This window comes from Tympanuchus pallidicinctus, unplaced genomic scaffold (genome assembly GCF_026119805.1).
Source record: "Tympanuchus pallidicinctus isolate F22 unplaced genomic scaffold, pur_lepc_1.0 scaffold1, whole genome shotgun sequence".
Classification (NCBI taxonomy): Eukaryota; Metazoa; Chordata; class Aves; order Galliformes; family Phasianidae; genus Tympanuchus; species Tympanuchus pallidicinctus.
Window position 1 is genome coordinate 90235332 of NW_026294618.1, and position 144179 is coordinate 90379510.

Consider the following 144179-nt stretch of genomic DNA (forward strand, 5'->3'; position numbering starts at 1 on the left):
ATAAAATAATGAGACATTGCACTCAATATTGAATTTCTCCTTTGTGGAACTGCTTATGTTGAGATTCTGAGAGGGAAGGAAGGGGATGTTACCCAAACTTTTTCTTACTGGATCTGTGAGATAGAGTCACTGCAGTGCTAAATTCCATGCCATAACCACAGTCCTTGCCATAAAGAGCACGTTGCTTTAGTTGGCTAGACAAACAGGTGGTAAGAGTAGCAGCAGAGGCACAAACAGGTCAGCAGATTTGCTGGAGATCTCAGAGCCATAGATGGTGTTTCAACTTGCCCAGCATGGACAAGAAAACACAAATCCAGCAGGCCACAAATGATAGCTCTGTCTAGGCTGTGTTGGATCACATATTAATGCTGGTACCAAAGATCAAAGAGAAGACCAAGAGTTCCCAGCCTTACTGAATGCTGTCCCATCAGCCTAACAATCAAGGTGTCCCAGCTTTCCCTACAAACTTTCCTAAGTAATAAAGCCAAAAGATTCCTAATCACAACAGTACTTTTCTAATCACGACTTTTTTTCTCTAGAAAGTCCTTTAGGATTTCATGAAGGGATGCAACTATACAAGCAACTGAGCAACAGTGTGGACTGATCTCGAGCCATTCAGAGATGGAGTCATAAGTCTCACAGCAGTCTTCACAGTGGAATAATGATAGGCACACTAATTTTACAGATGGGTATGCAGACAGGAGCTTTCTGAGGCCAGATCCTGAGGAAGCTAAGGCTGTTCTTTACTTTCAAGGATGTAGAATCGCAGGAACAGCAATTTATTGGTGTTGCAGCAGAACCCAGGCCAGACTGCAGGAGTTCCTGCCACCTGCTCTAGTTACTATTGCCCTAAAACAAATTTGCATAGAACAAAACCTGTTTGCAACTGAACATTGTACACAAGTTGAGATATTTGCATATAACTGAGTAATAAAATGTTAAGATACCGTACAGGCTTTATCTATAATGATTATACTTCGATTTTTATTTTTATTTCTTTTTGTCTCCCAAGCAGAATGCTGAGATGAAATACTCTTTCTTGAGACCCAAAAGTGACTCCCTTGTAGTTCAAAACATGTCTGGCATGGCAAGCACCTATACTGTGTTTTTCACTAGTCATTCATCCACTCATGACAGACAAGGTCTTGTCTGTTCATGGAGATTGAATGTAGTGCTAAAGGACTCTAGGTAGCATTGGGCAGACCGTGGAGATTTTAGCAGGACCTTATCCATAAATGCTTAATGTCCTCCCTTACTGCTCTCCTAGGAGATCAAGCTTTGGGAGAAGTCAGTACAACACAATACCCACATACGCTTGCACATTTGAGGTATGTTTAACATGTATACACAAGTCCCTAGGATTTTTTTTATACTAAAATATGCAAAAAAGGTGGAGAGCGAAAGCAGAAAAAACCTCTCTCTGCTCATTAGTGTAAACCTAGTTCTTGGCACATTGTGGAAAATTAGTAGCTTTTAAGAAAGGGCTTTTAATTGCTTAATTTAAGTAATGTGGACAATGGCATACGTGTTTTATTTTAGGATCTATCTAGCCCACTCAGAAAATGTAATGGACCTAATTTTCATTTAGTATAGGTCTGTGCAGTTCCTAAAACATCTAAATGGCTATTAATTTAATCAGGTAATTTAACTATAGCTCTAGAAAAGGCCACCAGCTAGTTGTCACGCAATGATTATGAGGATGACATTTCTATCCCATGATGCCAGAGGCAGACTTTGATACATCATTTTCTTTTTGAAGGTTAAACTCAGATAACCTGCCTTTGGCATTTAATTAGCTACATATTAAACACTCTTTTAATAATAAAATGATTAAAAATTTTATTGCTTCTCAAATGAGGCCCTTTTAGATAGATTTAATGACTTGGTTAGAGCACTGTAGTTTGTGAACCAAACCTTAGTTAGACCAGTATATAGTATAATGATATGCTTTACAGCTTGCAAAATCTGTATTTTATTCAAATGACTACCATAATCATTTTGGGTAAAACTTATAATGCATTCTTCTGTATTTTTAAGTCTAACTGTTAAATGTCATTGGAAAGTAACTGAGAACCACCTGATTTCAAAGATTCAGAGAAATGATCAAATTCAGACGTAGTAACACTAAGCTGCAGTACGATTAATGTACTGTATTTTATACAGAAATTGTTTATCCTTTAAAAGAAATTCGTTCTTCACAGTTTAATATTAAAAAAACAAAACAAAACAAAAAACAAAAAAAAAAAACCCGCATGTTCATTTAGAAATGATAATAAAGCATGGATAGGCTAAAAATCTCCACTCTTTATTTGGTATAAAAATGTTAGAGATTTAATGAAAACTGACACACACTAAAAAAAAAAAAGCATAATATTTTCCCCATTCTTGCATGGTAACAGCAGTCACGGCTACAAAATAGCTGTGAAGATAATTCCATGGCCTATGCCATGCCAGCAAGTGTAAATATAAGGCAAAGTAAATACATGTTATTTAAATATATACGTACATATATGTATGCATATATATAATGTCTGTATGCACATAGATTTCTCTATATGCTTAAAACAAATAAGTACATATGTATTATCTAAGAATTAAGGTAATTACTAAAAGCTCAATTTTGTGCAGCCATGAGTTTGGTGCACCAAAATCCCATCACCTTCAAAGCAAGAACTAGCTACCTTTTTTGCAGAGAGTTACTGACAGCAAAGCAAAATGTAGGAATCAACCCACATTCCAGTCCCCTTAAAGATGGTCCCTTAGGGAAGAAGTAAATTGTCAAGATAGCTGGATAAATAAGAAAGATCATCTCCAAGTCTGGAGACAAGTGCTTTACACAACCTTAGTAAAGACATATTAAAAATATGGAGCTTTCAAAAACTCTACTTTTACAGGCAGAAAGGACAGATTATTTTCTTTGCCAAGATATGTTTGATAAAGGAAAAAGACAGTCAGAACTATGGATATGACCTTTTAATTTTGAAACTACTTTAGTCCCTGTCCAGATATAAATTATGACCATCTAGAAGTAACTCTGCTTATTAGAGCACACTGTAGGGAGTAGAAGTCTAGTCCTCTCTGTTCTTCTCATGTCTCCTATGTCAGGGTAGAAACACAGCAGTAAAGTGTGCACCCATGTTTTTCTCACTATTGACATCCACACAATTTTACACCTTGTAGTTTAAGCCACATACTTAAAGAATTACAACAGGTGGTAGCATCAGGGCTGTGGGCTCAAAGTACCTCAAAGAGCCTCTTATGCAAAAGCTATCTGCTACTGCGGCTTGTTCTTGGACTTCTAACAACAAGCTTATCTGGCCTGTTGGCTTTTGAAGGGCTAATAGAACCTTACAAGAAGTCTAGGCAGCCTCGGTTATTCTATCTGTTGAGATTTTCTGCAGTATTATGGATGTATGGATGTTCCTAACATGTTATTTCTCAACTTTTTAGGCTGCACCTCTTTTCAATTAATTAAGACTTCTTTGTGCCTCTTTATATTTTATAGAGAAAGAGGAAAGTGGTGCTTTTACATCTCATTTGGTGCATGCAGCACCTAGCCTATGAAATGAGACAAAACTTTAGAAGTGCTGCCCAGATATAATACCAGACAGTGTATTTATATTTTGTAGCCTAAATAAAAGCCTTATCAGAAAGAACCATTACAGTATGGTTTCTAAAAGAAACTGTGGAAGAGGTACCAAGAGAAAAAGACAAGATTATCGATTCTTTGGAAAATTATGTCAGGTCAAATCAAGAGTATTTGAAATACTACTTTTGCAGTATGCCTCCATTTTATAAAATATCTGTTGATCAACATGGAAAACATATTATGTATGGTTTTGGCTTAAACCATACCATGTACCATGAACTGAAGGTTTTGGAGGCTACTTCTCATAGATAAGGGACAGCTTACTTGAGGAGATGGCTTATACCGGTGATGACACTCACCCTACTGCCTTCAAGATTACCTTCTGCAAGTGGTGTGGGGAAAAAAAAAGATCTCTCAAAGTTTGTTTTTAAGCATGTGCAGATTTTAACAGAGCTCTAAAAGAAAGACAGCTGGAAAGAATACAGGACAAGGATTTTCCTAAGAACCAGACAAGCATGTCAGAACAAAAAAAAAATCAGTCTTTTTAGACTTTTATTTAGGAGCAGCTGCTTCAAGAATGCCTTCCATCCTGGTTAGCCTTTCCATGCTTTTGTTATCTTTTTTCTTTTACTTGAAAGATGAATTTTCCCTTTCAAACCATCTGATTTTGCAGGCTATTCCTCCGCTTTAAAGTAACAATAAAACAAGCAGCAAATTTGTCTTGAAATGCAAATGCCCTCTTCCAGTCATGCATGTGCCTGTTCTGGGAGCATGCCCACCCTCTGCAAAAATTCCTAGGCATACCAGCTTTCATATTCTCATTTTTCTTCGTGAATAATGACTATCTCTTTTCTTATGTTACACTTCTGTGCCCAGCTATTCAGTTTCTGCTTTTCCACAGGGGAAAAAGCTATGATCTTAATATCACAGGATGATATTGCAGTATATTATTTTATTATGTATCTACGGTGCAGGTGAACTACTGAATGAAGAGAGTTCAGGCAATACCTTCTCTGCTTTTACTCCTGTTTTTTGAATATGCTGACAGCTTGTAGCTGATTTCACTTCTCAAATTGTATGAAGGTGATTCCTGGTGTGCTGGATTCTATGGCCAAGGACTAAATCTATACTAAAACACAAATTGCTAGTACTTTTGTTCCACTTGTAGTGTCCGTGTGAGCACAGGACTGAATGTACCTAGAAAGTCAACGCAAATTTGAACAAGTCCTTCACAAATGCCACCAAGCAGGTACTTGGGTAGAAGCCTGACTTTTGGAAAGACAGTTTGAAAACTTTGCAACCTTCAGTGATGCTTACGTTTCACCTAATTCATTCAAATACATCAGTTATAGTTAACTCCAGCTGGGCTAAATGTATTGTAAGGGTTCTGTGTTAATTCTTCAGCTAAAGTAGTTGCTCTTTGCAATGAAAGAGAGCCTTTCCCTTTGTCCCAGGCATGAGATCCTGCACTCCCTGATACATCACCAAGTCAGTCCACCACACATACAGAGAACTAATTTGGCAAGAATAAAGCTTTCTGGCTGCACAGTAAGCTGAGCTGACTCGCCAAGAAAAGGACTAGTAGAGGTGGCTTAAGGGAATAATGCTGTGTGGGAAAAGGACAGTTTCCTCTGACAATAGTAAGCATTTTGATATTCACAAATTATTCCCTAAATAGGAATGGGAAAAAAAAAGCTCTTCAGCAGTCTTTCAGTGTAAAATGAAATCCAGTTTTAACAAGTTTTACTTTGCTGAGAAAAGAAAGTGATCCAACTCTGTATATATCAAAGGCTAATCACTAGCCAAACACCTAGTTCTCTAAAACCATGGCATTCTAGAGGAAATCCTAGGTAACATGAATATTATGATTTGGACATGTATTTGATAATTGAGATCAAAGCTACTACAAAGAAGTATGAAGTGGAGCTGGAAACAAATCACTCTGCAAGCAGAAGCCATCGAAATTTCAGATATTCAAAAACACATTCTCAACTAATACTTAAAGAAAATAACAAAGATCTGTAATGTTATGAGCTCATCCCATGAAAATAACTATTAACAAAAGAAAGGACATTTATAGCACTGTGCTAGCAATGCTTACAGATATAACACTTTAAAATAAAAAAATGAAAAATGAGATGGTCCTATAGAAAAGTTTAATACACTTTTTGTTGGGGTGACTGGAATCTCTCTATTGACTTCAGTGGACTTTCAGTTGGGAGTCGAGTCATTGAATTCTACAGGTAGCTTTGTGCCTATGTGACTGGAAATAAAAAACAGTATGATTAGACTAGAATACTACATGTTGAACTTCAGGCTTTAAACAAGCATTTTGTACACAGTGTTTTTAATTAGCACAGTCAGTGTAATCCAAGAGTATACTGATATCTAAACAGAAGATTTTTGTATGACAAAGATGCATGTGGTTTGACTAACAAATGTATGAAATACTTTTTAACAGAAAATACTTCTTTGTTAAAAAATTGAAATTATATAAATTCAGCTTTACCTTTCGTTATTTGAAATATATGAAAGGAACTCAACAAAAAACAAATGTTGAAACAGACATGCAGATGTTCTATATTTCAGTATTCTTTAGGTCTGAATCTAATGAATTTTAGTGGCTTCTGATTTCTGGGCTTTTCTGCACATTTTGGCATTTTGTTATATAATTTTATTTTATTTATTTGTTTATTTATTTATTTTTAGAGAGTGCTGTCATGGCCTGAGCTACAACAAATCTCACTGCTAGTTCCAAGTACAGAAGACAAGCACTGGTGTGGTATATAGCATGTAACATTTTTGGTAGAACTACAATAAAAACAAATATGATACAAAAGTATCATATTATTTAAGATTTCTTTTAATGAACCTGGACTGAATGTCACAATAATACATATGCAACACTTGTTTTCCCAAAGTCACCTGAATAAAAGAGCACCCATTTTACATGAACCTGGTCTTCAGTACCTGGTGGCCACAGCACCTTCTATGAGTTAAAGGAAGTACTGGAAAGACAACTTGGTCTGCCATCTTGGATCTACTTTATTTTAACCTAAAATTCCCTTTTTTCTTCTAATCAGCTGGAGAGTTTATACTGAAAATATTAGAGAAGTTTTAGGCTTTCTTTTAGTCATGTTTCACTTCATGTCACTTTTCCTAGAGCAGGTTGTCCAGGTCTGTGTCCTGCATGATTCTGACAGGAAATTTCCATAGCCCCTCTAGACAGCCTGTGCCAGTGTTCAACCACACTAAGGAAGTGCTTGCTTGTTAGGTAGTATTTCAAAATATTAGACATACATTGATCTGACTATTGCCTCATACAGAGAGATAAAGAAGAAAGTTAGTTGCCTTTGTGAAACCAGTATCTTAGGAGTGGCAAAGAAGTGATTACTTTTCTGCTGATAAACCATTCCTTGTCTTCAGTACAGCTACTCTGACAATCTCCATATAGGTTACATATTCTCAGTTGTAGTCTATTGTAGCTGCTGTTCAGCCCCATACACAAAATGCAATGGTACATTTTCATCATTGAAAATGCTTTGGCTGTAGTCATCTGTTGCAGAAGAGAAGCTTGATATGCCTAGTGAAAGGGCGTGCTTGCTTCACTGAGAAATAAGTAATGGAAAATATTGCTGTACTCCAAATGTTTATTTACCAGCAATTTTACTTCATTTTTTTAATAACTTCCCTCAGAAATGTACATATCTTTTGTGTGGGATTACTGCAAAAATTCTTAGTTTTACAAAACTAAGTAAAATCCTATTTGATCTAACACTTGCTATCTGCAAAGCACAAGAATTTTTCCTTTCCATATAAGAACTGTGGAATATTATTCCAAAAACACACAAATAAAGAAAAGTTATTGTTTCTCTGCACTCTTGCTGCCTTGTTCTCTTCCTCTCAAGGACAGAATCTTGGGGGTTTCATGTAATTTGTATGAAAATGTAATGCTTTCCAGTTCTTTCATTTATGTTATGCAAAGTCAGTATTCTCCTCTCCAGAATTTAAAGCATACCCAGTGAAACTTGACAGGTAAGGGAGGGAAGGTGGAGGAAGGTCTTAGAGGTCTGAGAAAGCGAATATAATTTACAATGCCTAAAACCATAAAATTTCATTAAATATGTAAAGCCAGCACAGCTACCAGGAGAGGAAACTAGGTAGGGCTGGCCCCGAGCACTGAGGATACACTTCTCAGAGACTCCCTGGTGTCCTTCAGTGGGAACAGGACTGCACAGTGGAAAGCTTTCCTAAGCTGTCTTAGTGGACATCCTGCATCTGGAATGCCACTCCATTTCCTCTCCCAATCTGTTGATAGCAAACAAATATATATGCAAATGTCACACTTCATTTGTCCCATCTGGACGTTGGTGTGAATGAGAAACCCTTATCCTCTTGCATGAGATGTAAAAACCATTCCTTTTCTCCATTGGAAAGTAGAAACAATCTTTTGCAGTTTCTCCCAGGAAATAATTAATCAACATGTGTTTTCAGCATATGCTCAAGGTACAATAAATGCAAGAGGAAACATTGCTCTCTGTCATGATCAGAAAAGCCTATAATCAGGCAAAATTTACTCTTGTCTGTCATTCTGAAATCCTTTCCTGAGTCCCCTCAGATCAATTTTGAAGAAACCATTAAAGTATGTTTAGGGAAGCATCAGATTTTTCCCCAAAAATGCCAGTTCCAAGCTTTCCCAGGCATATCATGCTCAGGCTGATGGGACCCATTTCTATAATCTCAGTAAGAGCAGAATATACTTAAAGACCCCAGGCACTCATACAGACACACAGGCAGCCAGACTATATACTTCATATCGTATGTGTAGTGATCAGCTAACATGAACTGATTCCAAAGATTTCAAAATGTTTGTTGATCTTTAAAAGGAGTGCTGAATGCATATGATTTACTGAGATACCTGAGATTATTGACAAGTGAGATATTTGAAATTCATCTTTATACTTTTAATTTCTTACTTAAGGAATTAAATTTCTTAGTTTTGGAGGTTAAATAAAAGTTTCATAGGCATGGTGTTCAGACTCTCACCTTTGCTATGGATCTAGAAAAACAAATGCTTAATAGAAGCACACCTGGTTCCCTGCAATTCTCTGAAATACAGGATGCGATTAAAGGGCTGTCACAAGTCTTACTGCAAGTGTAAAAAACTCTGGGGTTTTCCTTTGCATGCTTCATATTTAATCAATTTAAAACATGACAGTATTCCTAGAAAACCTTATTTCTCAGCATATGAAGGCCTGGTATTCAAACATTTTTGAGTGATAATTCAATAGGATTAAATTACACTCATGTGACAGCTGAACCTCTCTAATGAGGTACATTTCAGTAAACTGTTGACAGAACTGTCTGGAAGGCTTCTTTAATTTACCAACATGTAACAACATGGGAAAAGCATTAGTCAACTAGATGAAGATGAATAAGCACTGAGGTCTGGGAGCATTTTGCATTAACACATGACAACCTAAAAGTGTTTTTGTCACTTGCTCTATTTAGCCCAAGGCAGTCACTGAATAACTGGTACCTGTTAGTGTGATTGACTTACAAAAGCAACAGAAGGGATTAGATTTAAGAATTTCTGTATGGAAAACAAGCCAGAGAAATGTCTTCCTTTTTTCTTAAGAGATAACAGTTGTTTTGTGGAAAGATGTCTTACAGCTACAGTAAGGCTGAAAGAATTTTAAAATTGCTTCAAGTAGACTGCCAGACTGCCACATCTTTTGTTTTTTTTTTTTTCATTTCAGAAGGCTTTTTTAAAGCTTTTTTAGAACATCATTCCATATAAGTGTTGACTAGCAATAGTATATACAACAGTTCACTAGCCAGACAATCTAAGAGGAAGAGAGAAGGATGCAGAGACAGACTCCATAGCTTCCAGTAACACAAAACAACTCCTTACGTATATCAGATTTGGCATGTATAGTCATTAGCATTTTTAAATAGAAGCTGAGGGATGGTTAAGGAACTGATGGCATCATTAAATGGTAAAACTAAAATGCATACCAAAGTGCATGAAGACAAAGCAATGCCAGTAATTTTAAATGTGTGGTTTACTGTAGGTGTAAATTATCACAGGCAATTTTAAAGACATATTGAAAAGTGTCTTGCCTGTTGCATTCAACTGACCCGTTTGCTTCATTTTTTAAATTAGGAAACTTAAGTACTTGCAAATATCTTAAGCAAAAGACTACCCCAGCACTTACAGGAAGTGGTCTACTGAACGAAAAGTGTGTCTCTTGTAATCAGGTTGCATATTTAGTGAAGTGAAAGACAGTGTTTATTCTATTCCTCCTCAATATCACCCAATGCAATGCACATGGTCCTATATGAGATTTCTTCCCTAATAGGGACTGTATGCCCTGAAGTACTAAAACATTCCCTGGTGAAGGGGAGAAAAAAGACAATTGGACCAGAACACAAGTTTTCCAATGTAGTGGAAACAGAACAGTACATTAAATAAAACTACAGTTGAGAATTAATGGGAAACAGGATTTTTTGTTGGCTAACCAATGGAGAAAAATCAAAAGACTGTATTCACTTGGATGGGGATCAGACCTTGAAAAGGAACCGTAGCAGTCTTATTACATTGATTTACATGAAACATTGGGAAGGGAAGCAAAACAGAAATGTAAATTAATCTTGCCATGAGTAAACCTGATGAGATGAGGAAATACATATGCACAGAGTCTTTTAAAAATATCAGTCTTTGCCAGTTTGGATTTGTGCTACTTCATTGCTATGTGTGGTCTACCTATTACCCTAGGATTTTTCTATGGCACTACCTGAATACGCTGTTTCTTTTGCTGGTTCCTAATTCAAACAGGAATTAATCAGTCTAGTGTAATCCCAGTTTCTGTGATCACAGGATCAGGCATCATAGTTTCATTCAGAGTGAACAGGCTGGTGTTCTGAACAGGCCATACCTGTAATGAAAAGCCAAGAATTTAGAGTGTTCATAAAACTTTTGAAAATATAGAGAGAAATGCCTTGAATGAAAAATATCTGGAAGGAGGAACAAAGGAGGGAAAAGGTGGCTGTCATATACTTCTAAAATTGTTTCTGAAGACTCTTGCACCTTATAATCCCAGTGATAGCTTATTGAAAGCAGTCATGCCACAAAAACAGAGTAGAAAAATAGATGCATGCTGTGCTGATAATGCATCTTTCTTAACAGTTTGAGTCTCTGGGGCTAAGAAGGGCCGATGCATGACTTTGTCTCTCTTCCTTTTTTTTTTCTCTCTCTTAACTCAGATACAAGTGTATTTATCACATATCAAGCAGAAATCCCTTTTGTCACAGAAGGCTAACTCTTTCATAGTTTTACTATTTTCTGGAAAGAGGATTTACTTGTACAGCTTTCATTACTATAGTGCCAGCATAGCTCACAGTCATGATGCATTTATGCTCACAGAACTTTTTGAAGGAGGGATAGTGCTCTTACTGACCACGGAGGTTAGAGCACTCAAACTCACTAACTTGCTTAATACCACACAAATATATGCTCCAAAACAAGAGCTTTAATTCAGATCACCCACATTTTTCAATATGGAAAAATCAGCAACTCTTTTCAGACTAGCTTCTAAAAACACATACACCCCTTCTTAATTGTTTTTTACAGCTACCAAATGTCCACCAGATGACACCTTGAGCAATTCTCAGGACGATGTGATCAGGCATATTAATAAGTCTATTGATGGTTTTAACTAAGTTTCTTTCTGTTAATCTATTTTATTATCAATAGTTTCTAACTGTGGTGTAATCAGTGAGATTTAAGAGATTGGCATGCGTCAGTGTAGGGTAACTGTTGAGTCATGGCCTGAAACAGTGATTGAGCACCTGGGGAAAGGACCCTGTCAGCCCTGGGAGCACCAGGCAAAGGCAATTCACCAATGCAACCTCTTAGAATTCATGTAAGGGCTGACTGCCACTGGAGAAGGATCTTTTTCTGGAGATCCTTTCTCTGTAGACTTTTTCTCTGTAAGTCTAGATCTTTGGAGACAGGTGAGCAGTCTATTTTCCTTTCCTTTTAACACCTTTCTATTGCATTACTCCTTCCATTGTTATTATCAAGGGTAGGAGTATATCTTTAGCAATGATTTCTGCTGAATTTCAGGGTGAACTGTCAGAAATGCTGAGAAATTGTTTCTGAAGACACTGGCTGCATGCTGATTCATTAGTGGAAATTAGGTCAAATATCCCTCCTCTCTTCCATTTGGCTCCAGCTCCTCGAATCCAAGTTCCTGTTCTTATTTTCACTGATCTAGACCTATCTCCTGTGTTGAGCAATTTCCTCTTTGGGAAATGGCTCAGGTCCAAAGTTGCTCTTCAGAATATGTCTGTTTCTGTGTCTGTGCAGCACCAGAACAAGACCAGCAAGTACCACTCCTGAATAAATTATGGTCATCCTAACAAGTAGAGCATCCTACCCCCAAAGAGTCTGTGTTACTTATTTGTAGTAAATGGCCTTGATTTGTCCCGAGAGGAATAACCAGGGTAAGCAGAGCAAGGATATTATTCTACATTTTTTAGTTGCAAGAATAAAGCATACCCCAAGCTCTCACTTTGTTCTTCAGGGTCAGAAAGCTGACAATTCCAGGTCTACTGCTCCTATTGGCTACAAGATCTGCCTGCCAAAAGTTGACTTACATCTTGTCATGACAAATTGCTTAATTACTAGTTTGGCAATGTGTAACACTTTGTATTTGCTATTATCATCAAAGCAGAAGAAAACGAAAAATACATCCATTACCCTGAGAAAAAAGTCTACTGTTACCATAAATTTCTGATAAAGAAATGAAGTAGGTTCAAGTTTAATCACACCAGCAGTAAATCAAATATCAAATTTAAAACAACGAATTACAAAAAGCCTCCTCACAGTCACTTAGCATTGATAAATTAGTAATGTAATATTAAATTATTCATATCTTTTTTTTTTTTTTCCTTAGGACTATAATGATATACTGTACACAGCACTGATAATTTACTTAGGCTGAGTCCATTCATTTAATTATGCTGCTAAACTTGGTAGGCCAATTGGTCATCATGAGAGTTTCCAGGCAAGCTAATCACAAATATATAGAACATGTCCCTTATTGTCCCCAGCGGCTAAGTGCTAAAATGCTATTTAGTGCTCAGAAGGTTAATGTCCTGCTTATGTAAATTGTCCAATTTAACATTCAGCAGCAGTATCATAAATTCTGGCTCCAGGATTTCATTAAACGTATGTTCAAACTAGTTGACCTTAAAGGTTAACAAGCACAAGTTAAACAGGACAATTATTTAACTCGCTTCTTATCAAGAGACTGAAGCGTTCTAGCCATTTAATAGTTATGCATACTTCACAATTAGAATTCTTAAAAGGTCTCTGATAAAGCGGCAGGTCATGAATTTTCATAAGGATGTCAGATAATAACTATTTATCTGCACTTGTTTTTCTTTCTTATAAACTTAAACTTTGATCTTAACATTCAATTACAAATGATTCCACCGAGAAAGACTAGGTGACTCAAGGAGCTTGTCTTCACATTAATTTGAATGTAAATCAAGCTTTAAAAACATTGCATCCATACTGTCTCCTACAGAAATTAATTTAGAAGTTAGAGACCTACTCTTTATGAAAACAAAAAAAAACAAAAAAAAAACCAAAACACTTTGGCCTTTCAGCATTGGTCAGCTGAAAAGCATCAAATACCAAATGATTACACAAGGCTAATCATTGCATTCTTTATGCAAATTATAGGAAAAATGTCTCCTTATTCATTATAAAAAAATTTGTACTATCACCTTGTCTTTTGATATGTTAACCAAAGATGAAGACAGATTATCCAAGACTATTTTCTTATTTCTCAGAAGGATTTTACAGAGGTTTCTGTGAAGTATGAAAAATGGCAGCTCTGAGGGGTGGCCACTAATGCCACTGCTACCTATGGCAGAAGTGATGCATTGAGAGCACTCCCTGTGCAGACGTTTTGCATCCCAAACTCACACTTCTGAGTGCAAGAGGACAGTCATATCTTCAGGAATACATTAGAACACTAAACATATACCAAAAGTCTCAGAGCTTACAGCTTACCATCCTCCAAGGAAGTTGTAAAAATATTTTCAAATCTCAGCTGTATGTGGTGATTATATTACTCAGATAAAATAGTAACAAGTCATTTAATATACTTAATTGTTGCAATTTCCATAGTATTTTAAAGAAAGAAAGAAAGAAAAAAAACAAACACAGGAGAGAAATCATGTTACTATACAAGAGAAAAATTCTTTTCCTTTTAGAGCATGATTACACATACACCCACCTCATAGTGTCATTTTTGTTCAAGGCAAAACTTTTCGCCTGAGAATGCTTTTTGCAAAATAGGACCTTTGGATGCTTTGGAGCTAAGATCTAATTTTATTTATTTATTTATTTGTAATAATAACTAGAACAAAGACATGTCCGATGGTGTAGGCCCATGAAGATAGGAAGCTGGCAGCAAATATTTCAATATTTTATTTCAAAAAATGTCCTATTCTACCAGGGACCAGAGTACTAAAGATCTTGGCAGTCAGGACATACTAGGAATGCAGTTACGTCATGTTAGCCTTGAGGGGAAGAGACTAATTGCTGCTACTTGCAGTACATTTAGACAGCTGTAGAAGTATAGTATGATAGTTATGTGTAAGAGGAAGATTACTTTGGTTCATCAGAGTTTTGTTTCCTAAAAGCATTGTAATTAAATGATGAAAAAGGAGATGATGAATATTCATTCAACATCTTAAAGGTTATTGAAGGTCTTGAAGAAAGAAAATAGTTTCTTAACATACTGAATGTGACAGCACTTGATGACCTCATGTGTTGCTCCTTTTCTAAACTTCATTTTTAGAATTCTGGCTTCAAATTCTTCCTGAAAGAGGATATAAATAAAGCTGAATAGCTAATGGACTAAAAATACTTATGGTCAGGTTTTCATAATGAAGATTATTAATGTCTTCCTCTGCACATGCACTGGCATATAGTGTAATATTCATTTCTAAAGTAAAATTTAGAGCCCTATTTGCAATTAAAAAAGAAAAAGGAAAGAAAGAAAGATTCCATTATATAGATACATGCAATGGATTTCTAATAAAGATAAACAAACTTTTTCTTCTTAAGGCAGAAAGAGTTACTATAGAGCTTCATTGGGAACTCACACCTGTATGTGAGTTTTACATTCATGTTCTTAGACAGACATGGTTATGTATCCTTTATTGTTGGCAGTGGTGCGCAAACCATGGATCTGGTTTTAAGCCCTAATTCACACACATCTTTCTTTGGCTTTTCCTGAAACTGTAAACCTTCATACCTGAGAAGTCAGATAGAGATATTAAATGCTATTTGCACACAATGCACCCATAAATAAATAAAAATAAAAATGTACACCCTTCTGCCAAGGTTCTAACTTTCTCCCAGTTTTTCCTCCTTTTTATCCTTAAGGGGTAGTAATAACAGGTTTAAATTTAGAAATGAAGACATGACCTGAAAAAAAAAAATCTCTACACAAAATGCAGCTGCCTGTTTATTAATACAGATCACCACAAACACTCCAAACTGACTCTTCACAAATCCCAGACTAGCTACAAATTTTTGTCCTGATACTGAAAGCTAAGCTTCTTTTCTTTCTGCCATCCTGGCACCTCCTAGCAGCTGCTCTCCTGCTGAACAAATAAAGAGCCTGTTGGCAGGAAAACTAGCACTCAAAACCAAAACAAAAGTAACTACAAGAAGCAGTTTCTGTGATTTTTGCTCCTTTCAATAATTTCTCTCAAGCCCAATCCAAATGTCCACTCACTGAAACAGTGAACAGTACTAAATAATAATAATAATAATAATAATAAATCAGCTTCTCTACAGATTGAAATGAAGACCTGTAAGGTTAACCTTTTCTCAAAAGCTTTGTAAATAACAAAGCAATAAATCTGGAGCAAAACCATAGGCAAATGACCTGAAGTCCTTGCTAACATGTACTTGCAACCCAGAGACGCCTGTGTTTTCGGGTGGGTGGCTCCAAAGAGGGTGACTTAAGAGGGTTCTTAAAAAAGTTTTGGACATAAGATTCTTGATAGACCTCACCTTGTATAAGTAAGTTTTTACTATGGTTAGGACTAAGTTCTCATTCAGCTGAAGGAGAATTAGCTGGATTCATTGATTTACGGAGTTTTATGTTGTGAGGAGAAAGAAGCCCAGGAGGAGGAATTGATTTTTATAAGTGCATTACTTTGTAGCAATATATCTGAATACAAGGTTTCATTTTATATGCTCTTTTGATCTTGCTACTAGCAAAGTTCAGGTTGCTAAAAACTACTATTGCTTGAGTATGACACAGACCAGCTGTAAACAAATTCCTGTTGTGCTTCAACTGCAACTAGAAAACAGGACCATTTAAAAGATGTTCTGATACAACAGTTGTGCCTTTTTATCAGCATCCAGGTGCAACAAGCAAATCTCAATTACAGCTCACATGCTTGCAATCTCATGAATTTAGGCTGCATCTAAGTAGTTAAGCACATGCTTAGAACATTTCTATCTCACAAGCACTAACAGAGAGATTTCATGTGCTAAGATTTCCTAAGAGTCTTAGAGTCACACTGAAGCTTTTTGAAGTGAGATTTTTTATGAATATTCTCTGAAGTATGATAACTCACACAATTGGATGTTAGTGAACATAGAAGTACCAAAGCTTGATATTAAATGAGGTGTAAAAGCAGATGCAGTTCCTGATCTTGTGCAAACAAGCTTGAAAGTAAATGTTAAGTCTAGTTAAAAAATAGAACTTCCTTGTCTTATTGTTGAATATATTAAAAATCCAAGCTAGTTTATTGTGAAGTCTTTCTTTAGCTTTTACATCATCATACAAGGATGTTATCTCATCATCCTATAACATAGTTTTTGCTTTGTAGCTACTATACTGTTTTTGGCTAACCCTTCTACATCTGTATTTAATAATGACTTTTATAGTCAGTGTGAAATCACCTGGCTTTAGGGAGACTGTCATAATTGTTAACAGGGCAGATTCAGGATGATTTTATTGTTTGAGATAATTAGGCATAGCTTAAGAAGATTGAAGAAACAAATAACCTTCTTTAGTACAAACGTATATAAACCTCCATTAGACAATTCTGTAATAATAAATGCCTCAACTTGCAGATAATCACCCTAGAGCATTATTATTATTATTATTTTCTGCAGTCTATTACTTTATAACTGGCGAGACATTCGTATTGACAGAATTTATAGGAGCTGTCACTGCGGAATCTGCAATGAATACAAACTGTCTATTTTGGCACTTTTTTTTTTACTACTGAACACTTCTATTTTGATTTGGATATCTTGCTACTATGTACAGGTTCAAGCCATAGTCTTCTCTGTGATTTCCAAAGAGCAGGGGACAACTTTCTAGGCTTACTGAAGTTTGTTTTTTTTCTTCTCTACTCACTCATGAAAATTCTTTAAAATGATCAGATGATGAATATGGTTAAGTATAATTGTAATTAAAAAAAAAAAAAAAAAAAGCGCCTCATTAAAGATTTGGAAAAAAATATTGACTGCTTTCGTTTGGTCTCCAATCTGCCCTGCTTTATGAGTGCTTAAACATTTAAAATCTACTGAGGACATGAAAGCACATTTTGAGAGATGAGTTCTTTTACTTACATGTTTCTTGGAACTCCAGCTAACTCCTGTGATTCAAATGGAGAAAATCTGGCATGAATTTCTAAAAGTCCAGTTACCAGTCCATGTCTCTAAAAAGTCGCTAGCATAATTCATTCCTATAAAATACAGAAACAAGAATGGTTGTGCAGCCTGAAGAAGTTAATGGAACTAACAAAGATAAAACAAAGAAGAATTTAAGACTTAGCTGCCAGGTACATTGAATTCTTTTATCTCTCTCCCGTTTCCTCATACAAATGTAGAAGAAAATAATTGCTCATCAACATGATGAACACACACATCTTTTAAACTAGAGAGTTGTATTTCAAATGGCATCGTGGTTTTGGTTGAAACCTAATATAAAAAAATCTCTACATATAAAATGTTGAATATCAAAAATAGCTGCAAATTTAAGCACCTAAAAGTTGGGAAAACACAAATTTTAGATTACCAAGCATTTTTCCTGGCATTCCGTGCACTGTGATAACCTGCCACATTCAACAGGCAAGTATTCACTCTTTCTGTGTGGCATCATTTTTCAGGCCATGTTTCTCAGTCCCAAAACCCTTTTCTGTGTACTGTATGGTCTTCATCACTTATGAGGATAACAGTTGTTCAAATAGTTGTAAAATACATATTTATGTTTCCAAATGTAGGTATAAATGTTTTTAAATGCTGTGTTTATCTTTGTGTCTTTTTCTCCTTTCTAACACATTAAAATTTACTTTGCTGTGTGGCTATAAGGCTTGGGGTCCAAATAAATACCCAGTGGCTTGAATTTGCTGGATTATAGTTTCATGAGACAAAATATTTGCAAAGATCATGTAGTATTTAATTACGACTTATTAAATATCAATTTGTGGCTTTACTGAAAATGAGATTAGAACAGTGATTATCATGTGACAGAACAGTTTCTGTGATTTACTCATGGACTGCTCTTCTTTCTTCATCTATAAATACCCTGAAGAACTGGGGGGAACACATGGCACCAGCTAACCAAAGAAATGGAAATGAGAATAAACATGTTTTAATCCTGGTGCACTGGAGTGCTTTATTATGCTCATCTTCTACTTGGAGTTATTGATCTCTTTTAGAGCAGCAACCAGGCTGTGAATATGACCTATGAAAGTGGCAAAGATTTTAAACTTTATTACATTGACTTGGAGTTCAGCCTTCATTGGAACTGAAAGGACAATTGTTCTGGGGATATGTGTGATTCAAGGCAATTTATTCATAAAGCAAAGAGGAAGAGAGTAGTAGCAGTCACTGGGGAAAGTCACAAAGGAAAACAAATCAGAAACACTGAAACATTCCATCTAGATAAGGCCACAATTCATGGGAAGTTCAGGATAATGCCACAAACCTACGAAAAATGTGAAAACGCTCAGTTCTCCTAGATGCCAGTAACAATTCCTAGCACAGAAAGAAGGGGTAATAGGATTATTTAAAAATGATCATAATGCTATTTTTGTTTTTGGTCTATTCTTTTAAAAATTAAGCATGAAGATTTTGATCCAAAGGCCAATGGAAGCAGCAAGTCTCTGCATTTAGTTCCGCAACTTTGGATTGATATAAAGTGAAAAGCACTGCTCTTGTTGAAAGCTCCCAACACTACTGTGAGGTCATGGATACTACATACATTGTGTGTTTAGAGAGGAAGTCCATGTATCCACACATCTTTCTTCATTTATTCATTCTCTTTGGAATATAGTTTTCTGAGGAGTCTGAGAAAATCAGTTAATTCATTACTGAATTGTGCACTGAATTTTGATTTGCATACATTTACATCTTAATTTCATCCCTTCTCTAAAGTTCTGACTCTTATTAGAGCCCCAAATTAGAGTTTGGAAGCAGTATAAGTGCATGGAAAGAAGTGTTGGTTTGCCTGCAGAGCTGTGTTATTATTTGTTAATTACCGAAAAATAAAATACTGAGTTCTTAGATATGAGTCATGCACTGAAAAGAATGGGATTTATGGCCACAAGGGTCTTTTTCTGTAACTGTTGGTGCTGGTTCATCACTTTCCAAGAGCTTCAACAAACTGTTCAACAAATCTCTCCAGCTAGCTCAGCAGCTCCAAAGGAAACAATATCGAAGGAAAGCATTAGACTGGCACTAAAACAGAGAAACAGCAAGCTCTAAAAGTCCCCCATATTTTAACATGACTCTCACAACTCCTCTGAGGTAAATAAGAATTTACAAAGCTCACATCTGTGGCCCACAAACCACTTCTCTATGAAAAAAAAAATTCTTTCCAAATTTCTTAGCTTTCTCAGGACTTCATGAATATCAGTGAAGCCAGGGATTTTTTTCTGGACTGGAAAGATTTCTTAGGCTGGTTGTATCCCCAACAACCCTCAGATCACAATTTCAATCCAGAAAAACATTCAGTCCAGTATGATAGGAGACAATGACAGCCACTTGAAATTAGATTTGGCAACGAACTTGCTGACAAATGCTTTTGGATAATGCCTGTGGAGAGAAGTATGCTATCAAAGATGTGACATGTTAACTTAGTCTGAGCAAAGAAGGTGCAGACCCATCATTTATAGAAATTCATTGCAAATCTGAAGATTTTGACATTCTTCCAAGACAAAGATACTACCAAGAGTAAGATATGTTCAATAAAATATATGTGCTACAGAATGAGAACGATAATTGACATTCTTTAAGAGCTTTTTGTCTGTCTAGTTTAATAACCTCCTCCTATCAGTGTCCCTTCTGATGCCCTGCCCAAGACGGCTGAATTACAGTCTCGGCTTTCTTTATTTTTATTTCTGTAGCATGTTGAGTGAAAACAAACAAGCAAACAAAAAGAACCAACGACAACACGTCCAGCTGTGCTGGAAGCCTTGCACAGGACGCCCCAACCCGGCCCGGAACCTCCGTCGGACGGAACGGAGGTTGGCGGCGAGGGAGTCGGACCGGAAGGTGCTCAACGGACGCGGTGGAGGGAAGATGGCGGCCGCCGTGGAGAGCTCACGAGGGCAGGAGGCAACGGGCGAGGAGGCGGCCAGCGGTAACCGGGGGGTAGCGGTAACGGGGGGGCGTTCCTCTCCCTTGGTCCCTTCCCTGGGTTGTCACCGTCCCCTCCCTCTTCCTCTTGCAGTCTGCCGGCGGGATACCACAAGCCTGAGCACCCCTCAGAGGTGTTCGTATGGCCGACGGTGCCTGCTGCCTCCTTAGCTGCTGTTGGGTTCCCCCGGCTTCTCCCGCTGAACAAGCCGGCAAGCCGCTTCTGACAGGGGCCCAGGCAACTAATTTTGGCTGCTGCTGCTGTGTGTGTGTGTGTGTGTGTGTGTGTGTGTGTGTGTGTGTGTTTTTAGTGCGTCTGGCTGTGTGGGGGAGGGGGAGGGGGGGCATTCAGCGCTGAATCTAAGGGGAGGTGGGGGATGGTTTGGTGATCGAGCTTCCAGAACTTCTGTCAGAGAGATGATGGATGTTCCTAAATGTACGTGCCTACACCTAGTTCGCTGAGCAGACACAGATGAAGGAAACATGGAGATGTTCAGAGCTGGGGCTGGAGAAGGGAGGGCTCTGTGGAGATCTGAGTGGCCTTTCAGTATCTAAAGGGGGACTGTCAGAAAGGAGGGGACAGGCTGGTTAGCAGGGTCTGTTGCGATAAGACATGGGGAAATGGTTTCAGGCTAAAAGAGGGGAGATACTCAGATTGAGTATAACGAAGAAAGTGTTTACAATCGGGGTGGTGAGGCACTGACACTGGTTGCTCAGACAGGAGGTGGATGCCCTGTCCCTGGAGGTTCTGAAGTCAGGCTGGGCAGGGCTCTGAGCAGCCTATCTCTTGTAGGTGTTGCTGATCATTGCAGGGGAAATAGACTAAATAGCTTTTAAGGGTTTCTTCTGACTCAAATATGTTTATTCCCACCCTTTAAAGAGGTCTTTTTATATGGAAATTTTATTAGACTTGAATCACTCTAATTTAGTACAGAGCTCCAAGTACTAGTTCTGATGGAATTAATACAATTCACATTACTTTGAGATACCTCTGCTTTAACTGATGCCATTGACACATTCTCATATGTTCAAAACTAGCAGTGCTGGCTAACTGCTGAAGCCTCAGTCATTCACCTTTCTGTAATTGTTGAAAGTGCTGATTGCCTTGCATAATGATTTTTGGTATTATCTAACTTTATTCTCTTAGTTTATTCGGAGAGGTTTTGTATAGGAGAAAATGAATGTGTGGTGTTGCAGGTTTTTCTGTTTATTTTTGGCTATTTTTTAAGCCTATTTTTTTAATAGCAGAGTAATGAATTAGTCTTGCTATGGAGTGTATCATTATTGAATAGATAGGATGGATTAAAAACAGATGTCATTAATAGCTGTTCCCGTTATTCTATGGAAATCATCTTGTTAAGCAGCTCCTGACTTCATTCTCATAACAACTTGGTTGCTAAAGAAATGAAGGAATGTAGTAATGCTTACAAAGTTGAAACACTTGATCTGATGGAACAAAACTTCTGCAAATTTTGAAATACTTTTCCTGATATAGCATGAGAGGGGTTGATGGATGAAAGGCAGTGAGCTGCATGTTAAGTGGATGAGCAGCAGTCAGTCATTCAGAACCATTGGGGACTGTCTCTTTGCAGATGGGACTGCAGGGGAGTCAGAAACCAGCTTTGTTTTACCAATCACTTGGTGGACTTCAAAGCCTTGTAAGCGATATGTTATATGTGTAATCTGAAGCTTCTGAGTGGCACAAGTATCAATGGAACAGGAATGAATTGTCACAGGACACTACTTGCCCGTGCTGCACAGTTACCTGAAAAAATAGAGTGAAATAATGAGACATTTTAGTACACCCTAAGCTTGCAGCTAGTTTCATTCTGGTTAATCATTCTCTCTGTTAAAGTCTTTATTTGACTGACTGATCAAGCTAATGAAAGTAGCAGAATACACTTTATGTGTGTTTGGTTTGCTGTTAAATTGACTTTTTTTCCCTCTCTCGCAATTACTTGATTCCAGACTTGAGTATTTTAACTCCAGTTCCTGCTTTTGTTTTGAATAGGGGATGGGGTAAGAAGAGAAAAGCTCATTTACTTTTGAGGTACCTGACAAGTCTTTTGTTTCTGTTTCACAGAGCGGAAACCATGCTTTGCTAATTCTTTTTCTGGACTAGTGTTTTTTTCCTGAAGCATACGTTTTCTTCATGTATGATATGCTCCCCTATGCTCCCAATTTAATCTGTGTACATGCATTTAAACACTAGATGTCACTGTTGCAGTTTGTATAGAAGTATATGTAGCCATATAAACATAAATATGGCATAAATATAAATATAAACATAAAAATGGCGAGGCCAGACTGTTTTCAGTGGTGAGTGGAGACAGGACAAGGGGAAACGGCTGGAAACTGCAGCATAGGAAGTTCTGCACAAACATGCGCAAGAACTTCTTTACAGTGAGGGGACGGAGCACTGGAACAGGCTGCCCAGGGAGGTGGTGGAGTCTCCTTCTCTGGAGATGTTCCAGACCTGCCTGGATGCCTACCTGTGCGACCTGCTGTAGGGAACCTGCTTTGGCAGGGGGGTTGGACTCGATGATCTCTGGAGGTCCCTTCCAACCCCTACAATTCTGTGATTCTGTGAAATATATGTGCGTGTGTGTGTATATACATACAATCAATAATTTCTTTTAACTGGAACATACCTTTTTTTCCCTCAAATTTAACAGTCCTAGTCATAACAATTTTCATTAATATAGTAATAATTTCCAGGGCTATCTTCTCCCTTCTACCCAACCTCTTAAAATACTGTAAAACATTGCTGAGAGTAGAAAGCCCTTGCACTGTATACTTTCTAACAAAGTGTAACTTTCTAATAAATTCATAATGGTGGTTTCATGTCTGCTTGAGCAATATCTTGAAGAATTAATTGTAAAAGCAAGGAGTGTATGGTCCTGAGCTCTAATAATGTTTGCATTTAGAACAAATTCAACTTGAGATGAGTCCTTACTGGAGGCAGAAATCTTGATACTTTTTTTTTTTTTTTTTCTTTTTCCCCCTAGATTCTGAGATAAGCTCAGGACTTCCAGATGACAGCTTCTCTTCTGGGGATGAAGCCTTGGATGGAGATGATGAGGATGAAGCGACAGTTGGTGGGCATGTGGCTGAAGAGACAGCAAATTCCAAAGCTGGTCCAGGTTCAGGCTGGGCAGATGCCATGGCAAAAGTACTCAACAAAAAGATACCACAGAATAAGTCCATCATCTTGGCCAAGAATAAAAAACTGGAGAAGGAGAGAGAAAAGGAGAAACAGGAAAGACTGGAGAAGAGGAGGAAGGTGAGAAAAAGGCTCAGCGTTTCATTGTACTGTCACAGTCAGATAGGGATGTGGGCAAGGTCACCCAAACAGGGATTTTGAAGAGCAAGGGCCTCGAGGTTGAGACTGGTGTAATCCATAATGTGCTTTTGATTTTGTTTGCTCCTTTTGGTTTTCCATGGTAGATGGTATGATGGTATCTATGCTCTAAATTATTTCTAATTCTGAAAATGATACAAAGAAAACAAAGCTGCAGTGGTTTTTTGTGACTTTTTTTTTTTTTTTTTGTGAAATTTTAATTCCACGCTGTAATTGATTCACCTTCAGGCTAAAAATTTATTAATACTTCTAATATTTCATCTTGCTAGTTCTGTTTAAGTAGGTTAATCAAATTTCTGCTGATAGTCTGGGACATACAGTGGTTAGGCTGCAGCCTGCCCCTTTAATAGAGCTCTGGAAAGATAGCTCCTCAATTCTAGCTGTCCTAAATACTTGTTCTCACCCAATAAATCTGGAAGTACTGTGAAGCAGAGGTGAGCTGCAGGTCTCTAAGCTGACTAGTTCACCTTAGAAAAACTTCAGGTCAGTCTGGCTTTTCTTAATTTCTTGCTGATGTAAGCTAGAACATGGCAGGTCTTTTGATCAAAGGTCAAAACATGGTCATAAACTTGTGAGTTCGTAGTAGTCTGCCTGAAATTATAAAGATAAGGGCTCTGAAATTCCGTGAAAAGCTTGTGTAAAACACACTTAGTGAAATACCATCAGATCTAAGAACACTGTTAGATTGTTACAAGTTGGGGAAAATGTATTCTTAAATCATTCCTGATGGAGGTGTTGGGGAAGTATAGTATTCTACTATTGGACTTATGGTCCTTGATCACTTGATCAATTTTGGATTCGAAACAGGGAACTTCAGAAAAGACAAAAATTGGTGTTGTACATGACAGTTGGAGAGTCATGGAAGGGTTGTGGAATGGCTTGGGTTTGAAGGGACCTCAAAGATCATCTAGTTACAGTCCCCTGCTGTGAACAGGGTTGCCAGCAGTTAGATCAGACTGTTTAGGAACCCTTCAACCCTGACCTTGAGTGCCTCCAGGGATGGGACATCAACAGCTTCTCTAGGCACCTGTGCCAGAGCCTCATTGCCCTCTGGGTGAAAGAATTCTTATTAATATCTAATTTAAAGCTTCCCTCTTTCAGTATAAATCCACTCCCCTTTGTCCCATTTCAGTTATCCTCTGAGCATTTGGTACTCTCTTATGCTTGAGTTCTGCTTATTGCAGTCTTTGCTGTGAATCACTGTCAATCATAAACCTGCTTTGTGATTAATTCAGTAGGGGAAGTCAAATTCCTGAGACTCAAAATATATTATGCTTGTCTTGATGTGCCGACAAACTTATTATTTATAGATTTATCTGTGATGGGCTTGAGGAGTTGGAAACTGTTCTTGAATAGTTTCTTTGCCTGTAACTGTCAGTGTGAAAGCACTTGTGTTTTGCTAGATCCCTTTTGCTTGTCTCAACCAGAAACTTTCTGTTGTAGAAGGGAAATGGCTGTGATTTTATTGGGGCCCCATTGTTTTCAGCCTGAGGGACTTGCCTTAGATCTGTTGTCCCGTGCTGGAGCTGCTCTTACCATCAACCAAACAGAGCTTTTGTTGATTTATCTTTTTTTGGACATCTTAGTGCATGTTGTTAGAGTATGCTGCATTCTCAAATGGCCCGTGCCACTTACTTCATGTAATAATATTTATAACAGCTTGATAAAAAGCGGGAGTGGGAAATGATGTGCCGAGTGAAGCCAGATGTTGTCAAAGACAGAGACAGAGAGAGAAATCTTCAGAGAATTGCAACAAGGTAAGAGGTTTTTTTTGAAACCTTTATTTAAATATATGTATATCTTAAAGGAAGGAAAAGGGGAAGAAAAGGCCTGTGCAGGTAATCTGTTTCCAATCAGATTGAGCTCCTATGAAGTGACTAGCAGGAGCCAAGTGATTTATATGCAGATCTGTGTTTTACAGTGTCAAGTTCAACAAAAGATTTTAGAGGGTTTCTGAAAGCATAAAAATTTAGACAATAATGTAATGTTTGCCTAACAGAAGTGCTTTGTTAGACTCCCTTATTTTGTTAATTTAATGCTTTGAAAATATGGAACAGTTGTTTCTGCTGTTCTCTTTTTTCCTTCTCCGCAGAGAATTCACCAGATCCATGGCTGCTAAATACAGTTGCCTGATTTGCATTATTGTAGTGGTGCTCTTTGTCTAGTTCTTTGTGGAGCACCATGTTGATATTCTGTCAGTATCTGCTTGTTTCCTTACAGGACTCACTCCTGTCCCTTATACTTCTGCTTCAGCTGCTCTTAAATTCTTGTATGAGAAATTTAATAGCTGGTTGTAGAATTACCTGCATCCTTCTGGAGTTGAAATGTGTTTTTGTATTGATGGTAGTGCAATGTATCATGTTTGCTTTGAGATCTGAAAAGTTGTGTTTGGATTTTTGTGGTTTCTAGTAATAAGTGGGAAGGAAGATTGAAAATTGAAAGTCTCCTGTATTATAGTGAGTGTTACTTAACAGAATTGAGGTTCTGAGTAACCATTTTTGGGAACTAGAAGCCAGCTAACATCTGAACTGGTTAGTTTCTTTGATAGAAGGTCCATATCTATAAACACAACTTGAGTTAAAGGCTTTTTTTGTTTTTTCTTCACCTCCTCTCTGCTGCCTACCACCCTAGAGGTGTTGTGCAGTTATTTAATGCTGTCAGGACACACCAAAAGAATGTTGATGAGAAGGTGAAGAAAGGTGCGAAATCTGAAAGGCAACGTGCTAAACTGCTGTCATCAGTTTCAAAGAAAGATTTCATCAATGTTTTAAGAAGCATGGACGGTGCTAAAGGAAACCATAACTCTGATAGAAAGGCTGCAAAAAGTAAACAGGTAGGCTTGCATGCAAAATACCTTCTCAGTGTACTTACATATAGTCTGCTGAAGTGCCTGCTATGCAGAACAGATGTATCCAAGTGCCTTGCTTTTTTTTTTTTTATTACTTGCCTTTTTTTCTTTTATATAGCTTTCCTGAGAGAACATCAAGCCTTGTGTGCAAATAACTTATTTTACCTGTGCTCTTATTGAAATACATGTATTAAATTCTATTTTAATTATTATTTTTATATTGAGTTTTGTCATTGTGGAACAAACTGCTAAGTCATAATGAATTATGGCATGAGGAGTTTGGGCAATAGTTGCAAGTTCTCTAGAATTGTGGTATCCGTTCATCCAACGTGGTGTATGTGACTGTACTGCTTCTGTTTACCCACAGAATCAGGTATTTCAAACTCATTTGCTCTGGTTGATTAGGGAACTTTCGGGCTTTGGCATAACAAGTGAATACTGCAACTGAGAAACTCAGGTGTGTTAAACATTTGTAGGCGTTTTTCTCTGAATTTTTTTGTGTGTTAGACTGGTGGTTTATTATTGCTGATAAACTGTTTTGGAAATAAGTATTTTAACATACCTTTTTCTGAATGTAGGCAAGATAGGCAGTTTATTTGGGCTTGTTTAAGTTTTTAGCAGTCCATTCAATTCAGTAAGTAGCTCAGGGTTCAAAAGAAGTTGCTCAGACATACCGTTTCTCGTATTTCAGAAGCTGTGTGTTTTTGATGCACCATTTGTGTTCAGGTTTGAACTTTGTCCTTAATAGTGGGTGGAATACTTCTGTTGGCCCAGACTCGCAGCAGTTAACTAAGTGGGCTCTTGGTGCCAGAAAGAAATACTTCGATCAGCTGGGAGACAACAGTTTGTCATATGTTTTTTGTTTGTGTGTGTGCCTGGGGAGCTTGCTGAAATGCTGCCTGACATGAAGAGCTCATAGAATTTTCATGCAAATGTAACATTAAAGTATTTTTTTGAATTCCTTGGATAATGAGAACAATTTAGCTTCATGCTGACACTTTATTTCTCCTTAAATAATTCCAGCTTGCTTGTTTGGGTGGGGGGCATGTGTGTGGTTTCGTGTTTGTTTTTGTTTGTTTTGTGTTGTTTTTTATTCCCCAGAAAGCAGAACATCACTAATAACATTGCCTACTAGTATTGCTGATGTTAAAGACTAGTCAAGATTGTTATCAACTCAGCAGTCATGGGAATCATCTATCAGCTGCAAAAACATAGTAGACTGACAGTGAATCAACAGCTGAGTAAAAACTGGGATTCTTTTTTGCTTTGTCAGATTGTGGAAGGGCAATTTTCTAATTATCAGGTCAGGAAACAGATTGCGAATGTTTCTTTACCATAGGAGAAATGTCTTATTTTGTCAGTATTAGTAACAGCATATTTTCATTAAAATACTATGGAGAAATAAAGTTTCAGATACTGACTGGTAAAGAGTCATTTTCAAGCATTGGTAGGTGCTGCTTTCTTTTGTTCAGATTTAGGAGTTTTATTTAAGGCTATATTGTGGGTTTGCTTGGTTTTTGTTGTTGTAACTGTGTTTTTTTGTTTGTTTGTTTGTTTGTTTTTAGTGTTTGCTTTGATAGACTCACTCTTCCTTTCCTGTCCTGTTGTATTTCAGTGCCTCTCCATTCAGCACTGAACTAAACTCTGTGATGACAACTTGAAGAGGAGTTTTATTAATCTGCCATTATATCTCTTGGGAATATATTTTACCAATTTAGTACACTCTCGTCTTCTTAGTAGTTAATGCCTGAAATTGAAGTCAAATTTTGATTTTCAGTCTTACCATCAGATTTACACAGACATTCTGCCACTATACAGTACTGCTGGATTCCACAGTTGTATCTTTGCTTCTTGGTCTTTTGAGGGTATTTAAGAGAATGGTAAGTAGAGATGAAGCTTTGAGATGGTGAATTCTCTAGAATGCTGGTAGATTTTTGAGACATTTGAAAGCTTTTCTTAGCTTTGTTAGGGCTGGTTTTCAAACCATTTATTTGCTTGTTTTTTGTCCTTTTTGTAGCAGCCCGCTTTCTTTTTAGCAATTGAGACTATAGTGTGTATTTCATTCTTTAAAAAAAAAAAAGGAATATTTTTATTTATTTCAACATAAATGATGGAAGAGATGCCAATCCCAAACTCCAGGCTTTGTGCCATCAATTAAAATATAGTCCAGAACAATAAAAACACTACCACACCCACATAAAACAAGCAGTCAGCAAGAAAAATAACAGAATAAAGTTTTCCTAGTGAAAGCAATGCTTTCTTTGCCCACTCCTTGTGCTGTGAAAGGAGTCTTGACTATATTTGTGAGAATGGGCAAATACTTAGTTTTCTTACCCTGCAGTGGTTTTGGCATGAAAGATATGCTGCCATGTTTTTGAGGGTTTGGCTTCTTTCAAATGTTCGGAATTATTGAAGATACCCCTTACAAAGCTCTGCTGTAGCTGACTATTCAATCAAGTATAGGTATGCATGAGAAAAATAAATTGAATGCTCTATAAAGATTATCTGTAGTGGTATTTTGTTCTGTATTTTGTAGGGATTTTGTTCTGGCACAAACCAAATGTAAAAGTACATTCTTTTTCCACCAGTTTCATGCCTTCATGGGAAGAGCAGGTAACCCATACTCCTGCCGGAGCTCTCTGTTGTTTATAGTCTCATACTTCTAGCCATTGGCCTAAACACCCCTTGGTGTACCCACCTAATGCAGCTGTGAAAGACGGACTGTCAGGCTGTGAGTTTTTTTCTGTGCCATTTGAAACTAATCCCTTTTCAGGTTTTCTGTGCCCAGATGGGAGTAATTACTCTTCTGAGCTGGAGCCAAAAGGTTTGCCTTTCATATCGCTAACTGTTTATCAAGGTATTTCTTAATCCTTGCTGAGCCAGCTGACTTGTGTCATGTTTTTCTCTGTTTTTTTTTTTTTTTTTTTTTTTTTTTTTTTTCCCAAGGTACTGTACAAGATGCTTGCCTCTGGGTAAGATCATGTAATTTCCTTCTTCCACCATCATCTTATCTGAAAGCTTTGTAATGAGGAATAAGAATGTAATAATGGGGAAGAAAAATCTCAGATCTTTAGCTTTTTTGAGTGTGTTTTTAAACTTTTGAGTGGTGGTATTCTTGTTTTGTGAGGGTTTGGTTTTTGTTTTTTTGTAAGCATTTCTCAGGAGATACAAGGGCTGTCAAGTCTTGTTCAACACGATCCTTACAGAGCGATTATTGGTTAGATCTTGGCTACTTCCCACCTTTAAGATACTTTAAGAAATGTTATTAATCGACATACAGAGTTTTGTGGGAGGTGTTTTGTCTGCTTTCCTAATAGTGGTATATAGTAGTGAAACTCTACAGGCTGAAGTCATCTCTCTGGCTTTACAGCAAATTCAGGAGTAGCAGTGATAATTAAAGGATTCCTTTTGCTGTCTGTAGAGTTAAGTTCCTTTCAGATGTGTACCTCTGAAAGATATGTCATAGGGCCTAATGTGGAGGGTATTTTTGTCATGGATACTCTGTTCTTTTAAAGCCTCCCAGTGTATTCATTTCTTTTCTGTAGACTGTCAGCTGCTTTATCTGAAATAGTCTGGGACTTGGGGCACAAGGTGATCTGCAGGTGAATGATCATAGGTTGCAGCCCGAACTTGACCTGTACTACTTTTACTTATCCTTTCCTACTCTTACTTATGCTTTCCTTAAAAAGATTGCATAAATTTATTTTTTTCCAGTATTAATTTTTAATTATGATACATTTCAATGATATATTTCAGTATGCAATTGCTGAAATGTTCATTCCTATTAGTTGCAGATTATACATATATAACATTCTTCAGTTCTCTTGCAACCCAGTCCTCCAACTGAAGTATGACTTCACTGAATTAGTATAGACTTTTAGAGTTCCTTTAGGTGTCCTTAAAAAATTTTGCATGCTGCTAAGATTACTGTCACAGGGAAATACTTTTGCTTTCAGAGTTGAATGAAGTTTCTTATCTCTTAAACCTGTAAAACTACATTTGCTGATGCAATAAATTAGAGATCTGAAATCTTAATTGTAAGAAGGCAAAGAAATTCAGATTTAATGTTCCTGGAACAGCTTAGATCTCTTCTCTCACTGCATGGCAGTTGAAAGGGTTATTCATGCTGTGATTTCAGCAGAAGCACCAGAAACCTTCCTCTGGCTTTCTGCTTATCATTTGTGCTGCTCCCTGTGAAGTATTATTGGGTGATAACATTTTTTCTAGTGGCATGTGAATAAATGACGTGAAAGTTGCAAATACTCTCTGTGACAAGCATAGCTTGTGCTCATCAACCTTTAATTTTGAATTATGTCTTTGCTGAATGGTGTCCTGAATGGTTATGTTTGCTAGAACAAGCTTTCTCATAGCAGCTCTGCCGCAGAGTATTTAAAGGGTGGAACTGAGAGTAGAACTTTCTGCTGTACCTCAGTCACTATAATTCAGTGATAATTTTTCTATAAAATCTGATGCTGCCTGTATGACTTGGAGTACAACTTGTTTCCTGTACTGTGATGCTCTCTGGAAAAAAAAAAAAAAAAATTACTGGTCTCAAAATAGTATCAATTAATAGAACTTATTGTTGGGAAGGAAGATGAATGAAGACGAACACAGTTGTTCTTTTATATCAACCTATTGATCATATGAGAATTGGAATAAAGTGATTTTTCTATGAAGACCTGTATTCTATAAAAGCTGCGTTTGCTAAGTGACTTGTACGTGTAGCCAACCTGACTCCAGTCATTACAGACTTTTTCTTCCTTGTGAGATTTTAAAAATTGATAAATATTCTAAACAGTAGTTGAAGAACTGTTCAAGGGTGGGAGGATTACTGTGTTTCTGACTTTGACTCCAGGACACAAGAAGTGACATGGAGCTTTCATCTGTCAAGTTAGTTGAAGGTACAAATGTGCTTTCCAGCTTAAGAGTTAATCTGCTTAAAACGTGCTAGTGACTTCCTTCTTTTTCTTGCAGCTGAATAAGTAGTGGCTATTGGCATCTCATTCTGCATTTTCCACAGTTTCCATACAACATAATTGGGGAGGGGATAAATGTTTCCATTATTTTCATCTATATGTCTCTTCTGGGGGGGGAGGAGTCTGAACAATTTCTTTAACCAACTGTAGGAAGTCATTTGTTCCTGAAATATGGGGGTGAAGGCAAGACTTCTAGGAATTTGCTAAGGTGCATCTGCACCTCTTTTAAGTTTAAAAGGAAACATTTTTCTTAAGTGATAATGACATTTCAAAGTAGCACAGGTTTATTGCTACAACTCTTGAGTGCTGGCTTTACAGAACTAATTGAAGGAGTAACTAATGCACATGTATGTGCCAGCAGATTTGAAGGAACAGCCAAGTATTAATTTAGTTCAGCTGTGGCCAGAGTAGAAGTTGTTCTTGTTCTCCCAGTTTTAACAAATGTCTTCCTGTCCCATGCACAGAAATTTTAATTTGAATTCAGCGTTAAATCATGCATTTCTCTCACATGTATGTACTTTCTTGAAGGTCACTTCCTGTGTATTTGGAGTTTGGTTTTAGCACAGATAGTTACCTGACTGCGTGCTGTTTTCTAGCTTATATCCTTTGAATAACTATAATGCAGTGCAGCCTGCCATCAGTGTGCCATACTTTAATCTCCTTGTCTTTCTAAGATGAAAGGTGATTGTACTTTAAATAGAAGCTGTTTGATGACACTTTTCATTTAAATCTGCAATCTGAAGTTTGCAGGATGGATGGACTTTTGGGTCATCAGTAGAGTTGAGTGTTGAAGATGTACAAGCTCTATTTTCTATCTAATGACATACACCCATAACTGTCAGTGTGGGAATATAGGTCTTTGCCAGAATTATGTCTACTTGATTGATAAATGTCAAGAACTTGATGCTGTGAGTTTACTTCCAGGTAAGAGGGATAGAAACTGTGATGCTGTATCGCAAGTTCACCCTTTGTCTCACTGTTCTTGACTTCAGACTTCTCATGTTATTCTCTATTGTAGGATGTTTTCTCTTATATTCAGCTAGTAGGCAGAAAGGGGAAAAGGCTGTGATTTTTGCACTCTGTTTTCACCAACCTGTTTGTTTTGTTTTTCTTAATCCTCTTCATATTTTGTGTTCCAAACAGGTGCTTTCCCTCTACGCTTTAGGTCCAAGCATGCAGTCATACGCTCTGGCCTGTAATGCTACAGCAGTCCTAACAAGTGTTTGCATAGAAGGACTTGTTTCCTCTTTGTTGTCATCATTCATGCACGGTCCAGTTTGATGCAGACTTCAAAGATGCAGCTAGTATGTGATCAATGAGGACAGATATTTTAAGAGAATTTGGCTACTGACTTATCAACTGAGATGATGACCTCAGATCTGGGGATGCTGCTCTCCCAGATGTTTATAACTTGGCCAGACCTGGGAATATGGTAATGAAGATAGCAAAAGACGTATTCCGCACTCCAAAATAATCATTTAATGATTTTTCAAGTTCAGAAAGAATGCATGACGAGACTTTAACGAATGCCTATAGGAAATACTTCTTTCCTCTTTAGGGCTGTAGACAAAATGTTCTAAGTTCATCTTGCCTTGAAACTGGTTGAAGTAATTTTTGTTGAAACATTGTGAAAACTTCTGCCTGAGGCAGGTGACTGCAATGGAAAATTTCAGCCTAATGCAGCTGAAACTTGGCAAGTCTAAGTGAATATAAACAGAGACTAACAATTGAAATGTCAGGCAATATTGAAACATCTCCGTCTGTAATATTTGAGTAACTTGCCTATTTCACTATTAATGCACTGGGGGGCTGTGGTGTTCTGTTTTCTCAGACAATGTTGCCAAGCTGGTTTTCAGTAAAACTATGTCTAAAATAACCACAAACTTGTGGTATACATCATCTTTTGATCTTTCTGTAAGTATACAAAGCACAGACATCCAAAATGTCAAACCCTATTAGAATTCCTTTACTAAAGTGTAAAACAATGATCTGAAGAATTATTTTAAAAGGAAATTTGTCTTCAGCTTAATCTGTGACTTTTTTTTTTTGACTAAAGTTGTAGAAGCATATTGTGTGAAAATGAGAGCTGGGGAAAGTCTTTCCGTTATGTCTTTTAATTATGCTCTTTTTTTTTTTTTTTCTTGCAACAATGGCAGAAAGGTCTTTTTTCTGAATGTTTCTGGTCTTTATTCTGTAGGGACCTTTCACTTTTTTCCAAATTTCAGTTCATGTAGGCTTTTCTGTATAATATGCCTCAACTGTCAAGCAGCATCTCTGATTACTTCTGAACACTGACTGCATCCCGCCAAACTGATAGTTAATGACTTCTCCTTACTGCTTGTAAATGAATCAGCTTAAAATTTTCAACCAACACCATCCCTGAGAAAATCTCACAAGTTTAGGACTGTGGATACAGCCTTATCTTAATGAAAAGTCAACATTTGGAAAATAAAAAGCAATTCCACTTTTACCTGGTAAATTGAGCTGGAAGCCTTAGTAAAAGCTGCTGTCCGCTTTTGGTGTTTTTCATAACTCTTTCATAAGCAGAGTGATGTAATTTGAGAAAATATAGCTACATGTTTCACAGACTTTTATAGAACAGGGTCTCTGGAAGTAAAAAAGGTTGGGTGAACTTGTCTATCTGAATGAGCTCCCTCGGTCTAAGCAATTTCTATTGCAAATTATCTTGAAAAGCGGTTCCTTTACTCTGAAGTTTTATTAAGGTATAAAATGTTCTCATTTCCAGAGTGTTGAGTTAACAAATATGTATTGTAAATGACCTCTGCACACCTGCTCTTCTGTTTATCTTGCTAAAATTCAAGAGTGTTGGGTCAAACTGCTTGCAGTTTCCAATGGTTAGAAGATTGCTGGATTTGGTATTTACTTTTTTTCCTGTAGCATAATCTGACCAGTTTTTAATTACTGTTTCTGAAATTGAGTGGAAGCTTATAAAATATGTATTATTATATAAAATATATACAAATAAAATGGCAGTACAGAGCTAAATAAAAAGAGCAAATAAATATGGTTGTATTGTAAAGAGATTCACAGGCAGTTGATGTATTCACTCTCATATTTAAAGTTCTAAAAAGCAGCCTGGGAATATCCAAGTGTGTAGGCTGTTTCTTAATGAGTTTGCACGCAAAGGTGTGTGGGAAATTACAGCAGTAAAAATTCAGAGAAACTTGGATTTGTGGGTATATAGGATATGTTGCTGTATAGGAATTCCTAAGTCATGGCCTGAACCAATGATTGAGTTCCTGGTGAAGGGACACAGCCAGCCCTGGGAGCACAAGTGAAAGCAGTTCACCTGTATGATCAAAAGGGGAGGAATCTGGTTCTTTCTAACCCTTGTTTAAGGGCTGGCTGCTACAAGGGAAATATCTGTACATGAAAACTCCCCCTTTTGGAGTATTTGGTGAGCCCTGATCCTTGGGATGGGTAAGCAAATCTTCCTTTCTTTTACTGTATTGTGACAGTGGCCCTTTTTTGGGTAGTTTATACCTGATACTGCTTTTGTCTACAGTTGGGAAATCTCGGATTCATAGAATGGTTTGAGTTAGAAGGGACCTCTTAAGATCACCAATTTTCAACCCTTCTGCTATAGGTGGGGAAACCTCCCACTAACTAGGTTGCTCCCAGCCCCATCCAGCCTGGACTTTAATGCCTCCAGGGAGGGCTGCATCCACAGCCTCTCTGGGCAAGCTGTCAAAAGCCATTTAAGTTACGGAAGGGACTATGAGAGCAGGAGCATTTATCCAGGCAAGGTGCTTAGTAGTCATAAAAACTTGAGTATTTCATGTTTAGTAATGAAAATATGGAAGAGGCAATTCATTGTGTTTCTTTTTCTCCTTTTATGTTTTGCATAGCTATATTTGTTTCAGGACTCAAATGTAAGTGGAAATCCTAAGTCAGAAAAAGGAGGCTATTAGACCACTTCCTAATCAGCTGTACTCTGATATGATTTCTTAAGTGCTGGAAGTAAGAGACCAGGTTATTTCTACAGTCTTCTTCATTTGAAACATTTTGGGACTTGTTTTGCTATGCCTCTTGTTGAGTCTTAATGGAAAACAGTGGATTCAAGTAATTCAGAAACCTGCAAGCTGATTATTTATTTTTTAAAAAAGGATCAAAATACTCCGGCCAATGGCCTGCATGCTTCCATCCATACTCTCTTGACAGACGAAATTCTATTAATTAACTTCTAAAAAGTCTTAGATTTCAAGCTGAGACATTGCCTAAGTGTCTTTCATAAACGGGTGACATCTGAAAAAATCTGCTTTGAATTGAAATTATTTTCTCTGAAGTAAGCTATTAAAAGGCATTAGTACTAGACTTCTGAAAGATGGTGTGTAGAAGGACTTCATCTTAAACAGATGCTCCTAGGCACCTCTGCTCTAAATTGTTTGTTTTCTAAGTCCATTGTAAGGGTTCAGAAACTGCACCTCGTAAGAATATTGTGGATCTGGGTAATGTTTGGGATGACAGCTGATCCTTAAACTCCCCTGTGTCTTCATTACTGCACTAAGTATGTATTAAGAAATGTAGGACCAGTTTCTTTTTATCTCTGAATCACTTTTTTCTGGGCTGAAATGCTAGCTATCTGGAAAATTTATTTCTTTTATTTTGAATCGCATCCAAACAGAAAAATACTTAGTTCATTATTTTCCTTTTAGGAAAATCACTGGAAGCTGGTAAGGTGTAGTCCGTTTAAGTTTATTCTTGGTAATTAACCAATAACTGCTGATGGTCTTTTGTAACATGATGGACAGTATTTTGTGGATCTGAGGCTCAGTGTTAGCTAGGACAAAGAGCTGTTCTTTCTAATGGACAACATGGTCTTATCCAAGTCAGAATTAAGATTCTCAGTGAAGCAGTGCAACTATCTTATCCTTAGTTGTCTTCTGAACAAAGAGATTGCAATTAAAGTAATTTGAATACCATAGATAGTGATACAAATTCTTGTCTGATAAGCAATGAAAGTAAAGTACCATATTATGTTATTAATGACAGCCTTGATTATGCGCTGTTTTCAACCATACTACTCATTTACCGTTCTAAGTTCTGTGTGATCTTTGCTTTAAGGATCCTATTGTTCAGGTAGATGAAACATGAAAGCTGTATAGTGATTGATAGATGAAGAAGGAATAGAAGTAATAGGTGAATGGTGCAATAGTATTGGCTAGTATGGTAGGCATTCATTTCACTGTTGTTGGTACGAAGACTGATAAATAGGCATTGCAGAGGTGAGTGTAAAAGCAAATAAGGGAGGATGATGAAGTAGTTTGCTTTTTAACGGGGAAAAGAAAACACATGAAAATTAGCAGTGATGACATACTGGAAAGGTATACTGTCTGGAATTGTGCTTCCAGATATTTTCTGTGATAGCCTAATAAAGGGACACTTTTTCCAACTGTCTTCTCTGTAACAATTTGCAGTATGCTTTGAGCTAATGTTATTTGTCTTAGTTTCAGCTGGGATAAAGTTGTTTACTTCAGAGTGTCTGGTATGATGCTGTATTTTGGTTCTAGGAGGAAAAACAATGCTTAAACACACTGATGTTCATAGTTGCTGCTAAACAGGGTTGTGCAGAGCTGAGGCCATTCTCAGCAAAGAACCCAAGGAGCTGGGAGGGAACAAAATTAGGACAGGTGACTTAAACTGGCCAAAGGGATGTTCCATGCCATATAACATCATGTGGAAGGAGTCTTGAAGGGGGTGGTAGCTGTCTTTGTCTCTTCTGGTGCTTGGAGGCTAGGAGCTGGCATTGATTGGGATGTGGTGAGCAATTGCTTGTGCATCACTTGTTATATACGTTCATATATCTGTATATAAAGTCATAACTATTAGCCTCTTTCTTTTCTCTATCTTAGTAAATAATACTGTTTCAACCTGTGAGTTCTGTTTTTGTTTTGTTTTGTTTCCCCCCCCCCAATTTTCTCTCCAAACCCACTTCTCCCCGCAGGGGAGAAGTGAGCCAATGACTGTGTGGTGCTCAGCCATCTGCCAGATTACACCACAGCAGTTGAACAAATGTGAGGCTCCAACAGTTAAGATAACAACTGATCTGACTGGAGCGTGTTGTAGTAGTTTGAGAATCGCTGGTCTCAACGTTGATTTTTATTTGTCATCTCTGGAGGTTAGGTTAAGGCTTTTATTTTGCTATGCTGTATGGCCTTGGCTTGTATCATGATACAATTGGCAGCTGAGTAACAAATCTTTTTTGTGTCTTTGGCATTGCAGTCATCTTTGGGTTTTGGAAGCCTTATGGTTGATACCATTAGTAGTTACACTCTTTGCTTTGTATCCTGGGGGAGACCAGCTGTGGAGAAGATGGAGGAGGACACTTTCCAACAGTTCTCAACCTCCCTTTTCTTTTTTCCCTGGAGCTCAAGAAGAGCTAGTCACTATGGCTCTTCAGAATTTTGAATATCCATGGGATGTTCAAACCAGTGTGCTCCTATTGCTATGCATCTTGAATGTACTTCAGCTTATGTTTGAGATTAAACCATTGTTTAAGAATAATATCACCCAGACGTTTGCCCTGAAACAGGATAGTTCTGAATGGAAGGCAGTGTGGGATGGTATGGGCAGGTGTCTAGAGCAGTAGGCACCTCCAGTAGTTTGGATCTTCACGTCTGAACAACTGCAGAATCCTGAAAAACTAGCAGAATATTTTGAGAAGGCTTGCTCTCACCCTGGCAATTCTGAAGAGGTACAGATCACTGTGACATGCTGGGGCCTGGCCTTTCAAGCTCTGTTGAACACTGTTCAGCATCTTCAAGGGGAAGAGAATAATACTTCTGAATCTGTTGACAATGCAGCAGACCCTCCAGCTCCTGAGATAATCCATGCAGCAACTCCAATTCCTGCAAGTTACTCTGAACATTGTTATTGGAGTGACTGCTGTCACTGCAGCTCTCGAGGTGAGCCTGCAGTTGCTCCTGCTGTGGGTCTTGTGGCTGTTCTACATATTGCAATGAGGAAAAAGAAAAAAAAAATCCCTCTTGTTGGAGGTGCATCACGCCCAGAGGTACAGCCTTGTGGTCCTACTTTAAAAAGTCCACAAAAAAAAAAACATTTTTATTTTTAGGTGAGATATTTTCATCTGACAGTTTAGAATAGATGTTTGAACTTTGGGACAATGTCATTTTGCTTTGTGTTTTACAAAACATGAGTTAAATGTAATAGAATGCATTCCTCAAGGGGATTTATTATTATAGCTAACTGTAATATTTCGTATCCGTGTTGCAAATCAGCTCTGCGATCTATCTTTCTGTAGGCAAAGATTATTTTCAGGTGTGGTGGGTTTCTTTTAGTATGTCAAGGAGTGATCTAAAAGTGATTAGCATGCTGGTTGCCTAACAACCTTCACAATTACTTAGCTTTTCTGTTGTAATTTAAATTGCTTCCTGTGCAAGAGGAGGTGTTTCTAGATTATTAGAACTAGAACATGATGTACTTTAGCATGCCTACTTGTGTTTTTTTTTTTTTAAAACAACCCAACAACTTAAAGATTAGAAAAAGCTATTCTTTTCTAAATGCTGATTAAAATTCAAATTAATGCTAAGAACGAGTGAAGAATGTGCCGTTTGTTTTGTTTGTTTTTTTTCTTTGACTCTTCCTGTGTATGTAGGTGGCTGAATTTTTTCTTTTTAAACACAGTAGCAGTGAGCAGTGTGCATATTAACTGAAGTCATCAGCTGGAATGAGTTGGACCACGTATGTTTCATGAAACAACTTTGAACTCTCAGTCTGTTCTGACTGAGAACAGAAGATGATTAAACTAATCCCACAAGTTATATGCAGAGTTGCGTCCCCTGGAAGGTGCGTGATACCTTCTGGAGAAGCTCTCAGGTTGTAGTATTTCTGTACTGTTTATTGCTGCTTGAAAAAATGTGAGGAGAATGTCTGTACGGTTGGGCATGCTCTTGCAGCAGCAAGTGGTAAAAATTCCTTGTGCAGCAGCAGGATTTCTGAGACTGCTGCTATCAGAACAGGAGCCTTGCAAGTGCTGAAGAGCTCCAGACCTTCCTGTATGCAGAAGGGCCCTGTGTTACACTTGAATTCTTTAAATGTTTTTACTTTTTCTGACAAATACTGATTTATGAGGTTTCTAATGAGCTGAGGCTGAAGAAATCTGTTTTCTCAAGTGCCTGTGATTCTTCTTTGCAACTGAGCATTTCATAATAATGCTAATGGTTTTTTTTTTTTTTTCCCTTAAAGCTAGATAAACACTTGCATTTAGAGTTTTTGTGATGTGATTCTGACCTTTCCAAGGTTGGAGCATATTTAAGCCTCTGCATGCCAGCTCATAGCGTTCTTTCTCATTCACACATCCTTGGTTGTAGTAAACCCCAGAGGAGAAAATGAGGATGGGGAGATTCCTCATGCAGGTCGTTAAGTTGTGGGTGGTCTTCTGGCTGTGCTCAAAATTAAAATCAGTATTTGTGTTTCTCTTGCCTTTTAGTAACAATTCCAGTGCTTCAGTTGCAGAGAAGTTTGACTGGGAACAACCGGATTTAAAACACTGCAAAAATTGATTATTGTATATGCTTAATAGCAATGTAATTGTGGGCTTCAGTGTGTGCAGGAGGCTTTGTAGTATGAATAAATCTCCCATACCGTGCTGGTGTTCAAGGCATTTGAGTTCAGTCTCATTAAGAGAGAGTGTAAATGGTTGTTGAATGATTAACAAATAAACAATTGTGTAGCATTACTCTGCTGCAGAGTAGACTTCTGTTGTGTATGGCATGGTCTGTAAGCTCAAAAAAGCTTTCCAAAATCAAGTAAGTTTCTATGAGACTTGAGCTCAGAAGTTCAGCACGTAGTCTCACATAGTCTCAGTCTCCAGATCTTTGGGGATCTTTTGTCTTTGGGGGATAAGATGTATGTAGGAAACTATCTTATATTGAAGATCTCACTGTATTTCAAATAAGTGAAAATTGCAAGTAGTACTGCTTATTAAGCCCAACAGGCTTTTTTTTAGTTTCTTTTTTCCTGTTAAAGGTGATTACATCTTCAGCTCTACTTATGTTGCTGTTTAAGATACTTAAGCTATAGCTCTGTCTGCTTCTAGCTGAGACAAAACTGAGAAAATTTATTTTCCTAGAGTACGAACTTTGATATTCCTGAAAATAGAGGTAAAGATTTTGCTGGTGTTCCTTGTCTTGCATCTCTTCCTCCTACTTTCAAGTGCTTTTGTTTTTTATGTTTGTTTTCTTTTTTATATGTTTTCTTATGTTTTAGTGGAGATCTAACACACGTCAGTGTATGTGTGTGGGTTTTTTTGAGCTAGGCTTAAGGCAGCTTTCTTGGGGATAAGGAAGAGAATAGCAGCAGTCATTTGGAGAAGGATGGAGGCTGGCAGGGAGGGTGATTGTCGGATGTATGAGAGAATGCATTTTGGCAGATAGACTTTTTAACTTCTTTGCTGTGACAAAAGCCTCCCTGTATTTCAAGTTCTTAGATGTCTGTATTGAGCAGAACAGACGAACCTGGGGAGGCAGTTCAAATTAATTAGACATGTTAGAGTTGTTTTCTCAGGGCATAAAGTCATTGCTTTAGAGATATTTATGTTAGAAATTCCTTCCCTGACAGGTACAAATAAACGTTTATTGTATATGATGGTAAAGAGAGATGCCCCTGCAAGCTCTGGTATTTCATCTTCACAGAGCAAAGGCATAGGAGCCCAGCGTGCTGATTCTGATTCTTACATTTGAAAAATGTTTTAATACCCTGCAGTTTTTTTTCTTCTGAACACTAGAGGAATTTAGACTTTAGGGGAATCTCTACAGTGATAAAAGCAGAAATACCTTTATTTTTGCTGTTGTGCAGATGTTCGAGTGGCAGAAATGCTGTCTTTAATCTGTTTGCTCTATTTTCAGAACATAACTTTTTTTATACAATCACCAGTAAGTGTTACTTACTGGTGACTTTCTTCAGCCTGTGTATAGTTCTCTGTGTTACTCGATGAGCATCCAGGAAACAATTCCAGCCTGGGTCCTTCAAGTGATGGCTGCTTGTTCTGGGTGACAGATTTAAGCTTTGTTGATTGTTGGCTGATTTGTTTTTATTAGGACTTCAGTAATTTCAGTTCTTCTGGTTTAGATTTCAGAGATTACGTCTTCAGAACAGTAATATTTTGGGAGATATGTCACCAATACAAAAGCCTTGTATCAGAGCTAATGCATGTGGTAACTTCAGTGACTCACCAAGCATGGGAGATGGCGGTTGTGGTATTACCATTTCTCTTCAGGTGGGCTATCTGGCCTTTCCAGCAAATGGGCATCTGCAGTGGAGTAACCACAGCTTCGGGTTTTGGTCTCTCATTGCAGCAAATGATAAGAAATGCATCCCCCTGCGCTAGTGACTCTGGAAACTGTTGGTAACTGCTCTCTCTCTGACCCTCTGAAATAGGTTCCAGGCTTTCAGGCAAAGAACAGACCCATTCAAATCTGTGTGTAAAAGAAGGGAAAACAAAAAAAGCAATTGTTCACTCCCTACCTTACTGTTTCCCATAGTGTTAAGCGCTTATGTTTATATAGCCTGTTTTGTTTGCATTTGGGGATGTTCAAAGGGGACTTCAGTGTTGCGGTGGTATGTGGGAGAGGTGGATGAACAGCTGACTGGGAGTTCAAAGGCAGTTGAATAGAATGAAAGCCGGTTTCGTTTTCAAGTGCCAAGAATCACTTCTGTTCTACTTAGATGGAACTAGATTATAGCATTGAAAACCCAAGGGCATTAACATTCTTATATAAAACAAGTTGGGAAGCGATATTAGAGTTGAACTAATTGTTAATTGTACAGATATTCTTGCTGCATATTTTCTTAAGTCTCCAGGAATTTTTTTTGTGATAGAATGGATTTGGATGATTTCTACTGTGAGGGAAAAATAGAGAGGTAAACGACTTAGGAATGAAGATACTAAACGTGGGGTTTTCTTCACTTGGGAGCATGCTTAAAAGTGATTAAATGTTTGCTTTCAAGTATTTAATCTTCATCTTTCAGGCATGGATATGCTGCCTCTGTCTTTCTTCTTAGTGCTTGTATAAACTTCTATTCAAACCTTTGTGGCTCCTTGTAATACCACGGAGGATCAGCATCCCCCTTTGTTGAGGTCCTGCTTTTGTTCTCTTGTTCACTTGCTGAATAGTGGATTGTGATAATTTGAGCGCTGGGCTTGTCAAAGCCTGAGCAGCCTTTCGCTGGTGCTGCTGACAATGTCTGTTCTGTGTGTGTGGGAAAAATAAATGACATCTCTGGTTTCTTTATTATTGCAAAAAAATAAGTAAGTAAATTTGTAAGGAAAATGAGGATTTTTCCATGTCAGATTTTACTCTATTATATGTTCAAACAGTGATTATTTCTAAAATATCTGGGACTAAAAAAAAAAAAAAAAGCAAGTGTTTTTTTGTAATCATTCTGGCCTTATTCTAATCTGGAAAGGTAAATGTGTAGGATAACAGGATACCAAAGTGTTCACTTAATGTATTATTCCACTGAGAATATCTTCCTACAGACCTACACTGTCTGTCATTCTTTTAATTCCAGTTAACTGATTACCCTGCCTGAGATGATTTCAGGCTTTATGGGGAATAGCATTTGTAGTGAATTGCTGCAACAGTGAGAGTAGATAGGAGTCACTCCCCTGGGGAAAAAGGGAGTTGTTGTTTTTCCGCTGCTGCTGGAGATGGGAGAGTTACACCTCCAAATAACCATCAATGAGAGCAGCTGTGGAGACAAAAGGAAAGAAAAAAAAAAACATACCTCTTGAACAGCTTTAGTTGGTTGTTGTTGGTGGTTGTTGGGTCTGGAGAGATTGCTTTTGGAAGAGAAGGTGTTGAGATGTGTAATCTTATTTTTGAGGGAGTCACCTTTCACAGAGAGCTGCAGGACAAGTCACATTTTTGAAATCATTTCTGTTTTGAGTAACTGTTAAAAGTAATTTGTCTGGCAGACTTCTTGTAGCAAACAGATAGCTTGTGTTGGTGTGATGTGTTAGGTTTGCAGTGAGAGATCTGCATTTTCTTCTAATTATTTTGTTTAAATTTTATGCTCCCAGAAAGTACATGATCTGCACCTGCAGAGGATGCTGTAACAAATAACCCCTGTCTGAAGATACAACGTCAGAAGGTGGTGGTTAAACAAGTGAATTGGCTCCTGATTTGAACAGGGCAGTGGGAAGGAGATAGTGGTATGAAATGCCTGTATACCTTTGTTTCAAGGACATTACAGAAGTAAATTTTTTTCAATTCCTTCGATTCCTCCTTGCTAAAATAATTTTTTGCTTGGGTGTTGGACACTGATTGTTCCTCAGAAGTATTTTGCTGCTGTGGCTTAAATGACTGGAGTCCTTCTTTGGTACATGGAATGTTTTTCAGTGTTTTCCTCCAGTAACGATTGGAATGTCAGAATTACTTCATCCTGTTCTTTAAAGCTGTTGCCACAGGATGGGGCTGTTGCACCGCTCAGTGTGCTCCGTCACTTAGAAGAGCAATGTTTTCAGTGCTAACCTGAAACTAAGGCTCCTGTCACTTTTCTTCATTATTCACCGGTCCGTTTAGCATGGCTTCAGTTTATCCACTTTGAAGAAGCGCAAAATTTGGAATAAGGTGTTGTTGGCATGCTGAGTGTAGATCAACTTTCAGTTTCTTTTAGAGGCAGCTTTGCACCATATGACAAGTCCAGGTAGTGAGGTAATAATCCACATAAAGGGGATTTGGTTCACGTATCGCCGAATATGTTAAATATTAAATTTAGGTTTTTTTAAGCCTTTATTAAATCCATATTTGTGTTTTATAAATGTGCCAAGAAGTGTTCTAATGAAGCAGCACCTGGGGGTTAATAAATGATATCATGAATCCATTCTGATTGCCAAGAAGGATTTTAATAAAGGAAGCCGTGCCCAGGGTTGACTGTTTCATCCACAAGGAATAACTGTTTTCTTTTCTGTGTTCCTTTTATTGGTTGGTTAAAACAAATTCACTTATTTGCATCAGATAGTTATGATTCCCCTGTTTATTCACGTAACGTTTGTGTGAGGTGCTGACTTTTGGTATATCTGTCTGTGCAAATTTGTGTGAGGCATTATTGTGGTTATATGAAGGCTTTCCATCTTCTACTGCCCCTTTCACATTCATCTCATCATCCTCTTCCTTCTCCTCCCTTCAAACATATAGGGTGAAGTAAAGTCTGAAGACGGACCAGAATGGAGTATACTGCGTGATGACTTCATGATGGGAGCATCTATGAAAGACTGGGATAAGGAAAGTGATGGAGAGGGCAGTATTGAACAAGGAGGTGGTTTAAAACAAGAAGATGACAGTGACTGAATGAAACTGAAAGCATTTCAAGATATTTTTCTTTATTTGGATTAAAAATCAACATTCTGTGAATGTACAATACTTGGAGGCTGTCTCTTCTTAAAGAGTCTTGTACAACTCGAGTTTTTTTTTTTCCACAGTGTCCAACTTTTTAAATATAGCTTAATTTGCTGTACTGAAATCCTGAAATATTTTTCAAAACATGTATAATTTTCAACGTATTTCCAAAACATTTTGTGTAGTCAAAATAGTGGCACTTGCCCAACAAAAGATGAATTTTGCCAAGGTCATTAAAAGTTTATACATTCGTCATGGCAATTGATGTATTAGTGTGCCTGCATTTCCAAATCAGTGTTACACTTTGAAAAGTTGTTAGCAATTCACGGTAGAAATGGCTTACAATAAACACAGAAATGCTGTCACCTTATAAAGTTATCAGGCTCCTGTAGAGCCTTCATTACTTTGGTTAGGAAAGGCTTCATAGATAATAAAGAGAAGTAACCATTAATGTGATAGTTCTGGTCTTGAAGCGTTAATCAGATTGAAGATAACTGTGGAAACATATTTGCAAAATGAATCTTGACCCTACTGATTGGCTTGTGTATATGTATGTACATATAAAAAAGTAGGTATAAAAGTGTACACATGTATGTATGTTTTTCCACTGTAAGCTTGAAGTTACATGTGTTAAGAGACCAGTAAGAGGAAGAGACAGTCATTGCTATTGTGTTTGTTAGAGCAGAAAAATCTTTTCTTGCAACACTGTATAAAATTGTATTTAGTGTTGCTTCATTTGCAGTTCTGGTGCTCTGGTCTTTTTCTGTAGGGAACCGGACCTCTGAGCCACACTCTGGGTTTAGTCAACTGTAATGCTAATTCCTCAGGTCTGCAGAGTGTCAAACAAAAGCCCTTTCTCTTAAGTGCATACTGTAAGGATACCAAATGTTGGCTTTGATTGTGCCACACCAGTTTCTTCTGATAGATTGTTGGGTTGCAAAGGTGCAGAGGCTAACTGCAGTAATACAAGTACTTCATATGTAAGCAGATGTATACAGAAAGAATAGGATGGTGCGCAAGGAGTTTTAGATGAGAGGCTGGGTCTGAATTCTGCCTCCTTTGTTTTGGATTCTCTTTCTAACGCATTTCTTCTCTGTTTGCTATGTGAAGAGAATGCTTTGGGGCCTATTAATTGATGCTTTATATAAACAGTACTATTCTGTCTGTGTCTACATTTTCTTTCATGCAGACCTTTCTTTGTAACTGCTTATGTCCAATATATGATTAGGAGAGCCTTAAATTTTCACTCTTCCACACTGAAATGTGTGGTAAGATGGTGGATTTAGGTTTTTTAATGTAAGCATTGAGAAGGGCGGGGGGGTGAACTATGTGTAAATTATAGCTTAAAAATATACATTCAAAATGATACAGGGAAACTCATCCTAACAACTGGCAGTGGTTGTATTATCTCTAGCCTATTCATCTGGTATACATTGTAGCATAATTCTTTGAGGAGAACTCAAAGCTAACAGCAGAAATGTTTAGATTTTCAAGCTGCTTTGAGTGTTAAACATATTAGATATCTGCGTAGACATTAGTTTGTGGCCTGATATTTATTATCACAAATGAAGGCATACACCCAAAATATCAAGTGGCAAAACCACAGAAGTTTGACATATGGTTATCCTAGCTTCTGAAGGTTAGACATCTGTACAGCTGTTTAGCTAGAGCTGGCATCTCATAGAGCAATACAAAAATGTACTACACTGAATTTTGAGTTGATAAAGCAGCATAATAGTCTAATCTGACATTGTTTTCTTTCTGTACGGTTTAGTTACTTTGTGCAGAAAAACTATATCAGCACCTTTAAATCTGCAGTCACTAGGTTAATATCAGCGGTCCCTGTTTGAGACCAAGCTGTTAAAAATTATGCTAGTTTTTCTTAGAAACTGTAATGTCCTGAGGTGACTTTCAGAATACTTATGGAATACTCAGATGTTTGTAGATTTTATAATTAATTTGCTTATCTTGAGCTTCCATTTCTTCTTAAAGTGCACAGCAGTGTTTAAGTATTTTGCCTGTAGGTTGAGTGTTTCTTGCTTTTTAAGAGGCATAACAGACTTTTATATTGGATAATTTTATAATTCTGATACTGTGCCTTGCCCTTTGGTTGTGCCCTATGCAGAGAAGCTTCTATAGTGACTTCAACAGGTAAGTAATTCCAAAGGATAAGCTTAGGAGTTTTGTGGCAGATGAAAGCAGTATAATTTAATTTTAGGCTGATTTATTTCACAAGTTTGACTAACAAGTCTAAAGTACTAAACCCTGTTTGGCCTGGAGATCTTCCAGTCTCCCTTTTTGATAGCAGGATCAGCTGTCCCACCTGCTTTCCTATAACCTTTACAGTAATATTCTTTTAAAGCTATCAAAAAGGAAGAACAGCTTTTAGCAGCTTTTCCCAGACATCGCAGCTCTCAGTCTATTTTGCCTGCTCCCATGAATATCTCTGCTTAGGCAGAGCTGTGCTGCTGCCCTTCATTCCAGAGAGCATGAATCATCTTGACTTTGTATATTTCTGTACCTATCTATATAAAGTCAATAAAGATGGGGTGGTTCCAGTTTTGTTAGGCTTCAAGCCAACTCTAGAGTATGTAGAGTTTAATATTCTATGAGTTGCATGCAAGTAACAAGGTTTTGTTTAATCAGAGAAGGCATTGGGTCAGTTCTTCCCATGTCTGCTCTCCTTTCTAGTTTCACAGCAAGGAAAGCATGATTTGGCCTATGGAAAAAAAGACCTTTTCTTCCAGTCTGCTGCTAAGGAAAGACTAGTGGTGGAAGATTATTGTGCCTGATGCTGCTGCATCACCTAGTCTGCCCTGTGGAAACAGGGGGTGAGGTCCCACTTCTGCTTTGAGGCAGCTCCTCCTGGGGTTCGCAAACTGGGAAGAGCAAAAGAACTGGAAACTACTTCCTAGCGGGGGTAGGGAGGTAAGATGGTTCTTTTTATTTCAGTTGTTTGGAGGCCATAAAAGTGTTTTGTCTATCTGAAGTTTCCAGAAGAAGGTGGTTTGTAAAGCTGCACCTGTTCAGAGCTGGCTTGGTAGCTGTCTTAAAGGAGGAAAGAAGAAGTCATCTAGCACACAATACTGCACAACTTAAAATGACAAACTCCTCATTCTATTAAGCTTGGATTAAATAGATGGAATCCCACTTCTAAATAAGACATTAAACTCAGACTCTGGGTCTGAGATAGATGTGGGAGACGGGACAAATTCTTGGTTAACAGATGGTGGAAGGCCATCTGTCTCCTTTGCTATTATCCTAAAGTAATAGCTATTAACCTCTGGCAGTATGTAAACCTCAAAGGTTTCACCTCTATAGATGACCAAGCAGATAAGGGCTTTTCCTTGGTCATTCTTAATCAGATACAGAGTAGCGGATACTTCTTAGACAAAGCATTTTTGGTTTTGAATGTATCTTCGTAATTGCTTTTCTCTCTTAAGGAACATGTTGAAATAAAAATCTGGCCAGATTAGCTTCAGCACCAGAGATGCTTGTCCTGGCGTAATGCTTCAACCTTGGAAATGATTTCTGTTTAAACCCTTGTGTTTGTCAGATAATGAATTATGCTTTCTTCAAGCTTTCCTGTGTGACCACATGAGTACAGATTACTTCTGAGAAACACTTTGGAAGGTGATTTTAGGAGAAAGTATTATTTCCTCATAATGTCTCAATCATTCAAATAGCCCATCTTCCTGTGTCAGTGAGCAAACTCTTTAAGTCTTATTTTCAACATTTTCACTGTTTCTTAGTTCTGTTTTTTGTATGTGTGATGTTAACTTGTGAGCCACTAGCCCAGATCAGATTTATGTTGAGATTTGATACAATTTCTTGCAGATAAATGTTCTCAGAAGTAGCTAGTTAAAAGCAGCCTTTTATTTTGTGCATTGTGTCCAGGAATAAATTCTGGACTTCATCCATTTTAGAAAGGATGCCTGAAGTTGGGCACATGAAAGCATGAAAACTCTCTCTATAGGGCTGGGTACCAGAGCTTACTGCTCTGGTATAGACTGCAGTATATCTGCACAAACTGTACGTACTCTGACCACCTCACTGTGCTGCTTAGAGAGGAGGGTTAATCTTGGAGGTTGTGTTAGGGACTAGGATTTACAAGACAGAACACCTTTCTCATGATATTCCAGTGCAACCAGGTGAGGCCAAGGCTTCCAGTACTATCATTGTTCTCTCCATCTGCTGTGTTCATTACATTTATTGTACATTTTATTTTATTTTTATTACAGTTTTTGGTGTCACTGTCTAGAAATAAAGTAGAAGCAAAATGTATTCTATATAAAGATCATTCAAGTAAGAAGGGAATTGAATTACCTGTGTTTTCCTGTAGCATCAATATTTTTTCTTAGCAGAGGCAGAATGTTTCTCATTCACTTTAGCTAATGAGAATTCAACAATTATGTTGAAGCATAATACTGAACCACCTGCATAATGACTTTTTTAATTATTGTTACTGTATTGCAGGATTAAGTTTTGGTTTCTTGTTCCAGTGGTGATGTGTGTGCTGTCTCTGCATGTTGCCATTTTAGAATAGCTAACATCATAAGAAGGCTGCTATTATTTGAGGTTAATATAATCAAAATGACCTACCAAACTGGGGATAAATCTGCAGCAAATACTGTGCAATTCCTTCCCTCCTTTTGCATTCTGCTGTCAGTGTGCAGATAGCTTGCCACTGGCCTGCTGGATTTGACCTCTGAAGGCCAGCGCCATTTGATGAAATTTTGTAGAAGGCAATGACTTCTAGGTGGCCTAGTGTAGATCTGGCTCAGAAATCATCTGGATTTGAGTCTAAATTGCCACTATCACAGAATTAATCAATGCTTACTTATAAACTAATGTAAAACTGAGGCTCATGATATCCCTAGCCGTGTGTGGAGCAGTGTTGTGGCTCTAGGGGGACAAGCTCAGGATGCCAATTCTTCTGGTGCTGGTACCCTACAGAGCAGCCCTCAGCATAACAGAATTGTATCAGCCTCATATAGACCTCTTCTGTAGAGAGAGAGGAATCCCAGCTAAGCTGAAATGAAGCTTTCTGAAGGGCCACTCAAGAATATTAATTTCAGTAGCCAAGAATAGATAGGTTTAAAAACGTACAATGTTGGAACAAGAGGCAAGAGAGGCAATACAAAGACTTCTCTGGAACTTGTGTGAGTGCAGCAGAAAACCTTAATAAAAAAACCTTTCTTTCTGGCATAATTGAAAACAAAGAACTGCTTTCTGAAAACTCATTAGGATTATCTTAAACGTGTGTGCTTAAAATACATTAGACAAGGAAATTCTGAAGCGGCATTGACTTATTAAAGCTTTTCTTCTGTGTGGACTTCACCAGCAGCTTGTGAAGAAGCCAGAACTCCAGTCCCAAGGCTGTCTGGCTCTCACTAGGCTAAATATTGCATTACTGCCTGGCCCATTTTTTGAATTTGCTGCCAATTAATCTTGTTCTATATGTAATCTCCTTAAACTCTCTGAAGTGCAGTGTAGATGCGTATTCTAACTCAAGTTGCATCATTTTAATTTCCTGAATAGACTCCTGTAGATTCTCTGCTAGGAATATAGTATTTATAGGTATCATTTGTATGTTATTTAGTGGGGCATAACCCAAATCATCATCAAGTGGTTCAAAAATAGCATACAACAGCTGTAATGCTGAGGATGAGGTGCAGGTCAGGGGTTCAAACACAGGGATTAAAGAGATGGCTTCTGCTCTATTGTCTTTATTTTGTTGTACTTGCTGTAAGTGGATGTCAAGACCCTGTGGTACACAAACCACTGTGCTTCTCCAGTTTTGTTTTGTTTTATTTTTTTTTAATTTGTATTTTTAGTTAGCGAACCTAGTGATCGTTTTCTCTGCTGATATTTACAGGGGAAATCTTACTGACTTGAGTGGAAACAGGATTTCCTGTGGTGATTAAAACCACAGGTGCTAGGATTAAGGAAGGCCTTTTTTTTTTTCAGTGGTACACACACTGAAACTGGAATGATACAGAGAAGATTAGTGTGGTAACCCTGGGGCTGACAAGCAGATTTGGAAGAGTACATGGAGGATCAAACTGGGAGGTGTAAGCATGGGGAAGGAACTTCTCTGGCATTCACAAAATCTTTACCAAGACTCGAGTCTTAACTAATTTAAAGATGGGGACTCTCTGTGAGAAGAAGGAACTCCTCTGAATGCAGCACTGATATGTGCAGCCTTCGTAGAAAAAAATGTCTATTTTCAGGACAAAAAATGTAGCTCATTGATAATTGTGTTGATTCCCAGGGAACCATGATATCTCAACACCTCCTTTTCCTTCAAATTTTGGTCATTCTGGCTCAAAGTGTTGGGATCAGAATTCTGTCTGAAGTCATTGTTATTTTTGTGATTGCATTCTAGATGCCTTTTATCAGGGTATGGTTTTAAATGCAGATTGCACACTGTGTTGTGGGCATCAGGGCTTGCTGTAATCCCGTGTTCTCACTCGATGGGGGCCTGTTGACGACTCTCTTGTGATTGTTTCCACAGAACTTTCTCTATCCTCAAGAATGAGAACTTTCATCTGTGTATGTATTCTATTTATTTATAGTTATACATTTATATCAGAAACATACCTTTGATTTGCAAGTTGGCAAGTAGTTACATATGTGCATGTATATATGGATAGCAGTCGTGCGTGTTAAGCAGTATGTTATATAAAGTAGCCATTATCTTCTGGAACGTGAGCGTTGCAGGAGCAGGCTGTGGTTGTGTGAAATGCAATCCCACTGGCAGTGGGGCTGCTTGTATTAGTAAGGTCAGCAGGATCTGCTCTCAGAATTCATACAGGCATTACTGCACACACTAATGAAGTGTACGGCACAGAGGTATGGGCTTCTACTTCAGTAAAGATAATAAACCCTGAGGTTTTACTATTTATTGTGGTGTATATATTAAATTTTTCCATTATTTGTCATCTCCTTTTTGCCGTACCTTTATTAGGTGCCACCTTAGCTCTTCAAGCTGAACACTCTTACGTGCCCTTTTATAAAGAGGAGAATTTGAATGTTTCTGCCTCGCACCCTGCATCAGAATAACTGAGATTCTGCGTGACCACAGCAACTGCTGCAGATTTCTGTGTGTGCCACAAAGAATTAATTGTGCAAGCATCCTGCAGTCGTCATCGGCGTGCGAGTTTACAAAAGTCACCTCTTAACTTATAAAAGTTATTCCTCTTCCAACAGTGTTCTTTAGTTTATGAAATGTGGCCAGCCACCTTACTTAATGACCTGGTCGTCAGCAGTTTTAGAAAGATTATTGCCTTTGTGTTTCACACAGCACATTTGCGTATAACCAAAACAATCTCAAAAGAAACCGCAAATTGTAAAATCCTGACCACATAATTTTTAAGTTAATAGGAAACATGAAACTTTTAAGTTTAGTGAAGTAACTTTCCAGGTGTCCCTGTTTTTCTAATAAACAGTTACTGTTTATTAAAATATATATATATATCAACATTTTAAAAGACAGTATTGTATTAAATTCAATGCTTCAGAACAGATAAGTTCTGTTCTTTCCCTGTGTGAATGGTGAAGGCCAGTTCCTGCTTTCTGGTTTACAAAGCTCCCACTGACAGCAGGCACTCAGGGTAAGTCCATCCGCTTTGAAGAGGCAGAGGGAAAGGTAAGTGCTTGCTCAGTTCAGCTTTAGTGCCTGATAATCCCTGCAGCTTTTGAAGCTGATGGGTACTCCTTAAACACAAACTGTTTAGAAATGGATAAGAATAGAGGGCTTTTTGAGATAAAACACAAAGCCATAATTAGGATAGGTTTTGACAGATGTACCTGAATATTAAAGGTAGAATGTGAAAGCTGAGTTACCTGTGCAGATAATGCCTTGAGTATATTCTGGCACTACTGCTCTTTGTCTGGCTTTGAGGAGTGTATGGAGTTTGGCTAGGTAATTTTGGACATTTTATGATAGTCTCTTCTGGACATTGCTTTAGCAAGGTAAAAATATCACCCAGTTGGAGTCCAGTTTGCAATACTTTTTGAGATAAAAATATCAAATGCAAGTGGTGGTTGGCAGTAGGCAGTCAGTGAGGTCCCTTCCAACCCAAGCCATTCTGTGATTCAGAAAATAAGATCAGATAAATTGTGATGTGTATATCACAGTGTGTGCATTCTAGTTGGTGGCTGTCTGTATATTGCAGTGGCCCAGCAAGTAGGAAGATGTCCTTTCCTGGGGCAAGTGGAGCAGCTCAGGCTTGTGCCATAGCCTGCTGCAGCTGCTGGCAGTTTAGCTCAAGCAGCCTTTGGGAGCAAAAAGGCCAAAGCCTGGCTTGCTGCTGCTTCTGGGAAGTTCTGCCTGGCAAACATCACCATGGGGATAATGGGAGGTTGTAGGGAACTGAGCATCGTTGCACGGGAGAGGCAAAGCTAAGATGAACCTGGGTAGACCTGACACTCTGCGTTGCACAGAGGCTTAGAAACGGAAGCAAAAGCGCCCTTTCAAATGAGAACAAAATGAAATGTCTTCCTAGCCAGGCTGCCAAATCAGGAGCAATCTCAGCGGAATCTGGTCAGATGGGTTTGCTGTCAGCCTGGTTGCATCTCTGGTGGCTTCTGTAAGGCACTCTGGAGCTTGGACCCCAGCATCTATGGCTGCAGGGACAGCCCAGCCTATACTCATACCTGAACAGGGCATTGCCGAGGCTCCAGGGCTGTTCTAGTGAAAGAGATGGCAAAGTTTGGAGTCTTTTTTCTTCAAATTGTTATGAACTGCAGGGATGTGGCAGGAAGGTTCTTGCAGAGCTCTCTAGAGGTAACAGTTCCCTACAGGAGGAGAGAGTAGAGTGCCTTTATAGAATCATTAAGGTTGGAAAAGATCACTATCATCATCTAGTAGTCCAACCCTTGAGGGCTGTGAAGCCCCCAAGGCGAGTAATGGGCAGTGCCCTCAGCAACAGCAACTAACCAGCATGGGGCCATAGGTTCAGCGTGAGGCACTTCTCCTGGTTTCAGCTGCAGCTTTAGGAGGAAATCACTTAATAGCCTTTTTCTTCGGAAGAGTTTGCTTTATGGCATAAGGCTGAGGGAGTGTGGGAGGTCATTTCTGGAGGGCAGAGTGGGGCCCGAGGTCAGAGCCTGGCCCTTGCCTTCACAGAGCTCCAGGCTCAGGCTGCTATGTGCGCTGCGGCCGAAAGAGGCAGTGGAAAAACTGAATTGCAGACGCAGCCTGAGAATGCGGGGCTTGAGATCTTCTGTCAAGTGCAGGGAGGAGAGCCGGAGCTGAGCCTGCTTCCCGCTGGAATTGCCCCAAACGTGCGTGGAAGTGAAAAGAGTGGGGAGTGCAAAGCCCTGTCTGCTGCTACCGGGGGTCCTCGTCCTGCCCCCCGCGTACTTGCATGGAACCACATCCAGGCGCTTAATTGTAGCGAGGTTGCCGTTTGACCCAGTTACCCTAATAAGAGGGTAAGGGGCGCCCTAAGGGGCGAGGGGCGCTGCAGCCGTTCTTTTGAAGGAGGAAAAAGAGATGCGCCTGGGCTGCCCCTCTCATCCCCGGGCTACGGCTGTTCCCTGCCGGCTTCGGAGGGGAATAAATAGGCGGGCGGCGGCGGAGCCCTCCGCTCTCTGCCCGCAGCCCCACCACGTCACTTCGCGGCGAGGCGAGCACGTGGGGCGGGGAGCCCTTATAAATCTCCCTCTCCCTGCGCGGCCGTGATGTTATCTGCTGGCACCCGTCCCCTCCTCGCAGGGAGCGCCGCGGGGCCGGGGGAGGCGGGGGGCGCCGGGCGGAGCGCTAGGGCCAGCCCCGCGGGGGAGGCCGGCCGGCAGAGCGGAGCTGCGGCCAGCCCCGGGCGGCCGCTCCGCGCCTGCGATCCGCGGGAGGCCGTCGGGGCGGCGGCGGCGGCCTCGCTGAGTCGCGGCGGAAGGAGGAGGAAGAGGAGGGAGCTGGAAAAAGCCCCGCAGCAGCGCGCAGCGGCCCGGCCGGGGGTGGGTCGGTGCATGCGGCGCGGGGCGCACGCAGCAGCCTGCGGGACGCGGCGGGCGGACGAGCAGCAGCAGCCGCCGCCGCAGCTCCGCCGCTCAGCGCCGGGGCCGGGCGCCGCCGCGGGGCCGGGGCTGCGCGCCGCCGGGCGCACACGTGCGCGCCTCTCCCGCCGCCGCCGCGGGGGCTGAGCGCCGGCACCGCGGGGCTCGGCTCGGCGCCGGCTGCGGCAGCGCCCTTCTGCCCATCACTTCTTCCCCCTCCTTTTTTTTCCCGTTTTTTTTTTTTTTTCTTTTGGGTTTTCCACCCTGCGCCGCCAGCTCGCTGCGAGCAGGCTCTTTTCTATTTACTTGATTTGCGAGTTTATCTATTTGGTTGGTTTTTCTTCCTCCCCCCTATCTTTTTTTTTTTTTTTTTTCTTTTTCTTTTTCTTTTTCTTCTTTTTTTTTTTCTTTTTTTCTTTTTTTTTTTTTTTTCTTTTTCTGCCGCTCTCTCCACCCCCGACTCTTACTAGGCTGCTTTTTTTTTTTTTTTTTTTTTTTTTTTTTTTTGTATCACTATTGGTATTTTTTCCACTGGCGATTCCCGTGCGTTTGTGGATTGCAAGCCGTCCTTGCAGTCCGGTTGTTCACTGCATTTTGTCTGCAGATCCTCCCTTTGTTTGCACATATCCCCCTGTTATTTTTTAGTATTAAACCCCCCATCCCCCCACCCCCATCGTTGTCGTTCGTGGTTAAAGTCACTCTTTTTTCGGGGGGCGCTGTATTTAAGCACTTAAGATGCACTGCTATCTCCTGAGCGTGTTCCTCACCCTGGATCTGGCCGCCGTGGCTCTCAGCCTGTCTACCTGCAGCACCCTCGACATGGATCAGTTCATGCGCAAGAGGATCGAGGCGATCCGGGGGCAGATCCTGAGCAAGCTGAAGCTCACCAGCCCCCCGGACGAGTACCCCGAGCCCGAGGAGGTGCCCCCGGAGGTCATCTCCATCTACAACAGCACCAGGGACCTGCTGCAGGAGAAAGCCAACCACAGAGCCGCCACTTGCGAGAGGGAGCGGAGCGACGAGGAGTACTACGCCAAAGAAGTTTACAAAATAGACATGCAGCCTTTTTACCCCGAAAGTAAGTGCTCTGCGGACGTGATTTCGCTTGGCGGTGCCCACCAGCCCCGTACATCACAACCCCTCCCTCTTTGCTCCTTTTGCTCTCAGTATCCCATCTGGTTGGTTATAGGACTTCCTTTAGATGGGGGGAATGAGTATGTTGAATGGGGGGGACTCGGTTGCCCCCCAGCTTCGGATCCCTGCTGGGATGTGGTCCCCAGGGGTGCTCCGCTGCCCCGGGTGCAGCCTCTGAGAGGAGCCAACATCTTTCCGCTGCCGTTGTTTCCCTTGGAGTGTCTGAGTCGGGCAAGTTTCCATCTCTCCAGAACTGAAAAGAAAAGGAGGTCTTGGAAAGAAAGAAAAAAAATAATACAACAAACCCACAACAAAACCCGCAGCATTCCCTCCTGGGTTCCCTTCACCCCTCCAGCACTGTCCCATGGGTTGGTGCTCAGCGAGCTCAGGCTTCCCCCTCTGTCCCTCCCCGTCTGCCCGCTCGGTGCATGGGCGCTTTCATTTCAGGTAGAGGAAAAGTTTTCCCTTCTGGGTAGCCTGGCTGCTTGGAACCTGTCTCAGCCCGTCTGCCTTCTCGCTGCTATTAACCACTCTGGCGATCCGTGCCACGTTTTGTGCAGTGAAAGGGTACAAACGCACTGTGCTGACCGGATCCACCGAGGGCGACTAAGAATCGCAACGACGTGCCTTTTTGTTTGGGTTGTGAGCTTTAAGCGAAAAGGGAGAAAAAAAGAAGAAAAAAAAAAAAAAAAAGGGAAAAACACCGCACTCCCTTAAAAGAATCTCGATCATCATCGTGCCGAGGAAAGTGAAATACCAGAAGCAGAAAGTAACTCCTCCGCTCGCGTACCCAGAGCCGCATCCCCACTATTTCGCCTCTCTCCCTTCCCTCTGTCTCCCCTCCCACCACTGGACGCCCCATCTCCTCACCGGCTGGGTCGGCAAAGCACATCCCTCCGGCTCACACAGATAATGCAGCCATCTTGGTAACTTTATCCTAGAGTTTCTAATTGCGTTTTCTCTTATTTATTTTTAGTTGAGCGAGTTGTAGCTTTGAGGCTTGCTCTGTCTTGCATGTGATCGTCCCAGGATGGCAGCCAAGGCATCCGAGCCCCACGCTGGGCGCAGCTGCCTCCCTTTGTTGTTAAATGACAGCATCAGGTACGGGACACCCTGGCAGTCAGGGATGTTTTAGTATTGTAATTACGGCACCATCCCTAATAGCCATGATAAATACACTCCACCCCTGTTACCCAGAGGAAAGAAATAGTTTTTTTCTTTTTTTCTTTTTTTTCTTTTTTTTTAAAAAGAAAGAAATATACATTTGGAGCCAAGAGGCTACGAGCAAAGAGGTTCGGTGTAATTTGCAGTAATAGCAACTAAGTCAGTGTTCAGATCAGTGGGGCTTTGGTGAGTTTTGTTGAAAGCCAGCACTTCTGTTTTGGGACCACCTGGGTCGTATCCTGAGTGGAGCAATGGGCACCTATGGGCAGGGCTAGAATGGCTGAGAGCCAAATGAGGGACAGCGTCTGGAGGTGAAATGCCTCTGTCCTTACCATGTTCCATATGTCTCCTGCTGTGAGGAGATTCCCAAAGACCAATGGCCTAGAAAGTGCAGTTACCTGCGCTGTGCCTCTTGGGTGGTGTGGCAAAAGAGGATCTAATTATAAAGCCTTGTCAGAGGCCAGGTTTGCACTGAAGGATCAATCCAGGCTTTGGACAAATAGAGGAGATTGCAGGTACCTACCAACAGAGTGCATCACAAGTTTGGGATCAGAGGGCCCCACAGCAGCAGATCCCGTCCTGCTGTGCGCGCTGCCGCGAACATCCCAGTAAGTAGGTTAACTGCTTTTCCACTGCTCTCTAGTTATACCAAATGGAGCAAACCTTTCCAAAAAAGACAGCAGGGATGAAATCGCCCCACCATATTTTAAAGGAAGAACTTGAAAGTGCAGATTCAAGGTGTCTCAGAGCACATTTCTTTAACTCTGTGTTTTCTCCACGCCTGGGAGAGGCAGGAGGGAAAAGGAGGGTCGCACGCTGCCAGGAGGGAGGCATGGGAAAGATCAGCGGTTCAGTCCCTGCCTCGAGCCGTGAGCACTCGGCAACCGCCTGCGACCCAAGTATTACAAATATGCTCTAATTATACTCGTAGTCGGCCGTATATCACTGCAGATCGCTGATAGGTCTTTGTGGGGCATTTTATAAAGTTCAGACTAAATATTTTTAGCAATGAGGAGATTTAAAAGGAAAACTATAAGAGATATTGTATATACCCTAAGGCATATTTTGTCTTAAATATTATCCTTGGCCAACTGTACTGTATAAATACAGTAAATATGAATAGAACTGGCGAGGTGCCAATCTCCTGGGATGAATTTTAGTCAAGAAGGTATTTATGGGATATAAATAATACTGTGTCAACATTTAAAGAAGGGATCTGATTAGTTTTGAATTTATTCATATTAATCTTTTCACATGCTGTTAGTTTAAGGCTCAAAGTAAAGTTATGCTAAGGTTTACCGATAGTTTGCACTGAGGAAGTAAGGGGGCATCTGGCATCTCACTTGACAGTCCACTTGAGGTTAAAGACACATCCAGTGTGGAAATACATGTGGAAATTCAGCGAGCGGGGGACTGCCGGACCCAAAACCAACAGATGTGAAAAGCAGCGGCGGAAAAAATACTACAAAGAGGTTTTGAAAAACCCGAAGGCTTTTGTTTGTGAAGCATGCCTGCGTGTGTTGTGCTTGCGGCAGCGTGGGTTAGCTGCTGGGAGCTTAACTCCCTCCCAAGTGCAGTTGGCAGCCAGAGATCGAGTCGTGTTAGAGGTTTGTTGTTTATCAGTTCCTCGTGAATGATCCAGGCCATTGACTCAACCTAGTTATTATTGATCTGAGGCTGAGTGATAATCATCACTGCACTGATAATAAACAGAAATCAAACGCCAGCACAGCAAGCTATAATGCTAATGCACAGCTGGGGTACTCAAACAAAATAGGCATCATGTGCATGCAAGGGATGGGCCTGATTCTGTTATCTCTATTCATAGCAGTTCTTATTGCAGACAGTGAGTTGATCAGTACTGATAGCTGAAGGCTTTACAAGGCAGATTATGGGTTCTTCTGCATCCTGGGAGATGGCTCAAGTAGCCCCAAGAAATCACAGTCCTTCTTGGCCTGATTCTGATGTCGTGCGGATTTTGGGGTGCCTCTCCATGTTCTTGCCTGAGCTTGGTGGTGGGCTTGGGAGTTGGACTCAGCAGGGACCCACAAGGATCATCAACTTGGGATAGTCTATGATTCTGTGATTTTTGGGAGCTCTGTGCCACAAATATCACTTTATGCAGTCTGTCATTCTGATGAGCCATTCGCTTAATGAAAGCCAACATTATGTACTGCCTGTGCACAATGCCATGCTTCTGCTTTGTCAACAAGGACTCGATTTACCAGCAATTACACCTATGTGGGCTCCTTTTCTTCAGGGCACCGGGGCTGCTGTGCTCTGGCCTCCTGGCACTGCCAGCATCAGCTCCACGATGTGACCGGCCCCAGTAGTGCATCTCACATGCGTGCACACAACAGAGATGTTGTTTTGGGATTTCCAATGTTGTTAACGATATGAAAGCAGCCCTGACAAGAACACCTGAGATTAAAACCTTCTAGCTGTGCTGATGTTACTACAGAGCTCTGCAGCAGCACTTTGGGGTACTGCCTCCTGTTCACCACAGAGAGGACTTGAAGCAATGGGAAGGCTTTCCCCAGGAGGGACGTGGGAGGAACAGCTCCTTGCTTATGAGCGACACTTATTACAGGCCTCCTATGTGGGGATGTTAAAAACAGGAAATTGCAGATGGCTTTAAAAAGAGGCTGGGTTTTTTTCTGGACAGTAGTCATCTACATGTTACAAGGGATAATAAAATAATGTGCTCTGGAGCGCTGACTGGGTGAAATCAGAGAAGCTCTCTTTAACTCCTGCTCATGTTGAGCAGCTGTGGGGTGCAGTGCATGTGGTCTGCTGCCTCCTGAACCATCCATTACTGCTGGGAGGTTGTAGTCTGGTGTAGTGAATCCTCCTTCACCATGATTCTCCCAGAGAAGCCTACAGAAAAGCAAAAACCCATGTCCCAACTTGGGTTCCTACCACTGCAAGACAGAAACATAGGGCTGTCTTCTGAAGCCAGTGTCACGGCCCTCTTTGGATCTGTTTTAAAGAGGTGCTTCCATTCTGCCCTTTGTTGAGTGAAAGGTTAGCTGAGCATTACAGCCCCTGCTACATCCAGCCCTTCAGGGGTATGAGAGTTTTGCCATTTCAGAGACCATGTCCTAGTCCTCTGCTAGTCCTAGTCTTCTAGTACTGAAGGAGGACCATGTCTGAAGATCTGCTGGGCCTTCCTGAGGCTAGAGCTGATCCTGCTGCCTGGTTGCAGGGCTGGGAGGGAGCAGGTGGTTGTGCAGAGATAAGAGACCATCCTAATCTTCATCAGCTGTTGCTTTTGGCTTAATTTGACCTCAGCACACTGCTTCAGTTAAGTGGTAGTCTTTAATGTGATTGCATTATTTTGAAGTTGCTACTTTCAGAGTACTTCTGAGATTTTGAGGTTCCTGCTTGTGTAATTACTGAGCAAGAAGATGAATGAGAGCTCCAGGCTGTTGACTTTAGTGAGCTTCTTCAGCAAGGTACTGAAACACGTGTAAATGGACTCATTAGCACTAAGATTATATGTGTGCCCGAATAGCTTTCTCAATTGGGACCTGGTTCATGGGATGTTTGCAGGGATGAGGAAAGCCAGACAGCTCAAATCCCTCTTGCTTCTTTTAAATCTGTCATTTGGGTATCAGAACCTGGCCAGAAGGAAATGTGGTGCAAGGTTGTGCTTATTGTGAAACCACTTGCTGCATGTTTTTGATCAGGATCAGGCAGTTTTTAGCCTGAGAATGATATGTCCCCCAGGTATTGCTTATTGTAGTGCTATGCTGGGGATGTTTCATTTTGTTTGTTTAGATTAACATTTTTATTTGGATTCTTTGTTCAGTGGACTTTCCCATCCCGCCTTCCACACCAGACTGTTGTTTGTTTTCAGTCCATTCTCTCTGTGCTTAGCTGCAGCATTGCTATTGGTGGACTGCCTGCAGGGTCCATCCAGAGCAATTTGGTTCTTAATGCACCTCTCCTATGCATCTCCTCGCTGTCCTTGCTGAAATTTGCAGATTTGTCTGGGACAACAGGATGAGGAGTTGAAGAAACTTCACATGAAGTTGCGTTTTACCTCATTCCAGTGTGACCAGTTGTTTATTATTCTCTATCAACAAAATAGCCCCCCCCCCCCGAGGTAGCTCTTACCCTGCTGTGTATGTTCCCCAGCACCTACCTTTGGTTTAGAGGAGGTGTGAGAGTTTGCAGCCATCCTGGCAGCAGATTTGTGGCAAAGAGCATGGGGAATATTCAGAGTTTCATTTGGAAGATGAGAGAGATTTGCTGTGTTGTTTTTATTTTTCCATATGTGATGCTCATTGATGTATTTACTATCTTCCCAATACAATTGAGCTATTTCCACTGAAATCTTAGGGCAGAAGCCTCTTTTAGTTTTTAGACAAGACCTTGCATGATGAGATGCTGGTAAGTGGGTGAGATTCTGACATACTACTGCAATGGAAACAGCTTATGAATAATAGCCTGACTTCAGGTTATTATAAATAACCATACAGGTTACTTGAAATGATAAATTGACCTTAGAGCTGACCCTGTTTTGGGCTGGAGATTGGACTAGATGTCCTTTACAACTTAAATTAACCTATAATCCTCATAATAATAATTTTAAATGCAAGAAAAACAGTGTAGGATGTTTCAAATTCCATAGGGTGGTCTAGAATCAACTATCACCAAGTTTCTAAAGATGTGCTTTGTTATGTGGATCTTGCGTTTGTTCCTCTGCCTCACAGCTTCCTTGCACCAAAAAGTTCCTGTTCTTCTACCTTCTTCCCCCATTTTTCTTTTGTTCCTCTTGTGTGAATGTTTCTTTCCAAATAACCGTAAGTTGCATGTAAATAGAGTACTGTATTACATTTCAGCCAGAGCTGTAGCATCCTTTAGGCAAACAGAGGGGCAGAAAGGGAAATGTTGTGATGCTGACCCTTTGCTTTGTTTGTTTGGCTCCTTCCCACCATATCTAACCCACACTGCACTGACAAATACCGCATCTGTCTTGACAGGCGCGTTCACAAATAGCCATTCATTCATAACTTGGAGCTGCTGCAAGGCTCCGTAGCGGTTGCTTAATCTGACAGTTGTGTGTTTAAACGGAGACTTTAAAGAAAAGGCTTTGCAAAATGACTGTCCATTCAGTCTGAGTTTGGGAAAACCAGGAGGGAGGTCTTGCGTGAAAGAGGATACTGTGCTTAAGTGTGTGTGTGTGTGTGTGCATGCGTGCACACACGCGCATGCATATATTTCAGAGTTTTGAAACATCTGGTGTTGCCAAAGCCCGAATTGGAATGTTCTGGGAAGGATAATTTAATTTTTAGCTTCTGGATTCATTTCAGTGATGGTAATTTCAACACTTCCTGGGGAGAGTCTATCAGTGGTTATGTGCATCAAATGCAGCAGTAAATCTGTCATTCTTTCCATTTCAGTTTTTCGGTCTTACAACTTCGTTATTTTTCCCTGTTTGGCTGGTGTTAGTATCCAGTGTTTTCCCTGGCTTCATTTCTTTTAAACCCCTGCCTTGAATTTTAAAAGGCGAGCTAAGCCTGCTGAAGTTCCTTCTCTTGTTTTTGTTTATGTATAGCATTTGCGATTCAGCAGTGAGCTCAGCGGATGGTAACTTGTTTTTATCATAGTGATGATTGAAAGATAATAATCAGAACATGTTGGTTTTCATTCCTTGGGGGGGAAAAAATAAATGAATATTCAGCAACCCCGTGAGTGGACACTGTACTAAGGAGAGTGAAGAACTAGCAGCCCAGACTCTTTGGAAGTGTCAGAGTACCTAACAATCCTGTACTTCAAGAGAGCTTCTGGGCAGTAATAATTACTAAAGTTGAGCCTGCCTTTGTGCATACAGATGATCTCTAGTAGCTCAGCCTGATCGAAGAGCAGCCCTTGCTCACAAAGGTGAGCCATGTCTGATAGAATGTATAAATTGACTTTCCAGGATGAGAGATGAAGCACTTTGAACTGCCCAGTGAGTTTTAGGAAAGGACAACCCAAGCAGAACTTTTCATGTCCCGAGTCACATATAAACACGGTGCTGCAAATCGTTGGATGCATGTTGGGTTAAAATAATGTCAGAAGAAGCTGTCAGGGAAGATGTGATCAGAGTCCAATGCTCACCATAGCCTCTGGTAGGCTGCTTTTTCTTCGTCCACCGTTACTTGCTTCCAGGGCAGGGACGTGCTGGGAAAGCTGGGAGGTGTCACTGCTGCCCTGGGAATATAACAACAGAGAAGCAGCTTTTCCCTCTGCTTTGAACTTGTAGCAGTCACACTTCTAGGGTTTGATGCAGAAATCAGTCCAGTTGACTGGGTAGTATCACTCCATGAATACCTTGGAAGTAAAATTTATGGATACTGGGGTCAGATCCACTGACGTGTGACACCAGTGGTTTATTTATTTATCTGTGCACCTATGGGCAGTGCTTCCATCGGGGATATTTGCCCTTTGGGAAGGATAGACAATATATTATGTTCTGTAACATGATAGAACATTTTAGTCTGCCTGGAGATGTGCTGGATCTATACAAATCCTTGATGTTCTCATTCTCGCCCAATCTATGAGAGATCCAGCCCAGTTTTCTTGGCTGTTATAGCTGGCTCTGGGCTCCCCTGGCAGAGCAAGGGCTATGTGTATCTTGTGCCAATCACTGCTCTGTATCAGTTTTTTTCTCTGATGCACACTTTGGAAGTGAAGTAGCCACATTTCAACATTGAGGTATGCTGAAAGATGCCTGTACAATTTATTTGTGCTGCTTGTTGCATGTTTACCTAATGTATAATGGCAGGCTATTGCAGCAGACAGTACATACATCTTTGGGTTTGCAAGAGAGGAACAAGTTCCAGCTTTCTTGAAAATAAATTTGCTGCTCTGATCTGGTGGAGTGATAGGAACTGAGAGGCTCCCTGCCAGGGTATACAGTTTGGAAAGGAAGGGAGCTAAGTAAGCATCTTTGTCCCACTTAGGATGGACTTGAGCAGATTGTTGGGGGTCTCTCCCTCTCTTAATCTGGATTCTTTATCCTGGTTTATCTTTGTCCTCGATGCTAGGAGCCATGTATTTGGAAACTTCACATCCCTCTTGCTAATCAGGGAAGAAAAGAACCCCAAAAGCATCTAGAAAAAGAGATCTTTATAAAGGTGGCCAGAGGCTGAGTTACAACACTATCATGTGTCTGAAGGATCTTGCATCCTTCCAAGTTGGAGTCCCATTATTTACCCACTTTACTGGGAGACTTAATTTTCTCTGGCTGAAAGTGTATTTGTTGAGGTAGAGTTTGGAAAGAAATCTGCCTAATGCACGCCTGCCACAAGGCCAGCTATACATGTGATACAGCCAAACCTTTCCATTCTTCTGCCTTTTGAGAGTATGTTCCCCAGATTAAGGGCTGTGGTCCAAAGCCTGCTGAAAACACTGGAAGTCTTTCCATTGACAGCAAAAGCCTTTGGATCAAACATTAAGTACTGTTCCTTTGTTTCAGAGAACAGCCACATCTTCAAAATATATTGGGACGTGTTACTCGAATGTGGTACTTTCCTTTTTATTGAGTTGCCGCCAGAGATGTTCTTCTATGTAAAGCTTTTTTGAAAAGAAAAAAAAAAAAAGTCACTTTAAAAGCAAACACCGTAGTAGCTTATTGATAGAAGCATTTGATGGCAGATGTCGTCTGGGAACAGCATATGGCAGCAACATGGCAAGAGCTGCAGAAAAGGAGGCATGAGTTCACGTTGTGTACTTTTTAGGTATTCCACACTTCCCCCTATCTAAAATAAATGGCCATGTGACTGCATAGGTCTTGGCAAATAAACACACCATAATCTATCTCTATCATCTTCCCCACAGTGAGTTTTTGTCTTAAAGTTCATCACTCTGCATCCACAAGCTTCTTAGAAACAAGGATAAAATCAGATGTTGGCACACAGACTCTCAAGGCTGTGAATAAAAATGTGGCAAATCCCTGAGCAGTGGACTGTGAAGAAAGGTCAGGCCTAAGCCAATGAGGTGTTTTAATGTTATCAATAAAATCCTGAAAGTCAATTCTGGATGGAGCCAGAGCCATGAAAACAACTTCTAAAAGTCAATTTACTGCATGATAAATGCTAAGTTTACAGGCTGGAAAGCCAGGTAGTGCAGGAATGAGAACTGTGCTGATAGCATGAAAGTGCATATGGTTTTCTGTAAAGCTCCTCTGAGTAGATATGTCACAAAGTGTCTTCCGAAATAATGAGTTAACTTCTGAGGTACATTTTTTTTTTTCTTTCTTTTTCTTCTTCTTTTTTTTTTTTTTTTTTTTTTTTTCCGTGGATGAAAGGTTGGAACAATTTAATTTTGAGTTGGTAAAGCCACTCCAGATTTTTTCCTTGTGTTGTTGAAGTTGGAATCTGTGCAGTGATTGTTTAGGCAAGCAGAACCGTCATTGTGGCTGGGGATTTAAGAAGCACCTAAAGGAGCTAGGAATTTCACTCCTGCTTGTTACTTTCAGGATCCCAGCCTTTTACTCACATAAAGCCTGAGTCAGGTAAATCTGCTTTGCTGATTAGAAATGTCCAGGGTTCTATTTTATATCATGTTTTTGTTAACAACGTACTTTTCAAAGCTGGGGAGACTTATCAGCCTCTACAGGTCTCAAAAAGTAAAAAAGAGGCAAGAGAGAAAAATTTTATTTTATCACAGAAAATCATCTCTGTTGTAGCACTTACTTTGTCATATTGAACAGAACTGAATCCTGAGCAATTTGAAGTGCAATATTAAACCAAAGGTCTTGATTCTTATTTAATCTAAGGGAATATTACAGTGTCACAGGGTGTCAAGTGCCTTAATGTAATGACAACCAGAGCTGCAAGCAGGCTTCTGAGTGAACCTTGATGTTACTTCTCAGCTGAAGTAGATATTCATTTCAGCAGGTAGGCTGTCAATTGTTGCCAATGACCAATACTGCACTGTGTTTTTGGAAGGCTCAAGCTCGTGATGCTCTATGTCTTGAGTCACTGTAGAATGGGCACTGACTGGAAGCCATCATTATGATCTTCTGACCTCCCTATGTGCATTTTCCAGGCCATAGAATTTCCCTGAATTCATTTGATAAATTGTTCCAGCAACTAATTATATACATTTGAAACAAGCATCTTGGTGAATTAAATTTGTTGAGCATCAAGTTCTAAACTTTGACCCAGTGTAAACCTTCACTCGCTGTTTGGAAGACTGTTGTCAAATTTGTGTCCAGTTCTGCAAGAGAAAGAAGTTTGGCAGATGGATGATGATCCCGTTTCAGGGACCATGAAATGGGGCTGCCAGGAGCTCAGTGCAAGCTGCTTTACCCAGCTTTGTGTGAGTTTCAGATCCATAGACTTTGACTGGACCAGTTTTTAAGATTAACGTACTGTGCTCCCTGAGGCAAGTCGTAGTCCTTTTGTAGCTGTTTTTGCAACTCTCATCTGAAACCCTTCTGCTTTATTTACACACTGGTGGGACTGTGGAAAACAGCAGTTTAAAGCAGTTCTGCACACTGTGATGTTATCAAACACGTGCATATTACAGTCTCTCTGCTCTTATTCATAATTCTACAGTTTATACAGCTAACTTCAGCAGAAACTTTTCTAGGAGCTCTACTAAGAGAGCTAAAATTCATATTTGACTAACTACCAACCAGGGTGTTCCCCTCCCCAGGTCTTTTTCAGAGGTGTTGAATCTCAGGATGGAATCCCATACTCTGTAAATAATCTCAGTCCTCTCTTCCTAGGGTTATGTTTTTATATCAGTCCTGCTGACATATGTATTTTGCTGTCTGTGCATACCAAGCAATCTAAGTCACTCATATTTGTGATGTGACATCCTCAGTATTTGTCACATCTCTATAATTATTTCATCTACAATTGGTTAATAGTGGCTTTGTTTCCTTCCAGGTCACTGATAAAAATATTACATAACAGAGTACTGTAAAATGAGCCTTATGGGACCTTGTTAGAAGCCTGTCTTTCAATAGTGGTTTCCTGTCTACCATTATATTTTGAGTCTCATAAAAAAGCAAAGCTTTGGTTCCTTTACTGTGTGGCCATGTTGATGTCCTGCTGTTCCTGATTCTTAATGAAATCATTATGTAACACCAGCTTAAATGTCTTACAGCTACACAAGTATATTATATTCAAACAGTTGTTTTATCAACAGGACTACTGGCCCTGCTCACTAAGATCCTGGATCAATGGGCTCTGTTTTCATGTTTATACTCCCTTAACTCCTATGAGTTGATTCTCATTCCTGCATTTTGCATCTTTAGTCTGTGATCGATATAAGGCTGACTGTATATGTGAGGTAGCATGAGTTACTCTGTCTGGACAACACATATTAGCTAGCAAATGTGTTCCTGAATTATAATCTTGAAGATACTGTCCAGTGTTTGGGATCTGCTGAAAGCCGAACACTTGGCACTGAATTAGATAGCTCCTGGGACAGCTCTTTACAGTCTTGGTACAAGTTACCTTGTCTAGCTTGTTTCACAATGTCTGATTGCATTAGCTGTTGTTTTGGGACTTTCTGAATTGCTGCTGGAACAGAAAAATCAGGGCTGCCTGGATTTTTTATTTACAGAAATGTATTTCTTATTTCTGTTCTGTTAACTTTAAGAGGTTTTTGTCTTGTATTGGATGAGTACCACATCATTAAATATTATCTTTAAGTTTCTTGGCCATGAAACTCTTATGCCTGCTTGATTTTCTCATTTGCTATCTGCAGTTCTTATTTTCTGATGCTGTTATTTTCTGTTCTCATCAGCTATGACTTTTACTTGTAATATATTGTTCTTTTTAAATTTTATCTTCTTATAGTTGCAATCAGGGTCTGTTATAGACAGTTTTCTGTCTCAAGAGATCTTATTTGTTAATGATGGGCCTGCACAGGATACTAAATATTTGTTCATAATCCTTTCCACTTTTCTCTGTAAATACTTCTGTCCAATTGTTGCATCTCATAATTGTGTTGTATCAATCTTTGTATGACTGTGTCCTTCACAATACTAAACCTGAATGCTTGCAAAGCAGTGACTTCGTGATTTTGCACTGAAGATAAGATACCATGACTAGTTTTACCCAAGCTGTGAGTCTTTCGAGTCATATCTGGGTAAGCAAATGATCTCAAAGTAAACTGGCATTTAATCAGTATCCTTGAAGGTGCTTAGTTTGCTGAAGCATGGTAATGTTGCGATGTTAGGCCTTTTGGGGGCCAGGCTTCCTGAGCAGTGCTCAAGGAAGGCCAGATACCTAAAATAAGAGGTACTTAGAAAGCAGCTGATCAGAGAATAGGATCTCATCAAGAAAGAGATAAAAAGGCTCAACCTAGCTAAGTTGATTCCTTCTTGCTACTGGGAGAGGTGTAGCTCCTAACTCTGGAAAGGGGAGTAGGTGGAGATAATCTATGCAGTGTTCAGTCAGCAGCTCTCAAAGGATGGTTGTGAGGTTGCAAGAAGCAGTGTGGAAAATAAACGATGTTTTGGTCTTTCTTTTCCACATTCAGTAACGCAAATTAGTAACTCTGTGTTGCAGAGAATTGGAGAGCTATATAGTTATCCGAGTCCTTAGTCTACAAAGAATGTGTTAAACATGCTGTAGGCAGGATGGATCATAATTCTTCCTAGTTTTTAGGAATTAATAAAAAAAGTCATCAAAACTAGGAATGCTTGTTCTTAAACAGTAGAGTTGTTGCTCTCTTTAAGTCTTTCCTCTTAAAGCTAAACTGGATTCAATTTTATCTTCAGGGAGTTGTCTGATTTGGACAAGTTACTCTGTAAAACAGAATAATCAGCTTTTCAAAATTAATCTTCTGTTTGACAGCCAGGATTCTATACCTTGATTTGGAGCCAGTTATTCATGACGCTCTTCAGATATGCTCCTTCAAGCTGTGTGGTACTGTTTGTTCTATAATACTCAAGCTCTCTTTATTGAGCTCCATAGTAGTCTCAGGCCTCAGCAAGCATCTGCACAATCCATGAAGCATTTAAGGGATCTGCCTAGACCAGGCTGGTGGGAAGCAGAGGAAGGAGATGAAAGCTAAGCAGGCAGGTGTGCGCTTCCTGTGCCCTGGCAGCTTGGGGCAGTAAGTTCTCCAAGAGGGAGAGCTCTCCCGAGCAGAGGATCACCTTCTCCATGCTTTTCCATTCCTGATTTACACTGGAGCAGAGTGTAAATAATTTTAATTGCAATTACTATTCTAAAACAGGAGATTTTGCATGATTCTAGTGTGGTTAAAAACGTTCACTTCCCTCTGTCTCTAACATTCATCTGTAACCCACTGTATTTGTCTTAATCATTTAAAGATGCTTTGAGTCTGTGAATCTCGACTTCTCCACAATGCACAAAAAAAGTCACTTTCTTTTTCTTTTCCTTTCCATTACACTTCTTGTATAATTTTTTTTTCTTTTTCTTTTTTTTTTTTTTTTCTCCCCGGAGTGCAAGAGTTGGACAATCCAACCTGCTTTTCTTGAAAATGACTTGCTTTCATTTCCTCCTCCAGCCAGGGAATAGTTTGGAAACTCAGTTCTCTGGACCCTTGGCTGAACAGGAGGCAGCCAGCTGCATGGGCTGCCAAGGGAACAGGAGCGCTTCCTGGCAGAGGTGGGGCCAGAGGAGCCCTGCCTGTGCCGTGGGACTCGCTTTCATCTCCTGCACTCAGCAAGGCAGCACTGAAATCTCCTGACCGCAGTTTTATCTTCCAGTTAGAATAGCTGAGCACTGAGGCCCACTCTTTTTTATTAATATTTTTAATTAAAAAAAAAAAAAAGACCTACTTTCTCTTAGAAATAATAATAGATGTCAAAAATACTAGTCCATCCTGGACAATCCAGAGTGAATTTCTATGGGTGTGATTTTTGAACAAGGGAGGATGGGCACTCCCATCTGCCTGGCAACCATCACTATCACCTTCAATGAATCCTCTCATTGTGTAACCATGCACATTCAATTCTTGTGTTACAAATGGGATCCAGGTCTGTGCTTTACCCATTTTTAAAGTTCTGGGGACATTTGGATTTGTGGGTTTGGTTTTGGAGCGCTGAGCTTTGCAGAATATCTGAGCCCTTTTGCTGAGGTGAAGTGCTGGGCAGAGGAGTGCTTCAGCACTGTAGTTGTATTTAGTGACTTGCAGACAGGTTGCTGTCAGCAACACAGCAAATCCTTTATTTAATGGGATGTTCTTTGAAATGAAATTTTGCAGGTTTCCTGGTAAAACTCAATTAAACTCAATTCCTTGTTCTGCACTTTTGAAATCTTTAACAGAAGTGCGCAAGTGAGAAGAGTTCTCTTCTAAGCCTTCAAGATGCCTGAAAGCATCTGTCCTCTTTCATGATTTCATCACAAATATGATATAGAAGAGGTCCTGGTGTGAAAATAATTTCTGTGCATAATGTTTTCTGTTATTTGCCTCCAGGTCTGACTGACATAACTACATCTTTCAGCGTTCTCTGAGTAAAGTCAGCAAATGATGAGGGGCTCCTCTGAAGAACTGATTGTTTCACTAGCATCAATAGCACGGGAATTCTTCCCAGAGCATAAAACCTTGTTATCATAAGAAAGCAGGGAGGGAGATAGAATTTCTTTGATACATGGAAGTGTCTTTTTTTGCCTGTTATTATGAAATTCTAGATAGGGTGAGCTGGGCTTTACACACTTCCAAACTGGGTTGATTTAATTCATGCTATTCAGGTTGGGCTCTGAAATTGCCTATGGCTGACTTCCCCAAAAACAGGCCAAATCACCCAGAGCAAATACATGAGATTTGTGCTGTGCAAAAAACATTTTCTCCATCAGAGTCGTTCTGTTAAGAATTCTTGTTTCTGACTGGAAGTTGGAATGTCTGGGATCCTCCTGTTGTAGAGACTTGGCTAGCCTAAAGTAAACATAAGAATGCCTATCTTACCTTCAGTATTACAAAGCAGTGATATTGTTTTTGGGTATTGACAGCTGAGCAGGTAGGCACAAGCATTCTTAGTTCAATGGAATTGGCAGCTGCTAGGTCATTAGTAATCTTCTCATCACATTTGACAAGGAATTTAGACTTTTATTGATGTCACCAAAGAAAAAAAATGATGTGAAAGGAGTCTTGTTTTTCTGTGCTGGAAAAGTGGAAAAAAGAAAGAACTTCACTCTGGATATTCTTTTTATTTTTTCCCTTATTGAGAGGTGCTAAGTAAAACATCCATGGGTAGGAGCAATCCAGCTGGGGCAGCTGTAGCTACCCACGTTTGATGAGTCAGGGCTCTCCAGAGCTCCTGTGACAGAGATCCTTTTCTTTGCTCCCATTCTGGTCCTATGAGTGCCTCAGCCAACTTTCACCCCATACTGCAGCTACTGACAGAAAGGTTTTCTGATGTGTGGAGCCAAGGGCCAGCCACAATTTGTCCATGTATTTACAGGGATCATTTCACTCCTGTGGAAGCACAGCCAAATATTTCTTGATAGAAACATTCTGCATCCATCTAACAACACTGTCCAATTGAGGCAAAGTGAAGAATGCTGCAATATTCATGTTACAGTTGCTCAAGCTCCAGTGAGAGATCAGAAGCCTGTTGTGAGAGGTGCTATTGGTCTCACTGAACTTCTATCAGCCCTATAAACCTTTCTGCCTGAACTGAAAGTCGGATAAGAGTGTCCCTTGGTTTAATCAGTTACAACACAAAGAGAATGTGTCCTTAGAAACCAAGACTTTAATTTGAGTTTAAATATGTCTTTGTGGGATAGTGTTTATCCTCTCATGGCTTCACTAGTCCAGCATCCTTATCTAGGAAGTGATTGTATGTGAGAAGTGGAGAAATTTCTTTGTGTCATTCAGTACTACTGGTGTTTTTTTGTTTGTTTGATTGGTTTGTTCTTTTGCTTTTTTTGAGGGCAGTCATTAATCATGACCTCCAGTAACTTATTTCTCATCAGCAGCATGGTGAGTCTGAAAAGAGAAATTAGAGTCAAGAGGATATTTTCCCAGAAGATTACAACAGTTGTACTGGAGGTCAAACTTTTGGCTTCAGCTATTGGCCTGTTTCACTTTAAACTTGAAATGTACATCAGCAAGTTCGAAGTTTAGGATGAAATAAAGCCAAAGACTAAGAAAAAAGCATATCATAGTAATTTTACTGAAACTTCACCATCACTCTTTGCACTTAATATAATTCTTCTTTAACAAGCTAACCCAAGATAATGAATCACCAGTGGAGGAAAGCAGTGAGCAATGTAGCATCTTAGATTGGGAAACTGAAAACCAGGGGATGGAGTATTAGTCATCATTATATATGGTGTTGTTTTAAGCATGAACTTAACATTAATACCACAGAGATTTTACTCTTTATATTTTCATTATTACACATTTCATATATCCTGGTATAAATTATTTTAACACATGGCTTATCTCCTTATCTTAAGGAGCTGTTACAGTTTATTAGTTAGCCAGTTGCAGGATAGTCGCAGCAGACTTCTGAGTAGATTACGCAGGAATGTTAAATGTTTAAATTTGTCTTTATTTTTTTATTTAGTAGCATGTACAAGTCATTTCCACAGAACGAGTTTGGTAAGCCTCTCTCCACATGGGATGTCATGGGAGTTTTCTGTGCCTGACGGCTTCACCTCCATGTTTTTTCCTTGCTGCACATGGGGCCAGTTTCTATTGATTTTAGTAGAGTTGATGTACTGATGTTTATTCTCTGGGACCTGACCTAATGACATACATTCCTGAATTATTTTGCATAAATATATCTGATGTGTGTAGGTATCAATGGATGCATTCATAAAGTTTGTTCAGAGATGCAAGCTCTTTGCTAGCAGCCTGTTGTCACACAAGACACACAGAGCTGGAGTGGCTTCAAGAGGCCACTCAGCTGGTCCAGCATTGGAAGAGAGTGTAGACTTTAGTCAGGATATTACAGGTAGATATTTAGGAGAATTTTTCTTAGAGACTTGCTGTTGCCGCCACTGCCTTCATGTACAGTTCTAGAGCTTTGTTATCCCTGACTTCCAAAGCTTTTCATGTCACCTAGCAGAAACATTCCTTGCTGCAACTCAGAACTGCTTCTTGTTAATCCATTGTAGATGAGGAGATTGGGTCATTCCTAGCTTCTCCAGCAGCTTTTGACATAGCTGAAGATTGTTTTATTGCAACAACTTCAATCTTCTCTTGTTTTGGCCGAGCAACCCAAATTTACCTGTTAGTCTGTGTTTATTGCTAGACAGCACCTAGTTGGATGGAGGATGCTTTGACCATTAGCTGCTGATAATTACCTTCTTGGTCCAGTTTTTTTGAATTTTTGTGTGTGTGGGTTGTTTTTTTTTTTTCTTTCTAGACCATATTTCCCCTATCTGCCAATGGGCATGTTAGTTTCCAATCTTATTGAAGTCAACATAAATGTCATCTGTGGTTTCTCCACTATTTGCAAAGCTTGTTATCCAGTCCTGAAGGCATTTCAGGTTGTTTGAATGCTAATTGCTTTTGACAAGTCCATGTGAGCTGTTACTCAACTCCTTATTTTCTTCCAGGTGCTAACAAATAGTTCATTTAAATTTCTTCCACTCTAGTTCTGTCTTTAATTCCTCACTGTTTATTTTCCCTTTTCTGTGTATATATAGCATGTGCTCTAATCCAGTCTTTTGATACTGCATATGTGAGACTATATTCTCTTACATGTAATTGCTAGTAGAATCAATATGGGACTTTTACTAAAATAAAGACTGATGTATTAATTTGTAGCAGAACTTTTCAAAAAAAATTTAATAAGTGGAAAAAAAATAGTGCAGGTGCCCCCAGTTCTTCGTACCCACAGGAGTTCATTGGCCCTGCACTGTTTGTATAAGAATGGTAAGAGAATGGATGGTGGGTCTGAAAGCATACTACCTTATTGTGTGTCACGCGTCTGTACTCTAAGCACAAACTGAGCAGTTTTTAGTCAGTTTTTAGTGTGCTGCAGTCTTTGTTCACTGAATGTTTCCTTCACTGGTTAACTGCTTGCTCTGCACTTGGTGAATCCCTTCTATGAAAATAGATTGCAGCAAACTGAGTTACTGACTGTGTGTGAAAGTCACTTGTCAATTTTGAATAGTGTCACCAGTGCACTGTTTAAAATCAGTACAAGGCACATTAAGTTCTTTGCTGTCTGTTACTTGTGGAATTTTAAAGCTGCCTGCTACAGGAGCCTGTAAGAACAGACATCATATCTAACGTCATTTTACATTTTCATTACTGTTCCTCTTTTCAGATTGAATTAGGATTGGATGCCCTTTCAAAAATGGAACCTGTGAAAAGGATGGAGGAAAAACTTGTGAGCGTTTTTCTTCTTGGCCCCTATTTTTAAATAACCAAATGAACAGGGAGTAACTTTTTCATGTTTTCTTTAAGAAATCAAAACAAACTAGTATCAGCTATCTGACTGAGTGTCCAACACTGGATAGATTTGCTATTCCAGATCATACAACTGATATTTACAAGAAACAGAATAGACCGAGTTGTGCATGGGAGTGGCAGGAGAACTACCCTGCTTTATTTCTGCTTCCAATGCACTTGCACAACATTTCTCTTCATAGGATCATTTAATCTTTAAGATTGGAAAAAACCTCTAAGATCCCTTAGTTCAAATGTCAACCATCCCCATCATGCCCACTAACCATGTCCCTCAGTACTAAATTCACATGTTTCTTGAACACCTTCAGTGATGGTGACTTTACCACATCCCCGGGCAGCAGGTGCCAGTGCCTCACCACTCTTTTTGAGAAGTTTTTCCTAATATTCATCCTGAACCTCCACTTGTGCAACTTGAGGCCATTCCCACTTGTCCTATTGCTGACAAACAGAAGATGCCAACTCCCCACCTTGACACAACCTCTTTTCTGGCAGTTTTAGAGAGCGATTAGGTCTCCTCTGAGTTGCCTCCTCTTCTTCAGACTGAACAATCCCAGCTCCCTCAGCTACTACCCATAAAACTTGTGCTGCAGACCCTTTACAGCTCCTTTGGGCATGCCCCAGGGCCACAATGTCTTTCTTGGGCCATAACTGAAGACAGTAATTGAAGTGTGACCTCACTAGTTTGAAGGAAGTTGCAATGTTTTAATTTTTATAAGTGGCAAACCTTGAGGATAGGTTTGCCATAGTTAATTATGAATGTTTGCAACATGGTTTTAAGCCCTGTGGAACAGGGATTTGTGATGAAGTTGTTAACACATAACCACAGGCTAATTACTACCTTTAATAACTGTTCTGAAAGTAACTTCCATTTTAACCTGTGAGAGTTACATGTGCACAGGAGTTCTGCTGTAAGAGGCCATTGAATACACCTTCCTTCAGGACAGTGTAGTTGAGAGTTCAGCTATATCCACTGGAGTATATCCAGCAAAAAGCTGAGGTTACAAAGGATCTGCTTGGCTATTTGCTATCTTTCCATCACTGCTGGTGTGTCCTTTTTTGTTTAGTGTACTTGTGAATACCAAGTACACAAGTTTTTAGCAGTTACCTTTCCCCAGTGCTTTTAGAGGCCAGAGTTATTATTTAGGTTATTATTTTAGCACAGATTCTTAACTGCCAGCCACAGCTAATTAAAACACAGAACTTGTCAAGCCAAGATGCTATATTTACCTTATGCACATCATAAGCTTTTTATTTCTGTGGGGTGGTTCTTTTACTTAATTTACTGCTTCTGGTCCACTTGGTTGCCTTCTAGGTATTTATCGTTGTTAGGCCAAGAGTGCCAAAGAAAAAGCAATGTAGCAGTTTTGCAGCTATTCTTAAAAACACGGTGGATTCCAAAGATATGATGTTACTGCCCTAAAAATGCTGTTGTTTTTGATGCTAACTTACTTCAAATGTCTGCATAGTTGAATTTTGACCCTTTCCTCTGCTTTTCATATAGCTATTCAGTCCATGTTGTCTTTTATTAGATTCTGGAGCCTCTGGATCTCCTTGCTTACCTCAGACTTCTGTCTGTTTTACTACGTTCCTAATGGAAAGAGTTGTTCGGCAGGAAAAGAGAGATTCATGATACAATGCCAATTAATTTCTATAGTAAAGTCTTATTTTCACTTGTAGTCTGAGAGCACTTTATTTCTGCTGCAGCGATGCAGTCAGAACTCAGTTATCTGCCATACCCTGTTTCCTTCCATTGTCCTTGAAATTTAGCCAGGATTTTGGATTATTTTCTCAGTCATTTTATAGTTACATTTCATTCTTATTACAGTTTTGCTCTTTTTATGTTCCAGCAAAGCTTTTGTGGATGTATTGTCAATTTTGTGTAAGTTCAAAAAATGGTAAATATTTTCTCTCTATTACCTGACATGACTACAGGGTGGTTAGCTGGTGTCCCTTAGTTCTTATTTGAAGGTGTAACCCCGTAGTGTTACAATATGCATGTGCACAACATAAGAAGCCAGGAAAAGGCATCACCTCCTCATGATTATAGATGTAATTTTCCTTTGCATTATGCGGACATTTTCATCATATATTCTAAATTTCCACCTGAGCAATGTGGAGCTTTTCCTTTTGATAGTAAGTCAGTGTCTTGGGTTGGGTGAAGGGAGAATACTCCAGACACATACTGTGTTACGTGTAAATACGTGTGATACGTCACTGTCACATGTTCTTCTGCAACAACATTTACTCTACCTCCGGGATATACCACCAGTACTTTAAACAAAGTAAAACACCCAAACCCAACAACAAACTCTCTGTACTATTCCCTGTTTCACAGGATACTTTCCAGTATGGTGTTCCCTCTGAATATGGGTCTTTAGAAGCTTAAACATCCTGTGTAGTTTGAGCCAGTGCCATGCAACTAAAGCAACAAAGAGTATTTCTGAAGCCCTGCTTCCATAGGTCAGCTGAATACCTGCAGAACCCTACCAGTAGGAAATGTGACTAATAATGCATATAGTGCAGAAAATTTACAACCTCCTGTGAAGTGCTACCATAGTTTTCATGCTTCTTTGAACAAATGTATTTGAAAATTATTCTTTAGGCTATTCTGAGAAGCCACTGATGCATTCTGAGTCTGTTTTGATCTTTAAGAAGTGCAGACCTTGAGTCTGTAATTGCTATCCATGTTCATTATCACAGTCATGGTGTTGCTTGATGCAATTTATGGAGCTCTTTCACTGAATGTGATCTCTGTCTGGAGTCTGCGTTAGTTTTGGATCTTTCTGAATCACAAATGGTCATAACATCTTTTTCTAATATTTAGAAATAATCTGGTTAGTCTGAAATATATACTTCTTCTATATTTTTGGTTTCTTTGTGTGCTATATATGTGTGTGAGAGCGTTAGCATATATGCCTCTTTCTCTAGCAAATTTTGTCTCCAACACTTCTTCATACTCCAGAAAACAGAAAGTAGGCTGCTTGTAAATACAAAACCAATTTCTTTACAGTTACTGTTCAGTAGAGAACGGACTGGGCAAGTAAAACAAAATAGGTGAAATTTCAGGGAGAGGTAAAGTGTTGAAATCAATCAAGCAAGAATTGCAATTAGGAATAGCAGGCAAAAAGTCATCAGTTGTTAGGTATGGGTGTAATTCAATTGACTTGGCAATTCTATGAGCCTGCCTGTGGGGCCTGTGGTTCCTGCTTGTCCCCCCATCACTCAGTTACAATTGGTGCAGAGGTTTATTGCTGTGATGTAAGGAACATTTGTTTGGTATGTAGTAGTAGCTACCAATGTGATAGTCATAAGGGATAAGAAACTCAGTCTTGGTGATGCGTGTTTAAAAAACAGTCCTCTATAGATGATCTGAAGGAGGTAGCCACAATTCTAATGACTAATATTCTTAGTGTGTTGGTGAGAGACATTTGTCCTATGCTTTGGAAAACCCAGCTGGATCCATATAGATTTCCACTTAGCTGCAAAAAAGTGAGACTAGTCTTCTGAATGTGAACACTCAACTGTGAATAACTAGCACAGACAAGAATGGAATGCCTACTAAGATATTGTCATTTATTTCCTAAGTGTTAACCTGTCACAAGAAAGGACTATACTATAAAGTGATGGTTGAGAGTCTGTCATGAGCTGTGTTATCTTGTATGTTCCTGCAGTAACTTGTAACCTTCTGCATTCTCCTCCTTTTCTCCCAGCTCTCATCTTCTGCTCCAGACACTAGAATGTTGAAGTATAAAATCTGTTACATTGAAAAAAGAATTAAAAAATGATCTTTTTTCAGTCTGTATGTGATTTTACGCTAGACAAGGCAACTTTCCAGATTTATGTTAACCGGTATTTGAAATAGGGTGGTTTTAAGACTTAGCATGCTGTCTAGCTCATCTTGCTCTGCTAGCTTAAAACATTACAGAAAAAAAAGACATGTATGTTTATATATATACATATACAAAAATAGCAAGTTTTGTATTAGCATTAACAGATACTAGAATTTGAAAAGTTCAATCTCTATACTGTATTTTTTCAAAAACTTGAAAAAGAAAATAAACCTTCTCACCATTCTGAAGCATTGTGAGGAGGATCTCAGTTGCTCACAACAGTTATTTACTCACTTTTTATGTGTTTAGTCCATTAAACTATTACATCATAGTTTAGACAAGATAGGAAGAGGGTAGTTTTGTGTAAAATGTAGTCTGTTAGAGTAAATCACTTGTAGTCATTAGTCTTTAGAAAATTTTTAGCCAACGTGGTCTGAGAAATAATGATAAGATCATGCCTTCAATCAGATGCTCTTGCGTAACCATCTGTGCTGAGTATTAATGTCTTTTTGGATTCAAAAAGATTTTGTTTCTTCCCACTGCACTGCCCCATGATCAGGAGATGCACAGTTCCAGATCTGATATCAGAGTAGAGAGGTGCTGAATTGGAGCCATTGGTTAGAGATCCTCTGTGTTCTAGGTATGTCTATTACTGAGTTCAAGTACTTGGTACCAGCTCAGTGGCATTTTGTTGGCTTTTTTCTGAGGCTTATCTGGAAGAGAATATGTCTTACATCCTTGAACGCCTGCAAGAGTGCAGACACTATGGAAATGCCTAATTGGTGCTGGCTGTACCTTAGAATGGGCTTTCATGCTTCTGAAGATTAGGTTAAAAACTCATAATATTTTGGAATCCTTACAGTGCCTTGAAATATATAAGCACTTTATAGACTAACTGGAGATCAGTAAAGTTATAATTGAGGTAAAGTTCTTATTTTTGAGTAAGATGAGTTATGGTATTAGCACCTCCTCTAAGAGCAGATGTTGGATACCTTTACTTAGAGCTTATTGTGGAGATATCTCAGTAGTCTTTGCTTCTTTTCCAGGCACTTCTAATTGAGCTACATTAGAGTTTCAGTTGGGCAAGCTTTTTAGTTAGGCAGTTTCATAATTTGTAGTGAGGAAGATCAATTTACTTTCAGTTACAGTGACACTAAGAAAATCCTGAGGTCACTAACTTTTCTGGAAGAAGTAAAAAGATGGGCTTATTTCTTATGTGTATTTTGAACTGCACATGCTGTATTATATAGTTTCTCCTGTTCTGGTCTTCAACAAGTTGTCACATCTCAGTTTATGAAAATTTTTATAATATAGCCAGCTGTACAGTTCAGGGTCTATACTGGTAGGTAGCTGTGCCAACCATTTGTTCACATGGGAGAGTAAAGTTTTGAGCTGAGAATCCACTCTTCCTACCTCATGTTGGATGTCAAGAACCTAATCCATGTAGTTAAATTAATAACAATTAATATGAAATTCCAAAGAGATCTTGCACCATCACAGGGCCTCGTAGTCCTGAATTAAGACCTTTGAAGTTAACATTTTTCAAAATCAAGCTTCTTACTCCATATAGATTTAGGTCTAAGTTAGTAGCGAGAAATAATACAAATTTTCCTTCCCAAGCCATATTGTTTAATGATATTCAGTAATTAGTTATAATTAGTTATAAGGAGAATTTGAGCTTACTTGTTGCTTTGTAAGTCTGTTTTTATTCCTTAGCATCAGAAGTATCTTTCGTGCATGAGGACGAGGCCAGGTAGATGCGTCCTCTGTCGTCTTTGTTTTGGAGGATGCTGTTAAGCAGATGCTTTTGGTCTGGCTTTTCTAATTCATTGAATGCTAGGAATAGTTTTGCGTAAGAAGGGCAGTGGTCAAATATATGCCAGGTCTTTCCTTCAGGAAAGGCCTTCAGCTGGCTTACAGTACCATTCTGTAAAGCTTGTGATGAAATGTCAGGATTTCACGCATTTGTCCTTGCTGTTGTGCAGGCAAGGGGAAAGCCTCTATGAGAGGAAAAAGCACAACAAACCACCCCCTATCTTCCTATTCTTGTCTTATATTTATGAAGGATGATACAAAAAATTAAGCATGTATTCTGAGTTGAAAGCTTTTTTTCAAGACAATACACTTTTCAGGGGTGCTAGGAAGGTAACTAGCACTTGGCTCTTCCTTTACAAAGGCATTTCTTTTAACTATAGTCTTGATTGGTAAATAATGTTTCCACAGTCCCAGGATTTAATATCTTTGTTTGAATCAAATAAGGCCAGTTGAATTCTGTTTGGCAGCTGGCAACAGAGTGCATGTATTGAGGTGCCAAGAAGAGACTCTGCTGAGCTTCGGATGCTTCGCATTCCAGACCTGTTACCTTGTAAGAGTAATATTTACCAGATTTCAGTCTGGCTGGAGATGAAGAGCAGGCCTGTGGAAGAGAGGGGAGCTGGGGAGATTTTAGGCTTGAGGAAAAAAAGCTTGAATGAGCTGGTGCAGCATGCTACATTCTTCCTGGGTAACTGACTTATGTGAAGGCAGTGTAAAGAGCAGTTGCTCGTGGGCAGTTTATTTGGGCTGAAATCAGTATGCATGGTAGTAAGAGAAAAACTGAGGAAAGAAAAGGAAAAAATGATAGGCCTACTCTAGTCATGGATGAAAATCCATAGGATTTGCTGAGGATATTGTGCTTGCAAACATGAGCCAATCCTTACAATAACACGAGCAGTTGTAACACTTTTGCTCCTGTGCATGCTTTCTATTTGCAAGCAGTTGGCTTTGCATAATCACAAGGCTTCTTCAGAAGAGACCATGGACTGTGGCTCAGTCAGTGCTAGAAATCTTGTTTACAAACAGGGCTGGTAATGAGCAGAGCTGAACGACTGGAACTCATGAACATTTTTAAATCCTAAACTTCTGAGAAGAAATGAGGAAGACATGCAAAATCAGCCAGATACCTCATATTTCACTCCCATCCGAATGCTCTGAAGTGTGATTTCAGATTTTTGTCTTAATAAACTGAAACATCAGTAAGAAGCTGGATCCAGTTCAGTTGGACTTTATTTGATTATGTCTCTATGCTATTGTAACTGAAAAAAATGCTGCAATTCCAAATATGATGTGTTACAATTGTGTGAATTCCTTAATCTCTTTTTCCATTCATTTGTGTAGTAATTAAAACCATAGACCTGGAAACTCTTTTCACAGGGAGCTTTCATTTGCAGAACCCTACTTCATTTCATTTATTTTATATTCTGTGATTCTATAGTCAGTTTTACTTTCTTTCCCTTACAATAGAGGGAAGAGCTTGGTGAACTCATTATTGATCTGCATATTGGCTCAGTTCCTTACAAACTGTACATTACTGTGTTGAACAGAACATGACAGCGTAATTGTGCTGGGGTGTTTTTTTGTTTGTTTGCTTGTTTGTTTTGTTTTTAAATTTAATTTTGTTCTCCTTAGAGGGCACCACAAAACGCTCTAATGAAAGAATAATCACAAGCTTAAAGAGGAAGGAAAGTTTTAAGGGACTAATTGAAGAAGGAAAATGCACAGTGGTTTAAAGGAATGAAGTGATGGGAAAGCTCCAAGTGAGATGAGGCAGCAAAAAAAGTAAAAGAGCTACCACAAACTGCAGTGAATAATAGATGTACACTTAACAGATGTGATCTGCATAAGAGAGACAGAGGAAGAGGACAGTTCAGGAGACAGCAGTTTGAAGTCGCATTGCTTTATATATTGGTCTGCAGCCATAGGTAAGCCGTAGACAGGACTTTGTGCACCAGACGTATGACAGTAGGGTGTTACTGCTTTCAGGTTCTACGTGACAGTAAGACACTGCTTATGGTAATCTCTTCCTCAGTAAGGTCACCCATGCTGGAGGAAAAAATCACTGCCCTGGATCACTAGGCTGGAGAGGTCTGGAGAGCACTAGTAACAGGTGGCTGTCCATTAGCCATTTTGAGATGGATGGGACAGGCTCGGCTTGGTAGGTAAATCTCTGCATGCTCTCAGAAAGTTGGCACTCATCATCTCACTCTGGGAGTTTGAATCAGAAGGCCACTGACAGCATGGGCATGAAAAGTAGCACCCGTATCCCTCCTGCATGGAGATCTCCCAAAAACACAAGGCTTGGGTGAGATGGGAAAGCAGTAATGAAAATCATGTGAGGTCTCACGCTGAGCAACATAGTGAGGCCTGGATTCCTGCTGTTCTTCCTTACTGCTAGGCACTCTGAGACAGGAAGGTTTTTAAGCACATGGCTGCTCAGGAGAGCTCAGAAGATGACTTTAGCAGCGTAAAGCAAATGCCTGTGCTCTTTATCTGCACCAGAGAGACAGGCTTCTTACACTGCTCTCCTGTGGAATATTCAAACTTATTTAATGGCTCATCTCAGAGACATTCATTTCCAGTTGGTTGAACCGTGCTCCAAATGAATAGAGGCAAAATAAAACATTTGCCTAAAAAACAAGATAAATGAAATTTGGATTAATCTGTGCTAAGGTAGAGAGACACTTAAACACAGCAGTATGAACAGCTTAAATTGAATTGTGAAATAGCCCAAGAATGTCTTTTCACTGCCATTTCCTTGATTTCAACACTACTGAGTTTGTCATGTATGACGGCTTTGTGGTTGTTGTGACACTGCTGGAGAAAATTGGATTTGGGGAAAGTTTTCTTAGTAGTTCCTTAAATAATTCAAAATGTTTCCCAGTTTTGTTGTGTTGTTTTTTATTTTTTTTTCCTTCCAGCATAGCTTTGTTCTGCAGTTGTACATTTTTTTGTGAAGGCTTTTGTATTGTTTTGCCGTGACAGTATATAATCCTGAGGATATATCCAAGGGATTTCCAGCTATCCTCTTGGATTTCATAACAATACTTATGATTAGGAGCTCTTAAAGAAAATTAAAATGCTGATGTGTACTCACAGACTTAAAGTGCAGCTCAAGTCATCCAGCACTAAAGGCACAAGTCAGAGCCTGCAATGAGCATGTCTGCTGTAGGATTTGCAAGCTGCACCAATCTGATAAATGGCCTAATTTTACAGACAGAGACATATGATGGCTAACCACAGCTCATATTAAAATAAGTATAGAGTCCCTCTCCTTGGAGGGGCAAGCCTTAAAAACGTGCTAACCTGATTTCTCACTGCCTGTGCTCCTGCCTGAAGGTCAGGTTTAATCCCATCCCTCGCAACACTGCTGCCTGCTGGGTGGGCTGCCAGGTCCCACCTGTGAGCAGCATCATCTCCTGCCCTCCCTGCCTGCGATGCAGCTGGAGGAGCCCTGCTTTCTTTGCCTGGTTTGCCTCTTCAATTTTTTGATGGATTTTGACGGATTCAATATAACTATGTCTGCACAATGTATTTTTTTTTTTTTAATGTAGCTCATTAGTAATTTGGCACTGAGATAACACTGGGAAGCCAGTTTTAATCCTCCTGGCTGGGCTGTCAGTGCAAATGAAATTCATGAGAATGGTGCCAAGGAGAGGAAGGATTTAGAGGAAAAAAAAAAAACAAAAACCAACCCAACAACAAAAAAAAAAACTTACATATAGTCCTTTTCTCAAACACACACCCATACATCTAACCTTATACCTAATCTGCTGTTGAGAGGAGGATGGAAAATATTTTCTTAGATGAAAATGAGTCAAGGTTACTGGGGTTTAGGGAGCATGAAGCCTCCTTGGGTGTTTGTAGCTGCTGCAGGCAGCATCCTGTATAAAGGAGCCCAATACATGAGGAATGCAGTTGGGCTTGTGATTGTATCTGGCACATCAGCCCACTGAATGGCCTCCAGTTGCACCAGGGGAAGTTCAGTTTGGACATTAGGAAATCTTCTGTTCATAACAAGTGTGGTGAGGCACTGGCACAAGCTGTGCAGGAAGGTGGTGGAGTCCCTGGAGATGTTCAGGAAACATGATGATGTGGCACTGAGGGATGTGGTTTGTAGGCAGTAATGCAAGTGGGTAGATGGTTTGACTAGATGATGCTAGAGGTCTTTTCCAACCTTCTTTTCCAACCTTAGTGATACTGTGATTCCGGTAGAGAGATCTCTGTTTACAGATTACTTCCAAAGGTACCACTTCAGTAGTGTGCACTGAGAAAAAGGTTGGGAAATGGGAGAGAAAAAAATCTTTGTAATGAGGAAAGCTATTGCTCTGTCTTGTCAATGGCCAAAGGCTAATTTGATCAGGTATGGTTCACCATAGTCATAGCAGTCACAAGCAGCTAAGCATGTCTGATTTTTTTGTTTTGTTTTGTTTTGCCATTGTGGAAGATTGGTTCCTATTCTCTGACAAGTTTTTTTGTACTTTTTATCTTTTTTTTTTTTTTTTTTTTTTTCTTCCGTCAGAGATAGGAGATTGTTCTTGCAATTCTTGCTTATGATTCCTAGCTGAAAGAGGAGCAGCCCTTTATGGAGAGAGATGAAAGACACTAGGAGTATTTTTCTTGCATTCCAGTGTAAGCAGAATAGCAAAGTACATACCTGAGAATTTTCCAAACACAACACAAATCTATTTACATATTTGATTTCAGTGGTGATACATGATAACTTGGGATCTCAGTCAAAGGATCCTGATGGGGATTTGAAAGGAGTTCTTCTTCCTTGAATGTTCACAAAATAACTGCTGAAAGCTGAAGGACCTTTTGTTGGCAACCTAAATACACAGAGAACAGGAGGCAGAGAAGCTGGAGGTGGTTTACTTGTGCTGAAAATCCTCTCGGTCCATACAAGTGTGGGGGTAAATTCCTGGCTCTTTTGAAAGCAGTGGGAATGTTTTGTCAGTAAATTTAATAGGACCAAAACATCACTCGGATTTCAGAGAGACTTTGGTACCATTGTAACTTGTGCTAATGCCTGTTGATAGGTGCTGCTGCTTTTCTGCTAGGTTGTTGGGCATCTTCCCAGCAGAAAAGGATCTGTTGGCTCCCGTTGGGAATGAATGACCATGGGCTTGCTGCCCATGTCTGAGACCCAGAGTAAAGAACACACTCCAGGATTTGTTTTCCTCTGTTCCTTTTAACAATGTAATGTTGCATAAGCAACGGTGAGATTATAGTGGGGGTTAAGTTTGAGAAAGAGGGCTGTTCTGCTGTTTCTTCTCTCCATGTCTTTTAATCTGCCACAAGATCAAGATTTCTTTGTTGAGCAACATAGATAGCAGTATGGTTTATATTTGCTTTTCTTTTTGGCTCCTCTGTGTGACAGGAGATGTGTAAATAGGACTTAGTGGAGGTGAGAACTGAGGTCAGACCTTTTGGGCTTTCTAAAATGTGTGGAGATTTGTTTATGCTGAAAGATGGTCCAGAATGGAAAAACTGGCATTTGCCACTCTCCAGAATATTCTCAAGTAATTAGGTTACCTCAGTGAAACATTGCACAATGGCTCAAAATTAAGACCTGAATATAGCTCTCTTGTGATGCATTAGTGTTTTCACATTACCCAGCCCCTGTGTTTCGGCATGGGAGAGAGAAAGCAAGCCAACAGCCTGGAAAGACTTAAAGTCAAGCATAGAGGAGAATCGGGTGAGTTCATGTTACAGAATTTTTCTTCAGGAGATTCATTTTCAAGCATTCTAAATGGCAGAAAACATATGCAGACCAAGATGCATCCAGGGGCTTCGCAGGTAGTCCATGCAAGGTGCTAGCTCACATTTATCGTTAATTCAGCTTTTGAAAATGGGCAAATTGCTATTTTTCTAGGGAGATAGGGCTGGGGTGCAGGTCTGTGCTACATGTGCTGTTTTATCCTGAGAGCAGGGGGGCATAGTCTGGGAGAGTCTCCATGCCCATCTGCTAGAAGTAGCATCATTTTTTTTTTTGCTTTTTTGCTTTCCTAAAAGAGACTGGACAGTTTCCCCTTTCATTTTAGCTATGAGTTTGCAGCTTGAACTGGCTTTTGATCTTTCTCCAGCTTCAGAGGTTATGGCTTAATACTCAGTCTGACTGTGCTACAAGTTAATACTTAAGAATTTTGTTTTATAGAAGAAACAATCTTCAAGGCAGTTCTCACTTTCCTAAAAGCTGCAGATAAAAAAAAAGCAGGAATGTAGTCTTATTCAACAGAACATGGTTTTGGGACAGGAGAGTTTGCAAACAACCAAGGCTTGTAAGTGCCTGTGGCTGTAAAGGAGCAATAACAAATGTTTTTGAAATCTCTGTGCTGATTCATCTTAACACACGTTTGAGGACATAAACCTGATGTAGGCAATATCTCTATCATTGTCATGGGCTCTGTGTGAGGGTTTAGGTCAGCTTTTCAGATAAAGGACAGTGCAGTTTTTCTCTTCGATATTAATTTTAATTCCTCTGAATAAAAAGCTGTGAACTTTTTGCAGGAAAGGCCAATTAGAGGAGTCTACTGTACCCTAGATTTCTTGGTTCTTGGTGTTGCACCAGAAAGGAGATGGACAAACATGTATTGTGTTGGCCCAGTGGTTTTTCTTCATATGGTACGAGTAGGATGGAGAAGAGATGAAAAAAAGAAGCCGTGATTGATTTTTCAAAATACTTATTTTATCTACCCTTAGTAGGTACAAACTGTGGATTTTTTCAGGCTAAATTATGTTTCAGATTCAGTATGTAAACTAGTAGCTTTATTGGAGTAACTGTAAAAGAGTGACATAGTAATTCCTTCTGGGTGAGGAAAAGAAAGAAAAGATTGAAATGAGGGATTTCTGGCTGATTAGATTCAGTTAAGTTGGCCAGTTCAGTGATATGTGAAAGTTGTGGTCCTTTTTACAGTGGTCTCAGACCAAACTAAGGAACATCCGAAGTCAGTTTCAGTTGCAGCATGTAAATACTGTTAAGGATTAACTTGTAATATGATTTGGCCCAACCCAGCCTAGGGAGAAGAATTAGAAAAAAAATAATAATACAAAATTCTAAAACATTTCATATTGTTACAGTCTTAAAATGACAATAGCTGCTTTTCTTGGCAGGGTTTGATGCCTGCTCTAGGACTCGTATCCAACTCCAGCATATTACTAGAGATGAACTGACACAAATTAGGAAGCATGTAGCAAGATGCCATTTCTGTCTTCAAAGTGACCCACAAAGCCCCTTTTTGCCAAGAATCCAGTGCAAGTTTGCTAGGATACCTCCAATGGTTAGAGTTTTATTTTCCAGCTTGTCTTTGTGAACTCAACCTAATCCCTAATAGTCATTTTCCAGAGGCTAACTACATTCTCCTGCCAACTGCATTTTGATCCAAAGACCACTGGAGGACTTTTTCACAGTTACAGAAACAAAGAGCATAAAAAAGAATTATATAGAAGTGTCAAAGTCTATCAAATCCCAGAGCAATAGTAGTACCCTGAAAGAATTAAATATTTGAGTATCTGGAAACTAGGCAACCAGGTTAGTGAGCTATTGAGCTCATAGTTTTGACTAGTCTTTATTTGCTTCAGACTTGGTGGAATGATGAGAAAGTAGCAGCAAAACCAGAAGTTCCTTATCAGATTTTAAGGAATACATATCATAGTTGTATTTTCAGAAATTTTCTATCTCTTCCTCATTGTACCTAACTTTTCAATCAGGAGAACATCTTGCAGTTGATTACTTTTCATATGTTCTGATAGATCTTGGTGTATTTTAAAAGAGGAATATCAAGTGGTTCAACGGGGATATAAGTTATATAAGTAGTTGGAGCTATGAGATATGGTTTAGTAGCTTGTGGTACTAATAGGAATGGGAGGGTGGTTGGACTAGATAATCTTGCAGGTTGTTTCCAACCTTGCAATTCTGTGATTCTGTTCCCATGTAGACTTTCACTGATGTATATTTTGTAGACATGTGAAGCTTGACAGAGTGTGTAAGCAGAAAAATGAACCATGCATTTGTGCTATGTAAGCACTGCCAGGCATCTTAGCTCTGAGCACCTTGGAGTCTGCTAGTGATATTTATTGAGCCCTCGTAGCCAGTTTATGGAGTAATAATTAAGTGTATGCATTCCCTGTTGAATGGCAGGAGCTCATTGGGAGTTCATTACAAAGAAGAAAAGATCAGCTAATATACACTAATGCATATAGTTGGTCTATATAGTAGGAATTTACTAAAACAGCCTTCAGAGTTGGCCTCTGTTAGCATAACTGGTGGAAGAATCTCCTGCTTAAATAGCTACAGCGGGAAGACCTTTGAGAGTAAGGTTTGATTTCTTTGTTTTTATTCCAAGAGGAATTATTTCAGGACTGTAAGATGTGCTATCTTAGTGAAGACATGCTAAGGCTTCCCTATTTCACTGGGGTGACAGGCCCAGCAGTCAGTAGTGGTGGTAAAAGAGGAAGGAGCCATTAGATTTCAATCCTTCTTGATCTGACCTTTAAAAGAGCCATACAGCAATTGGATCCCCAAACTGTTCTCATTCTGTCTTCCTGATGAAGTTATCTCTGCCTTTGTTGACTCCTGTCCATCTCTCTTGTTAAGTGTTGGCTAACCAAGTGCACTAAGACTGAAAGTATTAGCTAATGTGACATCATGAATCATCTGTACTACTTTCCCTCAGATAAATTACATATCTAAGGTTCATCAAGTGGTAAATGCCTTGCCACCAGTTATTGGTGTGGATTCTTCAGCCAAAACAAGTGGAGTAAGAGTGCACAGACATTGTGCCATGTGTTGCACTGCAGATGGGTGCCTACCCTGTGCTGGCAGGAAGGCTGCTCCAGAGACAAGGCAAAAGCCTTATTCACTACATTGTCAGCAGTTTTGCTGTTTGTTGAATAAAATAAAATAAAATAAAAAATTAAGGATTTGCTATCAGTGAGCTGAAATCTGAACAGCCTAAATGGTCCTAATAGTCAGAGAGCTTAGGGAAGCCTGCCAGAGAGAGGAAAGCATAACAACTGCGTTTAATAACAATCAAGCTAATCTTGTAAATATTTGCATGTGCTGCTTCAAAGCTACTACATGGCCATTCATGTTCTGCAGTTAGAGAGAAGAGGAGGGAAAAAAGAAGGCGAGAAAAAAAGGGCACTCCATTTTTTGTAACTGCTGTAATAAGGAGTGGGCAGAGCACCAGAAAGAAAAGAAAAAAAGGAAAAGAAACCCTCCAAAGTTTAATAAACACAAAAGGGAATAAAAATAAATCTTTGGAGCATTTACTGCAAGCCCTTGATGGAAGGATTGGATTGAAGCTCTCAGCCTTTCCAGTTTGAGTGTATGTGTGATGTTGGCCTGTTTGGCCTCCTCCAAAGAGAATATAAAGTTACTTACATTGTCTATCTTGGGCTATGCAAATAATTCACTATTTTTGTTGTTTGTTTGTTTCAATAGCAGAAATGAAAATTCAGAGGAGAAAAAAAGCCCTTGTTTGGATACAATTGGATGTAGGAATTTTTCCTTTCCAGAAAATGAGCACAACTCTCTGTTGTGTCAGAGTGGTTTTTCTTTCTCTTGAAATGTCAATACATGTAGTACTTGTGAGAAAAGCCCTAGTTGGTATGACACAACTGTTGAAGACAAAAGTGGTGTCCTGTTGTGCAGGAGGTCCCCGACTCTGGGAGTATCTCTAGCAGAACATCTTGGGGTACAGCCTCCTTCAGTTCCCACTTTTGGCTTAAGGAAGTTCAAACCCATCTCACCTTCCTCCAGGAGGAGTGCCTTGGAATCTACTTGCTCTTTTGGATGGTTGGTGAGGGGATGTATGCAGTCTCCTGGTGGTGTTCCAACCTCCATCCAGGGAGGTGGTAGAGTTACCATACCTGGAGGTTTTTGAGAAAAAGGTAGATGTGGCATTAAGGGATATGTTCTAGTGTGGTCATAGGCACAGGTTGATGGGTGGACTAGATGATCTCAGTAGTCTTTCCAACCTTAACGACTCTATGATCCTATGATGATATTAAATGGGACAATGCTGCAGGCTGGTATCACTCACGAACACTGAACAAAGTCAATAAGAACTCACATACTGGAAAGCTTCCCAAGCTAGCAGTTTGAACTGTCCTGTATAAAGAAGCTGGTGAAATTTAAGCTCAAACAGGGAATAAAAAAGAAAAAAAGAATAAAGAAGTTAAACCTGCAATGCTCAGTGTTAAGCATGTGGAGCTGTTAGACTAAAGGAAAGAAGATGGAAGCTGCCTTCACCTTCTCCAACTGTGTTTTGTAACTCATCTCAGCCTTACTGTGATGAATGTGATTATGATTATTAGAGCTGAAACAGTTTTGTAGGGGTTGAATTAATGAGTAATTGAAAGATGATAAAAATGGAATCTTCCAGTGCATTTACTATTCCCCTCTCTCCAAACCAAAAGAAAATTGTTTTTTCCAAGCAACAGGAAACAATGATTTAATTCCACTCATTAATGATAATCTTTCAAAGAATACTTAAAGAATCTGGTCTGCAGTAGTGCACAAAGTTGTTCAGATTCATCATAGTGTCTACTGGAGCTATTTGGCCAAAATCAGAGTGAAATCTATAGATATCCAACTGCGACTACATAGATATATCTGCCAGGTTAAGGTGAAGTCACAGAGACATAAATTGCAGCATCTGAGACCACTTAAAAGGCTAATCCAAATCCTTCTAAACTCCATAGGGTTCTTCCCACTCCCTTGCAGAGTTGCTAGTCTCAATTCCCAGTCCTCATGTTGATGAATTTTCATGTGAACCCCAAGTGTGCAGACAGCCATTCTTTCACAGGGAAAGAGATCCAGCTAGTAAAAAGCCTTATTTATTTATTTATTTTTAATTTTTAGTTACCTACAAATAATGCGTCTTTTGTATTGATTTCCCATGGATGTTGTTGTGAATGATAGAATAGATCAAATTTCTTATGGTCTGTTGCAAGGTATAGCACTGTCTTGTGAAAGAGATGAAATTTATTTAAGATAAGAATTCATTCTTCTCCATTGCTGGTGTCCAGCAGGAGGTAAATACTCATTCACTGTGTATTGTTCATACAGACATGCAAAAGCATGCACACTGGAAGAGTATTCCTTCTCTAGCTGTTATTGTTTCCTTTATAAATGAAAGAGAGAAAAAATACAAATGTAGAGGTGGTTTAGGAAAATTCTTTTGGTTGCATATTCACACATTTATAATGTATGGTATCTAAAATACAAAAACTGAAAAGAAAGACTATAGATAAAGTCCAAAAAAGTTCTAAAATAAGTTAGAAGCTAAATATAAATCAACCAGACAGTTAAATAGGACTTTTGCATCTGAAATAAAATCAAGATGGACTGGGTTTGTCTGTGCCAGGGCAAGTGGCTGTCTGCTCATTTGGTTTGTCCACAGGGTAAGAAATTGTAGGCTGATGCCTCAAATAAATGATGGGGAAGGACGACTTACAACTCATCCTGGAAGCATCAATCTTATACATACATACTATTATGCCAAATTATATTCCTAGTAGGATTGGGTTTGGCAGAGAAACAAGTAGTAGTCTTAGAGTTTTCTGTAGCAGAAAAAAATAAATTTAGGAGATTATTTCCCTCTTAAATGAGAATGTAACCTCTGAACTGAGTAGCTTTCTTAAGAATTATCAAAATCTACCAAAATTAAGATCATCATCACATAAAATTCAGCTTTACTCAGAAGACCTTCATTTAGGTCTTCTTGAGGGAGAAGACTGGCATTGAGTGAGACTGGCACTTAGGTATTTTTCAAGATAAAGAACAATGCTGTTGAAAGACTAACCCATCCCTTTTTCTTTTACTTCTCATTATAACATTGTAGCTGGTGGACAACAATATTGATCATGATGCATTAGGGTTTATTTTAGAATACTGCAAGTGTGAAAAATTTGAGAATCATTTTTTTCCTAATTAAATAAAACCACAGGGATATCTGGGGCTTCAGGGTTGTATTTATACCCCTTGCACATTTGACCATATTGAAAGCCCTCTTCGGAAAAATACTCTTTCAGAGGATTTTTAAGCATTTTGAGAACTGTCACTTATAATGCATCTATAGTTGAGGCCTGCCTTTCTAAGATTTTTCTCATCTCTGTGATCATTTTTAGGATTTTTCACCTCTGAACATTCCATTCTAAAACTAATTTCGTTCAATTATCTAGGAGAATTTTGTGAATAATGTAAAGAGGATACATACACTTAGTTATGCTTTATTTTGTGACTGACCAATACTTTGTATTTATTCTGTAGTTGAGCCTATAAATAGTCACTTGAAGAGCTCATATGAACAGGATGTGAAATGTGTAAGAGCATTGCTGCCTAGTGCAGTTGGGGACTGCTACATCGCTCAGAGGTTCTGATTATAGGCTGTCTTAACATTAAATGTTTGAAAGGTGGTCCTAAAGCTAATAATGTATCTCATTAATATGAATAGGCATTATTAATGATTTAGTCAAAGTATCTTTAATCATTAATCATTAGAGGTAAAAGTAGAAGCATAAAATGGTCTAGGTTGGAAAAGAAGTTCAGGATCACCAAGTCCATCAACCTGACCTACTGAGTCCCACCACTGAAGCACTTTTTTAGTCCACACATCTCTTAAATACCTTTGTGGTTGAGGACTCTACTACTTCCTTGAGCAGCCCTTTCCAGTTCTTGACCACTTTTTTTCATGAAAAAATTCCTCCCAGTATCCAAACTAAAACTTCCTGGGCACAACTTGAGTCTGTTTCTTCATGCCTTATTACTTCTCAGCTGAGAAAAGAGACTGACCCCCCACTTCTACACAAATTCCTTGGAGATTTGGAAAGAGCAATGATATGAGGTGTCCCCTCAAAGTCCTCTTCTTGCTTTCTCCAATCTGTGCTATGTATAATACATCTGTGAAGAATTATGTAACTTCCAGAAGATAGTATTTTACTCCAGCAGTGGTTGATTGAACGGATGGCCTGGGTGGCCAGAGAGCTGGGACAGGCCCTCATAAGGCTTCAGCAGAATTTGTGACACAGCCTGGGCCCCTCATAGGATCTTAGTCGTTCACCTCTCTTAATGTACAGGCTGTTGTCTCACAATACTACATGACAAATCCTGAGCTATAAGACTAGTGGGAAAACTTAATATTTTATAATCATTATCCAAAGTCTTTGTGCTGGTGTGACCCCAAGGAAACCTGTGAAGTTTGCTTCCTCTGCTGAAAATCTTCTCTCCTCCCTTCCCCAGACTCCACGATACAGTTTTGATCTTCTGTTTCTTTGTACATTTCAAAATGAAACCTTTCTCTCAGCTTGAATGGAGATTTTATCAGGGCCTTTGAGTCATTTTGACTCATCCCTGAATTTGGCTCACCATGCCTACTCTGCAATTTGAGGAAAATCTTGCCAAACAACAGGGTGTGGAGAATGTCACACATACAGAGCATGTTCAGAGATTTTTGCACATGGTTTTCTGTTTGTGCTTTTGGCCAAAATTAAGTGGAACAGCCTCAGATGATCACTGAACCCTTCAGGGTAATCTGAATTGTGCAAAAGTACTTTGCTGCTTAACCTCAGTCAGGGTTTGCAGCTACAAAGGAGGAAAGGATTGCTTTGAAACCTAAACTGATACTTTTGATATCATTACTGACGACTTGATTCTGTTTTTCTGCTTTTTTATTTTTTTCCTAATTTCCCTGCAACATATTAAGGATGATTGGTTAAATTTATGAGTTCTACTGTTTGCAAATGGTCAATATGCATGTAATTCTATTTGTCTACTATCTGCTTGCTTTTTTTTTTCCTTTTCTTTTTTCTCTTCTATTCCTGCCCTTGTTATAATGAGAATGAATATTTTATTCCAAAAAAATCTTTAATAACTCAGTAGAAAACAAAACCTGAAGCTGACTAATTTATATGCCATGCCCTGGGAGAAAATGGATGTTAGAGAAATACAGATCAAACGATTTCCTGTTACTTGTCTTCTTAGTATATCTCTTGTGAATTCCTTACAAGTCTGAAGGCAATTGCCAGCTACAAACTGTTAGGATTTTTTTTCCAATTTGTAAGCATCCAGGATTTTCCACCAGTTTGTCAAAAGAGTGGGGTTAAATGCATGCCCTGAAGTAGAGATGGAAGTAATTGTTAATCTCTATTAATTTACTTTTCCTGTAATCAAACACATGTGGTGTTGGTTTTTTAGGGGTTAAATTGTTAATGATACTAAATTGGCCATTGGAAATTGAATCATGCTACAAATATTTCCCTTAGTGCCTTCCGGCTGTCTTGTATTGAAATAGATGAAAGAAAATGTATTTTATCATTTAAGAAATATATAATTGCATTGCCTTCTTGCAGATGCCATCCCACCAAGCTATTACAGCCTTTACTTCAGAATCGTTAGATTTGATGTCTCGGCGATGGAGAAAAATGCATCCAACTTGGTGAAGGCTGAGTTCAGGGTCTTCCGCCTGCAGAACTCGAAGGCACGGGTCTCGGAGCAGCGAATTGAGCTGTACCAGGTAGGGCTCCAGCTGTTACTGCTGTCTGTCAAAAGTAGTTTATTTTCTATGTCTCTCCTGGAAGCAGCTTCATTCAAAGTCTTACAAAGCTGAAATATGCACGCTTTCTAGAAAAGTGTGCCTCGGGACTCCAGCATTCAGCTTGACTTCTGTATGGTGGCCCAGGGCTTCGAGCGAGGCAGTGGAAAATTCAGGATTTGTGGAGAGGGGAAGAAAATGATCTAAAGATTTTTTTTTTTTTTTTTTTTTACTCTGTAGTGTCATTAAGACTTTTCTCTCTTTTGTTTGTTTTCTGATTGCATTTTCCTGTTCAGTGGTAACATTAAATGATTTATGAACTCGATCAGATGACGTCTCTGAAAGAAGCAAATTCAGTCTTTCATAGAAGCCATCACAACCCCACAAAACTTCCTCTGTGTGTAAACAAACTCAAGCAGAGACTCCTCTAGCTAGATAGTGAGTCAGCTTGCACACATGCTAAATCCATTAAACTCAACTGCAAGGATTCTGTGCATTTGTTTGTGGAAATACTGGCTAGAGCATATTTTGTGTAAAGCATAGTTCATCTTGCTGAGAAGCTCAAAAGCAAAAAGGGATTCGACTTCCAACAGTTATTTACTGGGTAAAACTCATGATTGTTCCATCAATTCGGCACTTGTTCAGCTGAAAACCTGCTAGGCAGAAAGCTATCCTGTAAACTATACCAAACCCCTCTTTATTTCTGTTTTTGCCACCCTTATCTGCTGTATCTGAGCACTGTTGTGAGTATGCAACCCCACAGAGCCTGGGTCAGATCCTGTGGGTGCAAATTTAAGTTAATCATCACCCTTACTTTCAAAGTTCATATTTTGCTGCCTGATTTGCTTAAGCACAAACCTAGCTGGGAGTAGACAGAGCAGAATCTGTGCTCGTGCTTCTTGATGTGACGGTATAAGCCAGACTGAGACTGAGGGCAGGAAACGATGCTCTGGGATTTTAAACATGATTTAAACAGGACAGAAGTGCGATTCCCCGCTGAATGGGGTTCAGGTCTGCAGGTGGTCACCGAGTGCTTGCTGTCAAGATTGCAGCCTGGCCGTGTGCATTCCGTGAACTGGCAGGCAGAAAAGGTGCCTAAGTAGCATTTCACTTGTTAAGAGAAGTAACGGAAATCTTTGCTGAAAGCCACTGGTGTGCTCAATGTCTGACAGCCATCACAAAGAATTACTCTATGAGTCCCTGTGATGGTGTCACACCAGCCTGTCAAAACAATCATATATTCTGTCTTGACCTCACTGTTCAGACATCCTAAATGGAGATAATGGCATCTCTGGGCTTTCTGAGAGCTGTTAATCACACACCTGGAAGAAATACAGCTGACATTCCCTGAGCTCGGCTCATTGCACCTCCATGTTTGAGGAATGTGGGACAGAAAGGGTTCGGCGGAGGTAGGGAAGAAAGGCCCTTTGCACAGCTGGGAATTTGCATTGTGATGAGAAACAGCTGGAGCTCACTTGAGAGAGGCTGACTCCAGCAAGCCTGTGCCCATGAAAATAACTGACACCTGCACCCACAGCAGATACTTGGCTTCCTTATATAAATATATAGCCAGTGAGTAAGGCAGAGTGGGTGGAGATATACTTGGTGAAACACTGGGTAAGTAATGAGTGCAGGCTATTGTAGATAATGGGGCTTTTCTATACCTAGTCAGATGAACCAGGGGCAGCAAGGTGAGTGTGTTTGTGCTGGATTTTCATTAGGCATGTTACTTGCTGCCTTGTAGAGAGGCAAGCTGTTCCTGGAGTGTTTTTTTTTTCAGGGAACTCATCAATTAGTAAGAGCTGTCTGTTAGTGCTTTTTTGTGCCACTACTCTGCCTCTTGGTCGTATTTACCCCTTGCAGTCTTATGTACAGTACTCTTCATGCAGGTGTTATGTTAGCTCTGTGTTGACTTATCTGAATTGCATGGATTTCTTACCAGGAGTCCCTCAACCTTCCTACATCTCTCCATCACAATGCCTGAGGCTGCATGCAGTGTTTAACAGGTGTAGCAAACACAAGAAGTAATGGGAGAGGAGGCTTTATTGTAGGACAGTGCTATAGAAGAATCCTAAAAAAGAATATAAGTTTTAGAAGGTAAAACAAGGGAAGTCTGAGGAACAGAATGTAGGAAAGATGTGCAAGGTGATGCTGGAAGAAGTTCTGTATTGTGTAATGACAAGAGTGACTTACAAAGAGTGACTTAACAGAGGACCAAACATGGGAGGTAAAAGAATGGGGAGTATGCCCATTTCAGTGGACGTGGGAGAGAGAAATACTTCTTGTAAGGGTTGAAAACTTTCTCAGGTATATTTGCCTGAAGCATGAGAAGCCACGCATGGAGACAGAGCCTCTTAGAGATTGCTGGAAGATCTGGCAAGTGTAACTGCTGCTCCTCCTCCCTTCATAAGCGCTGTTTCCTGTCTTGTGAGATAGTGCTGGGCTTGCCAGGGCTGTTGTGCCCAGAAGCAACAATGTGGTTTTTCATCTTGCATAAGCAACATTTAATTATTAGTCGTCCCCCCCTTTTTTTTTTTCCTTTTTCTTTCTTTTTTCTTCTCACCAACTTTCAGGTTGCCTTGTTTTGCTTTGGTGAACTCTCCTTGATGAGAGTTTTTGAAATTCCTCTCATACCTTTAATTTCAGGGAGTTGATGTTCCTGTGTCTTGTCTTTTCCCATTAAGCAGGAGGAGAGAGGCAGAAGTGTCCTTGGGAGAGCCAGAGCTTGTAATTCATTGGGAGGCTGGGATCCCCTGCACACATGTAGGTACCCCAATGCAGTCTAATTTTGGCCAGTGGCAGTTTAGTAGCAGTGTATATACTAGTGGTGCAGAAAGGAAAATACTTCTCTGAAAGCATGCGTCAGGAACAGCTAGAGACAGATGTGCAGGATAAATAGGAAAAAATAAGCAAGCAAAGCATAAATATTTTTTCTCCTGATTCTTTCTTTGTGTGGTCCTCTGACCTTAGAGATCTACCCCTTAAAATGAGAAAGAGATGCAGCACTGCACCTTTCAACCAAGTTTTCCTCAGGCTGCACTTGGCTTCTTTTTCCAAACCACATCAGAGGAAGACTTTGTGTTTTCCTGCAGAGCCCTGATTTGCACTGACTGCAGGAAGGCAGTCTGGGGCTGTCTGGCATGGCAAGCCTGGGCTTCGTGCTCCCAGCAAGACCCCATCCCACCCAGCATAGTTAGATGCAGAGGACCGACCTTAATGCATTTATTTGGTTTGTTTGTCCACTGGGCAAACTGGCTGTGCCCTATGGTGCGAATGGGATTCTGAGCAATAGGTTCTGGAGGTGAATTCTTCTGAGAGTGAGGTAGACATATGCCATCTCTCGGGTCCATGGGTAGCCTGGCAGCTTGTTGGCTCCACATTCACAGTTCCCTAGCTAGGATGTTTGCAGACTGCTTGGGAGAGTGTATTCACAGAATTCCTGGACCGAAGTTAAGCCCCCTTTCAAAGTGCTGGCTGTCCTCTGTTCACTTCCAGCTGAGTGCTGAGCAAAGCTCTGACAGCAGCACAGTGAGACATGCTGCACCTCGCCATCCTCCTCCTCTCCCGAAGCCGGGAGGGAGCAAACGGTAATCCCCAGGAGCAGAAACAGTTTCTTTAATGTCTGTTTTCAACCAGAATACTTTTCTGGGTATTTTAGGATTAGTCAGTCACATCTGTGTGTTCCTGTGCAGATGGGAAGCATGCATATTAAGTAGTCTTAATGATGGGGAGGGGGAAAAACAACAAACCTCATAGAAATGGGAATTAAGCTTCTTTTATAAGACTGGTATAAAAGCTTCTGTCTTTTCTTGGCTCTAGTTAAGTGAAACCACATAGAATTTAATTCTTTAAAGGCACCATCTTTTCTGCTAATTCTTCTGCAAAGGTTAATCCCTAGTTCTGCTGAGCATCAGCACATTGGAGAGTGGGAAGCTGCAGAGAAGGAAGGAAGCAACAGAACCTCAGAGGCAGCGGCTCCATACTTCACTTTCCACTGCAGCATCTTCACTTGATGCACTTCTTAACGTGCACCAAGCCTTCAGAAAATACTGAGAGGATAAAATACTTCTAGGGGAGGGAGGAGGAGTAATATCAAATAAACAAGTTTCAGCATCCTCCAGTGGCCCTCACTATGTTTTTAAAGATTTATGCCAAATGCAGGTTTTATTGGAATTTGATCAGATAAACCTCGGTTGCCATGAGAATGTCTCTGTTCATCAGTTTTCTTGCCCGCTTTGAAGACTTCATCACATTTTTCTTTTATTAAGGTGCTTCTGTATTTATGAATAAAGTACCTGCTCCCTTTAGAAAAAGCTTGCCTTTTATGAATGAGCATTCCAAAAAATAAATGGGCAGCACTGCAAAGCTGGACAAGTGAAAACCCTTGTGGGGTGAAAAACAGTACTTCAGTATTGTTTTTGAGATAGTTTTATTGTGTACAGATGATCAAACAATGACAAGTAATGACTGCTTCCTCTAGAAGCAGTACCATGTTTTGGTACTGCATCATAAAGCATCACAGAAAATACATCCAAAGAGCTGGTTTCTAGTGTCATTGTCCTAGGCTGCCATGTGTTGTAGTTAGCTACTGGATGGTTAATGGGGGTCCTTACCATATGAAGTGTCCAAGGTTTGTGCAGTACCAGGCTAATGCCCAGGAGAACACTGCTTTGAGATGTAGAATTGAAAGCCACCAAGAGCAGCAGACCTTAGGTCTCTCCAGCTGCTTAGGAGTTGGACTCAGTGATCCTTATGGGTCCCTTACAACTTGGGGTATTCTATGATTCTGAGTTGAGTATGGTCCTATCTATGCTGAGGGCACCCACAACACTTGTATGGGGCACAGGAAGAAGTGGCCATCTTCCAGACAATATCAGACCTGGTTTCTTTAAGGGCCTTTCTCCTCTGTTGGAGGTATAAGAAGGAAGATGCAGTGGAACATATTATCCCACTATGAGTCAGATTTAAATTTAAACCACAGTCAGTCTTTCAAATGCCTTCAGTTCAGACAGTGTCTTGTTTTTCAGTTAGGGAATACATTTAAAATGAGCTGCTATAGATTTGGGCCAGATCTCAGCGGTGCAAATATGAAGCAATTTACACTGACCACAGTAGTGCTGCTCCAGATTGATCGCAGTACAATCGAGAGCAAAGGGACTTTGCCCTTTTTTTTTGGCCCCAAAAGTGCCATCTCTCACACTACAGAACAAAATAGCAGGAAGAAGTTTTTGTGGCACTGAGCTGGGCGAGAGATATCTGGGTTACAGATATCACCCAGTAGCATTCAGTTCTAACTGACTGCCATTGCTCTGCAATTGCATTGCATCTCAAGTGGTATATTTGGATCCCACAGTTTATGTATTGCTGTCCTGAAGCCAGGCCTTTGCACGCAGATTGGTTGTGAGGTTACAGTGAAGTGGCAAATGCGCAGTGCTTTTTGAAGTGCTAAACTCAGTATAAAGTGTGCACATAACTTCCTGCTTTACCCACCCAACCCAACCCCAGCAACAGAAGATCAGAGAGGGTTAAATTTCAGTGTATTTCAGTCAAGAATTCTTTTTTAATTGTTATTCCAAACAGTGTACCTACAAAATACTCAGTATGTTTAAGACCACATGTAGAGTACCTTTGGCAAACACCCTGAGCGTGGGTGAGGGGAAGTATTTATCAGTGTGTCATATTCTCTGCCATCTAACAGCTTATCTCATGTGCAGCCAGCTCTTACCAGGAACTGCGAAGTTACTGAAGACAATTTGAAGTGGTACATAAAACACTATTAGCTACTGGCAAGAGCTGGTGCCCTACTGAAATGTAGGGCTCTGGGATGATAGATTTATTACAGTTTGCGGTGTGTGTACATTATAGGGAACGTAGGGATGTAGGACATAGGTCAGAAATAAGCCTCTGAATTCAGATTCCTGCTATTCAGGTTGCAGTCTGGCAAGGTAACCAAATGTACAGACATGCCCAAGTTTTAACCAACACTGCAAGTTGGTAGTTATTATGCTGGGCATATCAAGCTGGTGCAAAAAACACCATCAGAGGTGAGCAAGGAATTGAAGAAGGCTGGGGAGCTTTGTCATCAGAAAGTTAATCTCAGGGCTAGCTAGGGAATAGAAATGTCTGGAGGTGAGGGAAAAAAGCAGCACTTGGGTCCAAAATATGAAAACTGTGCTGTAGAGCCTTGCCATACTTAAAAGCAAATGACAGGCCCTCAGCAAAAAGATCTAAAAAAAATAAAATGAAAATCCCACTGTTATTCAGCGGTGATGATATAACAAAAGGACTCTGGCCTTCTTTTTGCCCTGCTACCTTGTCCAGTAGTGGACATATGAAAAAAAGATATGGATGAGAGGTATAGGAAAATGATGTGAAGCTTTGTGGGAGAGGAGAGCCTATATGAAGAAGAATAGATGATGGAAGAAAATAGAGGATAGGAGTGGTTTGTGCGAGAGCCTGTAGGTGGTGGGAAGAGATGTCTGTAAGGAGAACGGTGATAGAAGGAGAACAGTGCAGACAGGAGGAAGGAAAGAAAAGGAGTGACTTGTGGAAGAAGACATCATTGTGGAAGAGGCAGAGATCTGAATATTAAAAAAGCAAAAAAGGTTTCATGCCAAAATATTGCAAGAAAATGCATGTGAGTCTGAAATGTGGCTATCAGGCAAAGGACTGAGGAAAAGGAGGGGGCTGGAAGAACTGAGCTCAGAGAGGAGGTGAGCAAAGAGGTACCCTGCTGGACACATGGTTTGGCTGGGAGACAGAAGAGCCCACTCTGTTTTTGTTGACTTTGGCTGCTCTTTGTTGATATTTTAATAAAACATAATCTGCCTCTGGCAAGTTAGAGCTAAATGCTAGATAACTTTACAGGATTTTTTTGTATTGCTTCATTTTGCATAAAGTCTTTGGAGCTATCTTAAAATCTCCTATACAGCAGGAAATTGCGCTCAGTATTTCAAAATCTTCCAGGAGAAGGACCCCAGACCCTCTATTCTTATTTATTGCTTTCACAACACAGTTTTCCTGCCTGCTTAAATGTAAATGAATCTGAGCAGCTGCAGGGCTGCATCCCCACCATACCCAGCACATGTATCTGCCACAGCAGGTGGAAGGCCCTGCTTGGGGAAGGAGTGGAGAGGAAATCCCTTCTCAGTCTTCATCCTCTTCCCTGAGGCTCATCCCCTCGCCACAGGGTAAAGCAGTGAATCAGCCACAGCAATTCCCTGACATACTTCCCCTTCTTTTTCTGACCTGCTTTAGCTGCACTTCTCCTTGCCCCCTCACACTTCACCTTCTTTTACCTTTAAGCGAGTAGCAGCTGATGCTCAGGGAATTCTGCCACAGCTGTAGTCCATCCAGATATAAATGGGGCTGGGTTATGTGTGCAATATGTTCTTTTTATTTGTGAGTTTGCATGAAGAACGTGTCTGGCAAGTTCTGAGCAGATGGATCATACAGCTATAGCTTTTTTTAAAGACTTTGGCAAGTACTCCATACCTTTGTATTTTGGCAGGAATTCTGCATTTCATATACTAGTCTCTAAAGATTCTGCCCTCAGTATGAGCCTGATTCAGAGACCTTCACAAGTAATGGAAAGGCTTCCACTGATGAGCAAGGGGACTGTAAAGCCCTTTTAACTCTGTTACACTGAAGGCAGTTTCTGAATTACTCTTTTTCAAAAGCGGTTACAAAAGAAGTGTGAAAGCCAGCACCAAGAGTTTTGGAAAAAATACACAGTCCCTCTTGCACCAGTGGTGATAAGAAGGTTAAGATTCTGATAGCTGGTAGCCATTTATCTGGTACTATATTGAAGTTTTGGCACTTTATAACGTACGTCTCCATATACAATGAGTAAGAAACTGGATGGCAGGGACTGTAGTGGTCTGCAGCAGAATTAAAGATTTACTTATCCTCGTGTCCAAAATAGAATCCAAGACCTTGAACTGAACGAGAGACTGAGAAAGGACTGAGAATTAGAGTGGTCCTTTTTTTTTTTTTTTTTTTTTTTTTTTTTTTTTTTTTTTTTTTTAGCTTCTAAGCTTCAGGAAAGGGCTGGATGAAATCCATGAGAACTGTCTGAGGAGACCTTTGAAATCTGGACTGAGGCAGAGAAGTGATTCTTTCAGTAGGGTGAATAGTACATAAGAATTTGGAAACCGCAAGCAGCTGCATATGCAGACCTTGGGAATCTGGTTATTACTCTGCACCGGATTAGGCTGGAGTCCCCTGCAGTGTTCTACTAGCCCAGAAGAGGTTATCCTAGATGGCAGTTCGTACCCAGAGATGTTCTGCATAGTGGATTTATCTCTTCTGTGATGTTAACCATCATTAGCACATCATTTAGCACTGGATCTCATTGTTTGGACTTATTTGTTTTGTGCTCACAAGTACATGTCAGGTTATTTCCATTTCCATAAAAAGGCCCTTGAAGTTCCAATGGAAACCATGGATAATGATGATAAGTAGGAGAAAGATTAGTGAGTCTGCCAAAATCCTGTAATCCAAGAACATCACAGAAGTCTGAGATGACACAGAAGAGAAGGGAAGGAAGGAAAGAAGTTATCAGAGAGCCAACAGCATCTGGAGAGAGGAGATCAGACAGCCCAGAATAAATGGAAAGGAAAAACAGATTCATAGAAGGTTTTTACAAGATAATACCATCTTTACTGTTACGTGGTGATGGCAGATCCCATGCTGTCTGACAGTTATGACCACCATAAGTATGTGGGCAACACAGCAGACACAATAGATATTTTCAGGTGGCCATGTAATCTTGTTATTGTGTTTTGAAAATTCAACAACTTGTTTTAAGAAAACATAAGTCACCCAAAATATTTCCAAACAGTTAGTGACTCTAACTCTCCGACCCAGCTATAAAATGCCCTTGTTGCTGATGCTTGGCCTTTGATGTGTGCCTAGGGTTTTTTTTTTTTGGCTGCAGCAGATATATGTCATTGATGCATCAGCCTATGTATCAACACTACTGGACCACTGGACCACATTTGATTTTCTTTGCTTGCTTGCTGGGAAGGTGATGAATTTATTAGCCAAAACTGTTCCAGTGTAAATTATACTTAATAGCAATTATCCCATTCTTTTGAAATTTACTGTGGTAACTATTGAAGAATAGGAGTAGTTACTGGCCAGGCAGTCAAACCTGAAATAAACTAAGCAAGTTGCTGTTGTAGAGCTCTTATTGTGTGAGAGAACCAGTGTCTTTCTGACAGCTTTTTTCCTTTTATGAGTGCAGTGAGTCATGAAGACATGCTCTTCTGCTGTCTGCTCTGAGTGGTTATTGTTTAAAATATATACACTAATGTGCTCATTGAATTATCCCCTACTTAAGCTCTAATAAATGAACAAAGATCAATTCTAGCTAGCAGAGCAGGTCCTCCCTTCAAGGAATGAGTAGTGGGTAGAACACATTTAGAGATCCAGTGAAGAGTAAAAGATTTCAATGGGATTTGTAAAGTACTTGTGTTCTTTTGGGCCTGATGAGAGTGGCATGTGAAGGCACTCATCATAGAGATCACCAAGTGAGCTTCTCAAATGCATAGCCATACAAGCAAGAGCAATGCTTTGTGTCTGTCTGGCTGCTTTATGATTGATTTCCCGCAGTTACCTGCAATATTCAGGTATCTGCTGTTGCGTTTTTCTTTGTCCTGCTGGCAGTAGCTGTGTGTATATGATAACTTGAGATTTTTCCTGGATAATTCTTTTCCTCGAGTGCTTTTAAGAGGGGTCAGAATAAAAAGAAAAAAAGATGAGCAAAGTTTGAAATGCATGCCCATAGTAATGACAGCTGGAAGGCAAGGCTTGAGAATGCAAACTACTTCATCAAGTAGAGATTAAAGAAGTTTTGGCTAAATATTTGCCTACATGAGAAAGGAAAGAAGGAAAGGAAAGAATTACATACAAAAGGAGACAAAGCAGACAAAGCCAAATTGTTCTTAAAAGTAATAGCAGTGATACTGAAGGAAATTTATTCTGCATGCTGTGCTGGAAGTCTGCTGGATATTCCTTTTGCAACCATTCTACCTATTCATCTAATCCTTTCCTAATAATGTGATCATATGTCTATGCATAATCCTTTTCTATAAAAGGCAGCACTGCATTATCACTTTGTTGGAGAAGAGACTAAATAAAGAGATATATGTGGAAGAATATCCCCATGTTTAGAAACTGTAAAGATTTTGCACAACCTGAATTTTGAATTTTGTTTATCTTGAGCTTTCACTCATGCATGTATGAAGGTGTGCATGTTCATACCTGCATTCATGCAGTTTTTGTGCACTGTCAGCTACTTGTGCATACACCTGTAAGTGAGGGGGGTAAGATGATTTGTGTGGAAATTCTGTCTCTTATTTAGCAAGTGATTGGATGGCATTTCTGTGTGTAGATGGTATGCTCTTCCCCTACATGATACTCACAGCCCTGAAAGCTCTAGCAATCTAGGTCATAATCCGTAGACATACAAAGTCCTCCTGCCTCTTGAAGGTAGATTTTATGGATGTTGTTCCAGGAGGAAATGAGAAAAGACAACTACAATTTTAGTTCAGTCTTCTTTCTTTCTAGTGTTCTTTTTTCTTATGTTAATTTACTTGGAGCACTGAAAACTCTTGGACAGACATTCACCTTTCAGGCACCTTGCAGATACAAGTTGAGCAACAACATTTTTGATTGTGTTAGATGTGGTTGCAATGGGCTAAGCATAAAGGCAAGGCAATGTTTACAGACAAAGCAATGTTTATAGGTAAGGGTAATATCTCTTCTAAGAGCTACAGTGTAGTTGGAAGAAGTAGACAAGCTTTCAAGTGCTGGAGCTGCAAGGCATACAGAAGGCTTTTCTTTTTTTTTTTTTTTAAACTAAACTAAGTTGATCTAGTAGGAAGTATATCTCATGTAATGTTACTGGGAGTGTGTTTGCAGAATATATTGCAGAATATATTGTTAACCTTAAGACTTTCTGATAGGTTCCCACAAAGAGGCCATTTTAATTCTCGCTGTGCAGGAAGTAGTTGCTTCAGTGTGGGTGGAAATAGGATGCAATGCAGAAAAGTGAAGAGTCTCATTCATCTGGTGGGTTTGTGGGAGGAAACAGACTGATGAGCCTAGGATTTTATCATCCATTAGCTCTGTGTTAGGACTGCAATTTCCACACACACACACACACACACACACACAAAAAGAAAAAAAAAAAAAAAAAAAGGAAATGGAAACAGTGAGGCTAAAAGATCATTTTTTCTTGAGGTTGAAGAAGGCCTGCTAATTTCGCTGTGTGTGGCACTCATATTATACTCAGCAACATTTTGCTTAAGAATTACTAGTGCCTGTTTAATGCATGATGTCAGTTGTGGAAATTACTTATGCTATACTTAGTTTTTTTACTTTTTAGCTCATTCCTCATAACTTTTTTTCCTGAACACACTACATAAACCATAAGGAGAGAAGCCTAAGTTTCAGATACCGTAGACATTGAAGGATGAATTATATTCAGCTCTTTTAATCTACTCTGTCCATCCTGTCCTTCAGTTCTGAAACGTGCAGTCACTTCTCTTATAATTCAGTTCATGGGTCAGGATGGATGTTTTATGTGCTATTGAATATGTGCAGTGATGATCTCTTATACTTCTATAAAAGCCTTTCATGTCAGTTGGACAGTGCCGATCCTTGACTTTGTCCTTTCATAGGAGTGAGATTGGGATAAAGACATTCTCTATTGGATACCAAAGCACAACTGAGTTTTCAAAACACTTCTAAGACCAATTATAGTTAACAGCAAGAGATTACTTTTGGCACATTGCTTACTTTTAGATCCTGACATCACTGCCAAAACTGCGAGGCATGCAGTTTCTGGAGTCAGTGGAAAGATATGACTGTGCAGAAAGGAAGAAAAATTAGCCAAGTTCTTGTGTCCCATTTGCTCCCCTGCCCCTGCACCCCCCAACACATCGCTGCAGAGCAACAGCTGCATTACGTCCTCAGAAACACTTGAGTTGACCTGATAAAGACCAAAGGGAAGGCAGAGTTATATTTGTACTTCTCTGGGACTTTCCCAGCATTGATTTTGGGTTGTCTCATCTCTCTGGCACTTCTGGGCAATGGTAGTCCCCTTGCTGCTGCCAGATTCTCTGTAAACAGTTGTTCAAACACTTCGTTTGAAGGGTGCCCTGTAAAAAGGACTCCTAGTGTTGAATGTTTGAGTGCCCTCAATTTCTACTGGAGATGTGAGCATCCTCTACTAGTGATGTTTGTTAATTTTCTGGATCAGGGCCAACATCTTCTCATATCTTTCTTCTTCTCTTCTCCTGCTGTAAATGTGATGATCAGGAGAAGAGCAAGGAGCTTATCAGATTGCGGCTCTTTTTGTAGTACAATTGATACTGTAGGAGCTGCTGCTGCGCTGGTGGATTTTGAGAGATCCAGCACACCTCGGTGTGGTATTCCAGATTCCTGCATCACAAAACTATCAATGTAGCAATAACTTGGAAACCAGAAACTTTTTAGCAGCTGAAAGCCCCATTGTTTTCATCCTAGAGGTAAGGTACATAGTAGCAGCCTATGCTTGTATGTGAGAAGGTAGTCAGTCACTCAAGTTGTTTAGATACAAGGAAGGCTGTGAGTACTTGAAATTCCAGGCATGCAGTTCTGTGCCTTGAAGGGGAGGAGCTGAGGATTTTTGTATAGGTAATTTTTATTGCATGCTCAGCAGCAAACTTTGCTGAAACTTTTGACTCAAGTACAAACACAGCTGGAATCCAGGTTTGGACAGAAGCAGAATCATCTGTTGCACAGATCTTTGTGTGGCCATTATTCACACCTGGCTGGTTTTGCATGCCCACAGACAGTGCTTTCTTACTGTTCAGTGTGTAACCAGTACTGGAAGTGCTGATGATCTACTAATATATCTTCAGTGCATAGACTATTTTGTACTTCAGCTTTTGATAGCACAGAATCACGGAATGGTTGAGGTCCTCTAGGGGTCATCTGGTCCAACCCCCTACTCAAGCAAGGACACCTTGTTGTTGCCCAAGTGGCTTTTGTACATCTCCAAGGGGGAGAATCCACAACCTCTGGGCAACCCATTTTAATGTTCTGATACCTATGCAGTAAAGAAATATGTATTGATGTTCAGATAGAACCACTTGTGTTCCAATTTGAGCCCACTGCCTTTTGTCCTCATGCCGGGCACCAATGAAAAGAGCCTTCTTTGCATCATCTCTTCAGGTATTTACACACATTGATAAGATTCCTCCTGAGCCTTCTCTTCTTCAGGCTGAAAAATCTCAGCTCTCTCAACTTCTCCACATTGGTCTTCATAGTTGGCACTCTGCTGGATATACTCTAGCCAGTGTGTTGCTAAAGAAGGTGGAATAGCCTCTGTTTTGATGTTCCAGTTGCTGTCATTTCCTTGACCACTAGTGTTGCAGGACAAATTTTCAGTGCAGTCATCTTGTGTGAATTATCTTAGGAAAAAGTATATGATGCCATGTTTTGCTTGGGGACAAAAGCTTATTTTCTTGAGGTGTTTTTTTCATCACCTTCCTCTCACCAAACACCCACAGATTCCTTGTAAAGCAGGAAGCAAATACAGGCGTACTTACTTGGATTTTGAAAGTCAGACATCATAACTGCAAGATACGCTGCAGTAGCAACAGAGCAGAATCATGACACGGTAGCCCTACGAGGACTTTGAAGTGTGGAGCAACTGATGGTTATTCTAAGGGAGATGAAAAAGACTTCATTAGCCAAGTACCTTTATTGCAGTAGTCAGACTGTTGAATCCTTGTTGCTGTTGCCATTGTAATTGACAGTAATGATTCTGTAGAAACTAAGACATACTGTACTTTCTTTCAGTAATGAAAACTTGACTGAATGTACATCTGTTGCATAGAAATTTGAGCTGTAATAATTTCTTCTGCTCTTTTATAATGCTGATGGTCCACTTTAATGCAAATCTGATAAACATTAACTTGCAGACAATCATATTTGTTATTTCTTACAGGTTCTGAAATCAAAAGAATTATCATCACCAGGACAGCGCTACATCGACAGCAAAGTGGTTAAAACGAGAGCTGAAGGAGAATGGTTGTCTTTTGATGTCACTGAGGCTGTGCATGAATGGCTCCATCACAGAGGTGACAAGCAGTGTTTTGTCTTCACTCCTGCCCCAAATTGTCATTTATTAACTCAGCAGCATTTCAGGCTCATTCCACTCAAAAACTTATTCCACTTACTTTCATGTTTTGCAGACAGGAACCTTGGATTTAAGATAAGCTTACATTGTCCATGCTGCACCTTTGTGCCTTCCAATAATTATATCATCCCAAATAAAAGTGAGGAGCTTGAAGCAAGATTTGCAGGTAAAAACTGAAAAAAATATATTTTTTTTACTGTTATGTAACTGACTCGGGAGGCGGGAAAGATCTCTTACATCTCTAAAATAGAATTTATGATGGAAAACTTACTTATTTGAGAATCTAGAATCTTAACTAGTGGGAAATTGTGTTAAGGGCACAAGGGTATAACTGTCAGCTGAACTGTTCTAAAACCAACTGAACTACTCTAAAACCAAATGGCACGAGTAAGCTGTCTCATTCCATGCTTGCAGCTGCTGTATGCGTAAATATCTCTGTTAAAGTTTGCAGCATCCACGCTGGATATATATGCACATATAGTTTTGGATTTGGGAAAGACTAATGCACTGTAGACCATCCACTGTTGGATGAGAAAATTTACTGAATACTTTCAGAATAAACCCTTTGCTGTCCATCCTAGCACTGCAAGTGTTCAGGCTTCAGTAGAGAAGATTATTGAAGAGTCCAATTAAGATAGTGTTTGGCACACACGTAAGCTGCTTGCAGTAGATGTGTATGAGCATGGTATGTTTTAAGAATATTGTTTGAAAAGCAATACTTGTTATGGCAAATTTCTAAACTGTAGGTAAGGCAATACTAAGCTGGTTTTCTTACAGAGGCACTTTCTTTTTTTATGAAGGACCCCAGTATTTGTAAATACTTGCAAAAGTGCTTCTAGCTGTTTGGAAGCAGTGAGCAACTCCAGCATTTTTTTTTTCTTTTTCATTTATATCAGTAATATTAAAATTCATCTGAGCAATGACATCAGTTGCTTCAGAAATAAGTGAAGAATAGGTGCCAGACTTGAATAAATGTGCTGCCATGCTCCACTCCAAGTGAGTTGTGGGTTGAAGTAGCAGGAGGGGTATGTCTGTTCAGTGTGCTCCCACTTCAAGCAGTGTAAGTCTGAGTCTCAGGTGAAGTCAATAGAACTACATTACATAGTACTGGTTATCTCAATACATATACTCTCCATCACTGGCCTTTGCAATTTATTGTTATTCATATATTAGTTGCACAAATGCTCTTTATGCTGATAGCTTGGTAAAAACTTAAAGATTGGATTGAATAAGTAATAAAAAGAATTATGTAATAAGGGTTATGGATATATATGCTTTCTGTGGACAGCAGACAAAGTGATATATAGTAAGCATAAGCTCCAGTATGTTTTTGAGCCATTCAGGTTTCACTTTGTAATAGGGAAATGTTATTTAACTGATGATGCCAGAATTATCATCAATCAGTGCTTGAAGTAGAGCCTATATTAGAATCAACTCATGCTGTTTATCGAGTTTTCATTTATTCAAATATATCATGATTTGGTTCATTGGTTTTCCAAGGATTTGGCTGTATTCCTTGTCAAATATTACATTTATTTAACCATTGTTTCACTGCATTGGAATTTTTTTTCTCTTAAGTAAATATATGGATTGTAGATATGAATAAAGCCATTGTGTGCATTTTAAAGCAATGTTAGTATGATATTTGATCTTTGTATTTTTGCATGTTACAAAAAGTAATTTTTTCCTTTAGATAGCATTATCTGGTTCAGGAGGTTAATTTTCAAAAGGTTCTCAGTGACAGGCATAACATGAGCTATTTAATTCCTGGGAAAGGCTAAAACTTGGGTTCTGTTGCCCATCCTATTGCTATGATAAGAAAGTTAGTAAGGCAGTTAGAGTTTCAAGGGAAAATACAAAATATGAGATCATTGATTTCTATTGCAAGAATAAATATTTTGATCAATGTCCTTGCCATGATCATACAGAAGAAGGAGATAGAATAACAGATTTTTTTGAGAGAATTGGCAGAATTTAATAAACTGACAGTGAGAGACAGAGAATTTATAAGCATTAGAAATATGTAAATGTGATAGAGAAAACTAATGAGTTGAAAGTAAGCAGTGGGAAATGCAGGTTGATTATCCAGAGTAGCTTTAATACTATTACAAAGTTTAGAAAGGTGAATAACTGTTAGAAGACTGCAAGCTGTTAGAATACTGCCCTAAGTGAAGTACAAAAAGCATCGTTGCTTCGGGCATTGGAAACTGGTTTAAGCAATATAAATGCAATGGCTGAAGGGACTCCACACATCTTTTCTGTTATTCATTTCAACGATTTTGGTAAGTGTACTGACGTGCCATTAAGTGGCTAAGAATATGGAGGTCTGATACAATAGATGCATGAGAACTGTGAATATGTTTGGGATCTTGGGCTGAAATTTGGCTCAACTTTCCCAGTAAATGTGTTCAGTTGACGCCATTGTTGCCCAGGTTCTGATAGCATTTTTTTTTTAAGAGATGGTTTATTTAATTTGTGAAGAAAATAGCAACATAATGTTTATCACCAAAATGTATTTTTTGAAGGTATTGATGACTACACATATTCCAGTGGTGATGTGAAAGCTTTAAAGTCCAATAGGAAAAAATACAGTGGGAAGACCCCACATCTTCTGCTAATGTTGTTACCCTCCTACAGACTTGAGTCGCAACAGCCCAGTCGGCGGAAGAAGCGTGCTCTAGATGCTGCCTATTGTTTTAGGTAACTATGCATCTATATTTAGTATCCTTTACAAAACTGTGCCAGCTTCTGAATTGTAATGCAGTTGCTTATCATGCAAGCAAATGTTTTTTTATGGTAGGCATTTTACGGAGCGTGGCCCTTGTTCACAGACCCACAGTGTCCATGCCCAAAGGGTATCTGTCCAGTGTGCTCCACTCCCATGGAGACAGTGTCTGAAGAGGAAGGTTAGAACCTCAGAATGCAGAAACTGAGTTCCACCTGGAGTGATTCCCAAGCCTATCATCTTCATAGTTATAACCAAATTATCACCTCCGCTGTGCTGAGTGGGACTCAGTAGGACCTGGAGAAAAGTACTTCAGTGATCCTCCATTAGCTTTCTATAAGCAATTCTTGCCATGTATGAGCATCTCATTTCATTTACAGTATAAACTACAACAGATGTGATTAACTTGTTTTTAAATCATCATTCAGGGAGCAAACAACTGGTTTATTTTCGTTCTCTGTGCTGTCCTTGTGATAGCCAATGCATTTGTCTGTATTTTATTTTCCAGGAATGTACAGGATAATTGTTGCCTGCGTCCACTTTATATTGACTTCAAGAGGGATCTTGGCTGGAAATGGATTCATGAACCTAAAGGATATCATGCCAATTTCTGTGCAGGAGCCTGCCCATATTTATGGAGCTCAGACACTCAGCACAGCAGAGTAAGTAAATTGGTCCAGATAGTAGCCTTAGTTGCACCAGAGGAGATTTAGGGGGTGGATATTAGGAAAAATTTCTTATTGGAAAGAGAGGTGAAGTATTGGCACAGGCTGCCCAGGAAGGTGATGGAGTCACTGCCCCTGGAGGTGTTCAAGAAAAGGGTAGATGTGGCGCTTAGGGACATGGGCTAGCTTCTATTTTATAACTACAGGGTGAAATATGTTTCTAGGACTGTCATCAGTACAAGAGCCTGAAGCTTCCATGTGTTATCTCGGTAAATAAGAAAATATGACCCTAAAGAGGGACTTGCATGTGCCCTCAGACTAGAGTTGAAGCTGAAGTCATGCATTGATCCAAAGATACAGAGATACAGTTTTTTTAGTATGGTCATCAATACAGTGTAGGAATGCATCCTGTACTGTTTGTGACCATAAGCATGATACAGCTTTGGAAGGCTGACTGAAAAAGGACCAGTCAGTAAAGAGCATGAGTGCAAAATGGCAATGAGTTCCCTCCCTTGGCCAAGGCACTCAGAATGATTATGGGGCTGAGTCTTACCATCCAATTTTCACCTGCTTTATGAGTTGCTCTTTTTATATTGTTAGTGATCTGCTACCATGCTGAATTTCATGATGAGGTAGGGATAGGTGTACTTCTTCGAAAGAGGCGTTTATTCTTGTACATTGAGAATTTATTTGAGCAAGAATGACCTTGTGTCTGGGGTGCTTATGAACTGATAGATGGTTGGGATACAATCTTTTATTGTAGGGATTGGATGGGTTATTCTAGTCAAGTGCTTTAGAATGAGTGATACTCTGCTGTGAAGTGCTTATTTTTCTCAACTGTCAATATGGATGTCTAGACTGTAAATGTATGAGGCAGGCATTTGCATTGCAGTTGTCATAAAGAAAGAATTTCACCCTCAGGTCCGTACTAAGGATGATGTCTCCTTTTTTACTAATCTTCCTTAAAATATCAGATCAATGTCAGCCTCTTCGAGAGAGGCATTGCTTTCCTTTCTGTCTGTAAAGGCATAAGGTACAGGCCTAAGTGTAGGTATCTTTTGTAACTGTGAGTGGCTGTGGCGTTGTATCAGCAGTGGCTGTCAGCTGACAGCAGTAAATATTTTTTAATAGAACCTATGTTTCCATGCTTGTGTGGAGTAGTAGTGTACACTGTTGGGAGCAGCACTTGTTTTTAAAGGAAAGAGGAAGAATAACTGTCATGATCACAAATATGTGGTTTGGATAGTCACCCAAATAGGCAGAGGTTGCTTAATAAAGTAGTTAGTGTTGCTGTCCTGAACAGGTCTTCTGTCTCTAAAAGCTGTAAAAGTTGTGTTGAAGCTCTAGGAAAAGGTCATTTAGTGTTTAGCTAACACATTAATGGCATCCTCGGAAATACCTGTGAATCATCAGTGGGTAACCCTACATACTTCCCTTGCAGAGAACCATGCATATGAATCCAATGTGACATAAAGTACCAGTGCTGCTGATCCTCAGCCACAGCTGATCCTCAGTTGGACTACTGAGGAAGTAGTCATGTTTCTTGAAGGGTGGCATTAGTGGATTTACAGAAAACTATGCTGGGATGAGAAGCAAAGCAGTACTCATGTGCTGAAGGACTCTCCTCTCCCTTTGGTGCTCTTGTAAAACCAAAATCCTGTAACAGTAAATGACAGTCTGAAGTTGCAGATAAAAGTCATTCAGTCTCTTCCTTCCCTATACATACAATACAGCATGTGTGCTGCTTTGAAGAGCTATGCTTTCAAGTCAGGCTGCAGGTACATACATGTTTTAAGATTTAAGGCTGTGGGGATAAAACAGTAGGAAGCTCAGATGGTTTGTGACACCAGGTTGAACTGGAGAAACATGCAAAAATATTCAAATCCAGGCATCTTTCTTCTGATTTCACTGGGCTTTTTCCCAGGCACTGGAGGAGGAAGTGATGCAGAAAGGAATTTGCTTTCCAGAGTGGAGCAGGCAGAGGAATCTGTCTTAATCTCTTATTTCCTTTCTCCTTCTAGGTACTCAGCTTGTATAACACCATAAATCCAGAAGCTTCTGCCTCTCCATGCTGCGTGTCCCAGGATTTAGAACCCCTCACCATCCTCTACTACATTGGCAAAACACCCAAAATTGAACAGCTGTCCAACATGATTGTAAAGTCTTGCAAATGCAGCTAAAGGATACCCCAGAAGCAACGTGACATGTGTGTATCAAAAAATAAAAATAATAACCAAGGAAAAAAGAAAGAGAGAGCGAGGAGGAAAGAAAGAAAAACAAAAACCCAAGATCATCAGTGTTAAAAGGAAAATAAAAAATCAACAAAGAAGAAAAAAAAGCGGTACTAGTCTGAACTGTTTGAAAGTTTGTTTTTGTTTATGTTTTTTTTTTAAACTGGCATCTGAAGCAAAACATTGAAGGCCTTTATCTTACATTTCACTACACATAGTGTGAGATAGACAAGAAGCAAAGTTAAAGGAAAAAAAAAAAAAACCTTTTAAAAAATAAACACTGGAAGAAATTTGTTAGTGTTACTATGTGAAAGGAAAAAAACAGGAAAATCCCATGAAGTGGAGTTGCTGTATCTGTCCCGTGCCTTACTTGATCTCTCTGTATTGTTATGCAATAGGCATCCTACCCATTCCTCTTAGTTGTAGAGTTAACAGTGCATTATTTATTTGTGTGTAAAAACTATCAAATGAACATTTCCATATTGCCATTGGAAAAAGAAAACCAGCAAATGTGGACAAAATGGAGACCAAATAAACTGCCAGAAATACATAGAAAGCCTAAGGAATACAAGCTCAAAAGTTTCAGAAAGTAATGGTTAGTTTAGTTGGATTTAAATAGAAATCAGTTATTACACTATTGAGAAACTCTGCCTTTAAAATACCTTATTTTTCATGCCAGCTGCCTGGAGAGGCTTCTTGTAAGGTCTCAAACCCTTGTTTTAAATACTGAATAACTTACTAATAAAGGACACTCTGTTTCAGTCTCAAAGACAAGTCTATAAGATTTTTTTTTTTTTACTGTAAATGATTTAAATGTCAGTTTAGTAAACCAGTGAAATATTTAACATGTACTGGTCTAATCTTCAGACCTTAATATGTTGCTGTATAGCTATGCTATGGGATTTTTTGTTCTTTTGGTATATGTAACCATACCTAGAGTATTGCAATAGGTGGGTAGTAAAAGCCAGCTTAATTGGAAACATATCTGTAGATCTCTATTTGTAAACTATTAAAAAATTAAGTACTTTATGTGTAATGTGTAAATTTTCACCATATTTTTGTACTCTGTAATACTGTCAGCTCTCATGAGTTTGAATTTGAATTTGGGGCTCTTTTTGATCACTCAGAATCACGTGTTTCCCTCTAGCTGGCCAGTATGAGTAGAGTCCCTATATTTTGACTTGCACTACAAATACATGTTTTATAATAATTGCTATACATGTGCTTTGTATATTGTTCATCATTATGACATAAGCTACCTGACTCCATTTGTGGTTTTTTTTTTTTTGTTTTTTTTTTGTTTTTTTTGTTTTTGTTTGTTTGTTTTTGTTTTATAAAAAAGGATGGATTAAAGTGCTCTCTCCTCCCCTCCTTCCCTCCCTCCTCTTTCATCCCCATTTGTAACACTTGAATCGTGATGCGGTTCAGAGGCAGAGAGTGACATCTGCTCCTGTGCAAAAAGCTGGTACAGAGTATCTGCCTCAGCAATGCCTTTGCATGGGGCATGCATTGGAGCAGGCTACCCTGGGCTCACACACAGCAGGACTTGCCCTGCTGTTAAGCTGTGGGGCTGATCCTGCTCCCAATGCACTAACAGAGGCTTGCCTTTAACTTCGGCAGTGGCGTGGCAGGATTTGCAGGGTCAAACTCTTGATTTTTTGAGTTTTCAAACTTACTAAAAGAAAAAAATGGAAAAAGAAATATGGGGTCTCTAGGGCTTTGTTGCTGTTACGCATTTGAATATTGTAGAGGGAGTTGAAAAATAATCCACATCATACATTTCTTTTCTAAAAAGTTTAAATTGGCAAAAAAAAGTCATGAAGAAGACACAATCATATGATGAATGGTTTTGCATGGCAGAGCTTGAAAACTGCGCTAGAAACATGCTACTTGGATGAGAAGGACATTTTCTGTCATTGACCTGAGTGGTGTCAGGAGCATGCTCCTGAGCTTTATGTTGCCAGCTCCAGTTCTAAGATGTGCAATTTCTTTGACTTCAGCAGAACACTGATGCAAAGCTGAAGTACCGCAGCGGCTTGCACCCGCCGCTCCTCAGGACTTCAGCAGAGTCTATGCTTACTGCCTACATGGACATGTAGACCCACAGATGATCTAATCCCACCCATTGACTCAGCACAGAGGAGGAGGTATGTTAGACTTCTGATTTATTTAGCGAGTTGAAATGAACAAGTGAAAAATCTGTCCTGCTAACACTTGTTTGAGCCAGACTTACTCCAGTGAGAAGATGCACTGAACTCAGTGAAACTCCTCAGGGTAGTAAATACTCTGGATTTTGCTGCATACAGCAGCAAAATTAGTTTTATCAGGTTCAGTATGAGAAAACTGTATTTTTGTTGGACAGGAAGGGAGACATGGATGAACACGTTTCAAAAGGCTTAAGAACATTTTTGCAATTCTCCGCTACGGGAATGCAACTTAGAGTGGATTTGAAGCTTTGGAAAAGTGGAATACAAGATAGCATAGTTGTCCAATTATACTCACTATGCGCTGGACGCAGCTGAAGATTTTGGTTTGGGTTTGGAGTTTTTGTTGTCTAAATTTAAACATAAAGCCTTATTTCTGTAAATCATTACCACAAGATCAGATACTTTTTTTTTTTTTTTTTTAAGTTTTTTTTCCTCAAAATGCACTGATAGTATTTGAGATATTGTTATAAATCTCCTACAACTTTTTTTTCTCCACTTTATTAGGCATGCATTTCGCTTAATTACCAGGGACACTATTAGACCTGATCCTACAGTGCGCAGAACTCATGGGTGAAACACCCCTCTGTAGAGTGGTGTGATGTGAGGCCAAACACCACTCAGGTCTGATGTCGATTACCACCCCCTCCCCCCATCAAATGATGTTTAGATGGGACTGCAACAGTTCAAACTGTCACAATAAGTAGGTAGCTGCTACCATCTCAGCAAAGTTCCTGAGCATTGGTGATGCCCAGCACCTGGCAGGAAATGTTTCGCACTTTGAAAAGTCAGACCCAAAGGAGCTGTGTGAGCTTGAGGGGGGTCTTAGCACTTAGCTGAGTGGGTTAGGACAGCATTTTTTATGTGTTTAGCAACAACACAATTGTATGGTTGGTGTGGTTTAAAAGAAAAAAAAAAAAGGAACTTAAAGGACAGCTGTGTTGTACTTTGGTGATCGATTACTCTGTATTTTAACACATTGTATGTCTGTTTTTGTGGTGCTCTAGTGGTAAATAAATTATTTCAATTATATGCTGGTGTTGTTCATATGACAGTGTTCTTCTGGCGTAGACAATTCCTCAACTCAGGCTCAGCTTAATTGCTGCCAAGCACTTTTTTTGTGGGGAGCCTTGATGTGGTCCAGCACATTTGCTCTGAGGATTACTTTCCCCTCAGCAACTGCGTAATATGTTGGTCTGCAGACAAGAAGTGGCTTCTGGTTGACTGCTCTGAGCAGCAGCACTATCCCATGTATGCACAGGACAAGGACTACCCCATATAGGGGGTTGGAGCAGTATTACTACATGACCTCACTATGCCCCATCTTTCACCAGCACCCTACCCAAACATCTAAAGGTCCCTCTGCATGGCTGTTACTCCAGGCACCAGTTACAGTGGCTTTCCTCTTTGGTAGTGGGTTTCAAAGTAACTCCTTCCTCATACCTGTAGTGCCACGAAAGATGAGAAGGTGATCTGAGTCAATTTTTGGATGCCTGGACAGTGAATGGTCTCACATCATCGCATCCTTCAGTAAAGGAATGGTGAAACTTATTTTGTACATTGAACAAAATAGCCTTCAGCGGCATGAAATGGGTATATTGGAGGAGAGGCAACAGGCACAAGTTAGAACAAGGAAAATTCTGGCTTCATGCAAGGAAAATATTTGTACAGTGGAGCTGGAACAGGCTGCATGGTGTCTCCATCCTTGGAAATGCTCAAAACCTGCTGGGCAAGGCTGTGGGCAGTCTGCTCCTGCTGCACCTGCTCTTAAGCAGAGGTTGGGATCCTGGAGACCCCTGCTTGCCCCCATGAAGCTGCAGATGATTACAGCCCAACCCGATCATTTATCTGATTCTCAGTCTTTTCAGCTAACTCTGTAAGCAGCAGCCACAAAATCATCTTGAAATATTTTTTTTTTTTTTTTTTTTTGTTTCTATGTTTGTTTTGTTTGCTTGCTTGTTTTTATAACAAGAAATATGATTCCATAGTAAGTCTGTCTCCATGCACTCTGCAATATATAATTGTAATATCTAAACAAATAAGTAGTAGAGAGCAGGGTATTGCAGCTTTTTTATTATTATTTATTTATTTTTATTTTTTTCTAGCCCTTTAGCAGCACCTGTCAAATAAATAAAGCAGACTGGAGGAAGGGCTGCAGCATAGAATCATGCTTCCAGAAGGTGGACTGATGACAAGAAGCGCTGAACACCTTACTTTCTCTTCCATATACTTTATCTGGGATCTAAGGGGTGCATAGCATTTCTTGGCATGAAAGAAAGAATATGTTTATGCCAGATTGTTTAGTGCTATTGTGATAAATTACAACAAATGGACCCTGTGGTCTGTGAATATGTGTTTAGGAATGCAACTTGGGATAAGCAGTGAAAACAATCGTAGGGGCCATTTCACCACAGTTAGGCTCCAGTCTTACACTGGAGCCTTAACTAATGTCAGTGAGTTTATATTAGTGTAAAACTGTGGTCCTGCAAAAATTGACAGGTATTAATTTTCATTGTATTTTTAGTTACCCAGTTACATGCTTTTTACATATAAGTAATCTGCCAGCTGTATTCCTATCAAAGGTACTACTCAGTTTATACTGGTGAGAATACTCTGCAGCTCTGGCTGCTTTATTTCTGAAATCCATGAGTAACAGGAGAGTTTGAAGTAATATGTTGATTGGATCTTTTAAATAGGAAAGTCACTGTGGTGTCTATGATTGAAGAGGAACAAAGTGGAAAGAATGCATTGTGCTAAGAGAGATTTTACAGTGTGGGGCTGAAAAGATGGATGTTCTCCCATGATAATAAGATTAATGCAGAATATTTTGGTGCTGGATTTGCCTTTTACCATCACTAATACAGCCTCACCAGACTCTATCACTAAAGTCCTTGCTTCTCGAATCAAATTGTGGTTAATGAATGAGGAATATTCAATATAGGAAAATTCAAACCATGTAAATGTCTTGAAAACCAGTTTTTAGGTCAAAATCTGCCTTAGATCAGACGAAGTAGATTCTGTGAGGAGCCATGAGTTCTGGAAGAAAATAAACCAAGAAGTTATGTAATTATATGTGGTTATAAAGTAGATGTGAAGTAATGTAGTTGGCTTGTCAGTGGGTATGGGTGTAACAGTAATTTCTTCATCTGTATAAAAATAAAATTAAATGGAACAGAAAGCTGATGAGAACTTCCAATCAAATTTGATATGCTCATTTAATGAAGTAACCTGCTGGAATCTAAAACAGAACCCCTGGGGTATAAAGCTTTCTTAAAACATATGGTGGTCCAAGAAAGAAATCGTTTGTTTGAATGATGTGTTTTAGTGCCAAAACAAGATGATAGTAGGGAGGGAGGTTCAGCGGTCACTGATCTTTGGTCTCAGCACTCTTTCCCATACTGTAGGCTAATCTCAGTTAAAAGATCCATGCTAATTGTGTGGAATACTTTTCTATAAGAAATGGAAGAAGGTAGATTCAAATGGCAAAAGGGAACTGAGTCCCACTTTGTTCTATGAAATACACAGGAGGCACAGAGAACAGTTCTTACAAAATTCTTCCAGCTAATTAGAGGTGGACCAACCCCAAATGTTATCATGCGAGTCCACATTTTACCAAATACTAAATTCAAGGATTTATAGTTCTGCTGAATCACTTTTCCAAAACTGAGTTAGGTTCAATCCCCACAACTGGTTTATAATCGAACTTTAATCACCAAAGTCACTGTGGGGACGTATAAGGCTTTCACATGTGCCAGAGTTTTTTTACACTCGAGTAGCTCTCAGGCAGGTACAAGTCTTTCAGAAGAGCTGGATTTTTCCCAAGCACAAAGATGTATAAGTCTAACTGCCATCTGTAGTAATGGCAGTCAGACAAAGTGTCCCTCCAGATCGAGTTTATTTTCAGGGGACTGGTAGTGGGATATCAGACTTCAGGTCACTTTATTCTTCAGTGATTAAAGGCCCAGCAGTATGGGACAAAGTGATGGTTTTTGCCATCTGATGGAACCCAAGTGAAACAAATCAACAGCTTCATTCCAGCTCCTTGTGTAAACTTGCTGGCTGTCTCCAAGGGTATGCAGACTAATTCCATTCATCAAAAGAGGAAAATATATATTTATTGGGAAAACCATGCTTTTTTTCCCTTTGGAAAAATGTAAATACCTAAGACAAAACATGCTGAAGTTCATGGGCAAGTTATGCATTCCTCTGCAGTGTGTAACCTGTTCTCAAAGAGGTGGTCTGGATCAATTTGTGAACATTTGGGAGTGAAAGCTAGATTTAGAGAGACTGAAATGCAATGTTTCCTCCACTTCTGCAAAACTTTCAATCACAAAAAAGTCAAAGGACTGTAAATAAGAATATGATCTGACTTTTACTCTGATACCCAGTTATGTTATGTGCAACACAGAAGGTGAATCACCACAAATCTTGGCTCTCAAAGACAGCCAGATGATGTATGCAGAGCCAGGTCACAGAAAGCAGAGCAGGAAAGATGAATACAACAGAAGGATTATGTCAGCATAAAGTATATGACCTAAATAAAGCCACAGGATAAGTACACTCTTTTTTTTTTTTTTTTGCTGTACTTTATGCTTTGGCCTTGGCTATGGTTCCATACCACAAATGGCTGCTCCCATTTCTTATCCTTTGCCTTGCAATAGAGTCATCTTTACGGAGGAAGGAGTTTACCTGGAAATAACAAAGTCACTGGCATATTTATAATTTTTTATCAGACAGAAAATATACTTTGAATGAGCCACTAACAAGACCTTAAACTTTTCCAGTAGTTAAGGACCCCTAGCTTCTTCCCCGACCTTGGTCTTACAGTATTAAAATGTCCTTCATTGCACTGTGACAACAGATGATGTCTATCTTGTAGTCGAAATTCCATTGAGTACTCCAGGAGCTAAATGAGAAAATTCATGCACTATAACCATGGGTTTCTCTAGCATAAAGTCCCTTCAAGAAGCCCTGTATATCCAAGTGCTCTTCAGGCTGGGCATAAACAGGGCCTCAAACATTATGCCAGCAATGGGTAATCCATGTAAGTAATGCAAACATATGATGTTCTGGTCTCCACAAGGCTCTCAGGGTTGCATCCAAACAACTGTCTCACTGATTAGAACTCCTTCCTCCTGTAAGTGGCACAGGACCAATCAGTGACTTGCCCATCACTGGGGGAAATCTGTCCTCAGAAGATGGTGCATACATAATTAGAGCCTGCTTTAAAACTTGCACAGGCCTGCAATGTTTATATAGCTTTTTCTGTATTCTTAAGTCTCTCGTTCTATTTGCTAAGTACCTTTACACTTTCTGGACCACTTCACTAGTTATATTCTTAGCAATCTTACTGTATAGCCCCAGGGAGTTAAAAAAGGAAATTTCAGACTCTTTCACTTCTGGGTTACTCCAGCAATAGCAGGTTGTTTTTGTAACTTGTGTTGCTAAATGCAGGAAATGACTTCTGGAGGCAATGGAATTGAACTGCCTGGTCTTATTCCCAGCTCTTGCATTAGCTTTACTCCAGCACAACTGTTTCAATAGGGGACATGCCAGGATCTAATGTCATTTGTAAAAGAACAGACAGGCTGTTTGTCATTTCACTCGTAACTTTGCATACAGCATGTATGTTTGCAAAAATGTTTGAGCATGGATTGCCACAACAACCTCCATGAAATCAAATGATTTTGATTTTATATTTGAAACCTAGAAAAATATGAATATGATAATTTTCCAAAGGAGGAAATTAATCCTATTATTACTTAGATTGGTACATTTAGCAAGGTGTTGCAGTCATCCGACAGTAATGAAAATAATATAATTTCATACTGGATTCAATTCTTGCACTATACTTATTGAGTGTGCATTTTATACTACTACAGGTAGGCAAAACTATATTTTCAGTTGCTTGTACCTTTCTTCGTTTTCAGGCTGAACTTTTGATATTGAAGTTCAGCCCAGAGATAAATTTATGTACAGAATTTTATCAGGCTTTTTTGAGAAATCTTTGACTTCTCAGGGAACAGGCAAGTATATTTGCTTTTTACTCTCCAATCAGAAATGCTGTGCACTCGTAGCTCAACTTGAAAGCAGAACTCAGACAAATGCACTCAAAGTTGTTGGGGTCATATAGTTAGATTAGTATATCAGTTTTCATTTCAAAGATGAAAGCAAGTTTCCAGTGCTCCTGACCATAAAGAAACGCTTGAAACCATGAGCTGTTTTGAATTAACACGGCAGCATCTACTTGAATTAGCAGAATAACTGGAACAAAGCACTGAGTGAAGTGGGGTTACTGGTGTATCTTCAGTTAAGTGCTCTGCTTAGAGAAATGACATCTCCGCAGTGACTCTGGCATTCAGTAGGAAAAAAAAAACTCCCAAGTGAATCAGTTTTCTTCTTTCTCTGGTACTGAATAAACAAGAACGAAAGCTTCAGGTTTTCAAGTAGCTAATATAAACTGCTTTCCATCTAGCCAATATTCTCTCCAGAAATTAAAAAGTGTATTTTTGCAGCACGAAGTGGTCCATCTATACGTATGTCCTAATGAGGAGTCCCCTCCCCTCTTTGAGAGAAAGATGGAGCACCTCAGTGCCAACTCTCTTCACCAATGTACAGGAAGGAAAGGCAGATTACTCTTCAGATCAGAGCTTTGCTTCTCACCTGCAAGTGGTCTTTTATTCACAGCTGATTAGTGGCAACCTAACAAGACAATGAAGCTGCGACAGCCCATTAAGATAAGGTAGATCTCAGGAGAATAAAAGCTGTATTCAGATATATCTTGATGTTCAATCACTGCCTGACCTAAGAGAAAATCTAAGCATGAAGGAATCGTATTCGCAAAAAATTACCACAAAGAACAAGAACTGCAAGCTGCATCCTCAGAGACGAGCAGGCAGAATGAAAGGTTTTAATCCCAAAAAAAGACCTACTCAGAAAAGTGTAAGAACACTGACTATCTCTGTTAAGACACTTAAAAAAAAAAAAAAAAAAAAAAAAAAAAAAAGAAGATGACATATCTCTGGGCTGGCCAGGCACTGCGTGGGAGTAACTTCTTTGCAGTCTAGTTCAAGCTTCCTCATGAACTTGCTTTACTTACTGGTACTCTCCTGTCTGAGTCTTGATCTATTTCTCCGATCTTTTTTCAAGAATAAATCTGTTTAGAATGTGTTTGTATAAAGGGATGAAAAGTAGCAAGTGTCCAAATAAAAATCAAAGGTCAATCAGACTCTTTCTATGTGAGTCACCATTATATCTGTATTTCCTGCTGGAAATAAAACTATGATTCTTTTGCTTTATTCCAAACAGGTTATAAATTACTTTCTAAATGTTGCACAGTCAGCATATCTGCACTAAAATAATTCCTAATTTGTACTAACAACTGTTCTATTGGTTAGTTTCCATCCGCACACTCTTTTAGAAGCAGAAGACAATGGTCTTTGATTTCTACTGCCAAAAAAAAAAAAAAAAAAAAAAAAAAGAAAGAAAGAAAAAAAAAAAGAGAGACACTGGGAATATTATGTCCATAATATGTCCCCATCTTCTTCCAGAAGCTGTGTCAAACTTGATTTTTGCATGTCTTCCTGCTGCAGTCTGCCTTCTGAGATTCAGATAGTTACTCAAATTTTCAGAGATTGCTTAATAAAGTAGCTAGTGTTGCTGTGGTGCCTGATGTTGATTTTCTTGTATGTGATGGGGACATCACTTGGAAAAGAATATGGAATTGAACTTAGTCTGTCAAATCTCCAAACAGAACATCAATAACTGGAAGACATTCATATGACCTTGAGGAAAGTGTCTTGGTCTGCAGCTACGTTTCTTAAAGTAGAAGAAGCTTCTCTATCTCCTAAGCTTGGAATGCTGTTCTACAAAGTATTTCTTTGGTTACTGGTCCCATTCACCCCTCCAGAAGTCTGCCTACCAAAAACCAAACAGACCCCTGAAGGCACCTTTCATGATGGAAACAGACGGAAAGCCAGAAAACATTTAGATCTTTTTATAGACTTGGCAGCCTAAATATGTTCACAGCTAAAGAATACTCACACAAGTGGAAGTAACTCATATGCAGTGAACAAGTAGGACAAAAATATTCTTGAACTGAAAACCAAAGAAGACGTCTCTGCAGAAAAAATATGGAAGACTTATGTTAAAATTGTTTGCTCCAAATAAATCACACAGCTGACACTGCTGAAAAGCCATCAAATTTCCACAATTCAATTAACAACATTTTTTGTTTTTAATTATTGTATTATTGCTTTTGTAATACTAAACTTGATGTGTTCAGCCTTCAAATCTAGCACTGATTCTGTGCTTAAATGAGAAATATTGTGTTTTTATGCTAGTAGTTTAAAGCAGCAAGCAAACAGAGATCAAAGTATCTTGAGAACTACATTTAATTATAATAGCTGCCACAAATGCCAGAGCAAGATGTGGCTCTTTCATAAAAGAAAACACAGTAAAACAATATTATGCAGTTTACGAATTCCATCAAACCACTGTACAAATAAACAATGCTACTGAATCACACAACAAATCATCTTACAATTAGGCCACACAAGACCATCTGGTTTACAAACCAGCCTATGAGCCAAAGAGGAAAACTTTGAAGATAAATATTGCCATATGTGGAAGCCCAGGAAAAATATTACTTACTAGCACGGAGCATCAATTTGAAATGTAATTCTCAGTGGGAACTGAAGATTTCTTACTGAGGCTAATACATTTTGCAAGAAACTTCACAAAATGGAAGCAGAAGGTGTTACAGATAGGCTTGGAGAGTGCAAAACAATGAAAGCAGTTTTGAAGTGGTTGGGATTTAGCGCACGCTCTGGTTAAGGACAAAAGTTCATTTAGAAGTTTTAACATTTTCTCAGGATATTTGTCTAGTTGCATAAAGGAAATACTCTGTTGTTTCCCGGTTAAATTTTTCTGATAATGACAAAAAGTAGAATTCAGTCTAAATGAGTTTTGAAAGGCTAAAATGGAATGAATTTATTACTCCTCGTTATATCAGTGTTCAGAGGTTCTTTCACACTGATAGGGAGCTTCACTGAACTTCAAGGCTGAAGTGCAAAATCTATCAAGGCAAACAGATATACAGGATATCATGGCTTTCAAGCCATGCATTTGTTGTGTAGTTTAGGAAATAGGAATTCACCATTTTCCAAAAATCAAGGAAATAAAAGGCACCTAAAAATAGATACTAACAATCAAGATGTCTAAAATAATCTTTCAAAGATTTTTACTAATGAATATGTTTTTGTTTTTTTCCCAGAGTCAGTGGTAATATCACTGATGCAGGACCAGGTCCTTAAGTACAATGATTTAATGATCAGAAAGGGAGAACATAAGAAAAAGCAGCAAAACATAAAAAATGGAAAACCAAAATCAGCATCTATCCATCCAAACCAGAGTTGATTGAAATAAGAAATACAGAAGCATTTCATTTGTTTGAAATTTACAATCTCTGTGCAGCTCTGTTGGTTTGTTCACAATTTGTTTTGCTTTATGCCACAAAAGACCACGCAACATATGAAGAGATTTATCTTCCATTCTTTGAAACAAAGAATGAAAAATCTTGAAATATTTAAAGGGACAGTGTAAGACATTTATAGCATGATAAAATGCCTTTTAAACTATATTGGTTTATATGCATTATATAGGGTATAAAATCGCTTGTAAGCTTGTAATTGACATCTCTGACTCATTAAATGTTTTCTTTCTGTTGCAGGTATTTCTTGTAAAGTTGATCAAAGACTTGGATTCTCCAGAAAATGGCTCATATGTTAAAAATAACTCAAAAGTGCTGAAGACACAGTTTTATTTTTGCAGAAATGAGAATGAAATCTGTATTCTTGGTACTGTGGTTTCAGAGGTGGGTTTAGGCAATGTTTTTACAAACTAAGCAAATGCAATTAAAAATGCCCACCACTTGTACTAATTTCCATCCTCTTCCAAACTGTGTGTAATATTCCTACAGTTAGCCAGCTTTGACTTTTTTCTAATCTGTGTGTCCAGTGCATTTCTTTAAAGAAATGATGCAAAATCAATGGGGCATTTTGGAAGCTTTTACTTCATTTCAATGAGGTCAGACATGAGTGTAACATATCACAAGCTATCCTGATTCACACTGAGCCTTTGAGCTGGTTCTCTGCTGCTTTTGTTCAGTCCAGTGGTTTCAAGAGAATCTGATTTACATCAAATTAACCAGGCTTAACCAGGCCTTGCTAAACCAAAATGAGAAACAAAAGTGTTGTCAGCTCAATTATGAATGGTACAATCTTTGGGATATAAGAATCTTGTAATTCATCATATATTCAACAGGTGCTGCATATCACAGGAAACACTATTGTGTATTGCACATACTGTTATATCAGGAGAATCTTATCTCAATCAATCTCATGTGTACTTGCATCGCACTCAGTGAAGTTCCTGTAAAGGTTTCTTAGATCACAGTGTCAAAAAGAATGTGCTCTTCTCTAATTTGATATATAAGTATTAATTTTCCTTTAGCTGTTGGCTGGTTTCTTACTTACACAGAGGTGCAGTCTCAGCATATGCAGGCTATTTGGACTGGATGGTCAGCGCAGAGTGGGAGATCTTATTCTTTGGTAGCCCTGGTCAACAGTTTTTGTAGAGATTTGTCTGTTGTTATGTAAAGGTCTGCAACTTCTAATCAAAAATAGATCCCAGCAACAGCTGTGGAGAAAAAAAAAAACATGCTGTGTGAGAGAAAGTTCCTCACTTAAAAGTATGAAAATGAAATTTTCTCATCCGAAGATGTTCATCTGTGGCCTTTTTAACTGTAGTTTAACTGCAGCAGTTTATCCTGGTTGAAGAACTGCCCTTCAGCAATGCTACCCCTGAGATGGTTTAAGACACACATGAATCAAGGAAGGAAGACTTTGGGAAGGCAAATTTGGAAAGAATGTGCTGTGGCAGGGCAAGCCAGGCAAGAAGGGTGCCTGGCACTTATAAAGCAGGACACCTCCTCTTGTGTGTTTTATTATTGCGTTTCTTGATCTGCTGCCTCCTGTTTCTCAGTGTTCCCATCAGAGAGCAGGCTCCAGGAGCGGCCACCCCAGCCCTTACAAGGCAGACAAACAGAGAGAAACCTGCTGCTGCTGAGTGTTTGGTTTTGGCTGAAATGCCAGCAAGAGATGAAATCTCTCCTGCCTTTGCAGAGGCCTGTCTCTGAGCTGTGCATGTTGAAGGGCACTGACTCATGGTGAGAGACATCATCAGCTCCTGCTTGCCAGGATCCCGGAGGGGATTCCCAGCCACCTCACTCATGCACAATGCTGCTGGCATTCGGTAGCTTGCCCAGCGTTATTTATTTGATTTACCTCTATTTTGTCTGGAAAAGACTCATCCGTTTTTTTTCTCCCAGACTCAGGTTTTTCTCTCAGCTTCTGCCAGATCCTATAGCCACATATTTTAGAAGCCTCTTTAGAGGAAGGGCCAGCCTGTGTTCCCCAGGAGGGTGTGGGACAGTGGCCACCATATGAGGGTATGGCTGGGCTGCAGGGGTGGCCTCAGCGAGAAGCTGAGACTTTTGGCCACCTGCAGAGACTGTAGGGTCACAGCTTGGCTCTGAGAAGGAGCTTCAGCCTTGCATCCAGCGGGACCACTGCCTCACACCAAAGACATGTGGGACAGAGGGAAACAAAAGTGTGGTGGTGACAGGACAGTTCTCCAGGGGATAAACAACACCCCAGCACCCTACACAGTGTCACAGGAACTCAGAGAAACCCACAGAGATGCCCCTCTCCTCACCTGAGGCTGCCCTCGCACCACACATAACAAGGAGACAGGGAAAGGGAGAGGGGGAAATGCACACCCTCTGCACCCAGACAGGCTGGCTGTCAGTGTGCTGCTGGCATCCTTCCAGGCAGGTATTCATTACATAGATCCAGCTTTTTAAATGCGATAGAAATGAGAATGGTGAGCCTGATATGTTTTTCTTCTTGTGAGATGAGGGGGAAGAAGGGAGGGAAATAACGTTTACCTCATAATTTCCCTTTCTCTTCCCCCCTCTGTGTAAGCCACATTATTCTTTCTGCAAAGGTACTTGGGGAAACTTGCTAAAATTTTCCCTCATGCTTGAAATTTACTTACCCTGGGTAACAGGAAATGTGGAGTCTTGTGATGTAGATTGTTATACCAGATGGTAATCTTAGCACATGCTATTTGTGTAGATCGGTGGTGCAAGTGAGTCATCATTTGTAGCTGACCTTCACTGCTGTGAAAATGCTTCTTTCAACAATAACAATAACAATAACAAACATAATTTCAGTACCATTTGGGACAGCCCAGCTGGAGGATAGCTGTGTGCTCTGTGGATAGTGAAGCTGGACTCGGTGCTTCCCACAGAGCCTGGTTACAATGCATCATGAGTGGGATCCAACAGTCATTATGAGTCTTTCCATCAGCTTCACTGAGCTCTGGATCAGGCCCAGGTCGTGTTGCATCACATTTCTGTACAGCCTCCTGATGTTCCCCTCCTGCGCTCCCCTGTTCACGGGCAGCACTTTCCCATTTTCTCCTTCACTGGAGGTAACTGGAGGCTGTGCAGCTATCTGATCACATCCAAATGATAGGACCAATTCGCTGCTTTTTCCACAGTCCTTCTGTTATGCTGAATGTAGGAAAGCTGGAAGACAGTGAGATGCATTACCCCTGAACTTCTTTACGCTTGAAATTTTTGCACCTGGAGGAGAATTTTTATCTGAGCCAGGTAGTAAAAACTCTTGATATTTTAATGGAGGACATCAGCTTTTGCTGGGGCAAAGTGCAACATTCATGCCTTCACAATCTCTTCCCATTTTCTGCACTCCCTGTGTAATTTTCAGTGATAAATCCAAACATAGGTTCCTGCCATGGTGAATCTGCAAATCAAAGCTCAGATCCTGCAAAAATTTTGTTTTGTGTAGAGTTGGGGCCATGAATAGAAATTACAGTTGTTACCAGTAATGCTACTGCAGTCCTGTAGAAATCCAGACACATTATTTGACTACGCTGTTTCCTGCAGCAACAAATTCCACATTGTGAAGAAGTATTTCCTTTCATTTTCCTGATGATGTCCTTGTGCTATGGGATTTCAGACAAAGATTTATACTCTGCTCCATTAAGATTAGAATAGTGGATGTTAACAGAAAGGGTTTTCTGGCCTTTTGTAACTACCAATAACTCAGCCCTTACTAGCTGTCATAGCTTTCCAGAGACATGCCTATGGTCATTTCAATACTTACTTCACTGTGTCCTAGGAAAAAGGGTAAGAATTTCAAACCAGATTATCAACTGTATTGAGAAAGTTGTCTAATAAAATAAAGTATTTTGGTAAGGAGAACTCAGAAGCCTATCAGATGTCAAACTTTTCCAAAATGATTACAAATCTCATCTGATAGAGTGAAAATTATACTGGCAATTAGATCACAAATGGCTGATTAAATTCCTTAGGCTTCCCAAATTGCAACAGTAGTATTCGTTTCAAAGATCTTATAATGACTGTATTTAGAAGCCTGATACTCAATACTCTCCTCTAAATTTCTCCTAATGTCAAATCAGGGTACACAGCATTCTGCCCACAGCATATGCTATAGCAGATCCATAAATATGACCTGCATGGCAGCATGTACATCACTTGCCTTGTGCTAATCTTCTCTTTGAAATCAGAGTAAATGGATCTTGTTGAAGAGGTAGTGGGTCTGATTAAAAGCCTATGAAATCAATGGAAAAACTTTTATCCTCCATGGATGTTAACAGACATTGAACTTGGTCCCTTGTGACCAATTTTGCTGATCACAATCACAATAAAAATGCCTGACTTCTAATGCTGTGATGTACTTGCTTCCTAACCAGGAAAGTGTAAGTGACACACACATTCATCTTAACCTAGTCTACATATTTTAGCTGCTTTGACGTCATTAGATTAGAGGATCTGACAAAGCAAGAGCTAGCTGCAAAGTAAGGAAGTCTTTGGAGTGTAGTGAAATTATGTATTATATATGGCCTTTATTGTTCAAGAAAGTTTCTTATTTGTTACACTGTCTGGCTGGTAGCAGTGTGTAGTGTTTTAAAACTGAAGTCCATTTTGTTGCTCTCACATCCAATATATGCAATCCTTTTAAAAGGCAGAAAAATTCCTGATGTTTGAAAAAGTTGCTTTTGGTGCCAAAGCAGACAGAAAACGTCTATGCTCCTGTAGAAATGGAAGGGGAATAAAGCTGTTTCTAAGGGGATAAATGTCTCTCTTATTTCCTATTCCCTGTTACTTTGGTTACTGTTACTTTTGAACATTCCTAGCATTTTGCACTTAATAAAAAATGGCAAAATCCCTATTCATTTCTAGACACTGTTTTCAACCCAAAGCCGCTTGTGTAGAAGAAAGTGTAAACACCAAAGTCTGTCCCACTCCAGTATAGTAACACTTCCTAGGTGGAGCTCTTGCCACTCTTCGTTGAAGGAAAAAGAGAGAAATAAAGAAAAAGGGAAAAATATAAGCAAGAATGATGACTTGAAAAATGTAACCATGAGGCTCAGAGTTCTGCCAATTGCCTTCAGGCTTACAATTGCCATCAATTGCATTTCTTTCTCCTGCAGTTTAACCATGATCTGGTTCCTACGTATGATCATGCTATGACATTGCATATAATCCTCAGTTGAGACAGTGCATAAAAGCAGCTGCCACAGGACTTATTCTTGCAAGGTACAGAACCAAGTGATTTGGTATCTGTGAAGGCAGAAATTAATCATAGCCTGTCTCTTGTCATGCATCCACCTATCATCATCTATTCCACTCTGCTGCTAGTCTTTCATCCAAAACTGCAACTTAGAGGAAGTAAACAGCAGGCAGCCCTATTTCCCATCCAATTATGAGAGCCACAAATGAGTGTGTACACATTAGGATCCTCAATCTTCTTTGTGTACAGCTGCAATAAGTCAAATTATGATGTCACATTAAGAAATTGGCTTAAATCCTAATTCTAATAATGCTGCCATATGTTTTGCTATTGAGTTGCAAAACAAGATTTTTGCTGATTTTACTGATTTTGTCAACAGTTCCAAATTACTGGGCATCAGTACACTCTGTAGTTCGATATGGTACAACCTGTTTGTTCAAAGTGCTTACCAACAGGAAATCTCCCTCTGAAACCTCGGTTGCTGTTCAGAAGCTTGCGTTTCTTTCTTTTACTAAAGAATCTATTTCAGCTGCATACTTAATTGTGCTAAAGAGACAAGCAGTGCATCTATTGTGGCATGATCTAAGTTTGGTTCTGTCAAGCAGGTTACAGACAATGAAGGGAAAGCAGAGCACCTGTTTCCCACTTCCTTAAGACATCCTTTGTTCTCTTCTGCATGATTGGAAGAAAGATAGCTGTCATCCTGTAATTAGCCTGAAGTGCTAGTTGGACAACAAAGTGTAGAGCTGAGTAGAACTGTAAACATACAACCCAACCAACCCAACTTGCCTGCTAGAGGGCACCACTTGCACCCTCACTGCACTTCGCCAAGTTAGGCTGGGGTCAGAGTCTTGGAACTGTTACCATTACTTCCCATTTGATTCTTTGAGGACTCTTTCCATTGATTCATTTTCACCACCTGCATGGGAGTGGGCTAGCATCTGCAGTGTAGTGCAAGAAGTTACTGGATACCTGAAATATTTTCTTTCCCTCGCATTTGCCTTTGACCAGCCACAGATTCATGTCATGCAAGGCAGACTGCTTAAGATTTTATTTGGACTTTCAAAGCCTATGAAAGCAATGAAAAGTTTTCATCACTGGCTTTCTGATTCTGAAAGCATTTTAGTTTTCATTTAAGAGCAGCATCTGTCTTTGCACTGTGGCTTTTTTTCCCTCTTCCCTCTCCCCTCCTCCTCTTATCTCCACTTACCCTTTCCCTTCCTATCTTTTCCCTTCCCTTCCCTTCATGATGAAATTCATTATTTGTTTTCTTCCAAGCATTACATAAAGTAGCATCCCTGGCTGAAGTATCTACAAATATGGCAGTCTCTGATGTTCCTCATTTGTCTGTCATTAGTAATATCCTTTAGTAACCTCTGGCTAGGACATTTTTCAGATATGCAGTTCTTCTGGTAATTTATTTACTCAGGGTAGTTTAATTCAAAGGCAACATCTGGATTTCAATGGAACCCAGTCTTACAGCTTAGCTGACTGAGGTACCACAAAGGTCAAGAGAACTGCCCGTGGTGATACTTCAGTTCCCATTGAACTTAGGACCTTCCTGCCTCTAAAACACACTGTTGTAACTCATCTCTCCTCAAAAATCATATTCTTCAGGAACATCTTTCATCAGACCTTGCTTATATCCTTCCTTTTTTGTGTTTGCTTTTAGGCCAATTGTATCTGATTACTGTATCAGCTCTGCAGGACAGTCTTAAGGAAGCACTGCTTGACCTCTAATTTTGGTTCTGCATTTGCTTCCAAATCATACTTCATACAAAACTTTTATTGTTTTGTTCAGACTGCAGACAGTGCTTGAAAGTGTCCTTGAAGCCTGTGAAAAATGTTTTTCTCTTGCTCACAAATTTCTGAGATGCACAGATATTTCATCATCTGTGACTGCCTTGTGAAATCATGTCTTGTTAAGAGGTTTTTGAAGCCATAAAAATCCATACAAAATAAAACTGTATTGTCTTCAGCTATTGTTTCTGCACTAATTAAGCAGCTCTCTGAACAACCAGATTCAGGACCGTGTAAACTCCATAATAAACTTGTAATGAAAGAAATATTCAAAGCCTCAGTGATTAATGAGCAGATGTTAACAGGCAGTGCAAACTTATGGGAAACCATTTCTAATAGTGATGTCAACAGAGAACAATTCACAGACATAATTACTAAAAAATTATCAGAGACTTCCTTGTCAAGTATTTTGTATGTTTATAAAGCTGTTGGTGACTCACTCTAAGCAGTCTGGGAGACTTATTTGATTTGGAATCAGGGTTTTATTATAGCTTAGTTGTTATGTAATAGTTTACTCAGACTAAATGGTCAGCTATTCTTCCATGTCAACATCGTCCTTATGTGTGCATTGAGGTTCCTTATAAGTCTCTCAGCAAATCATATCTAACTACTTTTCCATACTTTCACCCCTGGAATACAGTTCTCGTTAAAGCTGAGTACTAGAACAGCCCTTTGCTTAATTACCCATTAGACTGTCTGCCATTCACTATAAAGTTCAAGCCTACAGTACTATGCACCTTGCGCAGTTCTCTGCGTCACACAGAGCAGATCTCTCAAATGTGCAAGAAACCTCAATAAATTTTGCTGATGTTTGTTTTAGAGGTAATTTCATAGCGTGCAGAGTGCTGCCATTTACGCAAGGCAGGTGTGTTCACTAATTTCCTAGGCTGTAACACAAATTGCAATTAATGTTGCCTGTCTCTCTAGTGTCATTACTGTTCAAGCAAAGTAATATGGATGTAATTTTCACACTGGAACTAAAAAGATGTTTGAGTGATTCCACAAGTTTCTTTTTTCAAGGCATCATAGTACAATCAGCTGTAGAATGACTCTTTTTTTTTTCATTGCTTATTATCATTTCTTCACATGAACACCGAACACTGAATTTAGAATTTTATAAAAGATAATTACAGCTCTCCACTACTTTGAGCCCTTCTCCGGGAGACTTTAAGCATTTTATGCAACTGAGATGTAGTTGATATTTGTTGAAAGAACCAAGATCTTTGCCTGTCAGCACAGAGTTGCTACTTTGATTTTTAAGTTCTATGCTGTGGTAGCAACAAGCTGTAGTGGAAATGCTAAGTCACAGCTTGAACCAGTGATTGAGCACCTGGTGGAAAAGCAAGGCCAAGCCAGGGGAGCTCAGGTGCATGCAGTGTGCTGAGTGACTGGGAGGGCTGGAGCCAGGATCCACCCTTTCCAGATCTCATTTAAGGGTTGGCAGTGGAGGTAAGGGTATCTTGCTGGAGATTCCTGTCTACTTGGGTTCTTCTTGAGGTCAGTATGTTCTTTCCTTTGCAGGCTGTTTTCCCTGTTTCTGTGTCCTTGGCTGTTGCATTTGAGCAAGTTCTCACTTGCTGCAACCTAGGACTTTGCACTAGAGGAGTTTCAGGTTGCATCTTAGGACAAACTTTTCTGAAAGAGTGGTGAGGCACTGGCACAGGTTGCTCAGGGAAGAGACAGAGTCACCATCCCTGGTAGCGTTCAAGAAATGTGTAGATACTACTACTGTAGAAGCTATTCTATTAAACTGTGAGTTGCACCTTAGTGCTGAGCAGATTTTCTCCACTTGCCTGTCTCTGTAAACAGCACTCATCATGTTGTGAGGGGGAGGAGGTGATACCAGCCCCCCTCAGTCCCATTTCCTCCCTATTTCTGCCCATCTTATTTCACATGAAGCATGGAGACAGATGTATGCCACCAGACTGAAGGAAACTAAGTGTAACACCATATTTCTGTAAATACATCATATGAAGGGATAGCAGAGACATTCTACAGATTTTTCTCTTTGTGATGGCTTCTGTAGTGTTCCTAGGGAGCTGTTCATCCAAAGAACAACTATCCTGGGAAACAGACTAGTGTCAGTGTTGGTTGTCAACCTGGAAAAAACTAGCACAGTGTGGAGGAAGCGTTGACTCCTTTTTGGTTCTCATCAGCATGGGAGGCTTGCAGAATATTACAAGGGTGTCTAGAAGACTAAGTGTTCCCCAGAGCAGTGCCTTCAAAGCTTGAATAATAGATGTAAATGGTAAAATTTACAAGGGGCACACTGGCCAGCTCCAAGGGCATCTTGCAGGAAAAGTGACCCTGGGGCAGCCCCAGAGCTGTAACGTGCTCTGTACTGTGTGCTTCTACTGTGTGGCAATGGGACCTAAGGCATGGAAAACTGGAAATGCATAAGGGTTTCTAAAGGGTAAGAAGTTATTTTAAGTACTTTGTAGTATTTAATACTTCAAGTATTTTGAGTGTTTTCTGAACTATGTATGTATCTAAGCTATACTAATTTATGGCGTGACCAAGCAAGGTACTAAAATCTGTATTTAAACATGCAAATTCTCTAATCAGCTTCAGCAATACTATTATGTGCTTAGGATTGAGTGCCATCATGAAATAAATTCCTCAATTTGTGATTTTATTTGGCTTTACAAAGCCCATCTCTATGCTTGAGTCATTTAATTCAGCATGAGCCTCGAGTTGGTGTCTGCAATAATTTTCTGAATAGTAATTATCACCTTCAATAGACCTTTCAGTTACAAAAGTGTTCTGCTTCCTCACATAAAAGATGTAAATAGAATGCTATTTGCTAAACAGTAATGGCAGGAACATTTGGAGGTATAAAAGAGGTGGAGTGAATGACTCATGAATGTATAGCTCTGAACACTGAAGCAACTTCTGGATGCAAAGGTTAAAACTGTTATGAAACCGATGAAGTTTTAGTCTGTTTTTATTTGGAAAATTTTGGAGTAACACTCTTCAATACATTTAAATATATTTTTTTGAATCTTTAGAGGCATATTTAGAGAAACTTTCAAAGACTCTGCGTAGTTAATATCCACGTTTTTAGAAAATATTTTCAACTTGTATTTGTCAGTGACATTTTGGTAAGCTGTAAGTGTGCATTTGTGTAAAAAGAACACTCAAAATAACATACTGAAGTAAAAAAAAAAAAAAAAAAAAAAAAAAAAAAAAAAACAACAACAAAAAAAACCAATAACCCAGTGCTTTCCTATAGTGTTCTTGTTAATTCTTATAAAATACGTGTAGAGGAGAAATGGCTGGTGTGGTGATCAAGCGGTTAAAGCAGATCCAACAAATAAACTGTGTTTTGGAGTGTTTGTATCTAGCTGGAGACCAGGGAACAGAAGGGAGGTGCTCTGCTGAGGGGCTGCCTAAACTTTGTAAAAGAGAAAACAAGCTTTGGGGGTATCCTGTGCCATAGAAATAAATGTATGTCAGAGCTGTATGTGTCTGTGTATTTATGTGGTGTGTGTGGGTGAGAGAGAGGGTCCTGGAAGCAGAGACTGAATGAGGGATGTGATCCTGGAAAGAGAAAACTACAGAAAGGCCAAAGAGCATTGCTGAGCTGGATCCAGCCCTGGGACATCACTCCAGCCAAGGAGGCTGTGAGCTAGATTTTTTTTTTCGTGTACATTTTTATTACATTCTGAGTAATTTCCCACAACATTCCACTTTTTTTAAAACCTTTTCAGAAGGAGAAAGGGAGGGAGGCTTGAGAAACATCAGAATTTTTTTTTTTTTTTTTTTTGAGAAAATCCAGATCTCTTAAAAACATGAAGCATTTTCAAGGTTTCTTACCCATATCAAACAGGCTAACAATGACATAACCAAATAGACTACGATGGAGGAACAGCTGCTCAGATGGAAGAAAATCAGAGGAATAAGATCCTCAGTGGGCAACCACTGGCAAAAACAGTGCCTGATTGTCCACAGTGGTCCACAAAGGACACATTTTCCTTCAGAGCTTTTCACATGCAGTGCTACTGGGTGAATCAAGAGGAGAATGGAGCAGAGCACATGCATCATGTTGGGTAGTCATTGACATCTCATAGTGAGCAAGCAACAGAGGCGGGGAAAAGACACATCCTCTTGCTGAAAAAGCTTCCCTCTCTACAAGTGCCTGAAGGGAGGTCATGTGCTGGGCTTTATCATTTTCTCCCAAGTAACAGTGATGGGATGAGAGTAATGGCCTCAAGTTTCACCAGAGAAGTTTCAGGTTGCATATTAGGACAAACTTCTTTGAAAGAGTGGTGAGGCAATGGCACAGGTTGCCCAGGGAACTGATAGAGTCGCCATCCCTGGTAGTGTTCAAGAAATGTGTAGACATGGTGGTGAGGAACATGGCTCTGTGAGCAATACTGGTGGTAGGTGGATGGTTGGGCTAGATGATCTTAGAGGTCATTACCAATATTTATGATTGTGCTAGCTTCTGTTGTGCCACATACAGCCTTGGGTGTATCCTTGCAAACTTCTTCACCATATCCAATCGGGTGAGGTCAAGCTGTTCACTAAGCACACAGACTCAATGGCCTCTTTTGCCTTGTTTCAGCCATTTTTGTTTCTTATGGTAGCTGTTGTTTTTATTTGTCACTATTATGGCTTGGATTTAAGTTTATTCTTATTTTCACTTCTCAGAAGAGCTGGGAGTAGTTACAGCATGAGGGTGATGATGGCAAAACTCACTAAATAATTTCTGAGTACTGTGAGAGATGCATCCTCCCATCATAACATTTTTATGGCAAGTTTAATGTTCGGCTCATCTGGAATAAGCTGTGAGAGCCACAATACAGGAAGCTGTCAGGGTTACTGACGATTTTTTACTCTCTTTGGAGAAGAAGAAAACATGGGCTTCTGTCCTCAGTGGATTCTGTGATTTGTGAAGCACTGAAAGAGATCAGATTTCTGCAGAAAAGGAATATCCAATGGGTAACTATTTGTGCCAATTCCAGTTCAAACATAAGCCTTTCTTATACAAATAGCTTATGGCAGAGCAGGAGGTATTAAGAGGGATGTGAGCTGTAACCAGAGTGGAGAGAATGCTAATATTTTGTCCGGGCTGGGTTTTAGGTGGTGGGTTCATTGCTGTTTAAAATAAGAATTCAGAAATTCTGAAACAGCACTGTGCTTTATTTTTGCTCTGTTGTGAAATTCCATCCTTACAGCACAGCCCTGTCTGCCCATGCAGGAAAACCATTTTCTATTCTCAGTGAGCTAGACTGTGCATTTGATATGTTACTCCATGTGGTGGGCACAGCAAAACTGTACCCATTCAGAAAGCAGCAGCTATGCCACCCCACCCTTCAGAAACAAACTCCTTGTGAGTGGAAGGTGGATAGGAATTTACTACTTCTTTTTAAGTGGTGCAGCCACTCTCTTCTGTCATATGGAGCACAGGAGGAGGTGGAGACGTACTTCTACCCTCCCTTGGCCCCAGCTCCCCGCCTCCTCTCTGAAGAGTTGCTCCTGTATTCCCTTGAGCAAAAGGGCTGTGATTCTTGGCAGGCTTCACGTCAGTTGCACAGGTCAGGGGGAAGTCATTACTTCCTCCTCCCACACTGCTCAGTCATGTTAGGTTAGGACAGGGCTTTGCAAGATATTACCCAATATTTGCAATATAGATCATTTTATGTCTTTCCCATAAAGTAAAGGAGGAAATGTAAGGTTTGCAACCCATTTCCAATTCTAGAAAACAAGAATGCTTGGTTGACAATTAAATTTATTAAGATAATATTATGATCAAGGCTACCACACCTGAAGGAGAAGATCAAAGTAAGCTGCTATAAACATTATTATGCCTTCTATCCCAAACTTGTTTCTCTTAGACAATTATAGTCCCCTTAATTAGGGGACTGGCATCATGATCCCTGATAACTTTTCCCTTAAAATTATGGATTCCATCTTCACTGTCAGCAAACTTTTCTGAACTTGAGAATTTTACTATCACCATTTCTCTGCTGTATCCTAAGAAAGCATTGAAAGCTGAATATTGAACGCTCACCTAAATTTCCCTTTACATGAAATTCCCTTTCCTCATACTTTCATATTACAGGAAAATTTGGGGTCCTGACATAGTAAAGGAGAGTAGACAGCAGAACATCCAGCTGGCTGCTGAGCATCACAAGTGGCACCTATTCTGAAAGAGTTGACATTTTTCCATATTTACTCTCTTTCCATAAGCATGGTTCTCCAAAACCTTTACATCTACAGCCTGTTTCAATTGGTAAAACAGTTGTATCTTTCTAATGCCTTGCAGTTAGAAGAAATTGCGTAGGGACTTTTCTGCCTGTTGTTCACACCTTTCCATTTGGGATGCACTCTCTCTCTCCCAGGTTATAAAGATTGTGTGTGTTGATGTTGTTGTAAAATGCCTGGAGGAGCTGAATGCTGTATCTGATGATATGTTCTTGTAATGGCACTGCAGCAGACTGAACTAAGCTTCCAATAATAAGCAGTGACACTAACATAAATATTTGTGGTTATGCTTTCCATTTTTTCCTTATAGGAAAGAAGTTAAAATTTTGAAATACTTCAGCGATGTGATCAGCAGACAGTAGTGGGAAAGAATTTCTCCTGAACTTGAATTGTGATCAAAATAAGGAAGGAAGATCTGAAAGACCAGAAAATATTTTTGTTAATCAGGATATGGCACTTTCCAACATCTGGATGTCAAAACACTTGTTTTGAATTCAATACTATTAACCATGTGTCACTTCAACGAATTTTTTTTCCTCCAGAGCCAATTGGGTGGCTACGATTTTTGGCAAAGTTTTTGCTGTCTGTTGCTTACATTACCTGACCTGTGGTCTGTTTGTCTTACAATCTCTGTGGGAAAAAACAGCGAGAGTCCTCAACCCCCCCACCCTGCCTACCCAAAAAAAGTTATACCACAAAGCCTGAAAATAGATCAGAACCCAGAAACAAAATTCTAGGATGAAGTCTCATCCTTCCACCAAACCATTTTGACCGGATGGTAACCTCATGGGATTTCTGCCGCTTTTGCCTATGACATCGTGTAACATCAAATGAGAAAGCATCTGATTCTTCTGAATATCATTGAGACATGATTAAACTAAATACAACATCTTGGGAACCCAGCAAAAAAAAAAGTTTGAATAAAAGGTCAGACAAAGATCAGGCATCAGCTCTCGCTCTTTGCAAAATGATAAAACTAACAGGGAATGACTCAGCTAGCCCTGATGAAAAAGCTCCTTTCTTTGCAGTGTAAACAACACAGTTGGTGTTCTTGAAATCCCAGACTGAAACATCAACCAGCACTGGAAAATACGATATCCCAGAATGCCTTCCCTGTCCTGGGCATAGCCTGTCACCAGCATTTCAGGGGATCTTATTCACTGTGACTGGGACTAACTATTCAAAAGAGACTGTTGCATGAGTAAAAGGGAAAAAAGCTTGTGTGTGGACTGACCTCAAGAGTGTGAAGCAAATATTTTGTTTCAAATCAACTTTTGACCCATTTCAGCAGTAGACTGAGTGACCAGTAATTGAAACCAGGAAAAAGAGAGAGAAAAAGGAGGTGTGGCTTTGAAGGATTGAATTATGGATGAGAGTAACAAAGAACTCTTCCACACTGAAACTTGGTGTCTATTTTTTTTTTGCTGAGTAACTTGTTTTGAAGAATAAGAGACTTCTGCTCTTGCCAGGTCCCTACAGCTAGGTTTTATGGTTACAACGAGCAAGTATGCATCTGTGTAAACGTTCCTTAATTTTCTGTTTTACATCGTATTTACATTGCTCAGACAGTAAAACCACTGAATGTTTTAATTAGCTCTCCCATTGCTCTGAAAACGTTTGAAATTTACATGTAGTATGAAAAGACTGGAGGACCAAATAAAGGCTAAGTGCTCACAAACGTGGTGAGATGCTTAAAGTGCACCAGTTGTATGTGGTTTAGGTTTGGGACAGGACAAAGGCAGTTTCGCATGTGGTGGGTGTTAAATTCCACAGTTTTCACACAGACCCAGCCCATGTGTGGGCAGGATGCTTAGGAATCACATCGCCTTTGGCAAAATGATACCCAGAAACAAATATGAGGGTAAGGTTGCAAAGACACGGGAATGGGCTGCTGCTTGATCCTGCTTGAAGGACCAGCATTTGTCGTTTGCTGAAGAAGCTCTCCCAAATGTTTTCAGAGACTCATCAGAGGGGCTGCTAAGAAGATCTCACATCATTAAACAAATGAAAGCTTTCTATGGAATCACTGTTCTAATAGGGAATCATTGTTTTTAATGCAATTTTTGTAGACTTGTAGAATAAAAGAGACTGGAAGAAACTTCAAGAGATAGTACTCATTAAGAGCAGCATTTTGCATGTCAATGTGAAGTTGACAAAACCTGCTAGTGAATCTCTCATCTTTGTTCTCAGGATACATGTAACTATGCAAATGGTCTAACACTAGGCTGTCATGCTATTTTAGTCATAATTCAGCTTTCAGGGTATTTTTCAGCCTCTGTGCTGGCTCTGCCAATGCAGTAGTTAATTAACAAAGAACCACTGGAAGAGGACTGAAAGGGATGATCTAATGCATCCACCTTAATGAGGCAGGACCAACAATCTTAATGCTATGTGCGCTTGCTGTGCTTGCAGTGTAGACGTTAGTCTCCAAAGGCCTAAACTGAAGCTATTAATGGAGCCATGACTTTTTGTAATGTTCCTGGAACTCTCATATCTTAGATCATAATCTGATAATGAGCAATTCTCCTTAGCTTGCATTTAGCATCTCTTGAAGAGCAAAGAAGTGATCTTCACTTGGAGAAAAAAAGAACGGGATTAAGTTGGGGCACATAAGAAGTGTGAAGTGATAAGAAGTGATATTCAGGGATTTGTTTTAAAAGGCTGGCATTTCATTAAAGTTATAATTCAAGGGAGCTGTAGAAAAAGCATGGCCAGTTTTATTAAAGTTATAGATTTAGTAGTTTGAATCCTCAAATGTTAATGTTATTACATTGTTCTAGATGAGGTCTGGTTTGAGGTCAATTTCTGGGTTTTGCCATCTTGTGGCCTGGTGCTGCACTGCGACCACCCTTCCTGTTATTCCATCTGCAGATGCAGCAGCTTTGAAATAACATGCTTCCATAAAGATCTCAACAGCAGTCTCTGACAGGTCTTTTCTATAATCTGCAGTTTTTATTAGGTTTAGGGCTTCATCCAATCCTGTTTCTCTTTCTGCTTTCCCAGTTCTCAGCAGAAAGCCATGCCATTCCCAGTCAGGACTGTGAGTGAGATGGGGATCCACATCTCTTTCCTAGCCTGATCCCTTGTGCCATTTGCTACTTACACAGGCAAAATCACCTTACTCTTCTTGAAACTGTGATTGAATTTGAAAAACCATTCTAGTTCATTGCAGTCTTCACTCTACCTCAGATACTGTTTTGACTGCGCTGGGATCAATTCTTTGTAGACTTTTGTAGTCAGCTATAAAGTTTCTGTCTTCCTTCCTTTAGTTTCCTCTTACCCATCCTTCTTGCAGCTGTTTACTTTAAGCATAGAATATTCAATCAGAGATGCTGCACCTCAGGATCTCACAGACTTCAAAGGAAACTGCTATGTTTCTATCACTTATTTTTATTGCAGGATTCAACCTACAAGAGTAAAAAAATTAAATCCTTCAGTTACGACAGCTCTTTCTTAATTTTTCTATCTATGCTTTTGGGCAGGTGCACTGTTAGTGTTATAGCATCGTGCTTAAAGGTGCTGGAGAATGATTAAGGTGATCACTGCAAGCTTCTGATCCAAGCTTATTGGCTTTCAGTACGTTAGGTAAGAGAACTCAAGTCTCTTGCATTAGCTCTGTCTTACCAGTCTTCCTTACTGAGAGGTGTCCATGGAAGACATATTGAGGCTTTCCTGACTCTCAGTTCTTCTTAGACTTTTCCAGTCCTAGCAGGAGCTAAGTTTTGCTGACATGAGGATCCTTCTCTCTCCCATTTGCCAGAACAATCTCTTTATTCTAAGCTTGAAGAACTTGGAGGCCAGTCAAAAAGTTGTCTAAGTGGTTTATCTAAGGCTAGCCAGCTGTGGCCTCCTTTCTGATTGGTAAGCCTGAGGTCCAGTGAAGAAGGACTTGAGTGTAACAAGTCTGAACAGAGTAGCAGTCCTGTTGAATAGGAATCCAGTATTGAGTTTATACTTCTCCCAGATGTACCATGAGAAAAAATATCTCCTGGAAGTGTATGAGTCTGCAGACTCAGTTGGAAAAAGGAGGAAATGAAATAGACAAGTTAAATTGAAGGACAGGGGAAAAAAAAAAGTTAGGATTTTCCTTCTTGTAGTTCAAGTTTATTGTTGTTTTGTTTCTTAAATGGAAAAACAGAGTCAGTTGAAACAATGACTAAAGAAGTTATTTTTTTGCACTAGAACTTTGAGTTATGGCCAGATACCTGAAGTTTGTGCACCTGCATGTCTCCTTGGGATGTTTTTAAAAAGCCTGAACAGTTTATAGCTGGAATTGGACTCTGTTGCATTTTGCATTGTCTGATATATGAAAACAAAAACAAACGAACAAACAAACAAACAAAAAAAAGAGTGCTAACAGATCATTTGAAGAGAACTTAAAACAAGCTTTACCAAATTTTTTTCTGCTTGGGTTTATTGTGGCTGCTCTTAGTCTTAGCTTTGGTGAGTATGTCATCCTTCTCTTGGGAAAAAAAAAAAAAAAAAAAAAAAGGATAGTGAATAGCAATAGTATTTTTAGGCTAAAATGGGCAGTGCAAAAGTGAGGATCTAGAGTATGAGCTTTCTCCTGCCAGTAGCTGGCATGCTGAGTGCTCTGTGTTGCCTGATCAGAGCAGTATGGAGAGGAGGAGCTGCACAGACTACAAGTGTAATGAAGAGCTGAGGTTTTACACCTGCCAAAGTACAAGGATTCCTGCTGCCTAATGCTCTCTCATATTTGGGCTGTTTGGTTTGTTTTGGTTTGGTTTTCACAGTATCTACAAATCTTTGCTCTTAGAGAAAA

General features: G+C 39.6%; 2 protein-coding genes and 1 long non-coding RNA gene across 3 annotated transcripts; all 3 read left to right on the forward strand.

The window, feature by feature from the left end:
* The first annotated feature begins 20148 nt into the window (after positions 1-20148).
* On the forward strand, positions 20149-50649 carry RRP15 (ribosomal RNA processing 15 homolog). Its single transcript, XM_052681546.1, has 5 exons — positions 20149-20289; positions 23294-23568; positions 25306-25403; positions 26278-26479; positions 44652-50649. Exons 1-5 carry the CDS (start codon positions 20229-20231, stop codon positions 44802-44804), a joined length of 789 nt encoding a protein of 262 aa, XP_052537506.1. The 5' UTR covers positions 20149-20228; the 3' UTR covers positions 44805-50649.
* A 4408-nt stretch (positions 50650-55057) lies between these two features.
* TGFB2 (transforming growth factor beta 2) lies at positions 55058-117737 on the forward strand. The gene is made up of 7 exons (XM_052685384.1): positions 55058-55932; positions 94505-94668; positions 108689-108821; positions 108936-109046; positions 111406-111580; positions 112114-112267; positions 114292-117737. The coding sequence occupies exons 1-7, from the start codon at positions 55590-55592 to the stop codon at positions 114448-114450; spliced, it is 1239 nt and encodes a 412-aa protein (XP_052541344.1). The 5' UTR covers positions 55058-55589; the 3' UTR covers positions 114451-117737.
* A 20266-nt stretch (positions 117738-138003) lies between these two features.
* Positions 138004-141776, forward strand: LOC128078949 (uncharacterized). Its single transcript, XR_008205934.1, has 3 exons — positions 138004-138130; positions 138390-138532; positions 139707-141776. It is a non-coding gene; the product is annotated as an uncharacterized LOC128078949 (long non-coding RNA).
* The last annotated feature ends 2403 nt before the right edge of the window (positions 141777-144179 follow it).

Coding starts and splice junctions, on each gene's coding strand:
- RRP15 (XM_052681546.1), top strand. CDS start 20,229: ATGGCGGCCGCCGTGGAGAGCTCACGAGGGCAGGAGGCAACGGGCGAG. Junction 20,290..23,293: donor GGGCGAGGAGGCGGCCAGCG/GTAACCGGGGGG, acceptor TTTTCCCCCTAG/ATTCTGAGATAAGCTCAGGA. Junction 25,404..26,277: donor CTTCAGAGAATTGCAACAAG/GTAAGAGGTTTT, acceptor CTACCACCCTAG/AGGTGTTGTGCAGTTATTTA.
- TGFB2 (XM_052685384.1), top strand. CDS start 55,590: ATGCACTGCTATCTCCTGAGCGTGTTCCTCACCCTGGATCTGGCCGCC. Junction 108,822..108,935: donor TGAATGGCTCCATCACAGAG/GTGACAAGCAGT, acceptor CATGTTTTGCAG/ACAGGAACCTTGGATTTAAG. Junction 111,581..112,113: donor GATGCTGCCTATTGTTTTAG/GTAACTATGCAT, acceptor TTTATTTTCCAG/GAATGTACAGGATAATTGTT.